At 43.1% G+C, this 121,439-nt stretch overlaps 12 protein-coding genes and 1 long non-coding RNA gene across 19 annotated transcripts; 4 read left to right on the top strand and 9 right to left on the bottom strand.

Moving 5' to 3' along the window:
• Nucleotides 1–691: 691 nt before the first annotated feature.
• On the bottom strand, nucleotides 692–3,401 carry mrpl42 (mitochondrial ribosomal protein L42). The gene is made up of 5 exons (XM_035646178.2): nucleotides 3,246–3,401; nucleotides 2,717–2,780; nucleotides 2,040–2,124; nucleotides 1,253–1,416; nucleotides 692–801 (listed from the first exon to the last, which is right to left on the bottom strand). The coding sequence occupies exons 1-5, from the start codon at nucleotides 3,322–3,324 to the stop codon at nucleotides 756–758; spliced, it is 438 nt and encodes a 145-aa protein (XP_035502071.2). The 5' UTR covers nucleotides 3,325–3,401; the 3' UTR covers nucleotides 692–755.
• Nucleotides 3,402–3,860: 459 nt separating this feature from the next.
• On the bottom strand, nucleotides 3,861–9,319 carry pwp1 (PWP1 homolog, endonuclein). Its single transcript, XM_035646152.1, has 15 exons — nucleotides 9,130–9,319; nucleotides 8,640–8,698; nucleotides 8,193–8,368; nucleotides 7,961–8,046; nucleotides 7,613–7,709; nucleotides 7,350–7,460; nucleotides 7,062–7,192; nucleotides 6,532–6,602; nucleotides 6,235–6,331; nucleotides 6,075–6,136; nucleotides 5,879–5,990; nucleotides 5,358–5,448; nucleotides 4,908–5,029; nucleotides 4,692–4,797; nucleotides 3,861–4,464 (listed from the first exon to the last, which is right to left on the bottom strand). The coding sequence occupies exons 1-15, from the start codon at nucleotides 9,193–9,195 to the stop codon at nucleotides 4,367–4,369; spliced, it is 1,485 nt and encodes a 494-aa protein (XP_035502045.1). The 5' UTR covers nucleotides 9,196–9,319; the 3' UTR covers nucleotides 3,861–4,366.
• A 560-nt stretch (nucleotides 9,320–9,879) lies between these two features.
• ano6 (anoctamin 6) lies at nucleotides 9,880–23,885 on the bottom strand. 3 transcript variants are annotated; one of them, XM_035604113.2, is made up of 21 exons: nucleotides 23,568–23,885; nucleotides 19,975–20,045; nucleotides 19,295–19,423; nucleotides 17,016–17,081; nucleotides 16,619–16,906; nucleotides 16,345–16,458; nucleotides 16,089–16,204; nucleotides 15,832–15,966; nucleotides 15,497–15,602; nucleotides 15,227–15,287; nucleotides 14,862–15,007; nucleotides 14,557–14,634; nucleotides 14,105–14,333; nucleotides 13,847–14,016; nucleotides 13,665–13,762; nucleotides 13,417–13,547; nucleotides 13,116–13,321; nucleotides 12,668–12,867; nucleotides 12,138–12,243; nucleotides 11,942–12,040; nucleotides 9,880–10,703 (listed from the first exon to the last, which is right to left on the bottom strand). In XM_035604113.2, exons 1-21 carry the CDS (start codon nucleotides 23,671–23,673, stop codon nucleotides 10,683–10,685), a joined length of 2,676 nt encoding a protein of 891 aa, XP_035460006.1. In that variant the 5' UTR covers nucleotides 23,674–23,885; the 3' UTR covers nucleotides 9,880–10,682. The 3 variants fall into 3 exon arrangements, with proteins under 3 accessions (XP_035460006.1, XP_035459995.1, XP_035460015.1); XM_035604102.2 differs by having other exon boundaries at nucleotides 9,880–12,040; nucleotides 23,568–23,884; XM_035604122.2 differs by having other exon boundaries at nucleotides 9,880–12,040; nucleotides 19,295–19,419; nucleotides 23,568–23,582.
• A 206-nt stretch (nucleotides 23,886–24,091) lies between these two features.
• On the top strand, nucleotides 24,092–31,157 carry ints13 (integrator complex subunit 13). Of its 2 annotated transcripts, none has more exons than XM_035604143.2 (17): nucleotides 24,092–24,241; nucleotides 25,101–25,351; nucleotides 25,465–25,539; nucleotides 25,698–25,900; nucleotides 26,081–26,161; nucleotides 26,304–26,394; nucleotides 26,479–26,607; nucleotides 28,080–28,164; nucleotides 28,457–28,549; nucleotides 28,684–28,773; nucleotides 28,897–29,075; nucleotides 29,150–29,314; nucleotides 29,437–29,591; nucleotides 29,716–29,946; nucleotides 30,081–30,211; nucleotides 30,580–30,715; nucleotides 30,948–31,157. In XM_035604143.2, the coding sequence occupies exons 2-17, from the start codon at nucleotides 25,127–25,129 to the stop codon at nucleotides 30,982–30,984; spliced, it is 2,106 nt and encodes a 701-aa protein (XP_035460036.1). In that variant the 5' UTR covers nucleotides 24,092–24,241; nucleotides 25,101–25,126; the 3' UTR covers nucleotides 30,985–31,157. The 2 variants fall into 2 exon arrangements, with proteins under 2 accessions (XP_035460036.1, XP_035460028.1); XM_035604135.2 differs by lacking the exon at nucleotides 24,092–24,241 and adding an exon at nucleotides 24,681–24,824.
• On the bottom strand, nucleotides 24,818–29,154 carry LOC118282770. Its single transcript, XR_004784339.1, has 3 exons — nucleotides 28,888–29,154; nucleotides 28,051–28,174; nucleotides 24,818–25,359 (listed from the first exon to the last, which is right to left on the bottom strand). It is a non-coding gene; the product is annotated as an uncharacterized LOC118282770 (long non-coding RNA).
• On the bottom strand, nucleotides 30,499–40,032 carry LOC118282737 (mucin-6-like). Its single transcript, XM_035604083.2, has 6 exons — nucleotides 39,894–40,032; nucleotides 37,333–37,724; nucleotides 36,751–36,962; nucleotides 35,368–36,494; nucleotides 32,962–34,302; nucleotides 30,499–32,612 (listed from the first exon to the last, which is right to left on the bottom strand). The coding sequence occupies exons 3-6, from the start codon at nucleotides 36,921–36,923 to the stop codon at nucleotides 31,423–31,425; spliced, it is 3,831 nt and encodes a 1,276-aa protein (XP_035459976.1). The 5' UTR covers nucleotides 36,924–36,962; nucleotides 37,333–37,724; nucleotides 39,894–40,032; the 3' UTR covers nucleotides 30,499–31,422.
• A 184-nt stretch (nucleotides 40,033–40,216) lies between these two features.
• On the bottom strand, nucleotides 40,217–46,412 carry si:dkey-14d8.1 (zinc finger protein 768). 2 transcript variants are annotated; one of them, XM_035614173.1, is made up of 7 exons: nucleotides 46,213–46,412; nucleotides 45,159–45,367; nucleotides 44,314–44,403; nucleotides 44,111–44,203; nucleotides 43,660–43,770; nucleotides 43,003–43,126; nucleotides 40,217–42,868 (listed from the first exon to the last, which is right to left on the bottom strand). In XM_035614173.1, exons 1-7 carry the CDS (start codon nucleotides 46,235–46,237, stop codon nucleotides 41,160–41,162), a joined length of 2,361 nt encoding a protein of 786 aa, XP_035470066.1. In that variant the 5' UTR covers nucleotides 46,238–46,412; the 3' UTR covers nucleotides 40,217–41,159. The 2 variants fall into 2 exon arrangements, with proteins under 2 accessions (XP_035470066.1, XP_035470073.1); XM_035614180.1 differs by lacking the exon at nucleotides 46,213–46,412 and adding an exon at nucleotides 44,823–44,944 and having other exon boundaries at nucleotides 45,159–45,299.
• A 191-nt stretch (nucleotides 46,413–46,603) lies between these two features.
• Nucleotides 46,604–52,932, bottom strand: LOC118288303. The gene is made up of 7 exons (XM_035614265.2): nucleotides 52,782–52,932; nucleotides 51,220–51,327; nucleotides 51,026–51,082; nucleotides 50,781–50,939; nucleotides 50,437–50,596; nucleotides 49,978–50,078; nucleotides 46,604–49,075 (listed from the first exon to the last, which is right to left on the bottom strand). The coding sequence occupies exons 1-7, from the start codon at nucleotides 52,791–52,793 to the stop codon at nucleotides 48,911–48,913; spliced, it is 762 nt and encodes a 253-aa protein (XP_035470158.1). The 5' UTR covers nucleotides 52,794–52,932; the 3' UTR covers nucleotides 46,604–48,910.
• A 68-nt stretch (nucleotides 52,933–53,000) lies between these two features.
• On the top strand, nucleotides 53,001–58,486 carry asb15b (ankyrin repeat and SOCS box containing 15b). Its single transcript, XM_035614230.2, has 14 exons — nucleotides 53,001–53,822; nucleotides 54,113–54,221; nucleotides 54,403–54,455; nucleotides 54,625–54,756; nucleotides 54,852–55,019; nucleotides 55,557–55,663; nucleotides 55,784–55,922; nucleotides 56,020–56,191; nucleotides 56,514–56,674; nucleotides 57,060–57,204; nucleotides 57,292–57,447; nucleotides 57,538–57,640; nucleotides 57,742–57,895; nucleotides 57,984–58,486. Exons 2-14 carry the CDS (start codon nucleotides 54,115–54,117, stop codon nucleotides 58,151–58,153), a joined length of 1,767 nt encoding a protein of 588 aa, XP_035470123.1. The 5' UTR covers nucleotides 53,001–53,822; nucleotides 54,113–54,114; the 3' UTR covers nucleotides 58,154–58,486.
• Nucleotides 58,487–59,739: 1,253 nt separating this feature from the next.
• lmod2b (leiomodin 2 (cardiac) b) lies at nucleotides 59,740–65,827 on the top strand. The gene is made up of 6 exons (XM_035614255.2): nucleotides 59,740–60,369; nucleotides 60,617–61,099; nucleotides 61,713–61,973; nucleotides 62,075–62,290; nucleotides 62,395–62,844; nucleotides 63,732–65,827. The coding sequence occupies exons 1-6, from the start codon at nucleotides 60,094–60,096 to the stop codon at nucleotides 63,756–63,758; spliced, it is 1,713 nt and encodes a 570-aa protein (XP_035470148.1). The 5' UTR covers nucleotides 59,740–60,093; the 3' UTR covers nucleotides 63,759–65,827.
• A 907-nt stretch (nucleotides 65,828–66,734) lies between these two features.
• Nucleotides 66,735–89,016, bottom strand: waslb (WASP like actin nucleation promoting factor b). 3 transcript variants are annotated; one of them, XM_047336363.1, is made up of 12 exons: nucleotides 88,566–89,015; nucleotides 81,211–81,345; nucleotides 80,843–80,929; nucleotides 80,112–80,208; nucleotides 78,719–78,742; nucleotides 74,489–74,672; nucleotides 73,960–74,002; nucleotides 72,057–72,210; nucleotides 71,722–71,739; nucleotides 70,318–70,871; nucleotides 70,110–70,218; nucleotides 66,735–69,140 (listed from the first exon to the last, which is right to left on the bottom strand). In XM_047336363.1, the coding sequence occupies exons 1-12, from the start codon at nucleotides 88,668–88,670 to the stop codon at nucleotides 69,082–69,084; spliced, it is 1,569 nt and encodes a 522-aa protein (XP_047192319.1). In that variant the 5' UTR covers nucleotides 88,671–89,015; the 3' UTR covers nucleotides 66,735–69,081. The 3 variants fall into 3 exon arrangements, with proteins under 3 accessions (XP_047192319.1, XP_047192320.1, XP_035469875.1); XM_047336364.1 differs by lacking the exon at nucleotides 78,719–78,742 and having other exon boundaries at nucleotides 88,566–89,016; XM_035613982.2 differs by lacking the exon at nucleotides 71,722–71,739 and having other exon boundaries at nucleotides 88,566–89,014.
• Nucleotides 89,017–93,754: 4,738 nt separating this feature from the next.
• On the top strand, nucleotides 93,755–100,129 carry LOC118291473 (hyaluronidase PH-20-like). Its single transcript, XM_047336365.1, has 8 exons — nucleotides 93,755–93,762; nucleotides 95,240–95,324; nucleotides 95,629–95,795; nucleotides 95,865–96,033; nucleotides 96,217–96,435; nucleotides 96,530–96,688; nucleotides 97,243–97,332; nucleotides 97,696–100,129. The coding sequence occupies exons 1-8, from the start codon at nucleotides 93,755–93,757 to the stop codon at nucleotides 98,131–98,133; spliced, it is 1,335 nt and encodes a 444-aa protein (XP_047192321.1). The 3' UTR covers nucleotides 98,134–100,129.
• A 1-nt stretch (nucleotide 100,130) lies between these two features.
• Nucleotides 100,131–102,706, bottom strand: tmem229a (transmembrane protein 229A). Its single transcript, XM_035619773.2, has one exon. The coding sequence runs from the start codon at nucleotides 102,578–102,580 to the stop codon at nucleotides 101,507–101,509; it is 1,074 nt and encodes a 357-aa protein (XP_035475666.1). The 5' UTR covers nucleotides 102,581–102,706; the 3' UTR covers nucleotides 100,131–101,506.
• Between the last annotated feature and the right edge of the window lie 18,733 nt (nucleotides 102,707–121,439).

The raw sequence follows: 121,439 nt of genomic DNA, 5'->3' as shown, positions 1-121,439 counted from the left end.
ACTTAAAGATGAATAGATAATAAAATGCATTTTGATAGAAAAATATTCATTTATTTTTAAAATTCCATTTCTGTTCACTTGTCAAAAATGTGATTTGAAACAAAGTTCAGAGGTAATATCTGGTGTATAAGATTTCTATCGGTTAAACTAAAATTGTTAGAGACCCTCAGTATGGGAACAATAAAATCTGCCTGTAATGTCATTGTTTTTAAACTCATCTGAATCTTACGTTGTACATAAACTTGGAACACTTTACACAATGAGTGGTCTTATGTTCTCCACATTTTTTCCCTGTGGGTGATGTAAAGTATCTTGGTTGCTGTTCGTACCTTGTGGTGCAGCTGCATTGTTGATTCCCTCCAGTCCAATAACCGAGGCACAGAGGCCACTTTACCTTAAATCCATCTCTCAAGAGTAAATCATGTAGGATGCATTTACCTTTAGCGCATTATCAATTATTAATGGTGCCTTTAATTTACACCCACAGCTGATGCTCGTTACTTTCACTGCTTAGCCCTCTCTTAGAAGCAAGTTTAACATTTATGCAGCAGGATCATTAAAGATTAAGAAACACTTATAGCAGCAAAATTTTTTTACCAAATTAATTATATTTTGACATTCTTTTGAAAGCAAAATGTGTCATGAAACAGAGTTGAGTTTAGAACTTTAGTACAAACTCGGGACAACCAAGTCAATATTTAACAGTTTATTATACAACACTGTGACAGTAACACGAACACACATTTGCAGTTTGTCTATCTGTCCTTCAGAGGATCCTTTTTTCTGCGTCTCATGTGGTACCTGCAAGCAGGGAAACAGAAGCAAATCAATTTTGACCAGAATCCAGAGAAAGATTTTCGATGGGTTGACATATTTTCTTTCTGCTCTCACAATTATACAACAGAAAAAGGAAAAAGATTCCTTATCATAGTTGGTAAATGTTTCTGTCCCGACAGCCCTGCACAGTTAAATTACTTAGCTTTTAGCTTAAATAAACAAATCAATTATTAGAAATGAGGATGAATAAACCACTCCTTCCACTTGCGTAGGTCAGGTGTCAGTGACAACAAATAATACGGCCACAAAGGTTTCAGTTATTTTTCTCTGTCCCTTTCAGCTAAAGAGGAACTCAAGATTTCCATTGTAAATGCAAATACTTAAAGTCAAGTCCTAATTAGTCCCTGTACTAAAAAGTTACCCGTTCTACCAACAGTGGCGTTAAAGTAATACTGCGTGTTACTTGTGTACTTACTGTCCTACTGGATACCAACGGTGTTTGGTGGTGAAGAACATCTTGCTCAGCTCCTCTATAGTGGGCCCCTTTTTGACCTTCAGCACCTCCTGGCTGAGGTTGGCCTTTAAAACCTGGTCGTGGGTCTCAACCGTGTTGGTTGTGGGGTCAGGTCGTTCAATAGGCTGCAAAGATTTAGTGGCGTGAGCATGGTTTCCTTCTTACACTTCCAAAATTGTGCATTCACTTTCAATAATCATAGAATTGTTTTGATGCACATTCCATCAATCTTTGAGTACTGATTATTGACACTGATATTTCTAACTGATGTACGTCTGTGACAGGTGTCATTTTGGTCTTGAGGGTTCCACCTTGTGGCAGTGCTATGACTTGTGATTAATCAATCAAGGCAACCTGCTTGCCATTTAACCCTTATAATTACGGGGATCAATTTTAAAAAAATGTTTTTAACTGCGTTTATTCTTTGACCTCACACAAATTCATGCACAAATATAAACTCGAAATTCAGACAAAGGTGCTTGAGTGTACACGCTGTATTCTTGACTTCTTGACTACTTGTGAATCGACCAGTCACTTCAGCAGTGGACTGTGATTTTCTAGCTTTTAAATTGTGTCTCTGTGGGACAAAAGTGGGCAAATGAGCAGAGGCGGATGAAAAGTCTGCAGAGCCTCTTACTTCTCTCTCACTGATGGAAAAAGTTACAATCAGTCCTCAAATGCAGAATATCTCAACAGACAGCACATTGACATATTCATATTTATGAACTGATAGAAAGCATTCTCTTACTTGTGTAAATTCATAAGGAATGTCGACAGTGGGATGGTAGCACACTATGGTTTTCCCATCGGAAGTCACGCCGATGTCCACGTTACTAAAGCCAAGAGATTGGGGGGTTATTATTCTGTTCACAATTATACCTTTATAACAAAGCACTATATCAAAGATTTAAAGAAAGTGCCTGACACCCCTCAGACTATTATAAAACTGCAGGGAAGCAGCTGCTCTTCATCTGACTAATGTAAGAAATCTAAGACATTTCCCAACATACCCCTTGACAGAGCCCTGATAATATGATGAATATGATCTTTACATCATACTCGATCACATTTTCATGATTGTTCTGCCTTTATTTGGTTCACAATTACCAAAAACAATGATCAGGTTTCATACCCAAGTACAGTTAGAATATATAATTTAGAAAACTGCCAACATGTTCATACAGTTACATTTTACACAGCACAACCAAATGTAACCTGCAAATGGGTGAGAATCATCTCCTGGTGATCCAAATGCTACTCAGCTGTCCCAACGCTTAACATTTTTAAATCAATTAATACTGTATTTCTGATTGTTTGCTTCTTGAAAAATACATTTTTTATTAAAATTGTCACATGATGGTTATGAGTGCTTTAGCTTAAATAAACACATATGCACTTAGTTTTTCTTTTTGAAATTCGAAATACCAGTTTGGGCCTTGAAGTGAAGGTCCACTGTCACTGGACTTCTGTCGAACTGGCACCAGACATGCTGCAACACCGACACACAGATTCAACAGAATTAGGAAGGAAAACAGACACGTTTCAACTTCTAAGACAAGGATTAAACAGCAGTATTGATGATCTAATTGAAAATGATGGTATTGAAAAGTAGTGCGAAGAACATATGACACCTGCTAACAAGTCAACAAGGAGGTTAACAGTTAAACGACGAGGAAGGACAATGGACCAACCTGTGTAACTTTTCATATCATTCTATATACGTGTAATCTTCTTCACTATATACTGAGTTTATATGTAGAAAAACAAATAACATATGGTTTTGACAGTGGAAACACAAATATCGCTGGTGTTAACATACCAAATAATCTCAAGGTTAGCTCATGTTAGCTAACTGCCACCACTGTTGCGTTCACGGCTACAAACATTAAACTCGGTCAAACTAACACGACCGCCGACATAAACATGTTGTTGAACGAACATAGACAGAGCTTACTTTGAACACGTCGCAGTGCGGTGCCGGTACAGAACCGTGTTAGGAGACTGTGCAGTTTGCACAAATGAGCCGACGCCATGCTCAAATGGTTCTCACATGTCCGTCACTGTAATAGGTCCGTGTTGGCGCTGCGACTCGATCACGTTAGTTCCACCTTAGCTGCGACCATTACAGGAGACAATGAACAGACCAGCGATAATTCCAGCACTAGTTCAAACCACCATTGTTTCACATTAATTTTCAACAGTTTATGAATACTGATAATATAATTGGATCCTGGTACATTGGATTTATTCAACATGCAAAGATAATGGAATGTTGCCATATGAATACCAATAAGGTAGGTTGCCCTTATGAATGCCAATAATGCATGTATGTAAATCTACTTTTCTACCGTTCTGAAACATTTACCACATTTACTGTGGGATTCAAACTTTAAACTGATGAAATATTGTACTATATATCACTAAGACACTAAACTTTTCAGTTTCAGTTGCCAGTTATGTATTGTGTTATTATCTATATGGCTAAGACACCAAAAGACAGGATTGTCTCTTTTGCTTGGGAGGGTAAAGTGAAAAATGCAGGGAAAAAAGTTAGACAATCACAATAACATAAAGGTTTAGACATTTAAAAAAACTGTATTTATTGATGATACAGCATTTTGAAAAGCCCGTTGTTGTGAACAGATTTTTGTACACTAACTTCTATTAATGTTATTATTATTATTATTAATTACTATGAGGGACCTATGTGTGAAATATCAAAAACAAAACCCAATTCTTTTTATACTTAATGAATACTGGAATATTACATTTGTACAAAGAAAGGCAACTGAATCACATAAACAATTCAAATAGTAATTCAAATATTTGAACCACTACTTCCACTTGAAAAAAAAGAAAAGAAAATTGCTGAAAATATGGAAAAAATAAGAAACTGAACAAACTTCTTTTGAAAGTTTCAGCCCCAGTTTTCACTCTCAAGTGTTTCTCGAGTGCGGCTTCAGTTAATCCAAAACTTTTCCTGTGCTGCACTACGAGGAACACGGGAACAAGCGGAGCATCCCGATGACTTTCCAGGGAAGCTCAGTTTATTAATGTTTACAGGCTGTTGCTGGGTCACTGGGAGACGTCCATCTCTGCTGTGGCTGCGCTGCTGGATGCCTGCGATCCCGTGTTCAACACTAAGCGCTCTCGACTACCAAACACCTCAGCCACTAAAGGGAACAATCACAATAACATGTGAGTAAAATGTGATTTACCAACCTTATAAACACAGGTCATGCACTGACAGGAAATGAATTTCCAGCTTGCAGTCAATAAATGGAAATGGAATAAATATGGTTCTCAAATTAAGCAACAAGTTATTTAACTTTTTTATCTGATTTCAATGCACAGCACAAATCGAGTCTTAAAGGAGAAAGAAGTTTAGTGTCGACTGTACCTGCTGCAACATCACTGATATCCCAAACCCTCAGACCCTCCCTCTGTCCCCCAAAGGCATAGACAAAGGGCTGATCAGGGCAACACGATGCACAGAACAGCACTCCCTGTTCACAGGTGAGGAAGAACATCATTAGAAACAACCTTTAACGAACAAGCATTGTGACTTGACAGGGAAAAGTATCTCCAAAAAACAGAGAGATCTACACGATCTTACCATCTTCATATCTCGTGAGTGCACCAGATTGGGTTTGTTTCCCAAAATGTCCCAAATTTTAACGTGTTTGTCGGCTGACGATGTGACCAAGCATCCTTTAATCTGGCTGCTCAGGTCCAACCCTGCAGGAATATTGAGATGTTTAGATTGAATATTTCATTGTACAGACAATGTCGGTCCACCGTCAAGTTAAAGGGCAGGGAGCTGGGTCATAACAACGGCATTTTACAGGAGCAGGTGTATTTAGGATTTTACTCCGTCATTCTATTCATTTCCACAAACTCCCCCCTGTGGTGACTCATCACTGTGTCGAAGCTTTTGTGATGTTTAATTTACAAAATACTGCACTGATGCGAGAACAGGAAATGCAGAAACAAAGAAAATCTGAATATGTTTTGACAATAAACAAATGAGCCACTCTGATCATAGCACACACATATTTGTACCTACCCGACACTTCTTCATCGTGTGCCCTCAGTGTGAAAACAGGTTTATCTGAGCGTGCGTCCAGACAGTAGACAAAACCATCTTCTGTGCTGGCCTGAAACACAAAACATAAGCTTGACTCATACATATTTTTGGCATAATTTCTATTTCCAACCATTACAAGCTAGTTTTTAAAAAGGAATGTGTCAATGAGGCCTTTCACTGTGGTTGTCCTTTAATGATTATCATTCCTGCTGCACAAATGAAAAATAGAAAAACACCCATATTTCATATTTTAAAAATATTTTTTTCGACAGACAAACTGAAAGTAAAGTACTACTTGGAGGCAATCATGCTTGTTTACTTCTATAAACAAAATTCCAAATACAATCAGTCTGTTCTGTTTTTTAAGCTCGCGTGACTTTGACATCTGTACGTGGCTGAGGTAAAGATAAATTGGTAACATTGTCTAAAAATGCTTGTCAAAAAAAAATTGCCCAAAGCTTGTAATTTTTAAAATGCAGCAGGAGAATTTAAGGACCTACTAGGAAGTTACATGGCGAGAAATGGTTCCAGACCAGTCGCTCCACTTGACCACTAAACCTCCACGTCCGATTGCTGTTGTCTGGATTACGGCAGTCGTACAGGACAGCTGACCTGAAAAGGAAAAATATCCGTGTTAAACTGATTTGCTTGTTCATCTCATTCTATGAACCACTGACAATACCAGATTAAACCTACTTGTCATATGATCCTGATATCAGAGTCTGTGCCTCAAACGGATGGAATGATATCGTCTGAACCTGAAAGATGAAAGAGTTTGTTTTCTAGAAGCTGAAGGCTGCAAATGTTGGTGATTCAGTACCCAATAACCACAGTGCATCACATTTGTATTAAATACCTTATCAGTTTGTCTGCGCAGAGTCGTGGCTGGTTTGCCTTGAGACAGATCCCACAAGATAACAGTGTTATCTGCTGATCCACTGGCCAACACATTCCTGTGACGGTGAATTTGTTTGAATGTTTACTCTGAATTTAAGTTGCATAAGTCAGCACAGTTACAGTATAAAGACATCAAACAGTATATGTAAAGTCCCAAATAAAGATCAATTCACTGGGAATGTTTATAATTAGCTCCAGTTTCAGTAATACGTCAATACATTTTTCAGTGATACCTCCAAGGCCTCCGAATACTGACCTGGCCAGTTTGTTCCAGGATAAATCCAGCACTGCGTCTGTGTGACCCTCCACAGGCTCAGCTGCTGCCCCCTGTTTTCAACAAGAACACAAAGCAACATGTTGATGATATCTGCAGGAAACAATGTAGCAGAACAAGTCGAGGGTGTCCCTCAAGTTCTCTAACTTTCTGAAACCGAAACCTGGACACTCGCACACATGTCCTGGTTTGACTGGTGACAGTGCAAAAAGGGTTCAACTTCTCTTTTTTCTCCCCTTCTTCATTTATCACACAACTATTTCTGTCACTTTTCAGTACAGCACTGTGGAAGTTTTCCAGGAGAGACTGTCTGAAAATGTGCCTTGTTATCCACATATTTAAACTGTATTGAATCTGCCCCATCTCTAAAACGGCGGGTTATCCACTTCACCTTCAAGTGTAACCGTAAGAAAAACTGCCAATCACATCATCAAATTCTTCTAATCATTTTGAGTCTTTAGATTTTACCAGGCCACAACACTGCCATTAGGAGCTAATGAAAAGTCTTGTACCTTCTTGTTCTTCTTTTTCTTCTTTGCAGCTTTTTTGCTCCCCAGGGAGAAGACCGGCTCTAAACAGTCGACCACATCCAGGTCCCACACGTCTATCTGAGGAGTCATGTTGCCCACAGCGGCGTAGTTAGCTGCAGCAAGGACACAGTGCAGACTTTAGCAAAAAAGGGATTTTTGATTTTTATTCAAATCAGGAGAACTCTTAAGACCTTGAAGGACAGTGGACTGTGGACAAGAGAAGAATATTCATCACCCTTTTTCCCCTCACTAACTCAAGGCTTTTCTTACCGGATCCTTCTCCAGGGTTTGGGTCAAAGTTGAGCCACTCCACACACAGTGGATAAGCTGGCAGCAGGATGTCATGATGAACATACAGAGAGTCCTCCTCCGAGTTATAGACTGTAAAGTAAAACATATAAATAAAGACGTTTGGGCAGAGGTGTCAACGTTTCTACATTTTAATTCACACAATTTATACATTTAGTTTCTATTCTACAACAGCATCCAAACAACAGAAAACCTTTTCCTGTGTCACATATAAAGATATTTACCATGGATCTCCAAGTTGCAGCAGTCCTTCTCTGCCTTGCCTGACAGGATGAGATTGTCACTGGGTTTGATTTGGAAGTCTTCTCGCTCGTACTGGTCCTAGAGGGAAGAAGAAAAAAACAACACCCAGCAAGATAAAGCATATATAGTTGCATAATATAACAATTGGTTTTCTTGAAGAGAATTTTTCCTAAGTTTATTTAAATAGAACCACTAGAACCACAGCTACACTGTCACGACTTTAAGGTTAACATGGTATTTCTGCGATGGAATGAAAATTTTGGATTTAGGTAACAAGTAAGACGTGGTTGTACATATTTTGTGTGCATGTAAGCACTGAGGAAACTCACTGTGTCTTTGAGGGTGATGTAAGGATCCTCCTCATTACAGCTGAACACTGTGAGCCCAGCCAGGCTGTCGCCGAGATTAGCCGTCACTTAATCAACGAGAGACAAACATCAGATACCGGGTCAAATTTAAGATAGACACAAATCAACTCGTTAAAAACATTGAGGATAATTATATTAGTTTGGACAGTGAATAGCAAAGAATACACAAGCAACACACTAACACCTGACTCACCTGAATCCTCTTCATCGTATCTATCCAGGCCGTACTCTGCCAGATCATCTTCTTCCTCTTTTCCATCCTCCTTCTTGTCCTTTGGAACTACAGCAACATCAGCTGTGACGTTACTAGGATTCGGCTCTGGAGCAACACCCTCATCATCCTCATCTTCATCCTCAGCTGCAAGGTCTCTGGATTAAGAATAACATCATCAAAATCTCACATTTGTGAAGCTGCAACAAGATCATTTTTGCTTTAAAAAATGACAAACAATTATTGACCTTTCATAATATTGACTATGAATTATTTTTTTGTCATTGATGCAACTCTTATTTAATTTTTTTATGGCAGCACTTTCAATATATTGAATATTTGAATATATATGACAATGAAAAGAGATAGAACAGAGGCAAAAACTGAAGTATTGTGTGTGTGTGTGTGTTTTACTTTATCCCAACATACCCCAACTCGTCTTTTGCTTCAGTAATGATGCGCTGCAGCTCCTCCTGGCTCAACTCAACCTGAAGTGGAATAAATAAAAAAAGTTGCACAATTAAGCCAAAAGGATCACATCTTTAAACCCTGACAAGACTCTTTTCTACAAATGTTTGGATAAATCTAAATTGCCAAGGAGTAGAGAAAAGCTAGTTATTTAATTTCTTTTTCGAAATAATTCCCACCAAATTACTCAAATCTACTTTTTCCCGACTGTTCCTCAGGTTTAAAATGAATGAGCATCAGTTGAAGGGTAAAAGAACCTGTTGTGTCTTAGCCAAGTACCTGTTTATAATTCTTATATAAACATTTCAGGGTATTTACACATTACAGTTCACACCCATGCTAATGTTCAAGAAGTCTTTTTTCGTCAGTCTGTGTTGTCATTTTCATCAGTGGACCTGCCATGTTGACAAATTAGCCTCCGGCTAACGTTAGCTCGTTACAAGTCACTTACTTTGTCCGGGGTTTCCTTGGAGACGCCTCGCTTCACCCACCCGACACAAGTGATCTGTGCACTCATAGTGAAAACTCGATGAGATTAATCACAAGAATATACTAATCAAGTTGGAGGCTGATGCTCCAAAGTGCTTCCACTCAGACACGCACACAGTGGGGCGTACATGTGAGTCTCAATGGACCCCGTGTCTCGTGTCGATGACGTCTGGAGAGCGTCGACACATGTGCCTGATTAAAAATGAAGCAGGGACGAGTGAAACATGCAGAATGTTTATAAAAAGGTAAAACCTAACGAACCTATGCAGTACGTCTAGATCTTTAAAAAAGTACTGTTTTAAGTTCTCCAGGAAGTAACAACAGCTTCAGCAAGACAGCAACTGGAATAAAGCAATTAAGGAATTATTAAAAACAACAATCATCCAGGAAAATATTACATTTACTGTTTTTTAGGATATACAGATGACTGTCGCCGCTGCTGCAGAGCAGAACATTAAAAAATTATTTGCTCTGCATCTTGTTTTAATCTGATAATTTCTTGCAAAAAACATGTATCTTTGGATCAAAAGTTCATAATCCTGTTTCTTGAAACAAGACATTTAAGCTGTTACCATGACAAACATTGACAAACAACATGGTTGTGTGGACAAAAATATATTTTTGGAATCTCAACCACACAATGATGTGATCTTAACTAATACAGCAAAGTCCGATCTATGAGAATCACGACAGAAGAGAGAAACACGACAGACACTTTAAAAAAACAAAACAATTTAATGGCACAGTACAAAACAATAAAAAAAAAACATATGCATGATCAGATACTGTATTCCTTGTATATGATACTGTTTACATACATGGTGGTTATTGTAATTAGGCAATAATACAACAGTGGTATTGATCTAAGACATAAGCAATGACACAGAAGTTTATAAATGACTGACGTGGCGTGTCGCCAGAACAAGTAAGGCAAACGGTTCTTGATTAGTTCAAACTAAGAAATACAAACATTGACAATCCAGGAGATTATCAAGCATTGGAACGAAATAAGAACAGAGTTTTTTCCCGACAAAGGATCCGATATTGCATGTCTGCATTAGTGTTGCAATTTACAGTCCTCTTGTGAGCGCAGTAAGCCATGGTCTCTGGAGGCTTGCTTGACTACCAGCGGCTGCATGTTTAATTTTAATGGGCGTGTCCTGTTTACAAGGATGGAACTTGCTAAGCAGAACAGAGGGAGCAGTATGCACATTGTTGATAATCCTGGGATCTTTGACATACGAGTAGCTACTACAGAAAAGTGTGCTTGTCAAGCTGCCCTTGACTTCCACTGTTCTGAGATCACTTATTAACGATATTGCACACATTATACACATGTGCAGACATGTGTGGCAACTACAATTCTTTTCTTGCCAAGTGTTAAGAGGTAGCAGTAGCAAAGCAACAAAATCACGCTGGGGTACTTCAGCTCCGTTTGCAGCACGCCACTGAATTGACATAAGTCCTTTATCACTGGATATGACGTGCAGTCCAACATGTTGTGCAGTGTAGTGGTCATGGCACAGGACAGCAAATCTAATAAGTGCAAAACAGAATAGCAGATGTGAGTATGTGGAGGGTCAGACTCTACTCACATCATCAACTAAGCCACTTCACATGGTTGTGTTCATTTAATTCAAATTAAATAAAGGTTGAACTGAACCACACGCTGTAATGATTGAAACTGTCCTTGTGTATTGGTAAACTAGTACCTTGGACGATTGTTATTACAAAGGCAGATTTGCAAGGTAGAAAGAGAGCTTGCCTCTCTGCAGAGGAAATGGTTTCATTTCTCAAAGAGCAGACCACCTGAGTGTGCATGTTGTGCATCCGCATATTACTATCTCGATAATGAGCCCTTAAAATTACAGTGAAGTACTTGGTCATTGACTTCAGACCAGGTCTTTAAAGGTCAAAAGCACAATCATTTTCCGCTCCCTCAAGATAGAAATGTGACAACAATGAGCCTGACCGCAGCTCATTTTAAGGCCAACACGCCCATGGGTGCTCAGATGGGCGCAAGTGCAATTTCAATTTAACAACGTTGGCACTGAATGGGAAAATGACAACGGCATCCGTCCGACGCTCGGCGCTGCTTTTCTCTGGGTGTAAGAGAAGATGTTGCACTAGTAACAGAGACCAAATTGTAAAACTAAACTCCATTATCAACATTGCATTTAAATGTTAAGTATTTTTGCGTACATATTAATACTGATATTTTAGGACAGAATTTAACTAAAAAGATCACCCAGCGGTGGATTGTGTGGAAAAATCTGCACTTCCAACATGCGGCTGAAAGGACCAGTGCTACAGGCCGATATACACAAGATTTAATCTTGTGAACTGGTAAAATATACACAAAATATTTTTTGGGAAGAACAACATGTTTCAAAAGTCATACAAGTGCTCTGGATGAAACTGTCTTGAGCCAAACACACTGAAGATGTCAGTGGTTAGGGGATGAAGAGCAGACAGCAGTGGTTTTCTCCTTTCTTTGGCCATCAGCTCCATAAAATATATATATATGACGTCTTCGGTCTTACTGGATGTACACATTTTCCATAAAAAAGGACGTTCCTTATTTGGGGTCTTAATTTTGTCACAGGTTCACATGGGGCTGGCGAGGCTTCAAAACAGGTGTTTGAGTGGACGTGTCAAAAATCCAGCTCTATCTCCTCCTTTCCCTCTTTTGTGTGAGTGTGCTTGAGAATCTCGTCTTTGATGGGTTTCAAACGTTTGGTCACCAGCTTGAGGTTGGTCTCGTGGAGAATGACCTGGGTCAAGTATTTCTCTCGTCTGATCTGCTCTTTGACAGCGTACGGGACGTCTGGGATCACATAGGACAGGATGAACTTGGTAAGGTAAACAATGTGCTGTGAGGGGGGGAAAAATAGAAGACATTTTATTATATTTATATTTTTAATGACATGGTTTTGTGTCAGGGAAATTGTCTGTTATGTTTATACTCACCTCTAGTACAATTATAAAAGCCATTTTTGCTGCGACCACATGCCAGTAGTAGACATTGTGCTCATACTGTCTGGGGTGTCCCGGAGGATAACGGAAATCACGATACCTAGAAAATACAAGTCTTAGTAGTTTCCCAGAGAACACAAGCATGACTCTTCCTGACACAAGTCTTCTATTGAACTTGCCTTCTTATTTTATGTTTTTTTCAAGTGTCTGTATGTGTGTATTATCTCTCGGAAAGAGACATTGTGTGTTATGTTACATATGTATTAATCTTTAAAAGTAAGTGGAATCATGTAACCATGTGTCCTTTCATATATTAAAAAACAGAATCAGGAAAGGAAAGATTTTAAAACTAAAACGTTATTTAAAAATATCTACATTTTCAATTGTGCACCAAATCATTTTGAGATAAGACATTTCTCAAATGGATGATACTTTAATTGAAAACTCAGACATTGTGTTCTCTTTACAATCCACTTGGAGAAAACTGAATCCAGCACACACTGTGGATGGGCCAGTCTTTGTACCTGCAGGTTGGGATGGTTGTGCTGTTGTCCATAATGGGCCTGCTGATGCTGGTGAAATCTCTGGTGTTGAATATAGACAGCGAGCTGTTGATGTAGCCCGCCATTGTGTTATTAAATTGATCTCCATATGGGTACACAGAGAAAGACCAGTAGTAGACCAAGCGTGGAATCATATCTGATGTAAACGCAATGATCATGGCCTGTTGAAACACCAGAATAAATGTAGTGAGAGCAGAAAATGTTAATGTCACACTCATGGTCAATGTCATTTTTGTACTTTAAGGCATATGCCTCTGCACCAATCATATGAGACTAGACTACTGCTTAAATCTCTACACCTGTACTCTCTAAAGAACACCCCTGCTGTAGATCCTAATATTGTTCAACTGTTTTCAAACACTTGGTCATTTGTTGAGGCTACAGTCGATGGTTGCTGTCCTCCGCTTACGTTTGTTGCAACAGCCAAGATGGCGATGCCCTGAAGAATGGGCTGCCAGGCCCCGATGTCCTGGGCCTTCTCCGGCATGATGCGGCGAAACTGCGTGATGATTTTCCAAGCGTCGACGCGGATCTCGAACAGGTTGTTGACCAGAGCCAGGACCGGAGCCAGAGGGAAGGAGGCCACGAACAAGGTCACAAAGCCAAACTGGATGACTGTGAGAGACAAGATACATGTTTTTTGTTTTTTTTTATTCTTCAAGGAGGAAATGAAGGGACTGAAGAAGACCTTTTTTTTGAAAAACTCTTACCCATTTCTAGATATTCATGGAACAGTCCTAGTTTTGAAATGGACTGGAGCTGGTAGTCCTGCTCCCAGCGAGGGATCACTTTCTCTGAGGTCACACGGGTGCAGTAGCGGGAAATCAAATTCTTCACCCAACTGTGGAGGGTTGGACGAGATCAGTAACAGCGAGTCAGTTTGATCACTGTTTTACTCGTCACTTGTATTCCTTGTTTTTCGTCGCCTGTTTTATACTTGACAAAAAAAATTACTTACGGCATCAAGACTTCTTGGATGTTGTTCCAGATGGCTTTTCCACTCATAATGATTGAGAGCTGAGTGGTCAACTCAAACAGACAACCACCAGGATCACACTGCAGACACGACACACGGATTATGAGTCAAAAAATAACAAGCTAGAAAGACAAACATGCAACACCTAGATGGACAAACAGTACCTCCTCGTTCCTGTACTTTCCCAAAAGATAAACAGGCTGTCCAGGGTAGCTGGCAGCTTTCCCTTTGGCGAAGGCGATGTAGAAACACGAGGAGTAATAGTTGACAAACTGAAAGAGGAACATCTTCAGGGTTAAGCTGTTCTCGTAGTCCGTCTTGGTCCGCGGGAGTTCTGTTGTTGTGTGTCAGATGAGAAAATAAGGTTTGGGATTAAACCAAGAAAGAGTAAAGAAATACGTGAAGCACAATTTAAAACTCACCAAAGTTCGTGATCCAGATGGCGACGCGCTCGTAGAGAATGTTGAGGATCATAATTACAACAAAGCTGATGAGAGAGGCTGTGACAGAAGTGGCCATCTGAGGCGTCACGTACTCCTTCAACGGCTCCAACTCCTTCAGCTCCTGGCTTCTGAATCTGGTGGAGAAGGTGAAGAAGACGGCCAGGCGGTAGACAATGATGGCCACGATGGACGCCAGGATCAACAGAATCTAAAGGACATAGAACAGCTGTGAGTATAATATGTTTTGAAATGAAAAAAACCCCACAATACTGAATAAATCCAGAATTATTTCCATTTTGCCTATAATTCGCAGCAAATTCTATATTAATTCACAAAACCGTCATGGGAAATTGTCAACGAGTTAGAGATAGGTTAAATGAAAGCATTATCAAAAAGTAAATTGAAATAAAAATGCCATTTATTTACATTACCCAGAATAGGACTGTCCCTATTCCAATGGACACCCGAACACATCGTCCACAGGTTGTATAAGGAACTTTTTCTTTCACCTATGTGACAAAAAAAACTCGATGAATTACTTAAACAACAACTTGGCACGACTCATTATTACTCATTAAGTTAATATAGTTAGGGTTAGTAGTAGAAAAGTTTGAATCCATCTTCATATTTTTCTTGCTTTAGTTCTCTAATCACAGACTGACTGAGATATATTATAAGGTGCAAAATGAATAAACATGAAATTTAAGAAAAGAAGAGCATTGTGAGTGTGATTTACCCCTGTGACAGGATTTTTCCTCTCATAGATACACTTGGCCTCATACTCTGGGCGAGGTGGCTCCTCCTGCTCCAGGAACTCCACAGTGTCCCATTCGTACTCCAGCTCCGCCTGGTAACGCTTCCAAAACTCCAGGAATAATGTTACTAAGGGCCAAGATGTGGATAGGAGCCAGAAAAAACCCCAGCAGGGAAATAATGAGAAAGAAGGAAAAAACACAACATTCGCAATATTTTCTGTATCTTCCTTTTAACTTGGTAAAATATAGAGTTTGGGTCCGAATCGGGAATATTAGCATGCCTGCATATGCTCTGTGGGAATGGTTTAAAATGTGAAAAATAAATAAATAAATAAATAAAACTTACCCCAGATTGACATGAAAACTGCAAACACCAGGGTCCCAAAGTTATCAAATATACTAAGTTTCTACAAAAAAGGCGAGAGACACAAAAAACAGTCCTATCAGGCTAAAATGCAGATTGTTGCTTCTCAGCAACTCCACACATTTAGATATGTAAATGATGTAGCTGCACTGTGCACCGGTGCAGCAAGAACTGCCGTGAGGCGTTCAAAACTGACCCTGTTGAATAAGCCTTTCTTCCCATGAACTCATGATGAAATAAACTACCACTTACTTTTGACGCTTCACATGTGGTGTTCAACCTCCAGTAGTTGCAGAACTTGTCGCACTGTGGACACATTACTATGTTCCCTCCGATCTCCGGGTCGCACACCTCTTTGCTACAGAACAGTGAAGTAGGCAAACTGAAGCAATTGCAGAGAAATGCTCTAGTTGTGCAGCACATTGATACTTCACTGAAATAGCAATAGCAAAATAAGGTGTCCTTAAATAAGCAATACTGCATTGGCACTGACTGTAAAAATGAAATATATGATGAGTTCATCTACAAGATTTTTTTTTAAATGTTGAGGACATTGTAGGAGATGTCCATGAGGGAAATGTAGCTACCTCCAGGTGCTGGTTTCTTGAGTCTTCCATCCATAAATGAAGCAACCCAGTCCCACAACAGCAGCCAGAGCGAGCATCATCGTGTAGAAGCCCAGCCAGGCAAAGTAAATACCAATCTTCTCTCCATAATACTTCCTGTAGAAAACAAAAGTAATTTATTTTTAATGGTGACTACTGTGACTCTGCTGGATTTAAACACTGCCACGAAAGAGTAATTCTAGCATTTTTGTGAAGAGAACATAAAATCTTGCGCTCACCTTATTAGGTCGAGTGGCTGCATCTTGTAGAAGCTTTTGGGATGAGCCCATTCTTCATAGAGCAGGAATCTCTCGTTGGGGCAGCCCTGTTCTGTGGACGGGACGTTGAACCTGCACTGTAACCGCCAACAGAGGAACTCACTCAAACAAAGGAACTGTGCAATTACACTTTATCTTATATACTGTGGAATGAACAGCTCCGAAATGCGTTGGTATGCGTTTAGCTAAACAAAAAGTAGAAGACAGTGGCACTTGCGTCATGGAGGGGATAGGCAGCTTTGTACACTCCGCCGTCCAGCAGTTTGGTGATGCCAAACTTCTTTGTATTTCCTCTTATTTCATAGGGGGCACGACTCAGGATGTAATATGCCTGAGAAAAGAAAGAGAACTTTACATATTTGTGGTCAAGTCGGTAAGAACAGCAAAGACACATAAAGAGCATAGATACTACATTCATATATCCAGACCAATGTCATTCCAAGAAAATAGCAGGCAGTCCGAGCTGACTGCAACAACACGAGACAACTTGCCATTCGGCTCCTCATGGACGGAGTGAAGAAGACATCTTTGTCCTTTATGTAGAAGTACTCCAGGCGGTCTTTCTCGAAGGGCGCAGTGAAGAACTCCGTCTCCTTGCCGATCAGCTCCTCGTTGGGGTAGAAGTGCTTGGTGACGTAGGAGAAAAAGCGCCAGGGGGAGGGGCGGGAGGCCAGGTCGTTGGGCTGGATGGGGAGCTTGATGTGCAGGACCTCGCCATAGGTGCACAGCACGTCCCAGGGCATGTGGACCTTGATGAACGTCAGTTTCTCATCTATGACCTGCAGGGCAGCGAGATAGAAAGAGTGTTTAGGTGAAGTGAGAGGGAGAGAGAGAGACTGGAAGGGAAACAACAGCTTGATACGAATTGTTGAGCGCAAATCCACGCACCGATTTTGTGGCCTCCAGTTCCACTCCCATCTTCATCAGGCTGGCCTCAAAGTACTCTCGTCGTCTCTACAGAGAAGAGAACAGAAAAGAGTTTCAAAAAGCTGCTCCCCCCCTCCTCTCTGGCCATTAAGATTTGGAGGCCTACTGTACAGTAGGTAAAGGCACAACTTACGGTATGAGCTGAGCCAGCAGAGTAAATACTGTGAGCACCTCTCAAAGCACTGGTAAGCATTTGAATGTACACAGAAGTGTTTCAGGAAGACGCAACAAAGTTTAAAACTTATTTCTGTTGTGTTATTTCATGTACCCATTTACAAATTGCCACCGTAATAAACCTTATGTACTTAAATTTCATCAGTATTTTTTGGGGGAGATACATTTGATCTAATTTCCACAGCTGATTTGTTTTGACATTTTCCATTCCATAGCATAGTCTTTATTTACACTGTACATAAGCACCGCAAAGGAAAATACCGCCTGCAAGTCTGAGCAGGTTCTTGTTGGTGGTGTATCATAGCTGAGCACAGCAAACGCAGCTTCCCCCAAGCTAAAAAGCATGTAACAGAGCACAGAGCATATACATATTAAAAGTAAAAGAAAAGGTAGCTCATAAAAACTTTTTGTTGACACCATTATCATCCCAGAGAATTCAAGTTTAATGTGTCACCTGTACACTGTACATTTACTGTACATAACCCTATTATTTCAGCCTCGTTCCAATGGATACCTTCGAGGGAACTGTTGACAAAGTCATACTCTGTTGTTTTTAGCCACACCTGTTTTCATGACCCACAGGAAATACCATGAGCACGTGGAAACTTAAGACAAACATAACAGAATATTTAAAAAGTAAATCCAGCGTCATTTTTACGCCTAACAATTCAGCCAGCGCCATGTGAACTGAAACCCTCCGTTCCAGCAGTCAAGATTCAGGGCAGAGGATTGGAAGGTTTGGAAACAGTCAGTTCAACATCATTTTGGCTCTAGAGAGACTGAACTAAAGGGTGTGCCAGGCAGAGACGTCTGCACGGCTCATCCCTCTCTGGATTTAGTTTGGCTCGCGATGATTACGATCGAGGAATTGCCTCAGTCTCAGAGAATCTTGCAACAAGCTTTACTCACCGGCCCTCTGCTGTTTGCACAGCATCTTCCAGAGAGACGCGTCTTCTGCCTACACCCATTGCACCCCTTCACTACTTTTATATATTAACCAATGAATGAATTATGATTTCAGCCTTCACATAGCCCCGTCTCCATGTCAGGACCACCTGAGGGTTGCAGTTGCAACACAGCAGGCAACTTAGGTGTGTGGATCAACAGTATTTCCAAAGCATTGAATCACACATTACTGTAAACCTATTGTGAAAGACGCAGGCAGCAACAAACAACACACCTGTGTATGTCCGCTAATGTCTCATTGTCCTTTCTTTAATCCCTGCACAGGCCCCTGAGGTGTAGATTTGTGATGTGTAAAAAAAAAAAAAGAGGAAGTGGCATGGTAAATATTTATGACAGCAGTAAGTTTATGAAAGTTTCAGGATTCTGGGCTGAGGAAATTTGGCAAAAATAACAAGATAAGACGGAGTTCAAGCTTAGACAAGGCGACGTACAGTATGACCAGGCTGATCTGATTCGAGTGAAGGAGTAACGCTCGTCATTTCCACATCTTCCCTGAACACAGCGAGGTTAAAGTATGTGCACTGACAACATTTGAAGTACAGTGAGAATGCACAACAAAAGCAACAATTCACCATTTCCTGGTTAACAAAAGATATTGAAGTTCAAGAACGTTGTGGTGAATCACGAGAAATTAATTTGAGGTTGTGCCTGGTGTAAATAAAACCACCCTTTATAAACAGCCGAGAGTCAATATAGCTGGTATATTTATATTTAAGCGTACAAAGATATATGTCATTTCACCATAGAAGTTGTAATTAATATCTTTACAGAGAGAAGGGTTTGGAAAACAACCTGTGTTTATGCTTTAAAAAACTATTAAAATATTAAGACCAAAAATATTTGGAACAAAGTTTTATTCAAAAAAAATAAATAAATCTAAATTTAAGATTCAATATTTAAATTTAATCATTGTCATATTATCATCTATTTTCATTTCAGAGTTCCAGGCACTTGGGCCTTTGACAATGGGCAAAAACACTGAAACACAGATTCTTAATTTTTGTGAGTAGATCACTTTGGATTAAGTACCGTGTGAGGATTTGCAACAGTTAAAATGACTGAAGAATATGATGTACAGCTTAAAAAAAGGAAAGACCTACCTTGCGTCGCTGGAACGTGTGCCTCTTCTCGAACTCCTTCTTGTCCTCATCTTCGTAGACCAGGATGAAATCGATCCGCCTCACGCCGTCGTTGAAGAATAAGGAGTCGGGCTTGTTGTTGAAGTCTGCCTGGGGGCAAAAACACGGCTTATCGGGTAAGTCGACGGCGTCAAACTCGTACTCCTCTTCCTCCATAGCGCCATACATGTTGACCAGAGCAGGGAGAGGAAGGCCAGTGGGCAGAGAGTCTGTGCTGACAGACTTACATACCGACCTTCACCGGCCCATTTAACCTGTGGTGTGGGCCATGCAGGAGAAATGGGAAGAGACAACAAACACAACGGCTCCCGCCCTTTATTTCTCTCCCTCTCCCTCTCTCTCTCGTTCTCTGCACACTCTTGACTTGTGACACCACTGAGTGTTAATTAAGTTCTCGGAGGTACAACTAACTACTTGCATGATGTTATATCATAGTGTGTTTTGTGTAGTGACGTGGCAACTGTGTCTCTCGGCGCAGTAGACACGCTACTTGGCAACAGTTTTCATAATAATGACACGGACACATACTGTATGTATCCCTGGGTTGTATGTCAACTTGATTACAAAATCTCAAGCCCATATAGATTAAATATGATTGATAAGCTGCTCTCTGCTTCACCAGCATTATTGTGTTCACTCACCAGCTGCGTTTTGGTTATTCTTGCTCCTTCTTTAATCGAATGATACGTTGGTAAAAACTCCTCGGGATAAACTGAAAGAAAAAGAAAAAAAAAGATGAGACAGAGATCGGAAAACAGACATGATGATGATCCCAGACAGGAAAAACAGATAAGTCATTTACCACATATATGTTGCATGGTATGCAAAAAGAAACTACTGAGTTTTAAAAACATTTTGCATATTTGTATGCAAATATTTTGCATATTTGTATGTGTATATATTAAATGTGCATTTAACAAAACAAAGTTTTGTTTTGTTGTTTTATCCAAGGTTATTTTGTACATTAATTATTTAAAAGGCATAGTTTAAAAGTCTGTGATGGCGAAATGTATAGTTCAACTAACTACTAACTAATAGTTCCTCCTGGCAGTCATTTGCTATTTTATGTTCCTATTCTACTTTACATACTTGCGTTCCTTTCGTTTTTACTTCCTCTCATGCCCTCTCTTTTAATGCACTTCACCTTTTCATTTGATGTGTTATTTTGATGATGTTCTTTTATCTGCTCATTTGTGAAGCACTTTGAATTGCCACTGTGCACGAAATGTGCTATACGAATAAACTTGCCTTGTTCGGACAGAGTAACCATGTTCACGTTACCGCGGAGCTGTTCTTTAAACCCCAGAATGTTCTGCTTCATACGAACCATCGTAAACCTACGGCTTCGACGATAAGGTGCTTAGTGACGCAGCAAGTGCAGCGCGGTTATGTCACGTGTTCACATAAACTGAAAAAAAGAATAACAGCTGACATGCTGTTATTCTTATTACGAATCAGCTAGCTCCGGGGATGCCAGTGTCGGGCAGTCAGCCGTGGACTTCATGAACATTTTGAGTCCTACTGATGAGGGTTCACCTCGGGATGAATGATAAGAATATCTTAACTTTCTGTGCAGTGCCATCATCAGGTCAAAATTTGAATTTATGCCCAGCAGACTGCCTATCAAGTTGTCACGGCTCACTGAAGCAGTACACACTGTTACTCATTTACAAAACAGTCGGAAAGGTTTGGACCAGTGACTCTCTCGTTACAAGCCTGTTATTCCCTAAACGTCACACTGTTCTGGCCCCAACAGCCCACGGCCTTCTGCAGTCAACAATCGGGATTCCCACCACTGACCACAACAACACTAAAACGTCCGTCATGATTGCATTATACTCTAAGTGTCTTTTTATTCTTACGGAACAGATGATACATCATCCAATAGGGAAAGTCCTGTAATATTTCCATTTGAAGTGGAACATTATGAGGAAACTAACTGGAGACAGATGTTGTTATCAAAACACGAGCCATAGTTACATCCTGGGAAACTGAACTTAAGACTTTCCCCTTACAAAGTCTGCTACCAGCTGAATGGTTCTCCTTCTTGTTGAATTCTTTAAGTTGTTTACTACTGACTGGATGCCATGCTGTACCTAGATTTGTATTTTCTACAGTTACCACTTTGTAAACTGAATAAACATGTACGGCAGCCGCTGAGTCATTACGCCCAGCAGGAACACCATTTTCAAAACCTCTGCGACCAGTGAGAACTGTGTTCCTTGATCCTTTTGAAAAAAAAAAAAGCTCAATCTATGGCGACATGCCGCCAGCCATAACAAAAAATAAATAAAAATCTGCTTTCTTGCCACAACCCACCCACCAGGCTTCACTTCCTCTTAAGAGAACATCCTCCATAACAACAAACAGAAACGACTTGATTCTTTCAATCTTTTTCTTTCTTTTCCCGCCGCAGCATTAAGGTGACACGATGACACACTTCTTATTTGAGTTAACATCTGAAACACTTCACTGGGAAAGTTTAATGCAAAACCACAGCCAAGTGTGCCTCTTGTCCTCTGACAGGAAATTCTGTTCTGACTCAAACATGGGGGACATTTTTATGACAGTCGTCAGAAGTCCAGTGCAATGTCTTCCTCTGGAACAGAGTCGCCTCTCAGGTCCTGCATTGCTAAGAGCAGATTGTGCCTGTAATAGTGTGTTTCCCCTGTGAAATTGGATCAGTGATAATACATTTTCACTGATGAATGCTTCCAACACGGAACGTTGTTTGCAAGAATGAGAGGTAATATGGGAAAATGTATCTTCATAGGAAACCATGGTGTTTCCCTATAACCTCCACTGTCCTACACTAACCCGTCAGATCTGTGTCAAGACAGACAGACGTTAGGTTTACTGTAGACACAGAATTTAAAAAAAAAAAAGGTGTTTGGTGGATGTAAAACATAAACCAGACTTCCTGAATGTTTGTTGACAATTTTATGGAGTAAAAACAAAACCATAAAAGTGTTGTTTGAGCCACCCCGCTGTGTTTTTTTCTGTGATTTTTCACAGGTTGCAGCTAAATCTGCACATTAATAATTTATTACAATGGAACATAGGCCCCATCAGGCAGACTGCATTTTGGTTGGCCCTCTGTGGTCCAGTGTGAAAACCTGTGGTAACGTTTCCAGATAGTCAGGGCTTTCTACGACTACCCGAAGGACCGTTTGTCTGTCACTGTGGACAAGACCGACACAAAAGGGGCTGACAGACTGAGAAATCTTTGCCATGAAATACTGGAGTTGCAGCTGGCAGCTGTTCAGACACTGCGACATACTCCGCTGGAAGTGTCGACCTCCGACACTGACTCTTTTCACGCCCTTCACAGGCCAGACAGGCGAGATGTGGCGTCAGTACATGTAGTCGAGAGGAATGTAAGACATGCCAGAGACAAAAGAAGGCGGAGGAATGCAATGACATCAGTGACTGTACCGCATCTGTGAAATAAACTGGAATCTTAAATGTGAGATGCAGTATTAGTTAAACTGGTGGCGACGGTGATGATGCAATAATATCAGCTTTGCGGAAACGTTGGTGCGGGGCTGAGGGCTTGTGCCCTTTTGAAAGAAAAAATGTGTGCACCACACCCCCACAGATGTTGCTGTTCTGTTACACATGCAGCGAGCATGTGTCGAATGTGAAACCGACTGCAGTAAGTCCACTTACTTCTGAAAAGAAGATACCGCTGTTTTGCTGATGGCAGCACAATGGTGTATTTGTGTTTAGCGGGGGAATCTTGAAGTTGGTCAAAGTAGCAACAGCACAGAATGTACCACCAGGCATGTTGTCAGTGTTCTACTGGGTTTTTGAGACGAGTGTAGCAGCATTTTAAGATGCTTCTTATGCAGAATCCAATTTGAATTACTTGGTACATTGTTGCGTAGTGTAAACATACTTTACAGTGATCTAGGCTATGTATCATATGCAAATTATATACAGTATCCTCAAAGTAATGAAAACAATAAATCACTGAGGCTTGACTGTATAGTGAAGTAGGGAGAAAAAAGTAACTTCATGTCAAAAGAGTAAATGTGCATGGTTATAGTTTCTTATCCACTTTGAAAGTTACACCCACCAAAGCATCAGTGGGTGAACTTGGTACCACACATGGCACGGACGTGAGCGCAGCGCAAACCCGGGTTAAGACCCGCGTTGAAACCACATTGGCTCGCGACAACAAACCCTCTGATCTGGTCTGTCTTACGTAGCGCGAGAGGAGTTGTTCTCTCACCCATTTCCTCGTCGATCATGCCCAACTCGGGACCCCCCTCCAGCTCCAGCTCCAGCTCCTCCGCGTCGGACACGGAGTCCATCTCGAGAATGTCGTTGTCGCTCATCGCCCCTTCGCCCGGTCGCCTCACGCCGAGGGCTGAGAGTGGACGAGCAGAAACCACGATCTGTCACCGGGTCGTGGGCTACAGTGGCTGTGGCGCGCAGCCCCGTCCCCCGCGCATGCTCGTGCTCGGTTGCCCTCCGCGTCGCTTCGTAAAGTTTTCTTCAGGTCGCGACTTGAGAGAGCGAACGGGGCTCAGCCGGGTGGGGCTGGAGGAGGAGGAGGAGGAGGAGGAAGAGGAGGGTGTTGATGTTGTTCTTCCTCGTTTGACAGAAAGAAAAGTCTTCGAAGGAGCATCTACACTGCGCTTCACCAGGAACATTGATACAGCTGATTATTCACTTATTTGTGTTGCAGCAGTGCTAACATTTAAATATATATATATATATATATAATCCCCGTGTGACTTTGACTGACACGTGTCTCTTCCTACCACTTATCAATATTGCCTTCATATATGTTTTTCTGGCGCTCTCGTGTCACGTGGTTCACATTCTGTACTGTCAGACGAAGACGCACGGTGAATTAGACTGTTGGAACTTCCAGGGCCAACCTCCTGCAGCGAACTCAAGGTGAAACTTTGAAAGAATGAACGAAAAAAAGACACTGCTTGAATCGGAGTTAAAAGTCCGTCGAATATGAAACTCACCTCGGGGTTTTTACCTGTTTATATACAGTCTATGGTTTTTACTGATGCGGGCTAGGAACCGTCTAACGGTGCGGTCGCGGCGACCGGGGGAGGGATATCGGTGACGGAACACCACCGGACACATCCGCTAACAACAAACCTGCTACGACGTAAAAGGGCATTGTTTCGTGCCAGTTCTTCCGACTGTGTTAAACATATTCAGCGCGATCATTATCCGGGCGTGGATTGAATACAAAGCATCCGGCCTGGCTCGACACAAATGCCACAATGGCTGGATGTTCGTGACGCCGGTGATGGACGTGAATCAGCAAACAAATGATTCCGCCGAGTGGTGCTAGCTAGCAGGGCTACGGCGGCGTTTGGGAGGAAGGATGATTTACATGGCGCTCGCGTGGAAGCCAGACATTTAGTGTATTAGTCAGAATTAAATCTGAGGAGGAACAGAGACTGTTTTTATTTTTTGAGTCAATTAAGATTTTTTTTTTTTTAATCGTGGTTTTCTCCAGGTGAGTGAACATTTGCATTGACCACCAGAGAAGATTAGAAGAAAAGGTTGATTTACACGAGTCCAGAGTGACAAAGGCAACCAGTTTACAACAAACTCTAAATAACACTAACCATGTCCTAGCTCTTGGTTATTTTAGGTATATGTAATTTATATTATTCAAAGTTTACATTAAAATAGAAATATCACCAGTACAACACTGACAACTATATACCTACTACACGTTCACCCAAAGCTTAACATTGCTACTACAATGACGTCGTAATGATCCTTACAGATCAGCTCATTCTGCAGCCGTGCAAAATGAAGATGTTCGCCATGTCCCACAAGACGGTCTTCGTGGTGGACCACTGTCCCTACATGGCCGAGTCCAGTCGCCAGCAGGTGGAGTGTGACGTGCTGACGAAGAGTCGAGCTCAGGGGGTGATTCCTTTGGCCCCGGTGTCCAAGTCCCTGTGGACCTGTGCTGTGGAGTGCTCCATGGAGTACTGCCGGATCCTCTACGATATTTTTCCAAAGGACAAACTGGTTAGATCCTTTAAAAGAAAAAAAGAGAGAAAAAAGTTTGTTTTATTGTCTTGGGCTTAAATGTCATTCCAATCAATGTTATGAACACTTTTTGTCACGTCTACATTTTACAGGTTAATTACATTGTGAGCGATTCAGAGTTCCACATATTGAATAGCTGGAGACAGGAAGATCAGACCACTCATGAGGTAATCTGTCATCATCGTACTGTCATTTTATTTGTGGTATTTTCACCGTGCCAGGCACCATTTCGTAAAAAACATACAAACATCAGTGGCCGTATCTTGCATTAGTCTTCCTCTGAATCAGACTTGTGATATGACTGTGTGGTTTCTCTCTCTGGTAGCTAATGTCTGCTCTGGCTGCTGTTGGGCCACCTAACCCACGCGAGGACCCGGAGTGTTGCAGCATCCTGCACGGGCTGGTGTCTGCGGTCGAGTCGTTATGCAAGATCACAGAGTTGCAGCACGAGAGGCGCACCGCTCTCATGGATACGGCAGAGAGAGTTGCCAACCGGGGTCGTATTATCTGCCTAACCAACGCTAAAAGGTAAACGCTGTTATTAACAAATGCCCGAAAATCCACAGCAACCATCGACAAGATGTATTCATGCCTAATTTATTTATTTAGAGGATCAAACACTTGAAATGGATTTAACAAGCCCATATAATACATCATATTGTTAAGGACGGTGTTAATATATTGCTCTTTTTGTGTTTGATCATACAGCGATACTCATGTGCGCATGTTGGAAGACTGCATCCAGGAGACCATTTTAGAACAGAACAAGCTGGCGGCAGGTTCAGACAGGTCAGTAACAGATTATGAAGAGGGAGAAATGGACTGAAATGTGGTATTAATAATACTCATGCTAAAATTGGATACATTTGCGACCTGATAAGTGAGTCATTGATTTGTTTTCCCGTTTCTAACTCACTGTGGTGTGTTTCAGGCTCATGGCCATTCAGCAGTGCGAGCTGGTCTTAGTTCACATCCACCCGCAGGGTGAAGACACGCTGGTGTCAGACCGACCTAAGAAAGAGGTGCGTGCTGAAGAGATGTTAATTACTGTTTTTTGAACGGAACCTGGAACCTCGTCACAGCTGTCGTTTCTCTTGCGGCCTCAGATCTCTCCTCTGCTCACCAGTGAAGTTCACAGTGTTCGTGCCGGGAGGCACCTCGCCACCAAACTCAACATTCTGGTCCAGCAGCACTTTGACTTGACCTCCACCACCATAACAAACATCCCCATGAAGGTAAGGTCCTGCCCGCCCTCTAGTCCGACTTTGCACATGCCTCATCAAAATTAAAAACCCACATCAATTTCAGAATATTGTTTTCCTTTCTCTTTTGTATAAGATTATTGTCATGTCCACAATGCAGTTCACCACTTATTACTTGACGATTGCTTTTTTTTTTGTTATTTTGCCTTTTTTTCTTCTCACAGCCTTCCCATTTTTCTTTGTGCTTGCTTAATCTTTATGTTCAGGCCCCTCCTCACCTCTAATGACTCATGAAACTTTACAGTCTTATCTTTTTTAGTTTATCTCATCTGCACGTTGATATGACTGTGAACCTGCTGCTGGTTTCATGCTGTATTTTCTGTTTTGCTAGCCCACATTAAATGTTTGCGAACAGGTTAGTACTCTTTAACACACACACATGCAAGTGAGGAAGGGGCAGAGTTTACACCTTGTAGTGTAAAGTGCATATTCTCAACTCTACTGTTGCAACCAGGCTCACAGTGTCATGAGTTTAATTTGATGTGAGAGTTGGTCTACAGATGTGCTGCTGAGGCTCAAGTGAAGAACAGGCAACTCTGGTCTCATCGGGACAATCAGGGAATGCAGCGTCTGTAAAAGTAAAAAGTCTGCTCACCTGAAATCAAATGATGTGATAACTCATTTGACTAAATGTTAAAAGAAAAAATCATAAAATTGTTTTGGCTATTGCCTATTTTGAGATTGTGTTTTTGCAAAATAGTTAAAATGAGAATATAATTGTCGCATTCAACTGCCTTTAAGTCGGGACATCTGTGACTAGCTTTTGCCTCTTCTGAGTTATTAAATACTGTTAGTGTCTGTCGGGTGTTTTCACCTTAAAATCTTTCCCCAGGTCTTTGTTTCCCTCATCAGTTCCCACTCACTCTCCCTGTAGTGTCTCTGTGTGGTCCGTTGTGCTGTCTTGATAACTAGTATTTGAAACCTTGCCATCCTCTAAATGTTTAAACATGATTCCACCTGTAGCAGTATAAAAACTGCAATGTTTTACCCCAAGTGTAGCAAAAGTCAAATTCAAAGCTTTTGGTTAAAAGTTTTTCTAGACCCCAATGTGGGGCCTAGAAAAATATATAAACTTTTTTGTTTTTTGTTGAATTGTCAAACAAGCAAAGGCTCAATAGAAGTTGCGTATTGTAAGAATTAACATTTACATTAAAAACAAATCTGTTATTTAGAGAGTCGTCCAGCAGTGAACATTTTCCTTTAATTTCTGCATTATCATAATCATTTCCCCTCTGGAACATGAAATCAGCAGTGTGTGTGTGTGTGTGTGTGTGTGTGTGTGTGTGTGTGTGTGTGTGTGTGTGTGTGTGTGTGTGTGTGTGTGTGTGTGTGTGTGTGTGTGTGTGTGTGTGTGTGTGTGTGTGTGTGTGTGTGTGTGTGTGTGTGTGTGTGTGTGTGTGTTTTTTTCATGCTGACCTGTATTTGTTGTCTGTGCGGCTGGGCAGGAAGAGCAGCACGCCAACACATCAGCCAATTATGACGTTGAGCTCCTTCATCACAAAGACGCTCACCTGGAGTTCTTCAAAAGTGGTGGGTACTTCTGTTGAATATGAAATGATTTTAAAAAAGGTAGTTTATTGACACTCTTCGTAGTGATCCAGAGGCAAAGGCCCCTTCGTAAGATGTACCTTAGCTGCACAAAATAAAGTAATTAAAAATCCTCTCTTTGAATAAGGTAAACTTTTACTGTGCTACGATTGTCTATGTTCACATTATTTAGCAATCATGTCGGGAAGTCTGCGGCTTTTGTCCACCATCCTCTGTGATCTTATCTATGTCCACTATGATTTAAAGTCATTCGTTTATCTTTATTGCCATGCAGGGGACTTGCACATGGCCGGCAGCAGCACCCGCGAAAATGGACTCAAAGAGACTATTACACTGAAATGGTGCACTCCACGGACCAACAGCATAGGTGGGCACATGTCTATCTATATATTCTATAGTACTCTTTAAAATATTTATAATGTCTAATGCCAGGTGACACATTTTTCATAATTTGAATATTTGGTTATTATTATTCACTTGTTCCTTTTCATTCCACCTCAGAACTGCATTACTGTACCGGAGCCTATCGCATATCCCCCACAGACGTTAATAGTCGACCATCGTCCTGTTTGACAAATTTTCTACTTAATGGTAAGATAGAAAAATGCTTTAATCTGTATTTCTTTGTTCTAATAGTTGTTTTTTGGAGCATAGTTCCTGAGATGCTGAATAACATAAACATTGTTGTGTGATTCCTTCTCTTACCGACTGCAGGTCGATCAGTGCTGCTGGAGCAGCCCAGGAAGTCAGGGTCAAAGATCATCAGCCACATGCTCAGCAGCCATGGCGGCGAGATCTTCCTTCACGTGCTCAACAGCAACCGCTCCACCCTGGAGGACCCACCCTCCATCAGCGAGGGCTGCGGAGGCCGAGTGACAGACTATAGAATCACGGTGAGTTCACCTCTGCCTCAACTGTGCTGAAATATTGAGTTTTCTGACAGTAACAGTTTTTTCTTCTTCTTAAGGACTTTGGCGAATTCATGCGGGAGAACCGGCTGGCTCCAGTTTCAGAGTCGTCACACAATCCCTCGGGAAAGCTGCCGGGTGAGAGGGCCAAGGCGCAGCTGGAGCGTTACACTCGATACTGGCCAATGATCATCTCCCAGACCACCATCTTTAACATGCAGGCAGTAAGCAGCACAAAGCTGGATTTCAGTCAGAAAGCATTGTCCACCACAAAGTACAATCTGCCTGCCGGGGGTCTCTTATGAGAATTTGCCATTTATGTTCTATTGCTGTGTTTCTCCACTAGGTGGTTCCTTTAGCCAACCTGATTGTGAAGGAGACTTTGACTGAGGATGACGTTCTGACCTGCCAGAAAACTGTTTACAACCTGGTAGACATGGAGAGGAAGAACGACCCACTTCCTATCTCAACTGTGGGATCCAGAGGCAAAGGGCCCAAGAGGTATTCATAAAAAATTTAATAAAAATTGACACCCACCATCCTTCGGTTACGAGTACAAATTAGCGCCAATGTCGCAGTGCAAAATTCCGCACAGTCACCATTGCTTTTGCGTCGTTATTTCCAGAGATGAACAGTATCGCATAATGTGGAACGAGTTGGAAACGTTGGTGAAAACTCACGCTGGCGCCACCGACAAACACCAGCGGGTTCTGGACTGCATCGTCGCCTGCCGCAGCAAACCTCCCGAGGAGGAGGAGAGGAAGAAGAGAGGGAGGAAAAGAGAGGACAGGGAAGACAGGACAGAGAAGAACGGCAGCAAGGAGTCAGAGGACAAAAGCTGGCAGGAGTCAGAAAGGTAACTAGGGGCTCGTATGCCTATAGTGTATTATTCAATACATGAAAATAATAAACACAATTGACAAGGAAAAGAAACGGTTGCTGAATGAGTCACTCAGCTTTCTATTCCTTTACATTGTCTTTCACCTGAAGACTGAAGGGTTTGCTGGATAAAGAAGAACAGGAGGCGGAAGTGATCAAGGATTCCCCAGACTCTCCCGAGCCGCCAAATAAGAAACCGCGCCTGACGACTGAAGAGGTTCAGCCTCCAGAGAGAGCGAAAGGTACGAACAGGAAACACCCCTGAAGTATCTTGTGTTTAGAATCGATCAATTGGGCCCTTCTTAACGATCATTTAGAGCAGACTTAGCTGGCTCGAAACATAATTACTATGTTTTAGGTTCTCCATTGTTTTGCAAACAGTTTTCAAATTAATGATCAATGAAATCACTGATTGTAGCAGGTTAATTTAGTGTGTGTGTGTGTGTGTGTGTGTGTGTGTGTGTGTGTGTGTGTGTGTGTGTGTGTGTGTGTGTGTGTGTGTGTGTGTGTGTGTGTGTGTGTGTGTGTGTGTGTGTGTGTGTGTGTGTGTGTGTGTGTGTGTGTGTGTGTGTGTGTGTGTGTGTGTGTGTGTGTGTGTTTTTTACTTCAGGTCCCGTCTCGCTCCTCACCATGTGGTCCAATCGTATCACCGCAGCCAATTCCAGGAAGCACCAAGAGTTTGTCGGAAGAGTGAGCTCGGTCAACAACAAGTTTGAGCTGTACCAGCACCTGAAAGATGAGAACGGGTGTGTTACTATGGAAATATCAATCATCTATCACTTCATGCGTTTTATTGCTCCTCTCGCATTGAGCGGGTTACAAGTTGCCTCCTATGTCTGAAGCCTGTACATGTACACAGATACCACTCATGTCTATTAAAAGTATTTCTCTGTGTCGTATATCACGTGCTATAGGTAGATGTCTTTTACATTTCACACAGGATTACATCTGAGACTTAAACATTTTCCTTGTTTGCAGGATGGACGTTCATGAAAATGGCAAGGCCGCCAGATGATGTCTCCATTGATACGTAACGCTTCACCCCCCCGCTCCGAGGATGGATCAGTGTTTTTTCAAACTTTGGGAGACAGTGAACTCTAACAAGAAATTTATAATTTTTTTACCCATGAATTTGTAGATATGCCGTTCACATATTGTGTAACAAAAATAAAAGCTGTCAGTGAAGAACTTTGCAGTCGTCTTTTGCACAAATGATATTGAATGTGGATGTGAGGAATTTTGAAACTCGTTATTATTCATTTAGTCATATTACTGTTGCTGCTCACTGGGAAAAAAAAAGATTGATCAGTCAAAACACAATAATTTTAACTACTTTTTCCCAGTCCCAAATGATCGACCATATAATAGTCATGGATGTGAATCATCTTTACTTCTGAGGGACTGGAATTGTGACATTATGTTGTTACAAACCATACAGGTGATTTTCTTTTTACTATATATTTGAGAAATCATAATGTATAGGACAAGGCTGCAACACTTTGTCCTGGGGTTTTGGTCCTTGCTCTATTGGCAGTGGTCTTCCGTCATCTTGCGTGAGGTCAATCCACAGTCTCAGCGGAGGCGGCGGCAGCTCGGGTTGGAACAGCGGAGGCCGCCTTGGTCTTATGGCTCTCCGGTCTCTGCCTTGACCTGAGATGAGGCGGTTCGCGCGCCAAACGGCGACTGTTCTTGACCTCCCACGATCTTTGCAGAAGTGCAGAACTGCAGCAACGACGACGGCGATCAGGATGAGGAGGCAGACGACAAGGAGAGCTGTAAACATGCCCGCCATCCATCGGTGGGAGTGAGTCTGCTGTGAGGTGGGACTGACGGATGTAGATGCAGAGAAGCATGTGTTTGAGGTAGGACTGAGGGATGTATTGGTGCCTGAGCCTGGATATATGGTGGTGTGGAGAGGAGGGGTAGAACTGCCAAATGTTGGAGGGGGAGTTGTAGGAAAACAGACTTGTCTGTAGCTCACAGGCCCAACTTTGGTGATGGGGAACTCTGGAAGCATTGCTTCTCTGAACTCCCGGTGGACTGAGCCGTCTGCAGACACCATTACCAACCACATGCCGTGTATAAGATCAGCGTGGCAACGTGTTGTCTTCATTTGCCCCGTCTCACACATGCTGCGGTTGTACCAGGACACCACAGTGGACCCAGGCGCCACTGAAACCACAGCGAGCTGGTGGCTGCCAGAGCTGTTGAAAAAGCGAGACAGTTTTGTCAGCAAGAGGTCCACGGTGTGTCGGTGACGGAGGATGGAGTGGAGGCTGCGTTGAGTCGTCAGGGTGAAAACGTGACAGGGTTCGAAGGGGCTGCGCCGCAGATCCAGAGTCAGTGGCAACGTAGCACTCAGGCCCAGTCTGTCCCGGGCGACCAGGAGGAGATGCTGAGGAGCAAACTGCAGGTCCACCTCCAGGGGAACGCCACAGAGCTCCAGACCGTCCAGGGCCAACCAGGTGCCCACGCTGAGGGGGGGCCCGTCAATCAACCTGATCTCCAGCGAGAGCGCATCTGCCTCACCATCTTCTGGATCCAGAAAGGTTTCAGGTGGGATTGAGTAGAGGAAGGGGAAGCCAACCGTGGCCACCAACACTGGAATAGACTGCAGCACCCTGGGCGGGAGATTCAAGGAATCTGAAATATCAAATAGAATCGTGCTTAAATTGTTGCACAGAAATACTGAAAAACGTGTTAAATGTAATTTGACTCCTGTAGTAGTTATAACATTCAATCTTAAAGGTATGATGATTTTATTGGATCTTAGGTGCAACAATTAACTGCAACTGTTCTGATCATTGATTAGTCGTTTTAATTATTTATCACTCAAATGTGAGGATTTGCTGGTTTTCTTTGACATATGATAGTAAACTGAATATTGTGTTGAATATATTATGTTGTTGCAGGTTTCACACTGATAAACAGTTGTAATTACTGTATTGTTCTTTATTAAAAATCGATCTTTCCAACAATGATCGGTACTTACTTGAGACAAGAGATGAAGAACTCGATGGCTGGACTGAGCTTTGTCTTCTATCTGTGGAAAGTGTTTTTATTGAGAAGCTAGTGCCCGAGGAGATGCTGCTGAGGTGCGATGAAGTGTAGTCCACTGACGTCTGGGTGGAAAAGAAGTGGCCACTTGAATCAAACGTAAAAAACTGAGATGGCAAAGCCATCCAGTGCTTCTCACCAGGTGAATAACTAGTCAGAGAGAGGAGAACATGCTCCGTTGTGTTCAAGAGGTACGCATTTTTAATTGGTGGGGTGCACCCACTGATGAGAACATGATCCTTCGCCACAGATGGGCCACACAAGGGGAATGAGGGCTCTAGACTTTGCATTAGATGAATGGGTGATGTAGTGCGTGGCTCCTGAGCAGTAGAGGGAGCAGTTGCTTTAAAATGTCCCTGCGACTCTGGCACTGGTTCAATTTGCTGGGATTCCTCAAGCTGCAGTGTATGAACAAGAGTTGGTTTCATCGATGGCAAGAACTGTAAACGTTCATGAGTTGATTTGACGGATGATCCTACTTCAAAGGACGGGTCTTTTAACACACTTAATGTGACTGAAATTATTTGGGGGCTTTTAGTCCTTTGCAAAGGTAATAGTGATGTCAGGAAAATTCCTGAAAATAATGTCTGTGTTTGTCCATTTGGAGCTAAATTTAATTCTGTGCCTAATTCAGACTGAAAGTCCATTTCAACTTTGCTTTTAAGATTCTGCTGCAAAGAGGAGATGTCAGAATCGGGAAGCAAAGACCAGAATAATGTCTGCAACAGTGAGATTGAAGCTGGTGATGCTTTCACAAACTCTACACTAAATAGTGTATTTCTGATATTCGGCGTGTCAAGTTGTCCACTAAAGAGACCCAGCTCAGAGGGTAAAGCCGGCGTTAACATTGTTACTGAAGGCTCCAACAAGGACGTTGTGAGCGAAGACTCCAGCTCAACTTCACCAGACGGTGTCTGCGGACCTGTTGATGTGGTCGAGGACACGTCCCGAGTTGTTAAATTCATCTGAGACGTCACTTCCTGATTCATTACGGAGGGAGCTGGAGACAGATGTTGAGCCGTCTCAGTTTCCCGAGTTATTGATAATTGCCCGGTCGTTAAACATGAGGTCGGTGACACATCTGGAAACAGCTGAGTGGTCGGTATTGTCTTCGATGGCGGCGGTGACTGTGTTGGCTCGAGTCTGGAGGCCAGAAGCAGGACATCATCATCCCGTGTCTCTGTGAGAGGTGGATGAGAAACAGATGGGAGGTTGTGGAGTGTTGGTTTGACAATGTTGGGGTCTTCTGTGGGCTCTTGGCTAAAGATGAAGTGTCCTATAAAAAATAAAAAAAATAAAACAATCTGTACAATAGTAAAACACGAATGCAAAAGATGATTGAATTAAACAAAATACAAAGATTGCTCTATGGGATTGTTAAAGGGATTCATTTGTCCATCACACACACAGTCATGAAGTAGTTGGTTTGTTCCACTGACAAAAAAAAGAGTTTTCCGACCATTCAATAGACAAATTTAGAGCTGCTTCTCTCAAATGTTTTGAAGGCTATTATTCATCAATGGATCAAATGTGTGGATCAAATGACAACATGTAACATAATAGGCCAAAATTAGATATTTTTGCATCGTTACAATATTTGGAGCAGTTGATTGACAAATGAAACAAGAACGTTTCTGAGTAGAGTTTCTTTTAAATTAAGTTAATCTGTTTTATTAGTTTCACTGTCTTTCTTTCCACCAAGTGGCAGAAACCATCACTGTGAGAAATGTCCAATATTTCACACGTGGAACAACAACTCAGAGGCTGATTTGAATTTTTCCCACCTGACTCAATTTCATTTTTAATATACAGACGATGGTAATCACGTTCTTAACAATACCACGTGCACATGGCAATATGCAAAGTTAGCGACTAATACAGCAGAAAAAGGGACAGATATTTTCCTCTGTAGTTGTGGAAACAGAGATAAGACAAAGAGTTGATACTGGACTTCCAATTCGCCAGCAAGTTAATGCTTATGTTGCTCTGTCTTTTAATGTGTAAATAAGCAACTGTTTGCTAACCCTTAGCAACTTCAAAAGTGGCCATGTGATTATTAAGTAAGTTATTTCATGTGTTTATATTAAATTGATTGATAATTCTATGTTCTGCATCTGTGGCTTTCAACAAAACAGTCATTTGTTTTCCCACATCATCCATGCTTCTCATGTTTCCATCGCTGCATTAGGCCATATGTTCCTCCATGCAATGCATCCATTGAGCCCCATTCAGCTGTGGGCTCCCTTTCAAACAAGGTCAAGTCATTCCAACATATGACCTGAATGACTAAGCGCCCAGAACAATCCCACAGTCACATGGATGTCAACAGCAGCAGACTTACCCTGTGAGCTCACCGTGGGCCGTCTCTCTGACTCAGTGTGGTTGGCTCTGTGATCTTCAGTCCAGAGGGAAGTTTCCTTCAGATGAGGTCGAAGGGTCAGACGACTGGCCCGTGATGCCCCGTCGATGGCCTCATGTGTAAGGGCGGAGGCGACACTGTAAGGGGCCGGGGTCAGCGGCAGTGAAGGGTACGAGGGTACCGATGTTAAGAGGGCGGCGTCGGCGGACAGTTCCCCAACAAAACGGCTGACTGTTGACACACGTTCAGGCAGAAATGGTGAAGAAAAAAAGTCTGTGGCCCAGAAATACTCTGAAGTACTCAGTGGTGAATCGGATGTAACTTCAGTGGCTTTAATTTCTCCAGAATTGTGAACCGAGAACCAGTTTGGATCACTGCAGAAAAATACCACACAGAATGAGGTGTGCAAAAAAGCATGATCCTCAGAAGTCAACTTGAAAACCCTCTCTGGCAAAGTATCTGCTCGTGTGCCGGAGTGCTGTAGTAAATCTTCTTTGCCAAAAGAGTTTACTGCAATTTCCGTGTGTGTTGGCTCCAGTTCTGTTCCCTCGTGGTTCCTAAGCAAAAAAAAGGTTGACAGACTTGGTTCCAGTTTTAGAGGAAGTAAATATGGGTGTGAATGGTCAAATCTCTCTGTCTGATAGAACTGAGTTGAAGTTGGAACGAATTTTAGCCTCTGCAAGTCTCTCTTAACTTTATGTCGAAGCCCTTCAGGTGCACAGAGCATCCTCCATTCAAAAACAGGAGCTCCCAGCAGCCTTTCCAACCCTCCCGTCTGCACACTGTGTTCCAGTAACGTGGCTAAATCCGACAGTCGTTCCTCTCCTGGGCAGCCGACGGGCCACAGGAGCTCGGCCACGTCTCCCGAGACATCTGGTTTTTCCACGAGCCCGCCTCGCCTGCAAACCCGTAGCTTCTTCTTCTGCTGTTGTTGTGTGAAGTTTTCTCTTCTCGAAAACAGGTAGACAAAGCCCATCGGCAGGCGGAGGTAGTTGGCCACGGTGCTGACCAGACGGAGACGCTGGGTGGCGTCAAGAGTCGCAGGGTTCAGCTTAAGGAGAAGGTTAGCCCAGAAGATCATCTCCCCTTCAGAGCAGGACAGAGAATCTCTAGTAGACAGACAATATGATTTTTATTACTGAATAAGTCTGTGGATATTCTCTGTTTTTCTCAGATCTTAGATCAAAACTAACACTGCACCGAACCGGATAACAAGGATCATATTGAAGCCAAAATTGTATGTTTACAGGAGAACAGTCTCCTAATTTCTTATGACCTCTACTTTGACCTCTACAACTGAACCATTGATTCTGATGTCCTAGTTTAGCATTGACAATTTTTTTTATTGTGACCTCCTCATCTCACCTGTTCTGATTTCCCCTTGCTGGGTCCTTGTCAGTCACTTTCTTGTTTAGGATGTGCAGATAAATGTCGGCAGCACACTTCTGGCTGGCAACAGACACTTGAAGGTGGTACGCCCCACACTCTTCAGTCAGAGCCAGGCCGGCCAGAGCGTGACTTTGTTGCCTAAACACCATCCAGTGGGGCAAAGTGTTGTCACCATCAGCCAGGGTTAGCTTGGGGGGAAAGTAAAGCTGATGTTAGTTTGAATTTAATTGTGTGTGTGTGTGTGTGTGTGTGTGTCTGTGTGTGGACAGTGACAGAGCATGCCTGCAGAGTTACTATGGAATGTGACCTCTGCAAAGAAAAATATTCCATCAATATGCCACCAAGGCACTATGGATGTGGTAAAATCACAAAATACATAATTTGGCTTGGTTAATGTAGTAATATATGACAGAAATGCCAACAATTGTTGTAATTTCCTTTAAACCCTTGTTATATCCATGGTATCCAGGTATCTGTTCCCGAACCATGGGTCCAGCCTTTACACACACAATCTGCACCCAAATGTGTTTCATGATTGTCAAGTTTCGCTCAGCTCACCTGATAGTGATGTAAGCGTCCCAGTGTTGCAGGAAGAGGGAGCCTCTAAAAGAAAGGGGACCCTGCGTCGGACGTGAAGTTGGGAAACCCACCGTCTTCTGTCCTTAAAGGACAGTGTGGCATTAAACTTTGATTGTGCATCACATTCTTCAACAGCAGCAACAGTTTGAGGTAGAAGTCCAGGGGTCTTTGATTGAATGGACAAGGTTGCTTGACGGGGGAGTCCTCCATCGCTCCAGTCAACGGCCGAGCACATCAGTCATGTGGTGATGGGCAACATCTGCAGGCGGAATCCACCGTTTCCTTCTGTCCAGCCTCTTCTTCCTCAGTGATGTCTGTGTCCTTTCTTTCAAGCTGCTCACTGAGGAATATGTTTCTGTCCACTCACACACCTGTGAGGTTTAAAGGGAGCAAACATTACAAGGCAGTGACGTTTCATCTGCTCATGAACATAGCACAGTGCAATGACACACTGCCCAAAAAAACTGAGTATGTTTACAACTGGTCAGAACCCGATCCTCAATTCATTCATTATGAAGTGAGTCATTAGCTCCTTCGCTGCTGGAGGTCAGGTTACAGGTTACAAGTCAGTAGTGGTTACTAGGATACCTGCCGTGCTACCGGAGACTATATCAATGACTTTTTACGACTTCATGTCAGGGATGGCTGCCCTTAGCTCACTCTCTTGGGGGCATCAGCTCACACGGCGCAGAGCATTTTTGTATCACATACGAAAATCATTTTCCCCAAGTGCTGTGACGTGTTTTGTTCAAACTGTGAATGCAAGCTGTCACTGCCCGATTCAAGACTAAGCAAGAAGGGAGACGGTAAATCAAATACGAGTAGTTATATTACAAAGAAAAGTATTGAAACGAGAATACATCAAATTTTAACCTAACGGAAAAACGCAACAAAGGGAAAAAGACGCTGTCACCTGGTCAGACGGGGAGAAGGACGCTTCCCCCAGAGAGACCACAGAGAGGAGGATTCAACCAGAGCAGAGCACCTGGAGCTCAGGTGTGGCTCGTGCCACTGATCACACTCCATGCAGCAACCAAGTGTCTGGGTCACACTGCACACGGGTGATGTGTTTCACCGGTGTGCACATTAATACCTTCGAAAACTTGGCATCACATTTTAAGCATTCCTCCCGTACAGTATAATATTCCTGGCAATATTTCTAACAATGACAAAATGATATAAAAGTGTATTGAACATGCACCTAAAAGATATAAAATACCTGCATAGATATTGTGTCAATTTGTTTAAAATGTATTTGTGTGCTCGTATTCTACATTGCTTTTTAAAGAGTTTAACGATTTTTTTTTTTTTGTTGTTTTACTCAATCCGTGTATGTCCTTGTCCGTGTTTGACTCCACGTCAAGGGCTTGATGCTGAAACACATTGGGGTTTGTTTGACGGTTTAACATGACTGTGCCGTGATTTTGAATGTCAAAACTCAGGTATGCTAATTGGTGGAGCTACTGTAAATTTAGTCTGAGCTGCAGCAGGGATGTTGGGTGCATCATCAGAGGTACAGAGTGTGAAACTTAATTTTCCAGATAAATTTAGATAAGATAACATTTTAAACCTTCAGTTCACTGTTGAACAAAAATGGTTAACACTTCACCCGAGCCGATCTTCCTCTAATCCCTCATAGAAACCCCTTTATTTGGAATGGTTGCATAGTTTTAAGAGAATGTGTTCATGGAATTACTGTATTTTATGGAGACATCTGCCTGCATTGAAATCCTAAGGGGATAAAAGGAGGCAGGACAATTTAGTGCAGTCGTGAGGGCTAAACAACATGGGGCCCATCCAGCGTGTTGGATGGTGGAAGATCGTGGCCTCAGGCGACGTGAGGTGGATATCCATGGAGGACGTCCTCAGTGATCTCTGAAGGACTAATAGGGTTAAAAGAGGAATGCTGCCTAATTTGCTGCCTTTGACCTCAGACCTTCTGTCTCATAGAAAAACAACAGAGAAGCTTGTCCTGCCATGAACCCACAACACCTGAGCATCCCTTCAGTGTCTACCACATGCAGCTCAAGCCTCGCAAAGGTGCTGAGGATGACAAATAGGTTAAAAAAAACAAGTCAACTCAACTCCTATTGAAGCAGCACATACACATTGAGCAGAAGAGCTCCGTTCCAGCTCCTTAGGATCAATGTGAATTTTGCCACAGGAGGTGAACTCAGTCAACCTGAAATCGCTCTGTAATTACATCCATGCGCAAAAGATCGGAAAGGCTTGGAAAGTTTCTAACATCGGACAGATTATCTGTGAGATAACTTGCAGGTCAATGCCACCAGGTCCGTTTCCTTGAAGGCCTGTGTGTATCATCTAGCAGGAGTTTATAAAAACATGCAATATACAACAGTCTATATTTGAACTTAAACGGACATTGACATTTACTGTTGTTCCTCTGCTGTTTCGGCCCAATAAATGATATTAGATGGTCAAATGTTTCCCCCTCTTGTACATAGGAAAAAAGCAGTTTCTGCTTCAAATTATCTGCCGAAGAAATCACCAAGTGATGTAGTTGTTTATTTTCCACCTACCATCAGTGTCCCTGTTGTTCTTGAGTTTTGTTGCTGGAGCCTGGGAACTGAGGACATCGTCCACGGTGGTAAACCATACACGTGTAGGAGTGCTGTTGCATCCACCCTTGTTCTGATAAAATTTCTGATTCTCATGTACTTGGAGATGGTGTAGGGCAGGATATCTGGGGGCTTCTGACAGTTCCAGGAATGTCTGCTGTATTGGGTGAATCTGAAAGAGAAAAATAACTGAATTGATAGGTCTTAACTAATACATATAGGTCTAACTAATACATGCAAAAACTAAAAAAAGTGGGCAAGACATTAGGAAACCAGTAAGAAAATGGTTCTTTACTAAGTGTTTATTTTTTCTGTAAAACATCAAAAGTGGAAAAAAGAATTTTTAAAACTGAGAACAGGAACATTATTTTTTGCTTAAACAAGGCTGCTCACAAAAGTGGTAGTAAGTAAAGTAAAGAAAAGCTCGGCACAGCACAACCTCATCACACATTTGGATAAGAGTGAATGAATATTGTGCTCAACCCAAATAAAAAAAATCCTCAATGATTTCTTTTCCTAATTCAACACCATTACAGCAACAAAACAGCACAGACTGCTGGATTCCCCCCCCCAAAAAAGAAAACATAATAAACACAAATCAGCCTTTTAGTCTATTTTAGTCAAAAGCAGAGTATATGTTTGTTAACAGTTCACGGTTACATATAAAAGCTGAACAAGGTTACTGTAACAAAGTTAAATGTTTTCTAGTGACACTACAACATTTTAATTACACATTGTCTACACAGTCACATGCATCAAAATATTTTTTACTTGATATTCATCAATTAAATATTTGACATAATAAGGAAGCCTTTTGTAATGCATGATGCATGGTGGGGACAACAACTTGCTCAAACAGCAGAAAATTATCACAAGGCTGTAACGCTATCTTATATTTCTCTTATTGTTACAACGTTGGGCAACTAACTATATGAAGAACAGCACAGTCATACAGTAATACAATAGACTTTACTAGTGGAGCTGCTCCAGCCAATACCACTAACAATACAGATTACAACTCAGATTTTTGGGAGACTTTATATTCAATGATAGGAAAAAATATCATCAATCAAATGTGTTTTCACTACGCAAACCATGATCGCCACCACGAGGAAACAGGTCAAATAGGTTCAAAGATTTCCTTGTGCTGTAGCTTTCTGGACAAGCCCCGGTTTTTAACCTCAGTGATCTGATCAGAGCTATTTATGACAAAATATACTTCTTTGATTAATAATCGTCGCTGCCCTCCTCTTCCTCATCGTACTTCCTCTTGAGGGAGTGCTTCTTGTGCTTGGTTCTGTGCCTCCGTTTGCCGGAGAAGTCCGGGTTGGCTTCCCTCGTATGTATCAGCTCGTGCTTCTTCAGGAGGCCCGGGACAGAGAAGCCCTTCCCGCACGTGTCGCACGTCCAGGGCTTCTTGCACGTGTGAGTTCTTTTGTGGACGTTCAGGTGGGACGCCAGCTTGTAGGTCTTCCCGCACACGTCACAGCTGAAGGGTCGCTCATTGGTGTGCAGCCGGATGTGCACCTTCAGATTCCCCACCTGGGTGAAGGTTTTCTCGCATATGGAGCACCGGTAGGGCCTCTCCCTGGTATGGATCCTCAGGTGAACCCGCAGGCAGTACTTGCTTGAGAACTTCTTCTGGCAAACTGGGCACGGGATCTTCGCTTTGGGCACGTGGTCTTGTTGGTGCCTCTTCAGGTCAGACAAGTAGACGAAGGTCTTCCCGCACTGGGAGCAGAGATACTGGCGGTCGCCGATGTGGTAGCCCATGTGTCTCTTCAACAAGCTGGGGACGAGGAATCTCTTGCCGCAGCGCTCGCACATATGCGGGCGATCTCTGGTGTGCCAGCGCTCGTGGTTAGTCAACTTGAACGCCGTCGGGAAGCTTTTGCTGCAGTGCTTGCAGGGGAACGTCACCTGGCTCGTGTGGCACTCCATGTGCCTCTTGAAGTAGGTGGACTGCGTGAAGCCCTTGTTGCAGATGTTGCAGTAGAAGGGCTTCTGGCCGCTGTGGGCGAGCATGTGTTTGGTCAAGCTCTGCAGCTTTGTGAAGCACTTGCCGCACTGGCCGCACGCGTACGGACGCGCCGTGCTGTGGGTCTTCAGGTGGTTGTTGAGGAACGCCTGCGTTCGGAAGCTCTTGTTGCACGCCGTGCACAGGAACGGTTTCTCTCCTGTATGAATGCGCTCGTGGTCCATTAGCTTGGACTGGTACGGGAAGCTTTTATCACACACGCTGCAGGTGAATCTGTCGGCCGGAGGCCTAATTTGCTTTTTTCTTCTCATGCTTGGCCTTATGCCATATCCCCCACTCAGGCTGGCTGGAGGGAGCGGTGGCAAAGCTGGAAGTGAGAGCGAGTTAGTGGCAATCTGCGACACCCACTGATGCAACGTGACCCGCTGAGTCTGGGGCTTTTGGCCATCCTTAATTCCGGCACTGCCCGCATTCTCTAAGCCGGGGGGCATTTTGATCGGCATTTGAACGACCCTGAAAGGGATCGATTTCAAGGGCAACTGCTGTGGTTCTAGTTTCTCTGGCGTTGCTGTTGCTCCGTCTTCTCCGCTGCTTTGTATGGTAGTGGAAGTCTGCACCTCTGTAGAACTCTTTTCCTGTGCCAGATTCTCGCTCTGAGCTGTCATTGTGACACCTGTTTCCACTGCTGCGCTGCCATCACCCGTTTTATCACTGCATTGCCCTCTTCGCTGCGGTCTAGCAGCAGGCGTTTCTGGGCGGTCAGAGTCGTCTGACATCACTCCCAGTTCTTCGGCATCACTGAGGGAGGCTGGGCTTGCACCAACGAGGATGACCTCTAAACGTTTTGGTGATTCTGGTGGTGGTGGCGGCGGCAGCGGCAGCGGTGGAGGCTCCACTGGTTTGGGCCGAAAGGCGAGGGAAGAGAGAACGCAGTCGCCCACCGATGAAGAGATGGTGGCTGCACAAAAACAAAAATCATTGTAAATTTCTTTTTAAATGTTCTACCGTGTTAAAGACTTTTGCATTAAGTTAATAATGTAATGCTACTACTTTGGTAGCATCTCTTTTTTATACAAACTACCTAGCCTATACCTTTAACAGCGAGGAGTCCTTTGGCCTGCTGGTGCAGAAGGAGCGTCTTCAGGTCTGTCTGGTCCGGGATAAAGCCTCCACACGCCTCCAGGACAGTGGGGTCGGATGAGATCATGGCACCAAGCTGAGGCCAAGTGGTAAGACACTGAAGTCATTGATACATTATCACAGCAGTTTTGATTGCAATTTTTAAGTTGGTTCCTGTTTCCTTTATCTTTGGATTAAATGAATGTTCGTGGTATCACTTGAATCAATTTCTTCAAAACATAAAAACATTGATTGAACTACAATTTGTAAAAAGTCTAAAGTAAAGTTTTCGAGGCTTTAAAACATTTTAAAATTGATCAGTAAGACTTTACATTGAATTCTTAACTTGTTTTTATATAGTTTTAGCCTATTGAATTTATTTAGCCTTAATCCTTGTGGTAAAATTGGTTTGATGCCAAAAATTTACAAAATGTATAAATGCAAAGAGAAGTCTGAAATTAACATTTAATGAATCTTTGCAGACACTTGGTCCAGATACTGTAAAGTTTGTTAAATAATCACATTAACTAGAGTGAAACTTGGAGGAGAGATGCTGTAGTTCCCATCTACAGCCAGTGACCTACACTGAAACAAATCATGTCAACATCCAGAGACATTGTATGTGCGAACCTGGGACAGATTGGGAACAGGAAGAAGGTGCTCCAGCTTGCAAACCAGGCCCGCAGTCAGAGCCTGCAGCGCCGTGTCAAACTTTGTGCCGTACTGAACAGGGAACACTTCCTACAGAGAGAGGGAAAGAGAGGAAGATATGAGTCAAACAGGATAGTTAGATCAAAATCACACTTTCTACAAAAGGAGTGATATATTAAATTAATGTGTTATATCTCCACATGCAGTGTGCTTTAATGCAGCTGAATTCTTGGGATGAATGAATGTGTTTGCTTATTCATCCGTTTCCGTTGACAGACAATGGAACGAGTGGGAAATCAGACCAGAAGTGTGTTGTGCTGTGAGATTGAAAGTGTTTGTTAACACATCTAAATGAGCCGCTAAAGTGGATCGAAAGGCTTAATGTGATGATAACCATCATCTCATACCACAATAAGACGGATGTGGATACCTGGAAGAAGCGCTTCCTTTCAGCAGTGCTCTTGAGCAGATTCTGGACCAGCACCATGAAGTTTGTTTGACATTTCTCCACTTCTGTGTCCTTCTGTAAAATAGGAAATATGGTCAGATTTAATTTGTGATTAAATCTATCATAACCTTTTGAGCTGGTACAACAGTTTATGTTTCTTGTGGGGTGACATGTTGCATTCTTACCCCTGAAGAGGAGACCTTCAACTTGTTGATTAGAGTTTGAATAGTTCGGGAATCTGGTGGGCCGTCTTTGTGAAGCAATTCCAAAATGATCTATAGCACAAAAAACACACACAAACACACACACACACACACACACACACACACACACACACACACACACACACACACACACACACACACACACACACACACACACACACACACACACAGAGTATTGTAATCAGAAGAATCCAAACCTATTAATAACACATACACACAGTTAATGCTGGAAGATATTGAAAAAGATCACTCTGTATTATTTTTTAAATCTTTTTTCACAAACACAATATCATCTTATATATATATATATATATACATACATGTATATATAAAAAAACAATCAATGACTCAGTTTCATTGTAAGAGAGAGGGAATTACAAATATTTTCAAAAGCTCTTTTTGTTCTCGATGCGTGTTATTTGTAATACAAGACATATGGAGTTCATCAACATCAGAGTGGTGTCAATAACCGTCAGAAACAAATCTGTAGGAATGAAGCCCGGAGGGCGCGCAGCATCAAAGGCTGAGTGTGATAGGGGGGATCCATCCATCCATCGTCTACCGCTTTATCCATTTACAGGTCACGGGGGGCCTGGAGCCAATCACAGGGGATACGGTGCTTAAATAAACTGGAACTGAGGGCTGGAGGATCGGAGCCAACAAAGTATTAATCTATTCTTTCACACGACACTGGGCTTTAATCTTTGCAAGTGTGTCCAGCTGAGTGCACTGTTTCGACATCTGCTGCTCACATAAAGCGTACAATATATATCATTGGACGTTCACACACAAAGGAGGGAACTCACCCTGGCTCTCAACCCCAGGAGGAGCTGGGCCGTCTGCTTGAAGCTCATGAGCTCGGGAACGGTCTGCGTCACCATGGTCACAAACTCCTCCACCTTGCCGTACTGCTTCACGTTCCGCTGCCGTATGACCTGCCATATGTACGAGTACGTCAGCTGCAGCGGGGACGCCATCAGGCGGAGGGAGGCGAGGGGTAGGGCGCCGCCAACACCTGTTGGGAACACGAGGTTTGGAAACCATTTGTACATTTATAAGTCGGCACCACAAACCTGGCAACTATATCTTTATGCCAGAAATGGTTATTGTGCACTAATTACTAGTTACTGGTATGAAAACCAAGGGTAATTTTGTTGGCCTTTTTTTAAACATTGATGGATCTTAGGGAGATTTATAGATCTTATGTTGAATCTGTACATTTGTAAGAAAATATTTGTACAATGTCATTTCTACAATGTATTGACTGTACATGATGTGTGTTTCAGTCAAAAGTAACCGGTGCAATGTAAATCTTCCCCCCCATCAGATGCACGACCGTGGGGGTTGTGTTTTAATGCAAACCACCAGTTTCGGTTTTGCAGGCGGAGACACGAGCTGCTGTAGGGGGCGATGAAGTGCTCACAACCACCACGGTCCGACGATCGAAATTGTGCACACGCTGCGTGTGCATGTGCAGTCGTGAAGAGAATGAGCGGCAAACTGCAGCCGAGTCAGAGTCAAACTTCACGCAGAGGGAGCAGTGCAGCTCATCAGAGTTACAGTAGTTGTTTTTGTTGTTTTCACACGGTGCAACGGTCGATCGGTGCATCCGGAAGAGGGAGGATTTCATTTGAAATAGAAAAGAGCCTCGCTGAAGCTAGTTAGCTCGCCAACTGCCACACTTTGGCCAAATATAGCCGAGCAGGCTTGGCTACTTAACACACCGACGGGCGATTGAGAGCGAGCAGCCGTGTCGCCGCCTCGCGCGGCACATGTTGCATCTTATTTTTCTGACCCGCCATTCTCGGCGGCGGCGGCAGCAGCTGCCGTTAGCTTGCTAACGTTAGCTTAGCGACTTACCTGCGGTGTCAGACCGTTTCTCCATTGTGTGTACAAGGACGCGTCGCTAACACATGTCAAACGACCGACGGCACCGAGTGCGTCAGCGACGTTACGGTTCAGCCCGAAATATAATGTAAAAAACTATTTAACCGTCTTTCTCCGCTACGTCAAGCCAGGAAGAATAATGGCGACCGTTGGCCAACGGCTTTCCAAAACAAAAGTCTGAAAGTTTCCGGCGGATGTTTCTGCATAAAATAAAAGCACCGATATTTATTTTCTTTTTATGTGACGGAACAAAAGAAGTAAATAAATCGCCAATATGAATCGTGATTATTCTATTTTTGAGAGAGTAACAGTACAACATGGTGCAATGTACAGTCAGAACAATGGAGTCAAGTACAGCAATTCAGCCTCACATCATTGCTCCCAGTGAAGCATGAAAACCATAAATGCAGTTTTTATTACTACAAATGTAAACACCAAACATTATATTAATGTCATTATAAAATAAAGAAATCAGTGAATTTGTGTCTCCCCTTTAATGTCAGGGAGGCTTGAGTAAAGGAATCTTACATTCTAAAATCCTGATAATGGAGACCTGATATTTCACAACATGTCTTCCAGAAGTTGAACAGAAGGAAAGATTCAGACTCTGACCAGCAGTAATAACAGGAAACATTATATCGATATATCTTTATATTATTGACAAATACTAACAGGATACACATAACACTGACAGCATAATTTTGCTCATAGGCCACAGGCAGGGAGTAGACAAAATAATGTCAACGTTTCAACCAACATTGTTTGTTTTTTTTCAGAAAATTGACCGAATCACTGTTACAAAACTGTTAAAAATGTGGGTCATTAGAAATTCATTTGAATGCCAATTAGCCATCTATAAAACATGTAACAATCAAACTTTTTCTTAGGAGTTTTCACAATTAAATAAAATGGCAAATGGCTCAATATGATTCAGCCAAAAACAAATAGAAAAACATGTAAAAGAAAGTCACTTAAATCACAATAAAACAAAGAGAAATTAATCAGAAGTGGAAATAAGCAAACGATAAATAACAGGCATGTAGACAGGGGTGTGATGAATGCACCTATTGGCATCCAAGTCAATATAACCCACTGTTAGAAATATTCGCCCTGATGATTTACATACTTCAGAGTTACTTCACAGCAATATTGTAGTTTCCCTGAGTGTTCACAGTATTTTGTCTACCTCCTCTACATCATTGTGGACAATGTTAATTACATTTAGTAAGTGGTTTATCTTGTAACAAAATAAGTTAAATATTTCACACAGTAGAAATATGCATTTTCCCACAGTACAAAAACAAAAAATCATACACGTTGGTCACTTAGAAGACAACGAACAACATTAAAACTTGTAGACTCTGTCTGCAACAGGAAAACATTTTAATAAAAGGGATCTTTCCACATTTCTTCGGTGTGTTTTGGGAGTAAATCATTCGGAACACAGAAAATTGTTATTGAAATACTAACCATCCTCTGCAGATGAGGCCACTTAGCCTGCGGTCTGGAAAGATTCTTCGCCTGTTGATTCATAGGGATCTGCCGACATCAGTCGTGTTTGTAACTGGCATTTCCTCCAGCCTACGGCCAGTTCCTTTGTGACGAGAACAAGCGCTCCTTATGCTCCTCGCTGAGCTCATCCGTCCACCCATCTATCTATCCCTATCTCCCTCACTTGCTCTCATCCTGCCCGTCCCGTCTCCCGCTCCCCTCGCTCTGACACATTCAGTACGCGAGCACTCACGCACTCGGGGAGTCATGTTCCCATGACTGAACGTGATTGACTCAGTGGATGAGACATTAAAAACTCTAACACACTCACTGTGGCCGAGTAGCAGCTATAGATCACTGGGCAACAGCTTTGAGATACAATGACGGGATTCAAAGTGCCTCCGGCGATGGCTATCCGCCATCTGGTCAGATCTTTGATACACAAAGTGGGACGCTGTTGTTAAACTGCACTCGGTGTTGTTCGTGACAGATCGTGCTCACGTCAACAGACAGGCTGCTGTTGCATGTCAGTTTTTGTTTTTTTACATTTCATTAATCCCATTAATGCTTTTCAGGGAGACACCCGGAGCAGGATGGGATTGATCTTGAAGACCGTTGTGTTGATTCGACAGCAGTGACGGGACAGTCTCTGTAACCAGCCTACAAGTTGATTGCGCGCGACCCATCTCAGAGGGAAGTGATGTCGTCCAAACAGTGTGATACAATTTTGATCTGTGGCGCCGGCAACACTTTTGATTGCAGCTCAAAACTGGAGCCCGTGAACACCCTGAATGGCACCAGTGCAGAGTGGCAGGAAAGAAAATTCAATCGACGAGGTCTGCTCGGAGCAGGCCGGCCAACTGCTGTTAAACACTGGCCAAGGTGGGACGATTAGTTAACCCTCCCCAGCCATCTGGCAGCCAATGTGTAAAGAGTTCTGTCCTCTGCCCCCTAACAAAAAAAAGACATCTCGTTGCGTGGTTAGGTGTTAGAAATGCCCGAGGAATTTTTGCGACACACCCCTCCTTCACAGCAGGGGAGTTTTGTGCTGTACTTCCAGTCCAAGCGCTCAGGTGACTGAAAGCAGAGGGAGAGTGTCGCACCGCGCTCGTGTATCCAGCAGGCTGCTGCCAATGGCAGACCAACCTGGAGAGTGAGTTGTTCAAAACGTGTTTGTGTTTCATCCACTCTCATGCTCAGGTGTCGCCTCCCCCGCTGGCTGAGTGTCAGCAGCGTGGGCGAGTGTTTGAAGTGGGATGGAGACAGACACACTTGGGATCATGTCAGAGGGGGCCATTTGGTTATTTTCAGTGTTGCACGCTGGTAAACGCCTTCCAGACTTGACCTGAAAAAGAAAAAAAGAAAAGAAAAGATAGAAAATCATCTCACAGCCTGAGATGCTTTATCCTCAATCCTGTTTTCTATGATGGACAAACGACATAATAAATCTCCAAAGCGAAGATCATTACATTGGGTAATAACAGAGCCTCAGAGTACTGCTGAATATTTGATGAGCAGTTATTAACTTCACATGAATTGACTTCCTGGAAGTGCTCACTAAAACAAGGGCGCATTATCATGCAGGTTTTATAAGACTGACCCACAGAGACCACAAGAGGCACAAGAGTCAATGGAGTTGATGGAAGATTTTTGCAACAAGGACAATTTTTTGGGGGGGAGGCTTCTTTTAATATTGCAAAAAGCAAGCAAACCACTTTAATTTAGGTACTATTACGTTTATAATACATACCCGGGATAGTGTCTTCTCTGAAGAACTAATAATGAAATGGCTCTAAACTGAATTTGACCTCCTTGAAGAGGAAACATGAAAAACGTGCTGAAAGATACTGGTAATAGAAATATAGACGCGTGCAATTTTCAGCTAGAACGGTGCGACAATTGTAAGCGTTAGCAGCCACGCTACCAACACTGTGGGGCAGCAGTGCTTTGAGCTAAAAGCTGACATCAAAATTCTAACATGCTTACAATGACCAAAAGGAATAGTAGCAATATTTAGCATCTTCACCATCATAGTTGAGCCGTTTTAGCATAAACAAAAATGAAGGTCATAAAGCAGAGTTTGTCCAGACCATGGTGCTCAATTTATTTCCCCCAAATTTGAAAAACCCTCCATTTCTCCCTATATTCCTCCTGCAGGTTATTTGAAAATTAATTTGAAGTGTTTCACCCAAAAGCGGTAAATACAAATAGTTTTAAAGGGGAAGATGTGTTGGTTGATGCACTCACCTGCCAAACGATGAGAACAACACAGGCTATAAAAGGGATGAGAGCCAGGAGCAAGGGCGTCCTCTTCGACCAGCTGTATTTACGACCGTCTTCCTGGCCCCCTGGGGAAAGGAAATATTATTGGAAATTTTACTGAATACATAGTTACACATTAGAAATCTGATAGCAGGTAGTCTAGTCCTCATGATGTTCATTTATTGAACCAGCAGAGAGGATTCTGGTTGGACCGGTTCAAATGTTTTTTCAACGACATTACCTCCCTTGGTTCGCTGGCAATAAAAGGCTTTGCCAAGTATTGGCTGCACTTGCTTTTAATCTTATCGTTCCTTCAACTACATGTATTTGTCTGTGTTCAAGCCTACAGATTTCATTTTGGGGCCTTGACTCCTAATAAATATCTACTCTCTAATCGTCTACTAAGCTGAAAACCACGAGTCTAAATGCAAAATGAGGACGTACCTGGTGTTTGCTGTGTATTAAGGCATGGCGGCGGCCTGCACGAGAAGCTGGATGTTTCTTGAGAAGCAGCATGGAGGACGTCTCTGATGTAGTCAAAGTAAAGACCAGACATTAAGCTCCCTTCCCGGTAGTGACACTGGAAGACTTGCATCGCGGTTTCCTGGGGGATCAGACGACAAGCAATGCTGACATGACTGCAATTAAATGTGCACAACAGTCACTGAATGTCCAACATAGTACACGTGTGCCTGTAAATCTGAGCTACATTTTCCCAATTTGTCCCGTTACCCGCTTGCATTCAGTTACCGTTTGCACTCGGGAAGAAGAAGCTGCAGATTGCTTACCAGTTCCTCATGGTTCAAGGTGAAACGTAAGCTCTTCAGCATTGCAATGAAGACGATTATGTTTTCTTTGTTGGAGGAGATGGCACCAAACATATTGGCCAGCTTCCGGAGACTTTGCTCTAAAGGATAGATATTCAATACCACCCAGCACGTGCCAGCCTGGAGGTACAGAAACAATCACCTTTCGTCAATCATCTCTATTTGACAGTTTCACGTTATTTCTGTTCTCACAGCTTCACACCTACCACTTCTTTGGGAATGTAACTGACGGGAATTTCATAATCAGAGGGGATATTCTGCTTCTGCAATGGAAATAATGACAGAGAAAGAGTTTTACAGTGCAATATCAGCAACAGAAGATCTCAGAGTCTCATAGTGACAAGAGATCACGTATCAGACATATACTGTATGTGGTATGTATCTGTAACGGTAATCTCACCAATAATGACAGCTTGCTCACATCATCAGTTATTGCCGTCCCAAAGTTTCCAGAGCAGAGATTTAAACTTGTGAACAGACTCAAGAGGAGACAAGGTGCTTTCGAGATCTGCAGGAGAGAAAAAGGCAAAGCACAAAAACGTCACAGAGTATTTAGCAGGGTTTATAGTCTTACATTAAAGTTATGACAGTCGTGTTTTCTGAGGATGATGTGCACTGAGCATCAATTCAGCATAACTCTGATTCACATTAGTACAGATTTTTTTTCTGTTGACACCCACAGTGCCTTGCTCAAGGGTACTGTGATTGTATTTTTGTATAAAACAGCACAATAACGTTCCCTGTTAGTCATGCCTACTATGTTAAAGCAGATAATGTGTCCATAAATCTAACAAATATTTAGAATATTTTCCTGGACACCTTACTGAGTTATTCTTTTGCAAAACGGAGATGGCAAAATTAAACTGTAAGTCTGTGTGTGCATAGTTTTCAATTAAAACAATTAATAAACAATTGAATTCGGAGCAGTAGAAGCAGTTCCACATGCACAGTGGCCTCAGTAATGCATTACATATTTATCTCCTTCGTAATAGAGAATCCAATTTATAGTAAAGTGCCCAGAACTCTTTCTGTTAAAAGTACAAGATTTTAGTTTGTAATTAGCCTTCATTGGTGTCAGAGATCTCACCAGAATAGAGCTGCAAAAATTAGTCAATTAATCAGTTTATCAAACAACACAATAGGAAACTGCAACAGGGGACAATTAAAATAATTGCTAGGTGCAGCCCTAATCCAAAAAAATAAGGTTGGTGGATACACCTACTGGATAATGGATGCTGTTTACCGCTTTATAGTCATAAAAAATACCACTTTTCCATAATTACACCAATGGACCGAATATAAAATGCTGATAAGTTACTAAGGACATTAATGTGACAGCTGCAAAGACTCTTAGCTACTTTAAAGAGTCAAGACTTTTTATGCGCAACTCACAAATGAGCATGTTGCCAGTGTGACCGGTAAAAACACATTTGCTTCAAGGGAGTGTTCACTCCCGTAAAAATATTATCTCACAGCAGAATTGCATTCGTGAATATGCGGTTGAATTCCTGAGGGGTAACACAAGCCAATCTGCCTTATTCAATATATTGAGTGAAAGCAACTGTGTCCATGTCTCTTTTTGCATTACTCCCCCCTTTTTTAAAGCTGTTCATCACCAGCAGCATGTGAAGCAGTTTCTACAGACCTCAACAGTGATGGGACTCTTCATTATGAGCCCTTCAGCTGTTGATACTGAACTCCTTTTGGAATACTCCAGGGCATATTATGTTATTGTAGCATTCATACTCTAAAGGTGAGAATTTACTTCTTTTTTCACTTCTGATAAATGGTAATTTACTGTCGATTATAGTGATGAAAAAATATCATACAAATACATAGACGCAAAACAAGCGTGAATTTATCTGTCGGCAATAGCTACATTTGTATATCAATCTACATTTTACAGCACAAAAGTAAACCAACTGTATAAACTTTGAAAAAAAGGAAAATGCTGTTACTTACTTTCTTCCTCATAAGGAGCCAGAATCTGTGGCTGCTCAAATCCAGTGCATGAAATTCAACGATTCCGGTTCAAAGACAGAGCTCATCTCTCTCTCTTTCTGTGTGTGTGTGTGTGTGAGTGTGTGTGTGTGTGTGTGTAATGTCCAAGCATGTAGTGAAACTTGAGGATGGGCCGGCAGTCTGCTTTCACTCCAGACAGATTGGTGAAGTCTTTTTGACGTGGAGGAGAGGCCGCCTACAGGCTGAGTCACTGTGTCACAAGCTGACGCTGTCTGAGAGCCTTTTTTTCCCTTTTTTTTCCATAAACTCCCACGTATCAATTTGTTCGTCAGGAGAAAGTGGGCACTTGTTCTCTCGAGGGAATATCTCACTTAGAATATGTCAAGGTTATTCCACAAGCCGTTGTTTGGAAAGTGAAAATAGAACAATGAGAGGTCTATGATCTGTGGAGGCTTTAAGCTGACAAACTGAGGGCATTTATTATTTTTTATCATTGTGATCTACGTATTTGAATCCCTTATTTTCTATTATTTAGTCCATGTTTTGGCTTCTGGTGTTACCGGTTTGCTTCAGTGTGTGTGCAGGAAACTAAATTGCATGATTTCCTCATGACTTACATTGAAGAAGTGAATCCAAGTGAAGGCTATTATCCATAATTGATTTCCATTATCAAACCAATTGCAGTCACAAAGGCAACATTTGATGAACACACGGGAGCGGATTAGTTACACAACGAGAATTCATGTGGAAACATAATAGCACCAATAGTTAGAATATTTTGGACGTGCCACTCTCTGCAGACATGTAAACATGTTTGTGTTTGCATGTGATTAAATGAGGTCGCAGTGTGGCAATCAGGGAGGGGGCGACTTCGTTCACTGGAGCTGGTGGTGAAAATGTGACAGACACACTCTGAGCTGAGTCGGGTCATCCAGAGCAGGTCACATCTAAATATAACCCCGACGGCTTATAGGACCCCGCAAAAACAAAAACACACGGGCTGCGAGCTGGAGCGCTGCACACTTTCGGATCATTTTTCAGGTGAGAGGAAATGACCCGACTCTTACTTAATTTGTGGTATCCAATGAGATATGGCAGACGCGCACTAGTTAACTCACATGTGACGCCATGTCGAGCATGAGCGTTGCCAGCGGCCCGTCACCGATGAACAAGTTGCACAGTCTGCAGCATTTGGAGAAAGCCAGAAGGGGCAAATGTGGACTTTAACATGTTAAAAGCGACCTGCACAATGTCTTACTGTGACGACAAATCATTCAGGAAGCTCTGTGTTTACATGGGAACCCACGCCTGTCACTTTACCCTTCATATAGAAATGGACGACTTTGAGCAGGAAGGAATAAATGAGGAACTGATTGAGTTTGCCATTCGAGAGAGCCTTCACGATGCCCACAAGCTGCCATGTTCCTCGCAGACCAACAGGTACATGAGAGAGTGCAAACTGTCTACGCATTGATCCAAAGTACTTTGCTAATCATTATTATTGTCACAGATGTTTTGGTGTTTCCACAGTCACAGGAAATATCAAAAGTATGATGCTGTAACATTGTGTTTCTGGAGTCAAATCTTTCATTTGACCCACTTTTCTCCTCTTGCTCATCAGGAAAGAACCAAACAGTGAAGAATTTACGAAGATAATGTCAGCCATTCACAACGGCAAGCTTCCTATTCTATCTGTCCTTGTTTGAATAAAAGAATACATGTGTGTGACAGGTGACATAGGGGTTGCATCAGAAAGAAGCACTAACAAATACACTAAATACAATTCTTGTTCTTGTATGTAAACCCCTGTTGACCCGCATGGGTCTTGGTTCGGTCTCCACAGGTGATGTGTGTGCACTGCGGGAGCTGTCAGCCTGCGTGTCTGCCTTCAGAGAGAGCGACAGCAGAGCCCGGCTGCCTCTGCACGCAGCAGCTGTACAGCCACAGCAGGAGATCCTGCATGTGGTGCTGCAGGGTGAGAGCTCAGTGCAACAGGCTGAGTGGAAAGAAAGTGTGTGTGTGTGCGTGTATGTGCAACCTATTAACATACTCTTACCGGTGTGTTTGCAGTGGTGGTGACATCCACAGAGCTGACCCTGGAAGAGCAGACGGACGACGGCGACACGGCCCTGACTCTGGCAGCGGAGGCCGGCCTGGTGGAAAACGTCAGGATGCTGCTGCAGCACGGAGCTTCCCCACACAGCACCGACAGCTTGAACGAGTCTCCTCTGCTCATCGGTGTCTCTCTCTCTCTCACACACACACACACACACACACACACACACACACACACACACACACACACACACACACACACACACACACACACACACACACACACACACACACACACACACACACACACACACACACACACACACACACACACACACACACACACACACACACTAACCTATTAACCTAACCTTCAAACAGCCCTTTGTAGTTGAGGGGCCAAAATGTCCTCACGTCACGTCAACATGTCCCCATAACGATGGTTTTAGCCAAAGTATGCCTCACAACTATAGAAAGACTAATTTATATATAACTGAAATGAATTCATCATATTCAAAATGTTCCATTAGCTAAACATCTGCAGTTTAGCACCTAGAGCATGTTAACATCCTGACGTTAGCATTTAGCTTAAAAGCACATGTGCCTGAGTGCGGCCCCACACAACCGCCAGCATGGCTGTATACAAAACATCAAAAAGTTTTTTTTTAATGATAAATCCTTCATAAGCATGCTTTTCTTTGTATTTTCTACATTTCGTAGCAGTGAGACGGAGATCGTACGACATGGTTCTATCCCTCATCATGGGTGGGGCCCTCGTGGAGCAGGTGTGTCTCACGAAGTGGACGGCCACCCATGAAGCTGCAAAGGTGAACGCCTCAGCATCGTTGGCGGCTATACAGCACGAGAGAAATCAGAGCTCAGCATTTTCAACACGTCTCCTTCCCCACCATCTTTCCTCCCCACTTCGTTTCCTGGCTTCACACCAGGTGGGCTGCGCTGCCATCACGATGCTGCTGCTCCGCAATGGAGCCAAAGTGACGTCTCGAGACGGACACGGGGTGACGCCTCTGGGCGTCGCAGCTGAATATGGCAACGCCGAGGCTTTGGACATACTCGTGCAGCACGGTAAAACTCCCCGGCTGTATGTGCAGTGTGCAATGCTATGATGTGCCCCCCCCCCCCACCCGTCAGGCCGTGTTGTACTGTTCCTGTCCCCCACTAGGTGGTGACGTGAATGCCCAGGCCAGTAACGGAGACACAGTCCTGTACGACGCGTCCGGCTCTGGAAACCTGGACTGCATCAAGCTGCTCCTGCAGCACGGAGCCGACCCAAATGTGGCCAGCAATGCCTCTCAGCTGCCCATCCACAGAGCTGCATACGAAGGACACATACTGCGAGTGATGCATAATACTCTCACGCCAAAAGCTTAACAATGTCAAGAAATCCTGAAATACAGTAATTGCTCAAGATAAATTTAATGTTCATTTCCTCCTCTTCTGCAGCCAAATTGATCAAACTGTCGACTACAACCCGTCTGTCTCTACCTCACAGCTCTGCAGTGTTTTCACCCCAATCATTTCCACAAAGGGCCTTCTGTTTATCGACTGTTTACCACAGTCTAATGAACATTTTCCTCTACGTCCTGTTTTCCCTCCTCTTGCATTTTCACTGTTTTCGTCCCCTGCTCCAACGACCCTCCCCCCCTCTCATTGTAGAGCCCTGAGGACTCTCATCCCCATCACCACAAAGAAAGCGATCCGTCTCTCAGGACAGAGCCCCGTCCACTCAGCCGCCGACGGGGGACAGGTTGAGTGTCTGGAGCTGCTCATACAGAAAGGATATGATGTCAACGCCCTGCTGCACACACACATCTCTGGTATGGGCATTTTATTGCTAAAATATGCGGATACACATAAATGTACTACTGGAGGCAAGCATGAACTCATACTCACACTGATCTCTCACGCACGTCTGGAGCCTTGAAATAAAGACTTCATTTGTCCTAAAACCTGGAGTGTCTGACTAAGTGACTTAACGCTCCGCAGTTTTTGAACCTATTGTTAAATGCTTAAACCCATCGTCCTTTAAATGTAAAGTCGTAGCCAATTCGAACCACTGGTTCAACCACTTAGAATGTGAAAAATGTGTCAAACGTCCAGCATCAGACACGTTTTTTCTGTTGATTTGGACTCACGATCTCTCTTTTGCGGCAGCTTTAATCAGCTTGCCCCCTGATCTTTTGTAAAACAAACTTGCTACAGAGAACTACGGGGACCTCAGGAAGACGCCGCTGTACTTCGCCGTCTCCAACGGTGATGTGACCTGCGCTGAGATGTTGCTGGCAGCCGGAGCGAGGTCGGACCTGGACCCGCTCCGATGCATCCTGGTGGCCGTACGAGCTGAGAGGTGTATTGTGCACTTAGGTGCGTGTTGCTTCAGTATTACAAGAAAACAAGCTTGTGTTGCAGGAACCTTTGGGTTCGTTCTGTTCAGGTACGAGCTGGTGCGGCTGCTGCTGTCCTATGGAGCGGAGGTGAATTGTTACTTCGGGGTGATCACTGACACAGTGTTCCCCACTGCTCTGCAGTACTGCCTCAGGGACCACGTCATGCTGCGGCTGCTGCTCAACAGTGGATATCACGCTCACAAGTACATCTGTAAAATGTACCTTTTTCATTTTAGTTTCAAGTTGGATTCCCTGTTCCGTGGGTAACATCGCTGCAATGTTGTCCCTGCTAGGTGTTTCCAGTGTTGCCATGGTGACGGTGACGAAACGGACAGCAGCTGGACTGACCTCCACAACCAGGCCTACCAAATCTACAGTCAACCCGATGTCATCTCGGTAAGAGCTGATACAGAAAGACACGGGTCCTCCACAAGTCATAAATGAGCCAATAGTCCAGCATATACAATTAATCACATCCTTGACTTTTGCTATCTCAGTTCTGTGAGTTTGTGTCGGTGCTGTGCCTGGCACACGTGGTGGGCAGTGTGGCGAGGCTGCTCCTGGACTACGTCGGCCATGTCCGCATCTGTCCCGACCTCAGACGCATCCTGGAGAAGAAGCCGGAGTGGGATGAGATTTCTGACATACTGAGTAAAACTTCCTTTCGTGACGTTAAAGTGGGTTTAAATTTGCCCTAACGCACAACCGAAGTCTTATACGTCTGTCCGTGTGTCCCCAGGCAAGCCGAGGTCCCTGCAACACTTGTGTCGACTGGTCATCCGAGGTCACGTGAGCCTCAGGACGCTGAATGACCCTGAAGCCATGGCTGCTGCTCCTTTCCCTCCGAGACTGAAGAACTACCTGACCTACAGAGAGTACCACCTGCTCGGTGACCCCTCTGCTACGTGAAACAAATTGTATTAACACCTGTGGGACTAAAACACCCATACTGAAAAAAAAGCACTTTTTCCAACTAGAATATACTTTTTATGAGCCAGAGTGTCTTGCTTGTAGTTCATGACTGTGTCATTGAATCATCTTCTGACCCAATCAAAGTTTATTCCTGAACAGATGAGGTATAAAACGTTTAACAATGCTCTATTCTTTTGTGCTCATGTTGTGTATTTTCAATATGGGGTTTGAATACAAATTAAACAGAATTGTTACTTAAATATAACGAATGAAATGTTTTGTATTTTGTGATGAAAAAAAATTGAAATGAATAGAAATGTTCAAGTTTCACAACCTCTGTCTTAGGATTTCATTCGGTATGTGTGTTGCTACAACTATTCTGTTCTGGATCTGACTGGTATTCATCAATCAACAGCAGTTTAGGAGGAAGAGACTGTATTGGTTTTTAAATGCCTTTAAATAATATCACTGTAATTTCTCCATTGTGTTCTCTGTGACAGACTAGAGGAGATTTGGATCGATGACGCTGATGATGAGCTATGTACTGTATGTAGCTGATGTGCGTCTGTATTCGGAGGGCGGGTACTTCTGTAACTTCCAACTGAGTGAATCTGCTCTCAAGCGAATCGGAATCTTAAAAAAGAGGAACGCCCCGAACTGATCGACCTATTTGTGAGGCCAAGCGAGTCCAAAAACGCTTTGATGCATCAGCTGTTTTTTTCTTCTTCCAGGGCTGCCAACTTTTGCGTTCAGCTTGGAGTAGGAGTTGTAATTCACCAGCAGGTCAAATAAGGTCCCAGTATTTATTCAAGAATCTGCAGCTCAGGGCGTTTGTAGTTTTTAGCATGGCAGCAAGTGCTAACGAGCGCCGAACACAAAGTAAACAGCTGAGGCTGATGGGAATGTCATTAGTTTTGCAAGTGCGATCATGAAATAAAGTAGGTGAAAGGCTAATAGGTTTATGTGTTAATGTGTGTACCAAGTTTCATGGCAATCCATCCAAGAGTCAAAAGTACAAAAGTTAACTTTATTGTGGCATTAGAGGTAAAGTCGGTACGTTTCTGCCTTGGTGGAACTCACAACTTAACGGCAAAACAACTTTTACTATAATAAGCTAATATCTTGATGTGTTGAAGTCACACACGGTAATCTTAATCTATTGCAAAGGTCTAAACTACTCATTTGGAAACCAGTGGGCTCTTAGCTATCCTCCCTGTCCCTGCTTCCACGTGAACTGTATCTCTGCCATGATACGAGTTTTCTAATCATCCAGATGAGCTGACAACAAGAATGGAAGATGAGCCAACACCGCTTTACTATTGGACACGCAGAGATCGAGCCATCACTCGATAAATGATCTCTGTTTGTCTCTCTTTCTCTGTGTGTCTGTTGGGTCCAGTTGATCTTCTCTGGCCGTGAACAAGGCCGCCCAGGCCGCCGTGACAGACTGCCACGTTGACACGCCACACAGTGTCTGAGCTCACGCGCTTTTTCTGTCTCTGTCTCTCAGGGCGCTGGCTCCCAAAAAAAGACGCCGCATCATGGGGCCCACACTTTGCTATGTTCCCCCCTCTGATCCCTCTCTTAAGGCCCGAACAGCAGCTGGGGAGATTAGAGACGAGGGGACACTGACACACACACAAACACACACACAGAGACTCCTCACAACAGCGACACAGTGAGCCAGGACAGATCTGGTTCATCATCACGAGCACACAACTAGAGCGAATACGTCCAAACACCTTGCCTGGCAAAGATCTCCTAGACCGGGCTTGGAAGCGACCTCACAGTGGAACCTCAACTTCTCTTGGAATCTCTTTCTCTACACCTCTCCTTTATTTTGGGCTCTACACTACACCAGGTCCTATGCGACTCAAGAACTGGTCCATCTAGATCAAGGTGATTCTGACTGGTCTGTGCTGGTTCCCGCTTGGGCCATGAGTTGCTTCGGGTACCGACGAGAGCTGAGTAAGTACGAAGATGTCGATGAGGACGAGCTTTTGGCTTCCCTCAGCCCCGAGGAGCTGGCCGAGTTGGAAAAGGAGCTGGCGGACATTGACCCTGACGCCAACGTGCCCATAGGACTCAGACAGAGAGACCAGACGGACAAGACCCCGACGGGCACCTTCAGCAGAGAGGCACTCATGAAGTACTGGGAAACCGAGACACGCAGGCTGCTGGAGGACGAGATAGGTGGAGGAAGCCCCAAACTGGTCAGTTAATTTGATTTGCTTGGTATTTGTAAAATGAGTTAGTCCGCTTGTTTGAAGTTTTATCAGATCAAACGCAGGGCAAATAACTTGAAAAATGCTAAAAGTAAGGAGTAGTTTCGACTGCTAAAAGGAAGAAAAATCATAGCAAATAGGCCCAGCAGCCAATATATCATCTGTTATTTCACAAAATGGAAGTTTTAAATAATACAAATACTCATAATGACAATCAAACACTTTCAAAATACAGGATGAAGAACAGGAGGAGGAATGTGTGACAGAAGAAAACAGTGAAGCAGAGGATGAGAAAGATGATGAAAATGAGAAAGAGCAGAAAAAGTATGAAAGGAAGGAGGAGGAGGAAGAACAGAATAATGAGGAGGAGGAGGAAGAAGAAGAAGAAGAAGAGGAGGAGGAGGAGGAAGAAGAAGAGGGCAGTGAGGAAGAGGAGGAAGCTGTAACAGAGGATGAGGAAGGTGAGGAGGAAGAGGAGGAAGAAGATAACAAACCAAAACCTGAACCCTCATGTGGTTCTGGGACATCACGGGCTGAAACCCCGAAACTGCTGAAACCCCAGAGGGTGGAGCCAATTAGACTGACTCCTCCCCCTCCCCCTGCTGACATCAACGCGACCGGAAACCCGACTGTCGTGGACGACGCTCTCCAGCGAGTCCTTAGCAACGACTCTGAACTCACAGAGGTCAATCTCAACAATATCGACGACATCTCACAGGTAAGAATGTCGACCAGCGCCCCTGGAAATGCATCCCTGTCTTGAAAAAAAGAACCTAAAGGTATGCTTTTGACTGTATGCCACCTTTTTTTTTCGAACAAGGCATCTCGCCATGATTACGTAGTACAGGGGATTCTTACACTATATATATATATATATATATATATATATATATATATATGCTCTATGAATGCAATTTATGATTATTATTATTACTATTATTATTATTATTATTACACATTTGATGAAAACAATTTCCATTGGTGGAAAATGAACATGCGGTCTGCACATGACTGAAATCTATTGTGGTCTACCCAGTGGCAAGTTGTAGCTAAGACGCCTAATCCGCTCGATTTAGTATTGCTGGTAATTGCTGCCTCACAACTTGGGTTCTCACCCTTGATAGACTTGACAAACATTAGTTGTACTGCAATGTTAAATATTTTCATTTGTGTTGGGGTTGAGAAAAAGCCAATGGTCCTTTAACTATCTTTAAATTACAATAAAGCTCAGTTTGGTGTATATTTATGGTTGTGATACAGGTCAAATTACATTATGTATGCTTTCATGTAGGAATTTCTCATTTGTTAGAACTTTCTAATTGACTTCTCAGGAGAACCTCATCCGATTTGCCGAAGCACTACGGGCCAACGTACACGTGCGGCTCTTTAGCCTCGCAAACACCCGGGCTGACGACGCCGTGGCTCTGGCCGTCGCTAAGATGCTGAGGGAGAACTCGTCCATCACCAGCCTGAATATAGAGTCCAACTATGTGACTGGGAAAGGCGTCATGGCGCTGGTTCAGGCACTTCCAGGAAACGACACTCTCACTGAGCTTCGGTTCCACAACCAGAGACACATGTGTGGAGGACAGGTTGGTTCTCTTCCCGCGCCTCCCATTTGGTTCCAACACAACCCATCTCCACAGAGGAAACCCCCCCCCCTTGTCCCTCACTTACAAACTTCCTCCCGCAGGTGGAGATGGAGATGGTGAAGATTCTGAGGGAAAACCACACGTTGATCAAGCTGGGTTACCAGTTCAACCTCCCAGGTCCCAGGATGAGCATGACGGGGATCCTCACCAGGAACCAGGACCGCCAGAGACAGAGACGGCTGCAGGAGCAGAGGCAGCTTCAGCAGGGCCAACAAGGGGTGACGGAGGGGGCCGTTAACCCCCGAACCACTGCCCTCGTACGTAACCTTGCTCCGAAAAGACATACATCACAAAACACGATCATTGCCCCACTGGCAGTTGACTACAGTTAATTCATCTATTTCCCTGTTTCTGTGTCCAGAGAGGAACACCTGGTTCATCGCCTTACAGCTCACCTTGGTCCTCACCCAAACTCCCCCGGGTAGACCTGCCTAAGAAGCACACTCCTCCTGCACCACCACCTCCTCCTCCTCCCCCTCCACCGCCTCCTCCACCTCCTCCACCACCGCTGCCTCCCCAGCAGCGCCAGAAGCAGCAGCCCACCAGGATGATCGCCGAGGTCATCAGGGCGCATGAGGCGGGCGCCAAGAAGTCGACAAAGACCAAAGGGAAGAAAGGCAAGAAGGGCAAGGAGAAGGAGCCGCGGAGAGACGAAACGGGCAGCATCCTGAAGGAGCTGAAGAGCGCGCTGAGGCCCGTGTCTGCGGAGAGGAGAGGGGAGGAGGGCAGCCGGCCCTCCACGCCATTGAGGTCAGCCCACGACCAGCTGATGGAGTCCATCCGCAGCAGCACCGTCCGCAACCTGAGACGGGTGAGTGGAAGGATTTGAGCAACAATCGGGGCATTTCAATGATGATGATTCTTTTTTTTTTTAACCCGATGGCTTGTTCACAAAAGTATGCATAAAGCATTCCTGCTCCACAAGCCGTGTGCCACATAAAAAAAAACTGTCCCTCTCTAGGCAAACTGGCGAAGTAGGAAGTTGAATTTAGATGAGGATGACACAGAGTCAGTGGTGTCTGAGTCATCTCCGTCCCTACACTGGGCTCCGCAGATAAAAGGCTGCTTACCACCAGCCAACACTACACTGTGATATGATCACAATACTTCAACGGTCCGAGACGCACATGAGAAAAAACATGTAGCCGATAATAATGTCAAGTATTCTCGCGCTAGGCAGGAAGATACTTGAAGTTATTGCAGAGAGGAAAGGAGGGATAGGAGGGAAAACGAAGACGCGAAGACAAAACAATAAATGAGAATTGTTAATGTACAGAAAACTGAGCACGTTTCGCTATTTTTTAAAATATTTTTTGAACGACGAGCATTACCTCGGCCGCAGCTTTAGCACAGCTTGTTACATTGTTAGAGTGGAAAATTGGCTCTGCCCTCAGATGGCGGGGTCTCCTAGCTGTGAAATTCCTGCCACTTAGTGAAGGTATTAATAGACACAGTTCACTGCGGCTTTGATAAAGACCTCTGTGATACGTTACCACGGCACGCAACAAACAAACACACGCACGGTCGACAACGCAGCCCAGTAAAACATAATCTGTCGATGTCGTGACACAATGTGGAAGCGTGCAATGTGCTCAGGACTCTGACTTTGCTGTCACCATCATATTTCCTAAAAAAGCGTGAAAGCCTTAAAAATATGTCTATGGCATTTAAAACTCACGTATCCTTGTCATTTTCCAGGTGGAAGTCCCACATCATCTACTATAATACGAGCAGAAATAAAGGAGGTTGATTCCTTACGGTGGAAATCTGCATAATGATGATGATGGTGTGACCAACAGTGATGAAGGTACAAGGTGAAAATATGTCTGAGGTCTGAATTCTTACTCATCTAAAAAAATAAAAAATAAAAAATAAATACTGGAAATTTGCACTTCAATAATAGCTTTACATTTTGATAAGTTGAAAATTGATTTTTTTTTAAGTATTCATGCATCGAGAAAATGGTATTTTGACATGAGTTGACATGAGCTGTTAACTGATGAGTTGTTCCATTCACTGTAAAATTGTAAATACGATCTGTTGTTGGTTGAACTGTATGTTGATGTATAAATATAGCCACTTGGTGTTTACAGAAATACTCTACAAACTATGTGGACTGTTTTCCTTTTCTTTGGTTTGGATGGTGAGTTCCATTAGAAAGAAAAAAGGGTCAAACGGCAGGAAGCACACAAAGCCACTGATGCATTTCCTCCCTCTGACTCTTTCACAACACAACCACTCCGGTTAGCAGGTGCTACAACTGGGCTCTTTGTCTCAAAGATTTCCGACGCATCCGACATCACAGGATCCAATAATTAGCTGCGGGCTACTTAAAAGCTGCAGGACACAGCGCCTACAGAGCTACTTGGTCAGTGGGATAATGTTGGGGGTCGACAAGGCCCAAAAACCAAAGGATTTTCCAATTAACATACGGGACGCTTGGTCAAGACAGAAATAATGACATGACAGAAAAGGGATGGAGAGACTGAGTGAGGGAGATGATGATTCAGACACTTAGGGAAAGGTGACAGGTTGGGAGGGGGAGGCCAAGAGCATGTGAGAGAGTGGATGAGGGATAATTACATTATGGCAAATCATTTCTCAGAGGATACCAGGAGCTTTTAGACAGATTTCTTTTACATTATAGGCACTGCATGCATGAACTTCTGTGTGGTATGAAAATCAATTTTTATCAGGTCTTGAAAATTGCGTAGATTATTTTGCAGGGTTGCATGTTGATGCATTCGTGTGCTGTTCGGACATTCAAGACCTGAGATTTGACTGCCTAGTTAATACGGGGAGTTTTACTAAATTTAATTTCAAAAATAATTTCTATGATGTCCACGCTTGTTTATTATTTTTCTACTGGGTTTGATTTTCCACAGTTTTTTAAAGATAGATTTGCATAACAATTGAGTTCAAAACTTGTCGAACTTTTAAAAAATACTGCAAACTTTTCAGTAAGAAAGAAAGAAAGCAAGAAAGAAAGCAGAATCAATAAACCTAGTTTTGCGCTTTATAAAGTCCATTTAAACAGTACTGAATATTACATATTATATATGACCAGCTCCTATAGGGTACACTCTGCACACTGGTCTGTACAATGACGACAGCGGCTCAGTATGCACAATGAATTCCCTCAGCGGCGTGTCTAAGAATAAAACTTCCTCTACTCAAGCACTTCACTTTGTCATATCCGACCAACTGTCAATAGAGGCACCATAAAATGCACCGACTTCCTGCTTTCTAAGTGGGGTCGGGCCTGTGCACTCAGGGTGGCCACTGCATTATCCTCTCACAGAATTCAGGACATTATCGTCGGGATGGACAGATGTGTCCATGCTCTGTAGGGAAATGCAATACTATAAGCGCGTCAAAATTATCAAGGCTGTTGCATGTATTACTTCAACACTGAGCTACAGAATATCCCTCAAACTTCTCGGTCACAACCCCCAGGCCTTTTGACCTTTGACCTTTCTTACTGTATGCATGAGATGCTGCCGTTTCACAAACGACAGCTCTTCTACTGCACCACTCCCGAGGTTTTAAATTCCTTAAAATGCAAATCCAGCTGCAAGTGCATTATTCTACTTCTGCTATTCTACTTCACAGACGACATGCACGCTGCTGCTTCTACAAAGGCCTTTCTGTCTTTCTCCCGTGTCCATGTGTTTGTCGGGGTCTCTATGTCTCCATATAGTGCCGCCACACTAGTGGAAAGTGCCATACCTGCTCTAATCCCCCTCATAAGCTCTCCAGCAGCAGGGAGCTGATACATGGTCAGTGTGACAAAAATAAATCGCAAAGGCATTCAGTTGTTGTGATTGTGATTTTTTTTTTAATCGCCCCGCTCAATTTCCTGGAAGGTAATCACTTGTCATATCTTGCTGCATGTCTTCTTTTCTTATAATATGACTTATGATGATTGGGATGATTGGGCTATGACTTCAACTCACAAGAAAGCCCGATGTAGGACTCTGTATCTGATTCTACTGTCGTCATGGAAAACCGATGAGATAGACGGCATCGTCACATGAATTAGTCTGTCCCACAAACATAGAGAAACAGGGTGAGACAGATGGACTCACATGACAAAATGTGAGGTCTTCAACGTTCAACTATTTCTGTCTCACACACAATGATTCACTTTTATAGCCTCCTTGTGTTTCTCTATTAATAGACAGACAAGGGGAAGCCTGCACTCATTCAAATAGAGAAACACAAATGCTTTTTTGGGAACTAGAGTTGCACAATCTCACACACAATTTTTTTGTAACAAAGAAAGACTTACTGTACTTCTGCTTTCTCCTTCACGCACCCAGCTTTCATTTCTACCTGGCTGTTCAGGGTGTGATACTCCCCTGCTCAGCTGTTCTCAATGTAGGTGGGTGATGAGGCCTGCATTGATTATTCCACACACACACACACACACACACACACACACACACACACAGATGCAAATACTCAATTACAAACTTCACAGAGACGATTGATGCTCTATTAAAAAACAAGTGCAGCAAAGTATGCAATGCATAAAACCCTTATAGAATTATCATCGTATTTTTTGCAAACTAAAAATCAAACCACAAATGAATGAACAAAAACAACTTACCAAGTGAGCCAATAAAAGGCTGTGCATCTAATCCCATGAAACACACCAGCTGTCTCACGGTAAAAAAAAAAGAAGCCCAAACACCAAAGTATGTAAATATCAACTTTTTATTGGAGTGTACAATGTAAGAGATCATAATTTTGTCAGGCCTCTTTGATAGGGCTTGGCATTTATATGTCATAAACCGAGTTACCTACAGATAGCAACATCAGCGAAAACATGGCCCAAATAAAGTATCTTGATATGCGACGCAAGAGGTCAAACTAGTGGCAATTTGTATTGAACGCCAATGTTCCTCTTTTGGCTAACAGGAAAACTGAAGCAAAAAAACAACCAAAAAAAGAGCGTTGAGACGTTTCAGCATTTAATTCTGGCATTTTCACTTTCCGTTGTCATACTGTGGGAGATACATGTTTCTCCTCTATAACCCCAAAAATATTGGTAGCGGTATGAGCATGCTGCTCGTTAGCATGGTGGGTTTCTGTAAAGCTAACATGGCTGCTATGCCGATTAGCTCTTAGCATTTCAATGTGGAGATTTAAAGCGAGACAAAGCAACTTTTCGAAGAATAAATAACATTTTTTTTTCCTCTTAATTAACCAATAAAATAAAATTTACACTTATTTATTTAAATTCACGCAGAGGTTTAGCTGTGCAGTGTTGTTTGGACTTGTAAGACCAGTAAGCATGTGCTGGACAATGTTAGCTGACAACAGACGGACATTGCTTCATGATGACCAATCATCAATTGGAGTTGCTATTTCAGCAGATTTGAGCATTAGGCACTTTACAATAATTGTCACGTGCAATTGCAAAAGTTACGTAGTCTCGCTTTAAAGACAGACGCTGGTTGGTTCGCAAGCCACACTTGGTCATCTAGTCTCCACATTAGGCCATAATGTAAGAATGTAGTGTAAGAAACAAGCGACAGATGTACTTTGTCTCGCTCCATTTCATCTTTTCCCGTGACTGATGGAACAATCTAGCATTCACAATACTTAGCTCTGTGGCGAATCCATGTTTGAACAAAGCATATTCCAAAAATAATTGGGGAAATATTATTTATGTGGATAAAATACAAAGTCGACATCGGATTATTAGTTCTTAGCAGGGAGAAATAGACCACTGGCTGGACTTCTATTGAAGCGCTTCCTATGTTTCACCTCATGAAGTAGTTAGTCGAGACAATGTTGACAGCTGCTTGAATAATGCCATGGACCTAACTGTTGTCCCTAATTGTATAAGCACTTAGTGTCTACAACTTTAGTCCCGCTGATCTGTACAGTAATTTAGCTAATGGACACATTATAAGCATCAGGTATGTAAAACTAAAATATCTTTATTCCTCAAGCTTCACATGATGAATAACCCGATTCCAACAAACAGGCATTTATTAACATTCTGCTTGCTACTGTAAAAAAGAACAAAAAACCCCAAAAACTGAATCTGTAGTGTGAGAATGACAAAAAAGAAACTACAATTCACAATTGATAGCCAGTCATAAGAATGTGGGCTACCTCCATGTGTTTACTGTATGTAGTGTGGTTTGTTAACGGCTAAAAATGTTTAATTTGCCCCATTACTTAAAGCATATTCATGTTCCATGAATATACAGACCTGAAAATATCCTGTATTGATTCAGCAAGTCTCCACTTTCTATCTGTGCAAAAATATAACAAGACTCAAACTCTTGAGCATATTTACAGTAGACAGAAAATTAAGCTAAATATTCCAAAAAAAGGATCATTTTCTTTTTTCTTCCTCTTCTTTGTTTTAAGAAAATATGAGTGCTAAACTAGGATCATTTGAATAAGTACAAATAAACTACAGAGCAATTGGGTATGAAAATAGTTTTCAATTTTTTTTTCTCCAGACGAACAATGATGACATGATTTATGAAGGATTTGTGGCAACTTGTTTTGCGAGTCCTCCCTTAAATCACTGACCAAAGGAAAAAACAAACAAAAACTTGATGTAAAATTGAACATGATGATCAAGGGACTGGGAATATGGGCGAGTGACGAGAAGGGAACATGTGCGATGGGAGGCTGAATGACAGATGGAGGTGATTAACATCGAAGCAATGGGGATGTGGGAGGAGGAGAAACAGATACAAAGAGGACAGTTAAAATGACAGATGAGACATATTACTATCGAGATACAGAGATGGAGCTAACGGACATACATGATGAAGACAACGGACAAAAAAACCTAAGATATGAGAATGACAAACATTTACAGATTAACTGAGGTATTGCACAGATTAATAAAAAAAAAGCACAAAGGCAACAAAAATATACAGCAAAATTGCTAGAACATTTACATTTATAATTTTTGAAATTAAAGATTTCTTTTTAGAAAGACGAGAACAATTTTTAGTGTCATAAACATTCGGGAGTTGGGAAAGGGAGGAAAAACAAAAAAACAAACAAATCACTAGTCTTCCCATTCATCATCCTCAAAGTCCTCATCATCTTCATCGTCATCGTCCTCATCTGTGGAAGAGAACACGACATCATTTTTAAGTCATCTCAAACAGCAGGAAATGATGCTCTGACAGGCTGAAAGATTTCTAAAAAAGATTTGTTCATGTGTTTCTGTGTGTAGTAACAACGACTTCACAAATGTCGTCTTTTAAAAAAAACAACTTCTGGGGGTTGACATCATTCAGCCTGGACTTTGCACAATCTCTTGATACATTTTAAGACGAGACGTTTCACCCACTGAGAGGCTTGAAACGGAATAACACAATCACAAAGTTGTTTGAGACTGATGAGGAAGTCTGATTTGTATTTTGGCGACAGAGTCATCTGACAGAGTGCCTGCAACTGCTCTATTTTTTTTAAGGTGGGATATTGAGCAACATAACTAAAGTCTAAGACACATTTATTGTGAAATAAGCATCTATTAAAAAAATCCTCTCATAACATCTAAATCCCAAATTCTTCTTAGTATTGATGTATGACAGTTTCTTATGCTTAAGGTGAAAGAAAAAGGAATCCCAGATGGATCCTGGTTTGCTTATATCAAATCTATTATGAATGAGTGTGATTGCAATCTACAGGTAGGAGAAATGCTGATAAATTGTATAGAGGTTTAGATGATTAATAACATCTAGAGCTTGTTTTTGTGGAAAGTAAATGTTCCATGAAACTGGTTCCTAAAATGTCCATTTGGTTCAAGATTCCCGAATTACATTAATTGCATTATAGCAAACTGAATATTTTGTTGTCTGGGGCTGTTGGTTGGACAAAACAACATTTAATGCTGTCACTGTGTGCCTTTTTTCTGTTTTCTGATGTTTGGTATTAGTTACTCAGCACAATAATTGTCAAACTAATCATTACAGAAAAAAACATTAGTTGCAGTCATAAACAGACTCCCACTGAAAACGAAAAAGATAAAAAGTAGGATCAATGTGTGCTAGCTGAGCAGATGGCGGATGTGCTTGTTTTTGTATGTACCTGAAGAGTGAATGGCCTTGCTCCTCTGCTGCATCACCTCCATCAGGGCTCCTACAATGCCTGCCGAGGGGGCTGGGGTGGAAGGAGTTGAGTCAGTGTTGTCATCTCTCTGTAAACAAGACCATTAACCGCAGTTAAAGCACAGGATTCAGATTAATGCGTAGATGATTAAGAGAGGAGTTGTGTGTGTGGATGAATGAATAATGACCGCTTTAAGTTGGATTCCTTGTCGGATTTGGTCCAGAAGTGCGTTCCTGCCAGTGTTGGACACTGGCCTCTCTTTCTGCTCCACCTTCTTCAAGTTGGTGCCTTCTCGGATCTGATTCAGCAGTGCCGACGGGCCGACGGACGAGGACACGCTGCTGTCCCCTCCGTTAGCCTCCGTGAGCAGCGGAGGAGCAGGGGGTGGTGGGCCAGGGGGTGGGGGAGGAGGAGGGGGAGGCGGCGGTGCACCGGTACTGGATGGAGTTGAGGATGAGGGGGGAGGAGGGGGAGGCGGCGGAGGCGCCACAGGAAGTGAGGCATGAGCTGGCGGAGGGGGAGGCGGGAGAAAGCCCCGGCTTGGAGGAGGGGGCGGCGGCGGAGCTGATATGCCTGGCCGAGATGGAGGGGGAGGAGGGAGTGTAGAGATGGGGGCCCTGGAGGGGGGAGGAGGTGGTGGGGCACCTCGCCCCCGTGCCGGAGGAGGGGGAGGAGGGGCTGAACTGTGGTGCGGGGGCGGGGGAGGCGGAGGGCCACCTCTGGATGGGGGAGGTGGAGGAGCTGAGGAGAGAGACAAAAAACAACAAACATTTAAAGTTAAAACAGAAAATAATGATCAGTGTTCATCATTCAGAGTTCACACTGCAGTCTGGAGGGATATACAGTTTATATTCATCTGCAAATTACTTTAATGAAGAGACAGAGAAGATGTGGAGGATCAAAGGATTTCACAGCATATCTATCCAAAATGCTCATCAGCTCCGCATTTCTTGCCAATATCAAGCCATGCAGTTTTAAAATTGAGCCACAGGGGGCAGCCTTCTCCTAGGTAACCAATCTTACTTTGTTGAAGAGAAGTGAACCAGAAAATATTCGTCAAGAACCTTTTTTGACCAGTTAAATCGGCTCTCATATTCAACACTTGTAAGAACCAGGGGTTCCTTTGTCACATGCTTTTTAAATTTCCCACATTGATTCTTGCAAACTGGTTTGGATCGAGCGCCCTCGAGTCTGACTGCTGGTTAAAAAGGTGTCAGTTCACATGCAAAGTGTTTACGGTACAGCAAACCATAAGAAGAGCTTCAAAAGTTTGGCAAAGCCTTGTGTCAGGAGTTGCACAGCAGAAAGGTAAATCATTGCATGACAATAACTTCCAAGAATTGCCTAAAATACGAAGCAGCACGGCACAGGAGCACTGCCTTTATCTCTAGTTGTAGTCATAAAGCCCGAGAGGCAGGTAATAAAAAAGCACATCCAACTCAGGTACAAACAAAGTGTAGAACAGCAAACACTGAACTAACTTCACTGCAGAAGCCTCACACGCTACAACTTTTATTCTTGGGTCATTTTACAGTCGAACTCAACATGCACAGTCATGAGCTGTCACAGCAGGTCATGCATGGAAACCTACCACTCCACCTGGGCGGACCTGGGGATAAAATCACCATAACGGTTAGATTGTCTTAAAGTGACAATCAGCCCATTAAAAACACTCAGCGACTGTCCTGCAAAAACATGTTCACAGATCACAGTTAGCAATACTCTTTCTACATCGTGGTGTCAAAACTCTCAGCTGAAGCCAGTACAGTAATATCCAAGGAAGTGTGAAGTCTCCTTTATAGACATCTCAAAAATTCCTTTCCACTGCAAAATCTAGTGAATCTTCCAATTCACTTTTGATATTGTATGACTTATTTTTTTTAGGGCCTAGGACGATCTGTACTCTCAACTCCATGTCTGCCTTACCTTGTCTCCGTAGCTCATTTTTGACAGCCTCAACGCCTCCTTTCTTCTCGATGAAGTCGTAGATGACCTTCGAGGTCTCCTTGTCCTTCAGCTGAGCCTCGGAGATGCCACACATGTCAAATAAGTTCTTTAGTTCTGGGTCCAAGTTATTCAACTGTAGGGGGAAAAAAACAGAGAAAAACATGACTTTTGGTGAAGGCATCTATGTAAACTGCTACAGGTGCTACACCTATAAATGGGACTGCCATGATTTAACAACTAGGTTACACTCGTATAGTGGCATAAACAAAAACAGACACTGTAATAACACTGTTTTATGAAATGCATATGAACAGTCTACTAGCTGATAATGTCTGAAATAAGAAGCCATGAATGTTGATACTGATGTATTTCTCAACAGGAACAGAAACGACATTAATCAAAATAAGAGGAGCCACAACTCCCGTTTCTCCTCAGGCTCATTTACACTGTCATTGAAAGAGGCATCGTCTATATTAAAATGTGTTAATACTGTTTACTTATGTGTTTCTTCTAATTGAAACAATATAAGTCTCCTCGCTGCAGTGACTAAAACATACAGACTTCCCTGCTGCTCTCGTAAATTACTCGTGTGCGAGCACATTTCTACCCACACACTGTACATTATCAAATGCCACAACGTCTGTGATGGGATTTTTTTCTAGATGTAATCTTTATTTGTGAGCTTGCAGCTCAGAAACACATGAAGTGACTTACATGTTAAGAGCCGAGATGGATATCAGTCAGGGATTAGAGGGACGTTTTGAAAAAGCAGATTGACACTGACTATATTCAGTATAATATACACAGTATAGTACAGTATACAATATATAAATAAATGATTAGACATATCAACTGTTTCATACAGGAGCTCAGAGTGAGAAATAATTGTTATTATTCATATTAAGTATTGCTGTTGAGTATACCCTTTCAGTGAACCCTCTGAAATAGCTTTACATGTGAGCAGAATAGTTGCTGTGATGCTGCCACCTGGTGGTGGGGGGCAACACGGCCATCTTGGCACGCTGGAAAAATATACTTCTCATTAACCTGGATTTAAATATAAATCAGAACAGGTCGGACCACCTCAGTCCAGATGACGTGTGATGGTGAACCAGTTAACGCCCTTTGCAGGTGAAGTGATCCTGATGTTCAGACTTTTTAATAACGTTTTTTTCCACCTCACCATGACACCCATTTAAATCCATATGGGGGTTTGATCATCTCTTTAAAGGTGGGACCTATTCAAATTTACTTTTACTGTAGATAAGCACTTAAACGGCAGTAAAAAAAATAAAAGTATATAAGTATCTATGATACTATGATACAAAAGAAAAAGAAATAAATTTAGCTGCTGAGAATATAAAATATATCCTTTGCTCATTTGTGAATCCACTCATTTGTGCTGCAGTTTTAAGCCAGAGGATTTGAGAGGTGAGCAAACTTTGTTTGACTTGACGTCACACATTCAAATCAATCCAAAGTCCTTGAAAGCATTAACTGAAAATAACTGAATAATCTGAATTTCATCCTTTTGATTTATGAACAGAGTAAGTCCTCTGACCTGCGTGATCTCATGCTTGGCATCCAGCATAATTACTGACGATGCTTTTTGGGAGCGAGTCCACGGATTATGCAGACGCAGGTTGATTCTCTTCCCACACAAAATCTCCTTGTGTAACGCTCAATGACGACTTGGCCACGCAGCACGGCTTAATTTTTCTGGAGCTGCTATTGAATTGTGAATCTGTCTGGGGGGGAGGTGGTTGTCTGAGTGAGAAGCTTATGTGTCAAGTTTTAAGAACATCAAAGGGTCACACTGTGACATGTGCAGACTCACATGCAAACAACACACTGACATTAGAATTATGTGAATTCTGCTTACGTCAAAGCCGGTGTTTGGATCCCATCCTACGTGCCCAATGTGCCTGTGAGGAAAAACAAAACAAGAGGATGTGAGGTCACGTTAAGGTTGCAAAGAGGAACATACAGTCCAAAATGGAAGACAATTATGTGTTTGCTGCAAACACTAGAAAATTAGCTGTGTTCCAAACCCAGATAGCCCAGTGATAACCTGCGGTAGCTAACAACCACTATGAAGCAGATACTGACAGATTTTTCTGCATTATTTATCTTTCACATTTTCCATAGGATGGGTAAAGATGGCCTGGAGTAATTCCTCTGATCAAGCAGTACTTATATGGACAAATTCCGGCATGTCATATGGAAAGCATTAAGCAGCTGTTTAACACCGGAGTGTATCAGTCTTTAATTTGGTGAAAATTGGATGACATCTTTAAATATAAATGGCATAAAAAGTGTTCATGTGCATCTCAGCATCGACTGTAAGAGAATGTTTTTTTTAGTCCATGAAATGTAATAAAACCCAACCATAATAGCGCCCCGTGACTCACTGGAAGTTGCTCGGTGTGCCGATATCCGCCTTGGTCAGCCTCTTCTTCTTCCCCTTGCTCTTCTTCTCCCTCTTGGGGAAGGAGGAGTGCACAATGTTGTTCACCTGAGAGTTGTTATGGTAACGATGGACACTGTTGATCTCCGGGTTTTTGATGTCGACAGTGGCCATGGGCAACGCGGGACCTGGAGAAGTGAAGGAGTCGGGCGCTAGAGTTACAGTTTACGTAACACAAAAATTCCACCATGTCTAGAGGAGTTATTATTATACATTGAATACACAACGTTTTATATTAGAAGGGCAACAGATTATAAAAGTCTGGCATAGCGGTGAAAAAACTGAAGTGTAAAGTGAGTAACAAGTCATAAAAGAGGAATAAATGACGATGGTTCCATTTGAAAAATGCAAGCATGGGAATTTCAGGGCCAGCAATGTCCATTCAATGATATAATCCATCATTTAATGGCTATTACAGACTTTGTTTGGCTCAAAGAGAAGTAGGAGTTTGATTTGGCTTTAAGGGCTTGAAAGTGGCCCAGGCTATGCTGGATTATGGTGTCTGTCGTCTCATTATTGCCACTCAGGGTACTTTTAACAAAATGACATAACTGGTTAAGGCTGAGAAAGTTATGTTGTTATGACAAGAGACTGGCAAATATCTCTGGGATATGAAAGTTAGCAAATCTGTTGTGAAACTTGTAGTGTCGGTTTGGTGACCTACTATCACTTACAAAAACGATCACCGAGTACTGTCTTAACCTTTTCACAAATTTTACAGATGGTGCGTGTCTCAAAACACCCGGCTACATAAGTAAATATCCTTTATTTATTTAAAAACTTTTTTTTCAACCAGAGCTGGCCATGACTGGCAGAAATAAAAGTAATTACCAAACTAACGTCACAGAATAGAAAACACATATTGCCGGCCGGTTGCGGAGGAACAAACACACTTTACATTTAACTGGAATAATGGAGAACAGGTTTGGTGCTGTTATGCAAGTGTTTCTTTTCAAAATACAGAAAATAAATAGGACTAGATACTAGAAAGCAGGGGAACCTATCCCTTAACTGCACATGGCAATGTGAACTGCAAACAACCGATCACAATGAGCCAACCCAAACAGTAATTCTACTGTACACATGCAGCCAAAACAACACGAGATTTAAATGAGCGATGACTTAAAAAAATTGAATATATGTTGTGATTCTCCCATCAGTGCCTCAGCTGTAACACATACCTTTGGCACTCTCACTACAGGGACTTTTGTGAGTTTTGCTGGGCGAAGGCGAGGCCGACCGGCTGCGTCGCCTTCGCACCCTGTCCCAAAGGCACCCACCCTCTCGGGCTGGGCAGGTGGTCATGTTGACATCGACCAGCACCGTGCCCACCAAGCTGCGAGTTCGCTCTTCGGGGCGAATTGAGAGTCGGGAGGTCGGGTCGGACAGAGACGGGTACAGCTCGTCCTGAGGGAGGACAAGGCAGTGCAAGGAGGACAGGCAGCTACCTGGGCCCAAACCTCCGCCTCGTACTGCTGCACCTCCACCGCCCTCACAATTAAGGTCCTCAGAGGGAGCGGACAGAAAGGTGGTGCAGAACATCATCGTAGCTGATGCCTTTGAAAACAAGGATGCTCTTGGGTCTAGATAGTACTAAGGTCGTATGTCTCGGTCAAGATAAAAACATGCAGAAGTTCTGATGGATGTTACACAATGGAGACGGTTTTCCACCCCAAAAGGGAGCGACTGTTCACAAAAGAACAACTGCCTCTAAAACCCCGGTCTGTAGGCAAATAAAATGTAAAATCCAGTTGACTTGACAAAAACGATTCCAGTCTTCTCAGGTTAAAGGTTTCTTCTCTGCCGAATCCCGACAACAACAACTACTAGGATCTCCAAGGTTTTCCAAAACACCAGAAAGTAGGCCAATGTGTGAGGGACTTGGTACGACGCTCTGCATACACTGAATAAATATCTTCATCAGACATCTGGTGGAGTTGAAACGCGCTGTCTGAGCTGTGAAGGCAGACGTCCAGCAATGCCATCGGAAGGGAAAAGGGCCAGCCAGCACTTAGCCAGCCAACAGCCGGAGTTTACTCTTCCCATTACATTCCTTCCATTACTCTGACAGTGCTCTTCTATGTCTCTTGTTCTCCCAGTCTTGGCTGCACTGCTGTATCAGTGCGTCTGAGCTCTGCATATTTTATATCTATTTTGCAACCGTTTCCCTGGCTCTCCATCTCAGCGGGGTGCACAGTTGAGATTAACACGCTCGGACTGGCTCGCTGTTAACATTTGTCCACCCACCATCCACCGCTTTCTCCTCCCATTCGCTGAAAAACACACAAATGGATCTAATCCCAGCAAATTATTATGGCTTTAGCACTGGACTTTACGTAACCACTAAAACCCTGTCCATGGCATAATCCCACGTTAATCTCAGGGGTTTCTGAAACATGATGAATCTGCGGGGTGAGGGGAGGGGTGAGAGAGGCAAGAGGAACCGAGGCAGACAAGAGAAAGATGGAGAAAAGAGGGAAATTAAGACAGATTAAATGAAGAGCAGAGAGCTGGATGAGGACTAAAATTGAGAAGGGGTGAGCTGTCAGGGCACAAAGAGAAAAGAGCAGAAAAGAACGAATGAAAAGATTTTATCAGACAGTAACACAGCTGATGATGAAGCAATGGAAGTGACACAGAGACAGATGGAGACTTCTGTGCGACGACGAGGATGATGTCCTTTGGAATTGAACCAATTCAGAGAGCAAGATGCACTTTTTCAGAAACTGAAACCATGCACGACTAATCCAGGATAGAAACTGGCACAAACACTTGTGCATGACAGCACGACTGGGCACTGACACATGGAACATGTTGCTGTTAAGTAACACTTGTTTTGTTTTTTTCAATTCTCCTCTCCGATTTATCTTCAAGCTGCAAAAACAGACGCAAAAATATTAACCCTTAAGTGTGAAGGAATTCACCCAAAAAATGGTTAATCCTATAGCTCCTGGTTACACGTTGGCTTAGGGACACCATGTTTGACCAAATATGGCATCTGACCACATGTGACCCAATCAAAACAACCACAGGCCCAGTGCTGTTAAGCTGCTCTTAATGTGAGCATCAGCTAGATGCTTAAATGTGTCATCTTCTGTGATTAAGACTTCTGCATGACTGCGCGCACACACACGCACGCACTTTAATAAGCCTGCAAGTTCAAAACTGTACCGTCTGTTTGCAAAAACCGATTCATCTCCTGCTTCTTCTGCCTCAGACCAGGCTGTGTCTTTAGCCATATGTTCAAATAAATGAACTAAAAACAAATGTGAGGATATACACAACTGTATTCCATCTATTTAGTCATCCGACCATACTGAGGCCTTGGAGGGCATGTAGCTCACAGATAAAGACTCCAACTCAGGGCGCTGTGCTATTATGTTATTCTGAATCACATTATAATGATAATATGATCATGTGCCTTTACTCTGGATTCCTACTGCATTTCATTTATTTTGAATGTGGGTCAGACTTGATAACAAAACTGTTCTTTCTTTCTTTAAAGTTCTCAACCCTTCATTAGTGGATCATTCAATCAGTCGATTGTTTTTTTCTTTCGATGTTGTCTTAAACATAGATGTTGAAATACACACTGCAGTAAAATGAAAAGTAAAACTGAAATTCATAGTTGTTTAAATAAGCATACTTGTTGTACAAACAGGAAATATCATGAGACTTGACAATGACAAATATCAATTAATCTTCCATTTTAAACTCGAGCTGTTTCTGGACAGTTTCACCACCTTTCACGTTTAGTTTTTCCCGCTTTGAGCAACTTCTTCATTTTCTTCGTGCATTGTATGGTGGAACAATATTGTCCATCAAACTCATGTTTTGACTCTAGTTTTATTTTTTTTCACTTTTCTAACAGACACAGTTATTCAGTCTTTAATTATATAATCAGTCTTTTTGATGTGCACTTCACTGACTGATGATATTGCCCACATGGGATATTAAATTCCATGTATGCATAGTTTCCACAAAGAACAGAAAGTCTTGAATTGTTACCAAGTCACACAAAATTCTGAATGATCCTGAAACTCCACCTATCTGACATACCACACAGACTGACACATATGTTTTCCAGTATCATCAGACGCGTGTCTGACACGGGTTTTACACACCTCTTTTCATACATGTGGAGTTAGGGTCAGGAAAATAGTGGGAAACATACCATTTGGAGGGTCGCGTCTCTTCTCTGTGAACACACAGACAAAATGAAACCGTTACAATCCTGTGCTTACTAGTGAGATGGGATAGTGAGAGCTGAATGTGCGTGAAAGCACAAATGTAGAAAAAGAGGAGAGAGTTTATCAGGGTTTGAAGCGCACGGCTCGGCGGGATTGGAAAGTTATTCGGAAAAGTTGCCAAGCAAAGTGTTCAGTTAGTGTGTTTACGGGACGTCAATCAGTCATTCCTTTCATTCACTCACAACAGGACAGCTAATACTATACCCATAAATAAAGCCTGTGATGCAAAACACTTAACTGTCAAGAGGAGAATATACGTCCCTTTTTCTCTCACGTGTAGTACAATAAATAATATTAACATTAATGCATTCTCACGCACACTTAAAAAATTCTGATGGCTTTTGGTGGAAGGCAAGATAGATTACAGATCCAATGCAGAAAGCTGAACGGGAAAAGATTAAAGAGAACGATCCATTTGAAAGGTCAGGAAATGATCCGCAGATGAGGAGGAAGGAGGAAGAACCGCCGGTTGTAATCAAGCAAGCGATGAAAAAAGTTACAGAGGGAGTGCCAATGAAAAGTTCAAGGATGCATCCTTTGTGGTTTTGCATGAACTACGCGATTTAAACTGAATCCTCGGCCTGTTCAGATGAACACCGATATTCACAGCTCATTTCCCTAGATGGAGAGATAAGATACAGAGGGTGCAACACGGAACTTAAGGGTTGGACATTTTCCATTATGTTTCGCAGTCCCAAAGTCTAAATGTTGGTGCTGGAGGTGTAATTTTCAATTCAAATCTGGTGGTGTCCATTATTATAAACATTTTGATCCAGAGTGGCCCCCTTGACTGTAGCGTGAGGGTGGGACGTGTGGCAAATGCAAGTGTGGCATATGGCTTCTTTTGAGACATATGTCATAGTGGGCCGGAAAATCTATTTATTTATTCACGAGGACCTGCACGGCTGAGGCTGAAGGAGAGTTTGCAGACTGGCAGGAAAAAAGGAGCAAGTAGTAAACGGTACCAGGCAAGTAAAATAAAACCATTTTCAATACATGACACTTTGGTTAACATCGACGTCAAGCCCAAAGTACAAATTACGTGCCAGCTGGAATACATCAGTCCAGTGCCTCTAAATACATTTTCTTCATGTATTGAATTTTCAATTTCTTTTGCCCAGTTCTGTTTTGTAGTATGTGGTAAAAATGACAATTTAAGAAATTCATTTGATCTTGTGCTCACATAAGGTACTGTTACATTCACTCCAGTGATATGTTTTGGCGTGAACACAAGAGAAATATAATCTAAATGTGTAAAAGTTAGGACAGTAGGAAGGTTTGCAAGAAGGTCGTTAGGTAGCATGAGTAAGTTGGTACCGCTTTTCCTCTGTCGTTTCCCCATTAGCTCCGTCAGATGGTTGTGAAAACGCTTGGTCTCCTCCTCACTGGCAAAGTTCAGACCCACTTGGCATGACTGAAAACAAATGCACACAAAACATTGTAGAAATTCAATATAAGTACATATGTAAAGTCCGTTTGTTTATTGTCAAGCGCCAAAAGCCTACCCACCTAATTCATTGTCATGATTGAATTTGCAAACCTTTTTCCAGTGAACAATCCCGGCCTTATGGGCGCAGTCAGCAGATACCACATACCTCATGGTCTGCTGGAGTCTGAGCCACTGTATCCACTATCTAAGATGTCCGCTCCACAAATAAAGTGGCCTTGTCAAATAGATTTGAAATTAACATTGATGTACATGTTGGGAACAGATGTCACCATCATTTGATGAAAGGAATACTTTGGTAGAAGACAGTTTTTACTTTGGTTGAGTAACGAGAACTGGTTCCGATTTCAAAACTGAAATTTAAATTTTGTTAAAAAAAATCCGCTCTGCGGTTTCACTTATCATTTCCTGAGAGGAGCTCTTTGTTTGATCAAAGGAATAGAGACACACCTTGTGAAACAAGTTAAAAATGTACTTTTACCCTACAGGTAATGTATGATAGAGGAGTATTTGTGAAATCTGGAAATCAGTGACTTTTTCCTGTGACTCAAAAGTGACAGTCAATGAGAAGCATGAGGCATGAAGGTGACTAGTAACTCACATCTCCGGCAAATGTGATGAAGTAGGGTTTGGTGGTGTGGACGCTGAAGTTGTTGTACAGCTCCTGTTCAAACGTCGTCTTGCCATCCTATGGAAAAGCACACGGACAAGATTGATTAAAGAATGATTGTATTACACATTAGCTAGTACAACAGACTGTAAATGCTAAAGGGCCTCAAATAAATAAGACAGCCCAGAAGATTCTACTGTGTGGCTATAAATACAAATTCATCATGAATACTTTACCACTGTTGATATTTATTGCGGTGTGTACAATCATCTGTTAGTGCCGGATACTGTAGCAATAAAACCCACAAAGATGTGATCATCAATGTGCAGGTTTGTCCGTTTTCCTGCGTATTCACTTACCTTGATGTCAAGGACCCTGATGAAGTAGGAGCGCAGCGGGTTGTCTTTGACCAGACAGGCCACCCCGCAGCATCTCTTGTTCCAGCTGGAGTTCCTATCGGCTGTGTACACCTGGACCACTGCTGAAGACAATGACTGCAGGGAGAGAGAGGGAGAGTCACGCTTATCCTGTGCTGATAAATGGACAGTGGGTTGTTCACAGCCATGTCTTTCACAGGGGGTTTTAAAGATGGACACATAAGATCAAATCTATACTATAGATACACTATTATCCACACATCGCTTCCTATAAAACTGGTTAAGATTGCTGTGGGCTGGAGGTAATGAGGACGTCAAAGTTTGTGTGAACTAATGACTTTAATTCCCTAAAGCCAATGTTTGCAATACACAAGGTCTGCGTCCTGTGATAGCTGCAGTCCATCACTCTGTGAAGGGTGAAAAGCAATAATAAGATGGACTCCCAGTTTGTTTTAAAGAGTATACTGGGCATATTTCTCTGCAATCCCCCAGAATGTATTAACTCTAGAAGAACAACAAAGAAAACTGCTCAAGTCCCAATGTTCTCCAACCTATACAGAAAGTACAGAGGAGCGATCTTCAATGTTCCTCCAACTGGTAAATGGAGCACAGAGTCGGCCAGTGAAGCTCAATGTGGAAGCACAAGTGCATCCAAAATCAGAAGTTCTTGCATGAAGTGGACTCAACGTGCACCTAACAACATTCCTACCACGGTGCATGTGGTACTTGTAGCAACATGCAGTGTGTTTTCCAGCTACAGGCACTGTGAGCTATAATGTTAGGCGGAAACAATGAAAAGCGGATGAATGAAAGTAGAAGTCTGCGGCACATTTAGAACAGGGTGTAGACAGGGGGCATTAGGCCGAATCCACACAGAAATAAGTTCAGAACCAAAACTTTTAAATCCTTCACTTGTCAACACTCGTATCTCAAAGAAAATCTGTGGAAAGACAGACAGATAGATGGCTACTCTTGATATCGAGCTGAAAAAAATATGAAACAGGTCCCAACACAAGGTCTCAACTTAACCACCTCATTCAAAAATGATCTTTTATTGTTCGATGGTCAGCATGAAAGTATAATGACCACATTATTAACCACAGACTGAGCGACAGTGACTCTGACAGGAAGTGTGCACTTGCATCCAGGTGTCCAGGAAGTCACCAAGGACACAAACTACCCTAAACTACTGCTGCAAGCTGAGGTCACTGCAAACATTTGAGCATCTCCTGAAGCCTACACACAATGCCTTAATGACTAGACGCTGTAAAATTTAGTATAGCAGACTACTTGGCACTTATGTAGAATCTTCTATGGTGTGTACAAATATCTAAGGACATTACCAAGTCACTGAAAGTTTCATTAAACCCAAACTAAAGACAGAAATAAAGAAAAGACCAGTTTTTATCCTATTCATCACCTTTAACTACATTATCACTGACAGGACGTATTATTGCGATTATTAATATTAATATTAATATCATCACTAATAATAACAACAACATAATTGTATTTTTTAATTATAAGTATCAGTCTAGTAGAGATTACAGCGGCGGTTGTACAACTGTCCTTTCTCTCTCTTCTCTCCTACTGTCTCGCCTCCCACCCTCTTTCTGCCCACCTCTCCTCTCTTCCTCCTCTCTCTCCTCACCACAACCGGTCGAGACAGATGACCGCCCACAACTGAGTCTGGTTCTGTCAGAGATTTCTTCCTGTTAAAAGGGAGTTTTTTCTCTCCACCGTCGCCAAGTGCTTTGCTCATTGTGGGATTTGTTGGGTTTTCCCTGTAATATTGTAATATTGACCTCACTATGTAAAGTGCCTTGAGACAATGTATGTTGTGATATGGCGCTATACAAATAAAATTGAATTGAATTGAATTGAATGGGGTTACAAGCAATTACTTGAAGTCAAAGACTAAACATACACACTAGGAACACACCAGCAGCCAGGCACAGTGACACGTCTATGATCAGAAGACCAGATCAGACTCCCACTGGCTTTACAGGTTGCTCCCAGGACTTTCTCACGCTGAGGGGTCTCATGTTCACAGTCATTACCAGAGGGATGAAAGCAGGAGCATGAACAGAGGAAGTGCCTGGTGATTTTTTTTCTATTCCTTTTCAACACAATAGTTCCAGTAATTTTTTGCATACTACAGGACAGACATAAAGACATTTTGTTCCTTTTTTTCGCTTGCTTTATTTTAAACCGACCTGAAACTATGCTGTCTTATGGGTGTTGTTCTGTTGTTTTCATTGCTGCAGACAAAAATAAGAAGAGGCTATTGTAAAAAATTAAGGTTTGATTTACTTGCAATGCTATTTCAAGAAAAGCTTTGGTTTTCTTCTGGTCTGACATTCGAGGCTTTTAGGGAAAAGTTACCCCGATCATCAACCCTTCATCTATACTACTACGTTCATTGAGATATTCACACATCTTTTTACCAGGATGAAAAAGCGAGGCCTTCTCATTGATTCGATGCACCACAGCTCATCATGTACGATGTTAATTTCAGCTATTTAAGCTGAAATTGCACAGCCTCGGGGGGAACAGCTGAAAGACCAGTAGTAGTCTTAACTATTGTAGCCATGTTGAATGACTAACATTAATCTGCACATAACGCAGCGTATCTGAGATGACGGAAGCGCACGAGCACTTGCAGAGGAACCGTTGCATCATAGTGATGGTTTGTAAGTCAGTTTATAAACTCGCAACATGAATGACTCCGCTCATCTCTCCCACAGCCTTCCCTGCATTAATCAACATTACAGCATTTGGTTTCAACTGTGCAGCCCAGTTAACAGAAATTCAAAGAATGTCCTTTGAGAGAAAATGTGTCTTTCAGCACTGCACATACAAACATTTCCTTTATTATCTAGGTTCATATCAAAAAGACCAGGATCAAAAGAATAATATGAATTCTGAATTCTTTATGACTGAATTTCTCTGCGAGAGCGGTGTAACAGTGTCGAGGCGCCGGGGCCCTGGGGCTTCATCTGTTCATAGAGCGCTGATTGCTCCCGACAGGGCCAAAGGCTGCAGGAAGCGGAGCGTCATCGAAACACGCCAAAATCACACTCTTACACACGCTCTGTCACAAATAAATTCTGTGTCTCGTGTGCAATAACACCTGGTCGAGACAAAAACAGAAAAAAGTGGTGTTTAACTGTAGTTTAGCTGGACAGATAAAGGTGCTGCATTGATATTCGGGCAGGTGGTGACAAAAAAATTCAAAGTGTTCTTACTGGTTCTTGTGTGAAGTCTTGAAAACACAAAACAGGGACAGACGTGGAAAAGAAATAGAAACTTAGTGATGAACCAAGTGAAAAGGAGTGAATTTGCCTCATATCGATGAAAAAGAATCACTACTTTATGAAACTGAATCATCAACTCTTACGGGTGGTAGGTGTGTCAAAATTCATCAAGTTGTATAATCATGTATTCAAAAAGGACAAAATGTTCACACTCAACATTTTGTGAGAGCAAGATAAATAATTAGCCCTTTGTCCTTGTGGCAATCTGAATGTTGCCAATCAACTATTTTGTCAAGCTGTTCCATTCTGGCACAACTGAGGCATCGTTACATGTCTACACAAGATCTCCCGTAGAGCAAGAGAGTAAGAGGGGTGAAAAGATGCACAGGAGTGGGAGGAAACAAAAGATGGGATAATCGGCTGATGCAGAAAGGCACTTTAGGAAAGAAGAGGGAGAAAAGGATGTGCAAGAAAAAAGCAGCAGAGGAAAAGAAATTATCATTATGAATAACAGAAAAAGAGGGGGAGTAGGAACAGATTCTATGAAAGAGCTAAGGTGAGATTATAACAAGGAAGGAGAGAAAATTAGAAAAGGCGAGAAGTGGAAGAAAAGAGGAGTCATGTTCCACCTCTCCAGCACAAATCACCAGAGGAGGCCGACCACGGGACTTCCTGTAGGAGAGGACTGCTGATCAGGCAGTCCACACACACACACACACACACACACACACACACACACACACACACACACACACACACACACACACACACACACACACACACACACACACACACACACACACACACACACACACACACACACACACACACACACACACACACACACACACACACACACACACACACACACACACACACACACACACACACACACACAGAAATGGACCTCTTCCATCTTTTGCCCAGTCAGACACCATTGCTGATGGGGAAAACAGTGCAAGGAATACCGATGAGTGAAACCAACAAGTGAAGCCCACTGTGTACCTGTGTGCGTCTCTCGTTCCAAATACAGGATGGGTCAAGTCACAGGAAACACAGACAGACACTAAAAACAGACAAAAGGGTAAGAAGGGCTTGGCTACTTTCAAAGAATTAGTTAGGACACAACAGGCATTTTTACAGCAAGAATAAATCAAGTCAAACTCATTTGGCTCACAGGCAGCTAAGGGCTGTGCATCTTCGAGAGAAGGCAAAGAAAACAAATTAAAGGTGACTCAGTCATTCTTACATTTTCTGCATAATAAGTGCTTTACATAACACAATCACTCAGTCAGCCACAAAATCACTGATGGGCATTTTAATCAGATTGGTCAGGGATACACACAATGGCTGTCTCTCTTCCAATCTCCTACTCTCTCTCTCTCTCTCTCTCTCTGAACGAACACACACACACACACACACACACACACACACACACACACACACACACACACACACACACACACACACACACACACACACACACACACACACACACACACACACACACACACACACACACACACACACACACACACACACACACACACACACACACACACACAGTCTTCCAAACTTACTCTACATGCAAAGACGTGTACAGACACACAATAGCGGAGGACTGTGAGGAATGTTCCTGACTCCTCGTCTCTGTCATATGTCGTGTGACACAATTGCCAGAATGCCAGAAGAACGTCGTCAGTGTATTTTTTAGTTAAAAAAAAAGCAGGTTTCAGGAGATGTAGGACGACACGGCCCAGGAACCTTTGTTGGTGTAAAAAGGGGGAAGGCAGGACATCCCACCATATGACCACACACACTGGCCTGACATACTGTGTCATGGGACAGGAAGTGTGGCCTTTCCAAACCAAACATTCATGGACATACAGGTATCTCACAAACCGAGTGCCTGACTGGTTCACAGTAAAGGAGAATGTGCCCAGAAGGAATGGCCTAATCAGACAAAAATATGATCACCATGGGGTTAGTTACTTGAAAACAGGCACCAAACAAAAAGAGCAATGATTTGTAAGCTTTTGTCTTACCTGCCCCGACCAATACCTACAGAGCAAACTGTAGACTGTATTACAAACATTACACATCTTGACTTTGAAAAACACATCTTATCTGTAGAAGGAAGTCAGTAACTCTGTGTAAGTGAAGGTGTGACATTCTTTCCAGCTGATATCACCGTGTGACATTTCCAGGACAGGAGGGCAAAGATACCAGGCCAAATTCAGACAGGAGAGTTGCTAAAAGACCAAAAAATAAAGAATGATCCCCTTTCTTACTGCCCATAAACTGGGAGAGACACACACAAACCTTGTTGGGTGAATAGGCTTAGCAACAACCCTTAATGTTGAGGGGAACCAGCTTTAACAGAGCAAGACTTGCGAGGGCACCAGCGCCTTAAAGGTGGTGGAGGTGCACAGATCATATTATTCATTAGGTGAGACAAAGGATCACGGTCATTCTATAGCGGTGTCCCAATTCAAGGGCCACCTCCTTCGTCAGCCGGTCCAAAATGAGATGGTCTGGTCTATGGCGGATTTCCTGTTTGACGTCACCAGTGTGATATGCCCTTACTGCTGTCGCCTAGCAACTCAGCTGCAGTTGGCCGAAGGTACGACAAAAGTTCATCACCAGCGCAGTGAATCCTGGGATAAGTTGGGGCCGGGAGGGATCCACTCGTCGGATCCTTCCTTGCCCGGGAACGGGAGGACACATTTGTCGTCCGCGTTTGACGGAGCCTTGGAAATGGGACGTCCGACTCACGCCGCTTGTGATGCAATCGGGCTTCAAATGTAGTCTCCGAAAGGAGGCGGCCCCTAAATCGGGACACTGCTTATGTCTTCTGGCTGTTAGACACTGAAAACATCAGACGCACCCACTGATGCAATAGTGCCCATCTCAGTAAGTACGTGAGCATGCTGTTTACTTTGCAGTCAAATTGCCTGTTCCATTCTGGGTGTGAAACCCGCCAACCAGTCCTTAAATGTTGTCATATATTAGCTTTCTTTCCGAAACGGTTTACATATTCTATGAATATTCGAATGTGCCTGCCACTGGGGGCTGTTTGACTAATTTTAAAAAATAAAAAAGAAGAAGCCGGTCCTGTGAGATCATAGAGAAGGGGGGAAAAAAACAATAACTAAACAAAAATGAGGAACAGAACAATGTAAGTCTACGAGTACTGATGCAGATGCAAACCCCTCACTGTGGTGTGCTGCACATGGAGCTGGCCACACACACACACACACAGTGCAAAAAAGATGAATCATCAGCTGAATGCTAAACGTGTGTTACGTAACATCAGACTATATCTGACAGTATTGAGTCGTGACGTTGCAGTTGCTGCTGATCACTGCAGTCTCGCTGCTCCCGCAGCCCCGAGTCTAACATGAAGAGGAGGAGGACTTTTTTATTTATTTATTCTTTGGGGGCTAGTCAGCTCTGTCCTCAGCCAAGTCAGGTCGCCTCATTCCTCTCGACGGACCCACGTCCCGATAACAACCCAAGGTCCAGCCGTGTTATCTAACTCCAGTGCAATTTAACATCTTTGTTTTGATCTACTTCCTGATGATGGATTTAACACCCCCCTCCTCCAATTACCGTTAATTACCGCCACGCTGCCACAGCTGGGCTCGGCGCGGTTGGAGGCCAGGTGACAGAGGAATGACAGGACTTCCCGGGTGACTTCAGGTGTGTCGAGGTTTGTGTCGAAGGCGTGTGCCGGCGGAGGGCCTGTGGCTGGAGTGAAACTTGCCGTTGGCCACAAACACCGCAGTCCCCAAAACCGTCGCTAACTCCCAGCGCTCCCCGGTCGCCCCGACTGTCAAAACAAACCCACCTCTTCGAAGTCTCGAGTAAGCTCCCACTCGGGGAGAAAACATTCCCCCCACAAGTACAAAAACATAACACGCGCAGGCCACAAACACATAGATACAACCCATAAGCTAGCTTTGTGTCCCGTCCCGGGACAGGAAACACGGTGCAAGTTAGCTGAATTAGCCCCCCATTAGCTACCTATAACACAACAGTTCTAAGGGAGAGAGAGAGAGAGAGAGAGAAAAAACTTACGATGCATTTCCTGCCGAGGTGGTTGAAGAGGCACTCGTTTTCCTGCGGGGTCAGCAGTATGGAGCCGACATTTGATTGCCGCCGTTGCGGCGGATGTCCACTCATAACTGGCGATCGGTTTTTATAAAGTATGCACCGACTCTAACTCGTTCTACGAGCTCCACAATGATACATAAACAGTCCCCTCGGTCATCCGTGGCCTTCCTGCGACCCCCTTTCGCACCGGTTCGCTTTATCCCGGGGGGGGGGGGGGGGCGCCGAGACTCGGGTAGACGAGAAGTATGTACGTCGTTATAAGAAAAACCCGTGCTGTGTCCCGCTGCGCTTCCAAACTGGGTCGGTCGAGCAGCGGCTGGGAGACGGCGTTCAACGTTAAAAACTTTCCTGGGAAGTGTGTCCGTGAGAGAGCCCGCAGCCCGCTCCATCCAACATGGCAGTGTCCGGACGAGTCCACTGTCTGGGAATGGGGGTCCACACATTTCCCGCACGGTGTGCCCCGCGATTACCAAGGGAGCATTTCGACACGACAAACGGTGACAAGTTTTTGCACGAATGATTGAAACATTCACATATATACGTTTTTAAATCCCTATGCATATATCTAGCTTAATAAATTGACAATTCTCCGGACGAGCTCCCGCGCAGATGGTTTGGTCCAGTCCGCCCGTGGCTTCTGTGACAGGAATGTATGCGAGTGCGGAATGGGAGGAGTTCAGAAACAAGGTGCATGTTGCCGATATCGTGTACTAATGCTGGCTGTGAGAGGAATTATTTAACTGAAATTGAATGCAAAGCTAAGCCCACACTTTAGGTAGCACTTTAAGAATGAATAGGTATTCATAAGAGAAGCAAAAATACTTTTTATTCCCCTCCAAAGTCAGTCAGGCCATGCTCCCGACCCTCAACATTTCCTGTGTTATGAAATGACCCCCACAACTGAACTTAAATAGTCATGTGTAGATACAAAGGTCCTTTCATCTCATTGACATAAACTATACATAGCCTATAAATACAGTGAAGTAAAATTAAGACTGCTCCAGTTCCTATATATAGCCTCAGGGTGTAAGGATGCCAGGTCTGACATATGCTTAAACGTGTACATTTGTACATGCGTGTAAAATTATAATCTCAAATTAAACAGTGCTGTTGTTTTCATGTATGCACCAGCCAAAGCCTTTTTCTTTTTTTAATAATAATTTTACTCTTCACAATGAATAGAACTCAACAGTTATCAAACAGTCATATTTGAGACGTTATTATGAGTAGCTCTGAACAAGGGCAGCATATATGGGAGTGTTCACATTTTAATAATGTGCCCAAGGGTGTTTGTAAAATAGCCAACATGCTCAGCCACGCTCATAATTGGGTGTCGTTTGCAGGATCTTAGAGATGTTACACAAAAAAGAAGTGCTTTTTTTTCTATTGGTCACACATGTGCAGCTATTATGAACATGTTATATCTTTTAAATAAATCCTTCATCTTCATACCCCAAATAGATCTGATGTTCATATGTCACTTTTGATAGTCCACGTTTAATCATGGCACGCTGTACATTTAAATCACTGTAGATGCTGTCAACTGCCAAGTAATGTAAACACAGGCTAACACACTGGAGGGAAATGTCACCTCATGCTAAATTATTAAGGCACAAATTTCATTAAATGGTCAAAAACAAATCACATGGTCTTGAGTGGTGTTATTTTCATGTCTGTAATGTTCTGATCTGTTCGTTTGCATGCATACATGAATATATGTGCATTTGATTGTGTATTTTTTTCCTATGCATACTGCATGTGTGCAAGAGTTTGTCACAGCCGTAGATAATTTTTGCTCTCTCTCTCTGGGTCAGTGCGGGGGTAAAGAAAGTTCCTTTGGAGCTTGCAGAGATGACATCTTCAAATGTCACTCGTGACACCTGTTGTGAATGACACCAGACACAGCAAGAACATTGCTTTTTTTTGCTTCTTTTTTTTAACAAAGCTGATAGTGGGGTGCTAATGTTTGAATAAAGGCCAAGCTGAAACCTCGCCCCATACAAATTAAGATATTCCTTCAAAACCTTTAATTGAGCATCAGCTCAACACGTCCCGTACATTGTCTTCTACACTAACTACCATGTACTTCCACCTGGTTCAGCCAAGTCCCCTGCCGTTCAACAGTCTCGTCAAACTTGAAAAACCTGACCGACAGGCAGAGAAACATCCTAAACTTTGCTCCACCTAGCCTTGGTTTAGCGACATGTAGATGTGTGTAATGTGTGATACTGACAGCTAATACTGCCTGGTATGCACTTACTCACATAAATAACCAGAGAACTGGACTGAGGACACACACTGTTACCCGTGTAAAATACCTCGCTGATGTTTCTGAGCAACACTGATGAGCAAGTGTGAGGTGATGTGATCATGAGCAGGGAATTCATTTCAATGCATTATGGTTGACCATGTGGGCTGGTATATGTGCTGTGTTTTCTAGGTGTTTATGTTTGTTTTGAGGGGTTATTTGTACCACTGCAGTCGAACCCTCTGGGGCTGCCCTGGTGAAACATGCCTATGACCCACTTTCCAGAACAAAGGAGAATTGAGGTTATGAGAGAAGAGGGGAAGAGGACAACATGAATATTATATTTTGGTTTCTGGAGGAAGATATCCCCTGCAGGCCTCGGTATGAATATTTAATAAAGTTGGCCTTTCCGCAGCTCTTCAGCATGTTCTACAGTGTGGATTTAGGAAATGTCACAGCAGGGTCACCAAAGCAGGAATATATTCAAACAAGCAAGTATTGAGGGTGGCATTTTACTCCTGGCTGAGGTTTTGATGATTACACAGGTCTGCATACAAGCACTAATACGTACACACTGATCTACAGATAAAACTCAGAAAAGGTTAACAAATTATGATCAGAGTTAGTGGCTGCAACTCCAGCAGTGCTTTTTGGGGAGATATTTCCACACAAACTCTCGCGTCAGCTTCTTATGAATACTGATGGTAATGTGAGAGATTGAGAACTAGACCATGCGACTCCTAACCTGTGGGTTTGTACAAAACATATTCCTGCACAGTAAGAATGGGCCAAAAATAAGGTTGAAGTCCGATATTGAAGATGGTTTGAGCTAGCGGTGGCTGCAGAGTCCGATGTGTCTTCAAATTTAGGTTTTGTCCGACAGAGAGTCCCAAATCCAATGAAAATCGGTTAATTATGCTATAAAACAGATAGAAGCAGAAATCGACATCATAAACATTTGATATTTTCAATTGGCTAATCATTACATTCATTTTGAATCATTGCAGCTCAAGAAATATGAATCGGCCATGAGTAAACATTGCTGTGCTTTAATGGCCTCAACCATGACCTCACCGTTTCAGAACAGGTGTACTCCTCTTAAAATTGTATTAGCAGAACTTTATGGCTGAACCACAAGATGGCAGCATTATACTTCACATGCCCTATACTACTGATGCTGGTGGCTGCACTCAGCACAGTTGTTAATTACAGCTGCCCCAGCATGTAAAAAACAAAAACACAGCGTACTACTCCAAGCTGTTCTGAAGGATGCCTCCTGCTGCATATGTCGTCATAACAACAAATGCAGAATTACGATGAGAGGAGAGTCACCACCCATCTGATGGAGCGATGGGTGGTTGTGTAGCAGCATCATTGCTTGTGATGTACGCAAAGCATCTTCAGATACTTCCTGTAGATGCTTCCTGTAGCTACTTGGGATTGAATTAATATCATGTTTTGATGTATCATCTGACTGCAAGGTGCCTCCCTGTCAAGGGCAACAGAGAAACATAGAAGGCGTTTGAAAAATACTTATATTATGTTGCGTCCTATGGTTGTATCAGTACAAATTTGTTTTGATCCCAACATGTCTCCTTGGTCGACCAAACATTTCCATCTAACCCTATTGCAGTTTCAGACCTTAAGCGCTCAAGTATTTAACTCGAGCTAGCCAAAACATGCTACTTCTAATCTAATCTAATCTGATCTAATGTATTCTAATGTAATCTAATTTGAGCTATAATGGAGTACAGCATTTGCATGCCTTTTTTTGTCATGTTGCACCTCAGTAAATCTTTGTCCTGTTTGTAATAAATATCAGACCTTTCATTTTGTGTCCTAAAAATTACATTTGATCAAAATCACAATACCTCTATTTGATTTCTTATGGACATAATGCAGCAAGAGAATGTTACACTCTGAGTCACAAACGCTGAAAAGACAACACCTTCATTTATTTATTCTTTTTCAATTGAGACTCAATTTTGTTCACTTAACTTTAATTTACTTGTACTATTTCAACAGACATACGCAAAAAGGTTCACCACGTTCCAAACAAACACGTAGCAGGGTCAGAGGTCACGGTCCGACTGCTCACACTGTGTCACTTACTTGTGAAATAACCACCACCATTTGGTATTACATTACTTGACTACATACAGTACATGCAGGGTAAACACAAGTCCAATGTACTGTGTGTATGTATCCCAGACAATGTGCTATTATAGCAAACATGTTCAAGAAGAGCTGTTATTAATGCCATCTAACTCCTCTCCTGCCACCTGGGTGTCAGACGCTCCTGTCTCCTTAGTGTAAGGGGAGAGTGTAAGGAATTTTGGCAGCATTAGATCTGGTGAGCAACATATGCGTCATCTTTTGTTGAGGAAAATTAATTTGAATCTGTCAGACTGTACTATGTATCCACATGGTGTTGAACCCACAAACAAGCTGTTTTTAGTCCAGAGAGGGTGACGCCCATGTAGCATGTCGTTTTTACAGATTTTCTTTCATTTTATTGAGAACTTTAAAACCCCACTTGCCTCTATTGTAATCCTTAAAAAAACAACAACAACACACAAACAAACAAGTACCAGCATCAACACCAGCGCAGTGACAGTCTAAGCTTTGTACCGATGCCCAGCTCAGCGCGCCACACTACGAAGACAGTGCCACCTGCATAACCTCACACCCAGGTGTGCCTTCCCCCTCGGCTCCAAGTCAAACTTGGCACATGGAAAACAAAACAGGACGTTCTCCTGACACAAAAGAGTGAGAACAGGGTGCATCCTTGTGCGCAGCCCACCTTGCTTCTCCTCCCTGACTATATCAGACCGTGTCATGCCTGTCAGCGCACTCCAACTCTCCAGTCAAGACAATCTCATGGTGAGCCGGATCTTCTGAAGGCATGTCCAGGTATTGTGTTTTTTTTACTTATTGTGTTGATAGGTTGTGATTACAAAAGTGGTCTCGTCTTGATTTGGCCAACACCTAAATGAGTTTGCGTGACGGACATCACGACCTGCAGTTTGCCATTTATGTTTGGCAAAGCGGGGAAAATGCAATGAAAACGAACCAGATTTGTCAGGCTAGATTAAGTTTATGGTGCGAGTGTGTTGCAGTCGTTCCGATCAGAAGAACAAGAGCAGACTTGTTGTGGGTCTGCTCCTTCTCCTTGTGGCAGATCTTACAAGTAATGCCAGAAATGAATGTAACTATAGCTTCAGAAAGGGACTTATTGGTTTGGTATTGATTAAATTGTACATGTGATTTAAAACCTAGATATGAATAAGGTATCAAAAATGAATCTCAAGAAACTTCAGCGGCCAATTCTCTGCCTTTTTGTCTCCACCGAATGTTCAAAACTGACCGTCTTGAGAAGCTTGGATCACCTTGTTTGTTTTGATATATTGTCTGAGGGATTTCTTATCCAGGAAATATCTGGAACTTACTGGGCTCTCTTTTCGTTTTATGCTGTTTGTCTTCAGACAGGTGAAAGGATGGTTTCCATCGTGCAGAAGAGCAGAAGCTGTGTACTGCTTCTTCTCTCACTCACACAATCCATCCCTCCCCCTCCGCCCCTCCTTTTCTTCACTGTTGTTTTTGTCTGGCCTGCTCTCGCATTAGCTGACCTGACAACTCCAACATACAAATCAGCCTTCATCCTACCAGCTTCCATTTCTAGCACTTTTACCAATCCAGCAATGAAAAGCCAAGCTACCACGCAGTCCTCAAACCACTCTTCTCTTGCTGCCATCACCCAATTTTCTTTGTCTAAAATCTTCATCACAACTCCTGCAAATTTGATGCCATCTGCCTCTACGTTGACAGCGTCACTGTTTGACCAAACATCCCTCAGAGATGTCCTCCTGACCTCGCCCACAAGAGCGGTGTCCCGTCACTTTGATAAAAAGGCCTCTCTGAGTCCTGATTCCGCCCACTCTCACCCTGCATCTCACTGCCTTCTTCCAGGCCAAAAACTAATTCCTCAGATGCTGCCCGGCCCTTGCAAACATTTGACCCTGTCCATGGCACCTCCTCCAAACAAACACCTTCAGTATCTTATTAAAGATACTAAACCTCAGTCTCCCATCTCATCAGCCTCCCTATTTTCTCCCTCCAACTCAGCTTTACTTCCAAAACATTCGCCGCCTCCTAAGTCTTCAAGCAAGCGACTCTCCCCTGTTTCAACATTATCTTCTCCCACGAGATTCTTGTCTTTCGTTTCCAAAACGTCCCCACCGCCTCTTCCCAAACTCTCACCCATTCCACTCCTCAAAAGCTCTGCATTTCCCTCAGAGGAAACAAGCCACTGCCGGCCCAGACTACCTCCGCTTCAATCACACCCTCACACCACACGTCCGCTGTTTGAGCACCAACCTTTCATTGTTAGTTGGAACATCCCTGATCTGGTGTGTAACCGATACAACATCTCACTGGACACCTCGCCGTTTAAAGGAGTGGCCACGCCTGCCAAGGTGAGGGGACAAACACGGGACTCTTGTTTGCTATAGATGTCTTCTTATGTTTTGTCAATCACCTGCAAAGCACTTTGATTTGTTTGAAAGGTGATATATTTCTTTATTCGTCCCACAACAGGGAAATAAAGTTTAATTGATTGACTGATTGATGTCAACACAGGAAAAAATTCATGAATCTTTACAGGTTAATTTCCATGCCGGCCCCTTATAACTTCAGAGTTTATTAAGCTGTTCTTCTTCTTAAATCATCATGTTATACTTATCAAAGTAAAAATCACAAGTTGATTCACTCTGTGTGTAGGTTCCAGGCCAGTTCCTGTCTCTGTTCTATACAGACCGACTGGGTCTTTACCCACATGTAGACGTCACAAGAAGAAAACAGTTCAATGGAGGCATTCCTCAGAGGGGTAACCTGAGAACCAGTATGGACAAGGCCAGGGCAGATATTAACTACTACATCCCATCCAAGTGAGTTTGAGAATGTCACCCTTTCTTTTCTGGGACATTTGACACTGATTTTTAATCTCTTCCTTCCAGGACAAGCCAGGGCTTGGCCGTGATAGACTGGGAGGAGTGGCGCCCCCTATGGGACAGAAACTGGGGCACTAAGAGAATCTACCAGACTCTCTCCGTGGCCCATGTTTTGCAGACAAACCGCTCCCTCACAGCGCAGCAGGCCACAGAAAAAGCCAAACAACAGTTTCAGGTTAGGATCAACTGTGAAGACTGATCATATTGGCAGACAAATTTGGCTTATAGCTTTCCAAGCATTTAGCAACCACATATTCCTCTCAGGAGTTGGTGGAGACCAAAACCGTGCGAGAGGAATATTAAATATATTTAGTTCTGAACAGCAAATGAATATTGATGTTTAGCTCTGCCTTTGTAGCTGGCGGCCAGAAGTCTGATGTCAGGGATGTTGGCGATGGGCAGAGCTATGAGGCCCAACTACCTCTGGGGCTTCTACCTCTTCCCTAACTGCTATAACTATGGCTGGTTGGAGCCAGACTACACAGGCCGGTGCTCCAAGGAGGTGAGAGGGCAGAATGATGAGCTGCTGTGGCTGTGGGAGTCCAGCACTGCCCTCTACCCCTCTGCGTACCTGCAGGTAGGTTAAAAAAAAAAAAATCGAAATGTTTATTCCCAGATTTGATACTTTCCAGGTTGATCTTCTTTCCCACTGTGTTCTTGCCCTGTTTCAGGCCTCTTTGGCAGACAACCCCAGAGCCGCCCTGATGGTGAGAAACCGTGTCCAGGAAGCTTTGAGAGTGTCCACCCTGCCCAGACGGAGTGGCACTGCGCCCGTGTTTGTTTACACGCGACCTGTCTTTGTTGATCAGAACAGACGCTTCCTCAGCCAGGTAAATAAGAGTCATTTCAATGTTGACTTGTTTGATGCATGCTTCATTCTCACATGAATTATGCAAACTGTGCACAGCATGGGTTTTTGTCGCAGTGATACAAGGGGACGCCGACGACAACCACTCACCAATCTTACTACTGTAAATAAATAATTATATCCACCATTCAAACAGATTGCATCTTTGGAAACAACCCATTGAGAAGCGACAACACACTTGACTAGATGAGATACATCTTAGGTTACTCCTTCATCTCAACAGCGATGTGTTTCCAGCCCGAGGTCCAGTTTTAAGGGGAGCTTGGTTTCTTTATGTGTAACGACACCCTGTCCAGGTGGTAACCCTCACCTGAACATGTAATGCATTCTCCTCTCACCTTGTCCGATGTGTGTTGTCATTTTTTGATGTGTCAAAAGTCAAACAGTGGACTGTCTGTGCAGCATGCACGCAAACATGACTGGTGCGTGTCTCACCTGTGACTGCCTGTGGCTGTTTCATTCCTTTAATAATCTCCACAGAGGCATTGGTAAACATGTTCAACCATTTGTGTCCAGGGGGACTTGGTCCGCACCATTGGGGAGAGTGCAGCAGTCGGAGCGTCTGGTGCTGTAATGTGGGGGGCCAGCGCTGACTATGATGACCAGGTAACATCACACCACGGACCTCCATTGCACTGCTGAAAGACATAACAGCGTACAGACGACAGGTAGTCAGAAAGAGACAAGGGGGAGATGAGATGGGAGTCTGATCATGATTGGTTGTAATGCTACTGGTGATACTAGTGGATCCATGGCAGGGAAGCCAAGATTAGCTCCATGATAGTGACTTTAACTGGATTAAAGTCTGTTTAATCACAAGTGGCACAGTTAATACTTGAGGACATTTAACCAGTGTTCCGTTTCAGCTAGTGTTATATACAAAGTATAATGCACATTTTCTTTTTTCAATACTTTTCCTTTCTTGCTCTTCTCATCCCTTCCCCCACTCCCTTTCCTTCCCTCCCCCAGGCCTCTTGTGAATCCCTCTCATCCTACCTGTCCTCCACCCTCAACCCTTACGTCACCAACGTCTCCGCGGCCGCCCAGCTCTGCAGCCACTTCCTGTGTCGCGGGAATGGCCGCTGTGTCCGCAAAAACTACGACTCCGGTCACTACCTCCACCTAAACCCTGAGAATTTCAGGGTGATGCGTATTCAGAACCACTACCTTGTTCTAGGGAGACCTACCTATGCCGACCTGAAGACTTTGAGCAGGGGATTTACCTGCCAGTGCTACAAAGGACTGAACTGCACCTCCAGGACATACAGTGAGCTGGCCAAGGCCCTGCTATTTAGTGTGAAACAAACGCTGCAACAAAAAGCCCATACGGTGAATGAAGCGGTGTTGGATGATATGCAACAAGCTAGTATTACTAAGGACAAGGCAAAAAATAATTTGAACATTTAAGCTTTGTTACAGGTTTTCTTTTCTGGCCTTTTTTTTTTTTTTACAGGATCACAACAATTAAACGAAACCATTCTGTCAATTCAGACAAAAATAGAAATACACAGTCCAGTTGTAGCCTGGGGCTGGACACTGAAATCCAGATGATCAAAGGGTGTCTCTGTGTGTTTGACCCATAGCTTGATTTGCATTTCGAGTGACCATAGTGGAAAGGCAGCAGGCTTTGCTCAACTGGAGCACAAAGGCAGATTACCACAACAATCCAAGCTTAATAGACTTGCTGTTGCCTCCCATCACAAATAAATTTGTCAGGAAAATGTAAATAAAAGACTCAGGAAGCATCACCTCAAAAGCCTTCATACTGTGACCACTAACAAAAGATGGTGCATGGTCTTGCCAAAGAGTAGGGCCGACATCAGGGCTTGTCCCCTCAGATCAGATCAAACTTTCAAGAGACTGTGCTTAATATAGCAAAAATTATTCCCAGTAGACATTTGTATATGATTTGACTGTACATGTAAATAAATGAAAGGGAAGCACTTCAGAATTCAGTGTGAGCTCTATTCACAGCAGACGTTTCATGTTAAACTTAAAATGCAATGTGTTTCGAATAACATTATCAATTCTAGCTACATTTCATCCAATGCTTAATCTCCATTAACGTCTGAGAGAAGCTAATGTATCTGCTGAACCGCATGTTGCTACCGGAAACTGGGATGATCAGAGCAGGGAGAAATACATGTACAGTATCTGCGCTGTGAAAAACAAAGGGTGAACTTAAAAAAACACATCTTTTAGAGCAGAAGAGAGCTGTAGTTTACCACCTTGCCAAGCTGTTTTGGCTTGCAGCAGTTACTTACTGGAAGCGGAGCAACATTCGCATTTGCTTCTTGCAAATTTAAGTCCAATATTTAATATTCCTCTCACTTGGTTTTGGTCTCCACCAACTCCTGAGAAGAATATGTGGTTGCTTAATGCTTGGAAAGCTATAGGCCAAATTTGTCTGCCATTTGGTATTGAGAAAGTACAGTGTGTTTTATTGTGACATTAACAGCTGTTTACTTCTGGAAATTGGGCTGATTGAGCTGGGATACATAATTGTGTTAGCAACCTCTTTCACATTAAATATAATGTTAGCCATGGTGATTAAATAATAAATAATAGAGCTTTATCAGTTGCTCTGGTCGAAATTGCCAGGTGTTGTTGTTTCCACCTGTGTGAGACCATGTTTTCATTTGGAGTGGTTGTAATATGGTATTCCCATTGTGGTGTTGTAAGCAGATACTGCGGGTCATCCGTGTATTCACTCAGGCTCCTCTGGGTGCTGAGCTGTGAGATGTGTCTGAAAGTGTGCGTTTGCTTGTGTCACACAATCATCTCCCCTGTGGTATTAAGAAGAACAACAAATGCAGTTTGACATGTTGTTGTTTTTTTTTGCATCTCAGCGTGATCACTCATTGGTTGGTCAGGGATCAATGTTCAGCCTTGCTCAGTTGTAAACGTGTGGCTGTCACTGCTCGCACACGTTCAAAGTCATGCAAAACAGCCAAGTTTGTCGAGGTTCAGGACACAAACGGACATAATTTAAAGGTTAAAGGCTTCTTGTTGAACTGTCTTGCGTCCTCTCTGTCCATGTTTCAGTGTTTAACTTATCACAACAACGTCTCATCAATGAAGCGGATACGGCAGGTTTTGTGTGTACCAGGAAATGGACTGTGTGTGTTCTGCTGTAAAGTCAACTCACCCTATCAAACATAAAACCAACATTACCTGTCACATAAACAGTTGCCTGGGTCTTAGGACTATGGTTCATAGGTAGACATTTTTCATCCCTGAGATAAGGTATGAGAGTATAGACAAACACAAATGCACAATGAACTGCTGCCTGCTGTTGACAAAACACCATGTCAGTGTTATGAGTGAGCAAGTGAATGGGTTGCAGGCCTTTTCTTACCAGGGACACTATTTGAAAAAGGCAAAAGAAAAGCTAGACTGCTTTGTTTGCTTTCCAGCTCTGCTTTATTTTTATTTACGATTCTCCTTTTACAACTGTAATGGTCAAATAAAAATGAGAGCATGGCTTTTATGTGGACCATCCTTGTCTAATATATGACGAGCGCGAGCGATGTTTGTTACACACAGGGTGGAACAATTCCAAAAGTATATGAAATGAAGGGAGGGACAGTCTTGTCACAGGGAAATCTTAGACTTAAAGTCATAAACAACATGCCATTGGAACTCGGTCATCTACAGTCGGCTTTTTTTCTCCAACCATTCTTACCTTTGTTATCTTTTTTTAACGCAACACAAAATTAAAGTGACTAAATTACAGTTATTTCGCCGTGGGAAATGTTAAAGATATAAAAAGTTTAGTGACTTGCTCATGTGGATGTGGTTCAGAGAAAACAAATGTTACAGAACCTCAATATAGCTGCCAAGTAGAACAAAAAACAAACTCACTATTTGTGTTTTTGACATTATTTAGAAAATAGGTTTGGACACTTAATTGTCTGGGATTACCAAACTCCTGGAACAGATTTAAATGGGAATGAATTAAATCCGAATGAATTTCACTCAAGCTTTGCAACTAAAATCTAAACCTAAGATTAGGAAAATTTTGTGCATTGCTACAGTAAATGACTACAAATTAATTTTGGGTTGTATTGAGAACAAACTGCTTCCTAATGATACAGAAATTATTAAAGGGCTATTCCAGCACTGACTGAATTTATATGTGGCTATACATGTTTTGGGGAACAAAATCTTAATTGTGAACCCTAAACAAAACCTAACATTAGTTTCTTAAAAAAAAACTTAAACAATCCCACCTCTTCGTTTTACCATGCAGATATGTGCTACAGTTAAAGCATGCCAGTGCATATGTAAATAATATAATCTATCTGACCCAAACTTTGTCTATGTTATATAAAAAAATTATATTTTCAATTCCAAAGTCATGAAGACTTGTAAAACTAATTCATATTACTATACAGATCACATCAGAGAGATATGAATGGCAGTAGGTAAAAGGTCCGGTGAACAACCTTATGTTTTATCTTTGTAAATGGACCCAAATATCAGGCAGCGCATTGAGTTGACAACCGGAAAATGTCTCATCTCCATATTGATAACACTTGTCCGGTTACAGTACAACTGAATCTCAACTGGCTGAATCCTATTATCTCGACATCTGTTGTCATGGTAACATGTCTCTTCCTACCTGAGTCAAATGATCTTTCACTTTAATCTGTGAACAAAAGCAACCCAATGGTTTGAGTTGACTGTCGGGCCTGGATCCTCTTAGACCTATTCAAACTGAGTCTACTGACAAACACTAACTTTCTCATTAAATCAGTTTTAATATTTATTTTAGAAATCAAAGTAGTTTCTTCTTTGACTCTAGCTGTCCGTTGACCTCTCCTCTCTCCCCACTCAGACCCTTCACATCTTTGGTGCACTTGATCCTCAGCAGGACATTGGACAGCATGTCCTGGTACAGACTGAGGCAGACCCAGCCGGGCAAGTAGAGGAGGGTGATGAGTCCCATGAAGTTGTGAGGATAGTGGGAGTAGTCCCACGAGCAGGCGTCAAACTGCCTCAGGACCAGGCCCCAGGAGAACTCCCAGGTGTAGATGAAGCAGATGTAGATGGGGAGCCGCCGCCACGTCCCCCAGCCTCTGCTGAAGTGCAGGTGAAGGTAGAGCTTCTCCACCACGAAGCTGCAGCTGCCGTACATCAGGAAAGACCACAGGGACGTGTGGCCGCTGAGGGTCCGGTCTGACTTCTCAACCAGGTTGAAGATGGAGGTGAAGATGACCTCGTCCAGGAAGCCATGCATCCCGAAAAACAGGAACCGCACAAAGCCAGGGAGACCCGGCGGACGGGCCCCGCCGCCATCACCCCTGTCCCCCGGGTCAGGTTTGCTCAGGGGGCCGGTGTTCTGATACCGCAGCCTCGACATGCCCCTGTGGAACACCTGGCTGAAGTAGAGAGCCAGGACGTAGTGCGCCGCCAGCTGCGTCCCTGACACCACCCTCACCTGCTCGGCCAGAGTGTTCATGTTGCCGATCAGGATCTGCAGCCCGATGTAGATGGACGGGTAGAAAACGAGGTGAAACACCACAGGCCGACCGCGGAAGCATCTCTTCTGCGCGTAGATCTTCTCGAGCGCAAAGTGGGTCAGCGCGTGCATGACGCAGAGGTACGGGGAGGAGAAGCCCAGCAGTTTGGGGTCCCGGCGACTCGAAACCCCGTGCAGCGAGGACAACAGGACGTCCAGAGTCACGCCGTGCATCCCGTACACGTAGAGCCGCGTCCACCGCGGCAGCTCCCGCAGCGACTCCGCCGCGTCCTCCGTCTCTGCGGACGGTGCCGCCTCTCGGCGACTTCTCAGCCCACCGGCGGCGTCTGCTGGGCGGCTGCGAGCGGCGTCTGGACACCGGCCGGCCATGATCAGTCCGTGTGTGGAGATTCAGGCGCTCTCGTCCTCCACATTGTTCTGTTACGCGAAGCGGACGCGCGGTGAATCGCTGCGGCTGCACGCGTCTCTGGCAACTGTTAAGCACAGTGCCGCGTTCAAGCTCCCTGGGAAAAGTCTAATTTGAAAGACCCAACTGTAATTACTATGACTCCGGTGTGTCTGTTGAGCCGTTCAGTTTGACGTGCAACAATGCACTGCCAATCAAATGAATCACATTTGGTTTAAATGCTTCTTTTCGTCGTCGTTTGTATCCGCGTGAGTGTTTCCGAACTCCCAGCAGCACCTGAAGGCACCACCGTTGATAGACCGATGGAACTGGTTGAACAACTTTGCACACATAAGGAAGCGCAAATCCTAAATGCAGGACAATGCTTGTTTTGGATGTGGGTGCATGATTATTACAAACTTCCTAGATTCCAGATAAACGTGCGCATGCACATGCTGCCGTGGAGAGCAGGCTTTGCGGTACACCCGCGTGGCCACGGGGGGGCACTGCTCGGAGAGCGATGCTGCAGATGAGGCTCATTATTGTGTTTGCTATAAATCAGTGCAATTTCATCACAGACTGAGAAGTGAGCCAGTACATGTGTGCGTGTGACATGGCGCCATTGGGTGTCAGACCTCCTCCATCTCTTTTTGAGATGTGTCAGACTGGCTTTCTGGACCTGAGTGGACATGAAGCGTGTATGCCGAATGTGACACTGGTTTTGTGTTGGAGTGCCCGGGAAGAGGGCATAAACTAGTGCATATTTGTATTCTATAAATCTGACTCCCAGATTTGCACATTTACCAGTACTTGTAAGTAATATGTGTGTCAGTATGTCTTAACATTGCACTGCTACGTTCCCAATTCATGTTCGTGTTGACACACAGAGGAAAAGATCCGTGGTCTTTCTGAGCCACAGAGAGAATATTGTCCCTGCATGGAAACCATCAGAATGAACTCCTAACTGCTGTCACTCTGTCGTGACCCAGAACCAGCACGGCTCACTCAGAAATGAGACGGCAGAACAAAATTTCTGTTTGGGCAGAAATACAGCAGCATATATTCCAGTTGACAAGAAATGACCCGCTGTCTCGCACACAATGTCCACCTCTCCTGTTGCTATGGTACATCCACTCAACCTTCATTAAGTGCACTGCTACAGATAATTACAGCCATTTTTCTTCATGTGCAGCTTGTTGACAGTTTCCTTTTAACATCAATAATTGATTGCCCCATTAATTTATTATAATTGATCATGGAGTTACTGTAAAAAAGAAAAGACGACTTTATCACTGACAGCACATGTAAAACATCAAAATTTCCCTCATCATAGAAAGTAGAAGATATTTATTCTCAGAGATTAAAACTGGAAATTCCTGTTAACCTTTGTTTTATTCCGTCAATAAGTATTGTGGTTGTCGCAGCATTGAATCGTGGGCTAAGACTTAATTTGCAGCCACATGTATATTTAACCATTTTTGTGCAAATTGTAAGAATGGCGACTTTTTTACCATGCACATTGTTATTTATGAAGTAAAGTTAAAGTGAATGTAATTGTATGATACACTAGCAAAGATTAACCAGACAGAAAAACGATTTTCCTCATCGATAAATTCAGGGTTTTCGAATATTATTCGGCGCAGTGAAAAGACTCTGCACCTCAGACCGAGATAGAAGAAGTCAGTGCTTCCTCATATTAGGTTCCTTTGTGTTACTATTTGCTGTCAGTTTCATTTTTAGTTTCATTTTACCAGAAAAAAATTCCACCAACTTGTTTGTCTAGATACAAACAAATTCTATTCTAATGTCTTATTACTTTTATTCAAACGACTCCCAGGCTGGATTTTGTACAATGGTTTAGTTAATAGAGGCCGCAAAATGTGGAATATTCAATCAGCTACTTCCCCGAATGGAAGTCAAACAATGGAGTTGTTCATTTTCCCCCGTGAACCGTGTTGTCACCCACCACACAAAGTCTCTCCTCTGAACTGATTAACTGTCTCGGCATCAATGCCCCCCATGCAAATTCATTAGGATATAAAAGACTTGGGCAGTGAGATGAATGTCAATTTGATGTTTAATACACAATCGCTTTCTTCCATCTGAAGTCGGTCCTTCAGTGAAACCTCCTACTGTCAGTGATTTTGAGTCTCCATTGTCTGCAAATAGAACACCATATGTTTTACCTTTGAGTTTATGCTCCACAGCTAGACGGCCTGTTCTTTCTCCCTGCGTAAGTTTTGAGCATTTTAATTGTGCTTCAGTAGATCTTAGTCAGACAGTTGTTGGCTTTTAGTGACAATGGTGCAGAAAATGTAAGACACTATAATTCCTGGTATTTATTTAATCAGACCACAAAAGTATTTTACACCTCATTGAGTTCAAACTGCTTCTCAAGAAAGGCCCATGAAACCCCACAGTGTTTTGAAAACATTTTCCAACACTAGATGGCAGCAGTGTGACACGGTCGCCCGTGGCTTGGGCTGGGCCCTTCTGACTTTGTTGTTTTCATTCACAGAAACACAATAACACTGTTTACAATCGGAGGGAATTTTAACGCATAGTGGTTTCATGTGAGCATCAGTGATGGTCAGTGTAGGGAGAATAGTCACGAGAGATTAGTGTTTGCACTCAACATATAGACTCCTTTTTACACTCATCACTGTGTGCTGATTGTCATGCTAACGATGGATAAGATTCAAGCTTATTCTACCGCTGCCGTCACTAAATCTCAGTACCTTGTACACGTCACTCCTCAGATCAGAAAGCATCTTGTATACAGATACATCCTATCAGGGATCTTGACAGCCTCTGCTCCTTTGCATGCAAAAAACATTTTCTCATGAGATATGTCCTATTAGGCTCATTACGGGTCGTGGATGGCTGCGAGACAAAGCTACGTGATGTTTGATTTATGCGACGCTCAACCGCGTCCCACAGGAAATGAACGTGGAGCTGCAGCCATGCACTTAAAATGAGAACCTCTGAAAATGTAATTTCAGAAGCCATTTCCTCTAATTTGAGCCATTATTGAATGTATGTGAGTGTGTGTGTGTGTGTGTGTGTGTGTGTGTGTGTGCGCGCCCAGACTCATGATGTGTATGTGCCTTTGTGTATTTTTGTGTTCACGACTTGGTTGTTCTCATTCATACATTTTGACCGAGAGATATTATTCCATATATCTCTTTAATCCTTTTACTACTATGAATTGGTGCTGCTATCATTGCTGCTGTTTATTTGTAACACAATTACACCTATAAATATCACTATTGTCATTACAACCAGTCTGACGGGGCTTAAACACAGTCACACAACTGTTGCTGGTCTTCCCTTTTCTCCCACCGCCTCTGTCTCCCCCATCAACCCAACTGGTCGAGACAGGTGGTTCTGCCTGATTCTGGTTCTGCTCGAGGTTTCTGCTTTTCTCATTGTGGGAACCGTTGCATTTCTCTCTCTAGGGTTAGTGCCTTGAGATAATGTATGTTGTGATTTGACGCTATCCGAAATAGTATAAACTATCTCCCACACGGGTGTGTGTGTGTGTGTGTGTGTGTGTGTGTGTGTGTGTGAGAGGAGGATGGAGAGAGGAGGAAGATCAGCCTAACTGATCCGAGGTTTGCTCCGTTCCCAGGAGTAGTTCAGGCTCTTGTCGGCAGTTTCTCCTCTCATTAGGAATCCTGTGCGACCCCGAGACCCTCGAGGGACTCACCCGGTCACATGGCAACACTACACCTTGACTCACCCTGTCTCGCTGAGCTTTACCCTTCTCTCCTGTCCTCCAGATATTGTAGTTCAATTATGGCTGACTCTCCTTCACACTCTCCTGTCCTCTTGACTCACTCACTCTTCCACCAAATTTCATGAACCACATCTTCTCCAAGTCTGATGGCAATATGTTTTAAATATAATATTAATTTAATGCTACCCAGATAGGCAGGCAATTGTTATAGTCTTTTCACCTCTCCTCGCCTCTCCTCTTGCTCTCCCCTGTGTAAGTCCCAGTGATCCATGAGTATAATTAATCTGTGCCTTCCCCACCTCTGCTCACCCATCTGATTCTCCTGCTTATCCTCTCCTCCTCTCTCATTTCATCTCTTCCTCTGTGCAGTAACCTTAGCGACCCTCCTTTTAGCCTTTCATCAAAAATAGCATTCTCTCCTCCTCCACCCCCTTTTTTTTTTTTTACATCTCTTCAAATTCCCCCCAACCCTCCTTTCCCCTTTTGTCACGTCGTTCCCCACTTGCCACTCTCCACATTGCCTGTATTGTCTTTTGGAAAAAGATTGAAAAGGGAATAATAGTAATTATCATATTCTTCACACAACTGCAGTTGGAAACCTCTCATACTTTTTCGGGAGTCTGTGCATCCAGACTGAAATATAACTTTGAATAGATACTAGTTGGATACATTTTCCACCTTTCGCCCTTCAAGAGCATATGTTAATATGAGATAGAAACTGCCGCAAGAGCCAGTTGCAGTGGAAACAGGACTTTGCATGTCTTTCACATTAGCACCCCTGCTCCCTTCAAATGAATCACCTCCCTTTTGTCTAATCTCCATTTCACCTTCTGACTTACACCTTCCTCCTCTGTCAGATTGCTGTAAAAAATTTCTCCCATCTTAATCCTCCACACCCGTACAACCTCTTCCCCCTCGTTCCAGATCCTCTTTACTTTCCTGTCAACTCAATTCTGACAATTACAAGTCTTTTGTTCCCATTTTGACCTTTGCTCCTCCCAATTACTTCACCTCAGACCTCCCGCTGCCACTGTCGTACCCGACTCTTCCTCACCCCTTACTCTCCTCCTCCGCATGTTTAATCAGCTCAGAGCAAACCTAGTTAGTTGACTCCAGCGCTCCAGATGTCCTCGGTCTCCCCGTCTGCAGACACTTGTAGCCATGGGATACCAAGGCTCCATGTTGTGTGTCATGCTGTGATTGGTTCAGTCAGCCACCGACTGGGGCATTTATTGGACCTGTAGTAATATGGATATGGATCATTGATTATGCTCCCCGTCTCTCCCCCCCTGTCTTTTCTGTCCGTGTACTCCCCCTGTCTTTCTCCCTCTGCTGTCTTTTCCTTTGTCCATGCGCAGACAGAGATGCTGTGAGAGAAATTGGAGGGTTGGAGAACAAAAGGGACCAGGAGAGTGAGAGTTGTCAGTGAAAGCGAGAGCGCAGGATGTTGTCCATTAACTGTGGCGCCAGGAGGTAAACAGGAAAAAGCAGCAGGTGGCCTGTCTTTCAAACCCGGATGTCACCTGACCTCAGATCTCTGACCCTTTATAGGAATTGCTTTGAGCCTTTCTCTGTGGAGCATGTCTTCAGGTTTCCAGGAACAGGTCAGGTGAACTGCAATATTTTTTGGAACGTGTTCGTTTGTGACGGACGGGCAACCTGTCTCCGGGTTTGCTGTCTCTGACTATATCTGCTTGATACTGTAGGAGCCATATACTTTATTTGTATTCACTCAGTCCCATTAAAAATAAACCCACTTTGTCACTAAGCATCACTTTCCAAGAGAAAAGGGCCCTCTATTCTTAGCACCACTAGTGTCTTTGATGAGCATAACAATTGCTTGGATATGGAAATAAGACACTGTGTTCAACTCCATAATGTCAAAATGCCTCATAACCCTGGAATAACATTGCTAGATGAAGACGGATGTCAAGATGGGACTTAGAAACAACCAATCAGGAAAAACAAGAGCAGAACAAACACCACCTCCCCCCCCTAATGAGGTCCCATGGTGGCCTGCCTCCGTGGGTTAACAAAAGAAACTCTCCAGTGGATTTTCATGAATGTTTCACCCTGAAACTTGAATACATTGTTCTGCAGGAGAAGCTGTGAGGTGGATCAGGAGGAGGTCATATTGCTCTAGATGTGTATGAAATCACACACTTGTTTACTGTAATTAATGAATTGTATATCTTTATAGGTTCAGTGTTCAGTTCAGTGGTGTTTCTACGTCAGCATCAATATTTGACTAGACCCCCCCCCCCCCCCCCCCCCCCCCCCCCCCCGTCATCTGTCTTTCACCTTTTTTTAATTGAGCTATATTCTCTCAATGTTTCTCTCCTCCCACTGTTTTCCTGCCTTTCATTTTTAACCACCACCTCTTGCTCGCTCCTCCATGAATGTGCCTCGGCTTTGTACTTCAGGGTCAGCTATGAAATTCAGCCCCTCCTCAGTCACTGCCTCCTGCAGCGCTGCTGAATGTTTCAGAGGATGCAGATGCTGCATGCTCTGGCAGCATTTGCATACACTTTGTATAGAGGTGGTCATTTTCATCTGCTTTCTAAGCGAATCTCTGCATAGTTTATAGGCGTGGTTAGGTTTGCTGCATTGCCCCTTTTAGTTAAAGTATTGATCTTTGACGTTCACATTACAGAGCAAGTAGCAAACTGATAATACCACAAAACTCTTGAGAATGTTTAGATATTTGAATGTGGGATTTTAATCCTAGATCTCTAAAATGGGTGGAAATGGTGTTTGCTCTACGACGACACATTTCAAATTCTATTTTACTTGTATAGTGCCCAATCACAACATACAACTCAAAAAAAATGCACACTCAACGCAACATAATGCTATCTATTTCTATTTCAGAGTTTAACTTTGTATTCATGTGATCTTAATTCATTTCTTTCCTTTATAATCTTGTAAAAGTACAAATTAGGCCGAAGTAGAGTGATTGTCATGCTGAACATTGACTCTCTCTTGTCCTAAACCATTAGTCCTGACTATCGGAGACACATTGATCAGTTTCCAAAGGGCAAAACGATGTTGAAGGAACAAATAAAAACACTATTTCCTCAAGAGCGTCATTCAAATTTCATCTAGCTACGGTGCAAGTGGAAACAACAGTGAAAAACTGTCTGCGGGCTATGCTTGAGGACGAGAGGCTCCATCTGTTTTTATATAAGCCAATGTCTTATACTGCACATTTATGCAAAAAGCGAGACGGAGCGAGAGAAACACGTTATGAAGCAGCACTAAACTCACAAAACGGATTATGATACTAGACCCATCCACGCTATTACTTCATTAAAACAAATGCACTTCGCAGAGTGCTTAACACTACATCGCTCCCATCTGTTTACCTGCAAACATGACCAATATACATGCCTCAAATATCAAACCCTAAGTATCCCCTGTTGTGCATTTAAAACTATACTCGACCCTTGTGTTCATACCACACTCCACTCATTATTCCCATAATTTCGATGGCGGACTACAGTGTTCAAGTGGTTGGAGGATAAATCGACCTGCCTCATTAGAAAAACTCGCAGTGTTCCTGTTGGTGAGTCAGACCCTGGCCTTGTCTGACCCGCGGCAGCTCCAGCTGAGGCAAAACTATCATTTCCAAGCTTTTTCATTATAAAGTTAACTACTGAACTGGATACATGTTCAAACACAGACTTCAGAGTATAGTCGCTTCCGGAAAGCAAGCACAGCTTTCTTTGCAATGGTTTATCCTTCCTGTCACTGGGGCCAGTCGCAGTAGGAATATACACTGTGATTGCTTGATTGATGCTCGATATTGGTACTAGCCGGTCCCAAGTAGGGTCGTGGTTCTTGCCAGTACCACTATGCTATTATCATTCAGCATTTTAAAAAAAAACAAAAAACATCAACCCATTCAGTTATTACTCTTGGGCAAAATCCACTTGCATGTACAGGAAGCCTCTGAACCCTGTGAAGAAGTCAAGGACATGCTGTTTATGTTGACATAATGAATTAAAAATAATGTTTTCTTCATCAACCACAATGCTGCTGAAAGGCCTAAAAGGATGTAGGGTCAGGAAGTGTGTTAAGGTCATATTGACCCTTTTAGCACACCATGGGAGACAGTATCTAGTGTCCATGACTATGCTTGGGGGTGGCACGCATCATACACAAGCATACATATAGCTGCACAGACTCATGCACGCATATATACAGTTTACCTATACACAAGCTCACAAACACTCCCCGAGCTCCACACTCACGACAGTGTCAATGACTAACTGGGTTAGGGGTGGGGTGGGGTATTTCACCGTATCACTGACACGCGTTGAGTTACACCGTATTCCCTAGAGAGAGTATATGATCCTCTGTGTCACTGGAAAATGAAGGGTGAACGGAAATAGTGGGGGGAGGAGGAGGAGGAATAGCAAAGAGATGGGAGGGGAGGTGGGAGAGAGGAAGGGAGAGGAGAAATCCACTGAAATGTAGGGAGATGGAGAGAGCGTCACAGCACGAGTAAATCTCAGGGAGGATGAAGGGAAGACTGTTTAATCTATGTCAAAGTGCCGAAAGTCAATGAGAGAAAAGAGGATAAATATGGGGTTGTGGGAAATGGTTTTTAAAGTTTGAAGTTTGGGCCATCACTGCTACCAGTAATGACATTGTTTCACGTTAGATGTCGAATGGGGCAAGGAACGCAAATGCCAAACTTAAAGGTAAACTTTGGTTGATATGTCCAAAGTCGCTCCCTTGTTCCCCACACAATCGTCCACTATAGAAACATCCACCGCTGACTGACTTTATGCTTCAGCTTTGACCCCCAGAATTTGCTGTAGGGGTTCAGATAATCTGTCTGAATTGTTGGACTGATAACAGGCTGTCTGATTGTGTGCGTGATTGTATTCGTTGCCTTGTCTGATGTCAGCACACCCAGATCTCAGCAGTTACATTATCTGGCACAATGTCATCTTAACTGAGCGAAACCAACGGCACAAGTAAATAAAAACGAAATGAAATAATCTGATGCGATGCACATTAGAGAGGAAAATCAGACGATATCTGTGAATATTTAAAGATGGAACATTGGTCATGATGAGGCCTTTGGTTTATTCACCCGTGGTTGCAAGCTGCTGTTTGGAGAACACTGATAGATTATTTTTTTTTCCATCTTTCACACTTTCTCTGCGTCCCTTTTTTTCTTCAGTCTTGACTTCTACTCACCTTTGCTCTTCTAGTTCTTTTTCTGTTCATCTGTGGCTCCCTCCCTCTACCATCTCTCTCTCTTCCGCCCACACCCTCTGCTGTCTGCCTGTCAGTTAGGGCCCTGTGAGCCAGCCTGCGCACACACACACACACGCACACACACACGCACACACACACACATACACACACACACACACACACACACACACACACACACACACACACACACACACAGGGACACACACACACACACACAGGGACACACACACACACACACACACACACACACACACACACACACACACACACACATGGACACACACACATGAACACACACACATGAACAAACCCACACTTAGCATCTGAAGGCCTTTTCCAGAGAAATGTCAGGGGAACGCTGAGCTCATGCCAACCATTAGATTCTACTGAAATCTGGCAGACTGTGTGCAAGTGCACATGAGCTTAAATATGAAAAGGATTTGTACGTGTGTTGAAATATGTGCAAAATTATTATGTGAATGTGAGTTTAGTGGTTTTGGCACACGTGGGTGTATCAGTATGTGTATATTAATATCTTTCTATTATCTGTCACATAGGTCATGAAGAGGGACAGTATCTAGGAAGAAGATATTAAAAAAATAAAGGATATGTTTGAAATATCAGCACTTCACACTCCATTTCTACTTTTCTTCCTATTGTGAGGTGATCTCCCAATTCCTTGGATTAAAAATGATGCATGTGCTGAGAAATTTCTGTGGTGGTGAGGTACAGTAACTACAACATGTCAGATTTATTTTTAAAAATGTAAAAGCCACAATATAGTGTTTGCATTTTGTGCAATATTATAATCCATTATTCAAACAGTATGAATATAAAATGCTGTATTCAGTTAATCCCCTTTGAGAGAAATTTATTCAGGTTGTCGGCACCTTTCATCTTGCTTTATACTTTGGAATATGATTTTGGGAGTGGCCTGATTTTACATTTAATGTCAATGTTGAAATTATGGACAACTGGATATTCCACAACTAATCAATTCACATCTTTTGCGAGACAACTGTTACCTCTCACTACCTCTTGTATGTCACAACATGTGTTTTTATGTAAGTGCTGGAACCTTTTGTTTGGTATGATTATTGTCCCGTTGGCACAAATTCATTTTTGCATGTTGCAAACTCAGTTTTGTGTACACCTCATTTAAATATACGGTACAATAATCCTGTATTTTTGAGCTGGAACTCAGAATTTCTACTCCTTTCCAGGAGAAAATTAAACTCCCTTTAAGCCCAGGCCTGAATCAAGGATTGAACAACCTAAATGTGTCGCTTTACGCCACACTGTCGCCTCATTATATGATTTAAATGAGCTTGATAAATAAACCCAATTTCTACTTCGTAGGAGTGCACATAGACTCAGCAGTCACAGCTGGAGAAACCAGTGGCCTGTGCATACGTGTGTGTGTGTGTGGGGGGGGGGGCTAAGCACTAATTGACAAATTATAATTCAGCACATGTACACAGGCAGGAGAGACACATGGACTCACAAGTGTGTGTGTACACACACACACACGCACACACACACACACACACACACAAAACAGTGATCAGTGGCTGTGTCACGCTGTTCGTATCTCTGCGTGTGTGTGTGTGTGTGTGTGTGTGTGTGCGCGTGTGAATACAGTTCGTCGATCTGTCTGTACGCCCATCCTCTGCCTGCGTGACATGACGAGGTCACCGGGCCGAGCCTCTTAACTTCGCAGTTCAATTTGGATTTGCATAATCCTGGCGTTAATTTCCACAGGGTGCATCCATCCGGCATATCTCGACAGGTGACGGGGGTTAGACAGCTATCCCATGATCCACTGCTCCACCAACAGAGTGGAGCGAACACACATGCAGGAGGAGACGAACGCAAGAAACACGAGCTGAAGAATCGCTGATGATTTATCCCTGGAGTCACACACACAGAACCTAGAGGGATGACTGGCGCCGCGAGGTCTACCAATGAATAGAAACAATGTGACATTTGAAAAGAAAAAGGATGAAAAGAATGAAGAGAAATCATCCACAGAAGAAACATAAATTGTAAAGGAGACCAAGGTATATTTACCCGGAGCATTACGCTGAATGACAAAATCATTCACTTTTAATCGGTTTGAATCCCTGGATACTTCTTTATCAACATTAGCCATTTCACACTTGTGCATGAAGAAGGAATGAAAAGTCGCACTAAAGTTTTAAATATTTTTCTTTATAGTCATATGACCTAGTTTTAATAAATCTCAGGGATGATGTTGACAAACGTGGAAACAAAATGGTGAATTTTGAAAATTCAATTCGTTTCTGTTAAAGCAGCCCTCAAACATTGTTCATTTATTGTTGAATCTGAAGAGGCTCAAGTAAAAGATTTGTTAAAAAAGTAACCACTGTAACATATAGTCATTGCTGCTTTCAGCTTATAACTAACCCTGTACTCGTGAACTGTTTGGTGTGAAAGAAAATCCATGAGGGTATATTGTGGTAAAAGAACCCAATCTCATAATCTTTTAAGGCTTTAAATCGCGCTGGCATGTTCCATACCTGAAATTTAACATCTCTTGTCATAGCCCGTGTCTGATAAATAGAATGACATGGACTTGTAAAGTCTATGTGGCGTTCCTTAAAATACAATGTCATGTCTAGTTTACTTCACTCCTTTGATTTCTGACTTTCAGTTGTACTCCAGTCCAGTGAAACCGTCCTACACGAATGCAAATCATCCTCGACAGCAACCGCCGAACTCACCTCAATGTCATCTCATCATTCAAGTTCTCAGCACACGGACCAAACCCTAATACGAAAAACTGGTTTCGTTGGCTGCAGTTAATGGTCTATAAACAGGACAAGCCTCCCATTTTACTTCAGGGTTAATAGAGGTGACAGTTAGTTCGGTGGTGGCAAGATGGCCGCCGCCGCCGCCACCGCTGCATGAGTTTGACCCAGTGACACATTTCCTGTCCCATCTGTCTGTGGGGCCCAGAGGAGACGAGAGCCTCCCTGAACACTGGGAGTGTGTGTAGGAGTGTGTGCGTGTGTGTGTGAGGCTGCATCTCTATGTCGACTTAATGTTTACTCAGCGAACCCCAGCTTGTCTCTGAATAATTCAGTCACGCACACACACACAAGCACGCACGCGCACACACACACACAGACACACACACACACACACACACACACACACACACACACAGTAGCACCAAGGGTGTACTGTCAACCCCTGCTGTTAATTTGTAGCAGACATGCAGGAACAAAACCCAAATCTCCATTATGATCTCTCATTTTCTTTCCCTGCCGTTGACCCCTATCCAGCTTTCTCTCTCTCTCTCCTCATTTTTCTGCTTCATCTTCCTCCTCGTCTCTCGTCCCCTCCTTCATTCTCTGGCCGCCATCTGACACTCTGTCTCTCTCATGCATAAGTAAATGAGAAGCAGAAAAAAACACGTCTTACTACTCTCTCTCAAAGTTCTGCCGCCGAGCTTGTAAAGATGCACAATTGAGGCGTCTGGAACGTGAGAAACGAAGAATAAAGGCCTGCTCAAACTGGAAAGTGATACAACTAAATTAGCCGCATGTCCTTGTCAAATATTTGTTTGTGGAGTGACTACTCTCGTAGGGATAGCTGCCAAACTGTTGGAACTATTGTAACCGCTAACGTTCAAATACTTCTGGTAACTTGTTTCTGCTCTTCTTGTTAACTCATCATTGTAATACATCTAGGCTATAGGTCGCAAACAGGACGGTAAAGTTTTTTGAGTTTATTCATAAAAGCATTTGCAGCTTTCTGACGTTCAAGTGAAAAAAATATAATGCATGCAGTATTGTGTGCTAGAACATGACTAACTGTATCTGCATATTGTACTTTTGTGCTCGTTTTAAAAAGTTGAGCAGAGAGTAACAACCTTACGTGTACAGTATGTGCTTTATAAATCATTGATTCAATCATTACATCATGCCTTATTTAACTGAGCGACACTAGATATTGATGTTTGCCGCCATAATGCAAGAGCTTCACAGAATATTGCTCTGCACTGAAAAGATGAATCAATACATCTAGATGGAGAGGGAGGAAGGAAGCAGGAAGAAAACGGCCGAGGGAAGAGGCTGAGATAGTGAAGAAAAATGTACAAAGGGAGATATGGGCCTGACAAAGCATGCCAGATAAAGAGAAAAAGAAGAGAGGTACACACACACACACACACACACACACACACGCGCGTGCGCGAAGGCGAGAACACAAGCACACTCCCTGACACAGTCATTTTCAGTGATCCCCATTTCACTGCATCTCCGGCTAACAATCCTAATAATCTCCCAATCCTCAGAAATATAAGATCAAAGTGTCGCTCCTCCGAACCTCGATGCTACTCGGCACCCAGAGATGAAATACATCAAGGCTCAAGTGTGAGATGAGGTGCATGTGTGCCTAGGTGTGTGAGCCCCCCCCCCCCCCCCCCCCCCCACCCCCTCTCCTTCCTCCCTACCACCCACTGTACTCCTTCAGTCTTGATTGTAGCATGATGCAGCAAAATGCAAAACGCTGAATGATCGAAATGCTGTTACCGTTTATCTTGGGGATTGCTTTTGTCTTAGGATTCTTTTTTTTCTGCCTGTGAAGCTCAGACACAATATGACGTCAAACGACATAATCGACTCCTTCTCTCCTCTTCCTTTTTATTCCAAGCCTCATGTCTTCTTTAACTCCCCTCTCTTCCCCTGCCTCCCCCCTCTCTCCCACCACTCTTTTCTGCCCTGCAACAGAGAAACTAAGGGTTGCAACAATTCTCCACAATTTATTCGGAAAATCTGTGAGAGTCTGCTTAGCCCTATTTATAGCCACCTTTTACTTACTCTACTGTTAATCTGAGTGCACAGACGTGGCGTGCACGTGTGCTTGTGCGTGCACGTGTGGGGTTATAATCAATGAGTAATGCGCGTGTGTCTCGCGTGCTCCAGACTTGGTCATGCATAATGAAAAATGCCTGGGTCTTGTCTGGGCTACCCCGCTCACATTCGGTATAATTGATTAAATGGTTATTATATAGCTAATCTACCATCATGATCTATAGAGTCATGTCTTACTCCGTATCAGTGTGTTCGCTCTGTGTCTGCATGTATGCTTGTGCAAATGCAGCCGCTTGCAATGTGAACACACTGCAGGTCCGTTAAATGGGTTTCCTGAATGTGTGCCAGCAGTGTGTACAGTTATGTGTGTACGTGCCAATGCGTTTGAGTACACTTAGGGCGGGCTGATGTATTTCTGTCCAATTAGCCAATGACCCAATTCTATCTGGCTGTCTCGGAGTCATTCTGTGGTTGTAATGGATTCACTCTGTCATCATATCCAATCTCCCTGTCCGCATTACGGTGGAACTCCACTCAATTTAACTCACACATAACGTTCCCGTTACCAAGGACAGTTCAATCAATATCTGCGGGCGTGACCCTCCGACTTCTGTCTCGTGAAGCTCACAGCTTACGAGACTCAAATCGGGGATTTTATCAGGTTTTACGAGTCGGAGCTGCTCCACTGACGCACCGTTTTGTGGCTTTAAAGGTGCAAACAGTGCTCGCTTATTCTCCTTGGGGTCCAAAAAACTTTTCCTTCTCCTTTTTGTAAGGACGGGTACAAAAACCTGGTATTAAATGGGCCCAAGGGCTAAACTACTAAAGACCATAGTATTGTTTTTATCATTAACATTATCATTATCGGCCCAGCTCTCAGTACTGGAGAAATTAAGAAAACGGATTCCATTTTTGTTATTGCTACATTAACATTTCATCTCACAAACTCTGTTTCTGATTGCTGACAATGCTACACGTTTTTTGTATGAAATGGGGCGATAACACGAATAATTTCTCCAAACACACAAGTGCATGCTCAGGTATGTTTTGTATGTAAGAGGCCTGGAGCCCACAGAGTTGACCAAACGATACAAACATAATTATTAGCCTGCTGATTGTTATGGTTGCATTCATGAATTCAATTTAATGGTCAGAGCATCATCTGATCTGTTCAGAAATTCACTTTCAGATCACTCAAAGCAGGGGTGGTTCAGTTAATTGGGGCCTGCAGGCAAACTAGTCTACAATGTGGATTATTTTCAAAACATTTATGTTGCATTTTGCTTCTCAAGAGTGTCAATTAATATGAAGCAAATATGAGAAAAATAAAGCAATGTTTAGTTTGGTTATGATTTGGTTCTAAAAAAGGCCAAAAAAAACCCATTAAGAGCACAGAGACAATACCGGATCAATAAGCAGTATATTGGTAAGAGTTGAGTAACTGTTAAAATATCGAATCCTTTGAATATTCTTCATTAAAGGACATAGGGGGAATAGACTTATTAGCCGTCCTTGTGTGACAGAGCGAGGCTGTTTCCCTCTGTTTTCAGTCTTTGTGTTAAATGAAGCTTAGCGGCTGCTGGATTTTACCTTCCATTTACCTTGATATTAATCTTCTCATCTAATTCTTGGCAAGAAAATGAACTTGCGTTTATTTAATAGACAATGAATTGTCATTTATGGACTTACAAACATACAAACTTCTGACATTCTTGAGTGTGCACGTTGACCATGCTAGTGGTGAGAACATAAATACTGGTGTAAAACCTATAGCGTACCTTAGATATATACCTTACGTACGTGTTTCTCATTAAATAGATAAAAGAGCCTTCCTTCAGAATGCATAAATATATGATTTACTGCTCTTCACAGTCCTCTTATCTGCCTGCACGAAGTAAGCGAGTCAGCCTTAAGGGAGCTGAAGTCAGCAGCACGTCCAAGGCAATCCTCACAGAGCTCTCCATTACACTGTAACATGGTTGTATCCTGAAATACTTCAAAAGTAACTCCCTTGTATCGGTTGCACTTATTTCATTTTCGTGATATGATGACACCAGTGGTCTGCATTCGTAGCTAACAGGCACAGCCTCCACTTTGCATCACGTTGAGGAGGGCTGGGTGTCAGAATATTCTAAAATCTAGCTCCCCATTTCCAAAGGATGGCTCCTAATTATAGATATTATTCATGTCACACCACTTTGAGTTCCCCTTTTCATCCTCGCTCTCTCGCTGGCATCCAGGAAATGCCCCCGTGCCGTTTAGATTGATGAAAACTGACTGACAGCCGAGTCAGTCGTAGTCAGGATGATTATGGATGTGAATCCATGTATTGCTCTGTCCCACATCTGAGACGTCCTCTATCATGCAACAGTAATAACTACCAGGCTCCTATAGACTCAATAGTTGCACATGCTCATACACTATGTATACTTTTTTATACACTATGCCACAGTATATACGCCTTCACAATAACACACAAAAAACAAACTTGTTTTTTCACTGGGTCATGTTTGTACCTCCCCTCCCACGGTGTGTGTGTGTGCGCGCGCAAGTTTTATCTGTTCACACACCTGTGTCAGCCAGAGACTGCATCCTGCTGACCCACTCTCCTGTTGCCATGGTGAACTCGCTTTGGCCTACAGCAAGTGCATAGGTGTGTGTGTGTATGTGTGTGTGTGTGTGTGTCTGTTCATGTTTGCAACTTCATGTTTTGCTTTTTGTGTGTGTGTGTGTGTGTGTGTGTGTGTGTGCACGCGCACACCTGCAGGCAAGTGTCCACCCATGCAGGTTATGTGTTCGTGTGACCATTTGTGTGTATGTGCCTGCAAATAAGTGTGTAAGTGTGTGTGTTTGTTCCTGTGTTTTATTGGGGACACGTGTCCTCTACGAGCAGGTATTCACACAGATGTGGGAGGAGGGGTGTGATGACTCACAGAGATGGTGGGAGGAAGAGGTCCTTGTCCTCTTTTAGTCAGGCCGTTTGTTGTCCAGACGCCGCCTCTCTCCGTCTGCCCTGTCTTCTTCACCTCCCTTCGAATCATCTCTCTTCCTATGAACAAACACAAAGTTGAAGAGGCAGTCGGTCAATCCGTCACACGATCAATAGTCAATTATGTTGGACAAACAAATCTTTTGTTTCGATCCTCTCGGAAAGGCATTATCGCGAAAAAGCACGAGGTGTGAAGCGCGTAGTTGCCCAACCTGAGCCTGATGGAACTGGGTGGGGCCAGATTCCAACAATAATGTAATAATGATGTTTGGGTCACGTCGGCTGGACAATAGGCCGAGAACATTTGTGTTTGAAACTGGTCTATCGCAAAACAATACCTTTTGGACTTTTACAAGGTGCCCAACACGTGTGTAATCAGGCAAGCTGCAGGGTCATTCTACATTATTTCTTTTTTTACAAAAAATTCATTTGAAATAAAAGACCGTTTTTTCTTCTTCAATGATAATAACAGTGGAGTCAAAGCAGCAGCACACTGCTGCGACAAATCAGCCTTTTTCTCGGAGCTGGTTGAGCTCTGTCGTCCTAGCTGCTTTTTTCTGCTCTTTCCACTTCTTTCTTTTTTTTCCCGGTGCCTTAACTCTCTCCTTTCACCACTTCACTCAGACTGCTCTCTCCTCCTCCTTACAACTCCCTCCCTTATTTTCTAGGCCTGTAATCATCCCTCTATCCCATCCGGTCTGCCTTACCTATCTTTACTATCTGTGTGTTTTAATTTTCTCCTCTCCTCACCACCCATCTTCTCTTCCGAGGTCTCTGTCTTTTTCCATCCCCCTCCCATCCCTTTATCTACTTCACCTCCCCAGTTATTCTTTTTCCTGCACCTCCCTGTGTCTCCTTCGCAGTGCGTGGGCTTCGACCTCAACACTGCTGTGAGAGTCGCAGGACAGTATAAGTGTGTTACCACGTTCGTTTGTGTGTGCGTGCGAGGATGCAGTTGTATGATATGTCGATGGATACGTTCGCCTATTCGTCATGCATGTTTGCAAGAGAGGGATTTTAGGTGTGTGTGTGTGTGTGTGTTGTGTCGTTACAAACATCTCTGCTTCAAAGCATCAGCTCTGCTCCACCTAGCAACAGCTCGTACTCTTACACGGCGCACACTCTCCCTTTTTTCTCTCTCTTTCAAACCCCCTCATGCTGTGACTGGGAATACTGGAAATGAATTTACATGCTCATATGCAGGTAGACTGGCACACGCATGCACGCATGCACGCATGCACGCACGCACGCATGCACACACACACACACACACACACACACATACACACGCGCGCGCGCACACACACACACACACACACACACACACACACACACACGCTCACTCCCTGTTACTGGTCTTTAAGCCGATCAGGTTTTGGCTGTGTGAAATCCTCTAAAGAGTGATATTCAGAGAGAAAGAGAGAGAGACCTTTTGGTTACTATGGCAATGACAGCGATATGAATGTGACAGGTTCCCGATAAATGCAGTCAGATTGAGAAGATCGCTGTAATTATACCTGGGTTGAGAGCTCACTTCAAATCCACACACACACACACACACACACACACACACATACACACACACACACACACACACACACACACACACACACACACATACACACGTCTTCACGCTCACCTATTCTCTTTCTACGTTGCTGTTACACTGCTTTGTGTGAAACACACACACACACACACACACACACACACAGACACACACAGACACAGACACACACACACACACACACACACACAGGCCACACCTCAAATGTTTATATGAGTAAATATTGTAAGTGTAATCCAGACAGCTTTGGAAATCGAGGCCTAGTGACCTTTTCATTTTAATATGCAATGTTAGCCTACACTCGCTCTCTCTCTCGCTCACGCACGCACACATGCACACACACTATTTAAATATGAAATCCTATCTAAGATGCACACATAGGACACGCCTAGCTTATGCATAAACTGGGACACAATTTAAATTCAGATGGCTATCCAGGTGATGTTTTTTTTTTTTGCTATTCTAAATAATAATGCTT

The sequence above is a fragment of the Scophthalmus maximus genome, chromosome 12 (genome assembly GCF_022379125.1).
Source record: "Scophthalmus maximus strain ysfricsl-2021 chromosome 12, ASM2237912v1, whole genome shotgun sequence".
In the NCBI taxonomy this organism is placed as follows: Eukaryota; Metazoa; Chordata; class Actinopteri; order Pleuronectiformes; family Scophthalmidae; genus Scophthalmus; species Scophthalmus maximus.
Note: the sequence above shows the minus strand (reverse complement) of the source record. Positions and strands in the feature narration are given on the sequence as shown.

Bases quoted from the DNA above. Each gene is read 5' to 3' on its own strand.
- mrpl42 (XM_035646178.2), bottom strand. From the start codon at position 3,324: ATGGCGTCGGCTCATTTGTGCAAACTGCACAGTCTCCTAACACGGTTC. The intron at 2,781-3,245 runs GTAAGCTCTGTC...TCGGTGTTGCAG, and splicing joins CGCACTGCGACGTGTTCAAA to CATGTCTGGTGCCAGTTCGA. The intron at 2,125-2,716 runs GTATTTCGAATT...TCTTGGCTTTAG, and splicing joins TCACTTCAAGGCCCAAACTG to TAACGTGGACATCGGCGTGA.
- pwp1 (XM_035646152.1), bottom strand. From the start codon at position 9,195: ATGAGTGCACAGATCACTTGTGTCGGGTGGGTGAAGCGAGGCGTCTCC. The intron at 7,461-7,612 runs GTAAATATCTTT...TTTACTTTACAG, and splicing joins CTGCAACTTGGAGATCCATG to TCTATAACTCGGAGGAGGAC. The intron at 4,465-4,691 runs GTACAGTCGACA...TGTTCCCTTTAG, and splicing joins TATCAGTGATGTTGCAGCAG to TGGCTGAGGTGTTTGGTAGT.
- ano6 (XM_035604102.2), bottom strand. From the start codon at position 23,673: ATGAGCGACAACGACATTCTCGAGATGGACTCCGTGTCCGACGCGGAG. The intron at 13,548-13,664 runs GTAAGTAATTTT...AACCCTCCACAG, and splicing joins ATCCAAGAAGTCTTGATGCC to TTGGGTGAAGAATTTGATTT. The intron at 12,041-12,137 runs GTGAGTATAAAC...CCCCCCTCACAG, and splicing joins CTTTTATAATTGTACTAGAG to CACATTGTTTACCTTACCAA.
- ints13 (XM_035604143.2), top strand. From the start codon at position 25,127: ATGAAGATGTTCGCCATGTCCCACAAGACGGTCTTCGTGGTGGACCAC. The intron at 26,608-28,079 runs GTAAGGTCCTGC...GCGGCTGGGCAG, and splicing joins TAACAAACATCCCCATGAAG to GAAGAGCAGCACGCCAACAC. The intron at 28,165-28,456 runs GTGGGTACTTCT...ATTGCCATGCAG, and splicing joins CCTGGAGTTCTTCAAAAGTG to GGGACTTGCACATGGCCGGC.
- LOC118282737 (XM_035604083.2), bottom strand. From the start codon at position 36,923: ATGGTGTTTAGGCAACAAAGTCACGCTCTGGCCGGCCTGGCTCTGACT. The intron at 34,303-35,367 runs GTAAGTCTGCTG...TATTTTTTATAG, and splicing joins GCCCACGGTGAGCTCACAGG to GACACTTCATCTTTAGCCAA. The intron at 32,613-32,961 runs GTAAGTACCGAT...TTGATATTTCAG, and splicing joins TTCTTCATCTCTTGTCTCAA to ATTCCTTGAATCTCCCGCCC.
- si:dkey-14d8.1 (XM_035614173.1), bottom strand. From the start codon at position 46,237: ATGGAGAAACGGTCTGACACCGCAG. The intron at 43,771-44,110 runs GTATCCACATCC...CTCTCTCTGTAG, and splicing joins AAAGGAAGCGCTTCTTCCAG to GAAGTGTTCCCTGTTCAGTA. The intron at 42,869-43,002 runs GTATAGGCTAGG...GTTTTTGTGCAG, and splicing joins AGGACTCCTCGCTGTTAAAG to CCACCATCTCTTCATCGGTG.
- LOC118288303 (XM_035614265.2), bottom strand. The intron at 51,083-51,219 runs GTGAGATTACCG...TTTCCATTGCAG, and splicing joins TGAGCAAGCTGTCATTATTG to AAGCAGAATATCCCCTCTGA. The intron at 50,597-50,780 runs GTAAGCAATCTG...CTGATCCCCCAG, and splicing joins CCTTGAACCATGAGGAACTG to GAAACCGCGATGCAAGTCTT.
- asb15b (XM_035614230.2), top strand. From the start codon at position 54,115: ATGGACGACTTTGAGCAGGAAGGAATAAATGAGGAACTGATTGAGTTT. The intron at 54,222-54,402 runs GTACATGAGAGA...CTTGCTCATCAG, and splicing joins TGTTCCTCGCAGACCAACAG to GAAAGAACCAAACAGTGAAG. The intron at 54,456-54,624 runs GCAAGCTTCCTA...CGGTCTCCACAG, and splicing joins AATGTCAGCCATTCACAACG to GTGATGTGTGTGCACTGCGG.
- lmod2b (XM_035614255.2), top strand. From the start codon at position 60,094: ATGAGTTGCTTCGGGTACCGACGAGAGCTGAGTAAGTACGAAGATGTC. The intron at 61,100-61,712 runs GTAAGAATGTCG...TTGACTTCTCAG, and splicing joins ATATCGACGACATCTCACAG to GAGAACCTCATCCGATTTGC. The intron at 62,291-62,394 runs GTACGTAACCTT...TTCTGTGTCCAG, and splicing joins ACCCCCGAACCACTGCCCTC to AGAGGAACACCTGGTTCATC.
- waslb (XM_047336363.1), bottom strand. From the start codon at position 88,670: ATGAGTGGACATCCGCCGCAACGGCGGCAATCAAATGTCGGCTCCATA. The intron at 72,211-73,959 runs GTAAGCAGAATT...TTCCCCCTACAG, and splicing joins ATCCAAACACCGGCTTTGAC to TTGAATAACTTGGACCCAGA. The intron at 70,219-70,317 runs GTCATTATTCAT...TCTTGTTTACAG, and splicing joins AAGGAATCCAACTTAAAGCG to AGAGATGACAACACTGACTC.
- LOC118291473 (XM_047336365.1), top strand. The intron at 95,796-95,864 runs GTGAGTTTGAGA...TCTTCCTTCCAG, and splicing joins AACTACTACATCCCATCCAA to GACAAGCCAGGGCTTGGCCG. The intron at 96,034-96,216 runs GTTAGGATCAAC...CTGCCTTTGTAG, and splicing joins AAGCCAAACAACAGTTTCAG to CTGGCGGCCAGAAGTCTGAT.
- tmem229a (XM_035619773.2), bottom strand. From the start codon at position 102,580: ATGGCCGGCCGGTGTCCAGACGCCGCTCGCAGCCGCCCAGCAGACGCC.